This window comes from Panthera tigris, chromosome X, assembly GCF_018350195.1.
Source record: "Panthera tigris isolate Pti1 chromosome X, P.tigris_Pti1_mat1.1, whole genome shotgun sequence".
Lineage (NCBI taxonomy): Eukaryota > Metazoa > Chordata > Mammalia > Carnivora > Felidae > Panthera > Panthera tigris.
Window position 1 is genome coordinate 124,133,365 of NC_056677.1, and position 144,179 is coordinate 124,277,543.

Below are 144,179 nucleotides of genomic sequence, written 5' to 3' on the forward strand. Positions count from 1 at the left end.
TTTTTATACATGTCTGCAAATTCTTAGGCACTCCTGCCATTAATAGGTGAGGTCTATGTCCCTCCTCTTGAATCTGGGCTGGCCTTAGTAACTCTATTGTAACCAACAAAATGTAGCTACTTCTCAGGTTAGGACAGTAAAAGCCATGCAGCCTCCAACAGTATCTCTCAGAACATTTGTTTTCCAAGAGGCTCCTTTTGGAAATGCTCCTTTTCAGGACCCAGCTTCCATGCTGTGAGAAGCCATAATGAAAAGCCATGTATAGATGCTCCAGTCGATAATCTAAGTTGAAGCTGTCCTTCAACCATCACAGCCCAGCTGCCAGACATATGATTTAAGGACTCTACCCCCTGGCTTAGCACCCAGAACCTCCCTCATCTTCTCAGTTTAGAACCCAACACTTTCTCTGATGGACAGGACTAGAGCTGGGCAACTAATATGCCTATATCTCACCACAGAATCCCCTGCCACATGGAGCTTGGAAGTAGGTTCTCCATCTCCAGATATTCCAGTCAATTAAGTCATCCCTGCTTATTTGAGTCTTCCTTTCTGAGGTCCTGGGCATTGTGGAGCAGAGATAAGCCATCTGTGATGAACCCTGTCCACATTCCTGACCCAGGGGAATAATAAACAGTTGTTGTTCTATGCTATTAAATTTGGGAGTAGTTTGTTACATAACAAAAGATAATTGAAATATGCAGTCACTGAAGCTACTAGGACAGATGACAGATGAGATCATTCAGGGGGAGTGTGTAAAGTGATAAGAACAAAAACACCTTAGGGAAACGCAGCACTTAAGAGATGAGAGAAGTTGAACAGAAAAATCATGACAAACCGAAAGGTAGCAGGGGGAAAAAGTAGGGGTATCAGGAAACTATGGTGTCATAAAAACCGAAACATAAAGTTATTGTTAACAGTATCAAATACTGCTGATAGGTTCAAGTAAGATAAATGAAAAAAATGCCTTTAGGTTTTAGTAACCAGGGTAGTGGTGACTCAGTAGGAGTAGCTCACTGAAAGCAGATAATAGAAGTAGAATTATTTTAGAAGAGAGGAGCAGAGATGAAGAACAAAGGAGGGACTGGTCTCAGACAGAAGGGACGCCAACTTTTAGCCTGTGACAGAAGGGAAGGGAGTGATGGCATGTGAAGATCCCATGATTTCTGTTGATTTGGTCACAAAAAGTTTAGGGAGTTCATTCGGATGGTTTCTGTTCTACCCAAAGCTGAACCTTTGGAGGAAAAACAAAGGGGGGAGGTGTTTTGTTCCCATTATGTGCTCTTGGCTTACCTGGGGGACCCCTGTCTGACACTAGCACTTTAATATTCTCACTGTAGGACCCAACTTTTCTCATGATGGGACAGGAGCTGAGCTCCTACACCATTACACAAGACCCTGCCACATCAAGCTCAGGCCAAGGATATGGTGTGGGGCTTGAGGAAGTCACTACCAGACATGAGTTTGTCCCTTGAATTCCCAGGTTTAACCACCTTGCTGTCTTGGTATTTAACCAAATTCTTTTGAAGCTGCTAATCCATGTGAGTTGTATGTCAGGCAACCAAAGATAGGGGTTGTGTTCCTTAGGTGGGCTGGTATGGGGGTCCCAGGATGTGGCGACACTCAGAGGTAGAGTGGACTACTAGGGCAGCTTCTGGAAAGCATACTATAATGTCTTGGCTCTGATCAGCTCTCTATTTACTAATTGGGAAACTAAGTCTGAGTTCAGGGGAGGGACTTACCCAACATCATTACTTAACATCTGTGATGAGATTAAACCCTGGCTGAAATCCAGGTGTTCATTCTCAGTATTTTCCCATGGTATCAAATTGTTGGAGCTCCAGAAGGCAGAAGCAAGGCAAAACAGATCCAGATTTCTCTCTGATGGGAAAGGGTAGGAGGCCTCAGAGGAAAGCCTGCCCAGTCAATAAGGGCAGGTACCTTTAGCCTCACTCTAGTGGATGATCACATGATTAACATTTCTAGGCAGAAGAGAATCTGTGTAATTCAAAGCTGTTGAAATTGAATGAAGAAAGATCCCTGCCTCCAATTCTAGGGTTTCTTTGACAGAATTTCCCCTAATTGTGTTCTTCCTTTTCCATTTCACTTCATATTCACTCCATGTTCTGCTAGACTTATTGGAAGGATTCAGAGTTTCAGAGGGTCTCCTACCCAAGCTCAGACTGGGAAGCCCTCTGAAGGGTGTCATAATACAAATGCATCCTAGATGGGCCAGTGAGCTATGCTTGAGATTTTCAGAGGTTCCTAGTGCCCAGGAATGCCTTGCTCTCCTTCCCTCAGTACTTTAACACTAGGGACTAATAGGTCATTAATTGAATCCTCCAGATTTAAAAGCACATAGAAGCAAACAATTATTTAAGTAGAAAAAATATTTAAAATGATTTAAAACAGAGCATACTTAATAGTACCTGGATGCTCTTAGAGTTGTTTTAGAAGTTTGCACATTGCTTTTGTTTCTATTAATCTCCACTGATCATGGCTTAGTTTCCTTTCCAACACCACCCTAAATAATCCTTCCTTCATGTAGCTCTCATCTAGATTAGCATTCATTTATTCATGCTTATTGAGTGCCTATTTTGTGTTAGGCATTCTTACAGCAGCATCTAGAACTGATATTCTAAATATCACAAAATATTTGAGTCCAGAAATACTGGTCCCAATTTGGGATAAGGGTTTCAAACTCTAGGAAGTTCAGCAACAGAAGTGCTGATGGGGACAGACTGAGCTTTTCCCTAAGACTGGAGGGGGGCAGAGGCATTTCTTTTAAAAAAATTAACATTTATTTATTTTTGAGACAGAGAAAGAGCATGAGCAGGGGAGGGTCAGAGAAAGAGGGAGACACAGAATCTGAAACAGGCTCCAGGCTCTGAGCTGTCAGCACAGAGCCCAATGCAGGGCTTGAACCCACAGACTGCGAGATCATGACCTGAGCCAAAGTCGGACGCTTAACCGACTGAGCCACCCAGGCGCCCCAAGGGGCAGAGGCATTTCAGAGGCAAAGTGGTTTCAGAGGGTTCTCAAGGAAACAACCCTTAAATATTGGTATGCAATTTTGCCAAAGACACGGCCATCTGGTTGTTCTGGGGATATGGTTGAACTGGTGAAGGAATTGTGAGACTGTTGCAGCAGCAGGGCATCCATCAGATGACCACAGGGCTGGAATATGCACTGAGGGTCAGATTGGCCAAATCCCTGATTTTATTTCAGACAATAAAAACTTTTATATTATTTGAACTGCTCTCCCAAAGAGAATTCTCCCATCATCTAGGAGCCAGGTGATTTCCTCAAGAAGATCTCATGAGATTATTTCCCATATTTTTCCTAACTCTGTAAGAAATAAGGGTCCTCATCTATTTCCCAACACATGCATCAACCAACCAGACACCCACTCTCTCTCTGCCTAATAACTATTACCTAAGGGAACTATCATCTAAGAAAAATTGTAACCAACGGGAAAGAGAAAGTCTTTAGAATTGCAATAAGAATTAGCTATTTCCTGGGATTGGGTGAATTTGGCAGAGGAAGCATTGCAGGTGTTTCCTTCTCTGTCTTATTGGGTAATGAGACCCCAGAGTCAATCAAAGCTATGTTTTCACATGGGGTCCATTTTTGATTACTGTAATAGGTCTCTTGCTCAGGGGATACCCTTTTTTTTTCCAGCTTATTTCAATGGTGGTAAGAAGTGGAAAGTAAGGGTGACTTGAGAGTGGTAGTGAAAGACAACAAAGTACTGCCTATGGTAGGCAAAGAGTAACCAAAAAATGTTCTCCAGTCTGAATACAATTCAGAAGTTTAATAAACAGCCGCTAAACATTGCACCAAAGCATTTGGACACACAATTTCTACAGAAAGGCAAAGGTCAGGCTTTCATTTTAAACTCCTTAAGACAATCATTAACAGCCCTAACCTCCCACCCCCCACCCCGCCACCCCCCCCACCCCGCCGTCCCCACATATCCACAACACTATACCCTTCTAGTCATGAATTTGCCTATAGACACACTCAGGAATAATGGGACTGGCATGCATTATCCCAGCAATGGCAAGGAAGCAGGGGATGGGGGAAAGATGGGTGCAAAGGCAACCAGTGGCTAATGATAGATCCCTTAGGAGCTTTGTTTAGGGAGTAAGAAGGGACAGTCTGCTTTTGGTGCCATCTGTGGCTTTGCTTTGGGCTTCTAGGATATTCTGGACTAGTGGCTGGGGCTACCATCTTAAACAATATCATTCCATTGAGCCGTGACTATTAGAAGTGGTTTCCTTGGGTGATACACTGTGACTTCTTCCTACAAATCTTTTTGGTGTCCAATTAAATTGCATCCAGGACTCAGTAGGACTGTTGAGACTGTGCTGATTCAGAGGTCAAATGTACCTTGCTTCTCAGTCTTGTCTTCATTTTGGCCTTTGGAAAGGGACTCATGATAGTTCTCTATTACAGACACATATAAGGAGCCTAGGCAAGTCATTCAAACATCTGAGACTCAGTGTATCTACCTTATAAAAATTTTACAATTATAATACATTAAGAACAAATGAGATCAAATGGCCCTAAATAATATATTATCAACCTGGTAATAATAATTTACTTGACTCAAAAACCAACTAGACTTCAATTCACCCCTCTAAGAATTGGCATCAATAGAGAACCAGAGTTTGCTGACAAGGTGAGAGCAAATTTCTTAGGCCTGGGCTAGCATTTGGGGTGTGGAGGGCATGGAAGGAAGAATTTGACTTTCACCTGCCAGTGGCTTTCTCTTCTGAGCCAGACTTCAAGCTTCCACCACCCAGCCCAAATCTCTTACCCCATCCAATATTTGACTAGTTGCCTTGGCAGGGAGGTGACTTTCCTCTCTAATTAAAAAAAATTTAATATAGGGGCGCCTGGGTGGCGCAGTCGGTTAAGCGTCCGACTTCAGCCAGGTCACGATCTCGCGGTCCGTGAGTTCGAGCCCCGCGTCAGGCTCTGGGCTGATGGCTCGGAGCCTGGAGCCTGTTTCCGATTCTGTGTCTCCCTCTCTCTCTGCCCCTCCCCCGTTCATGCTCTGTCTCTCTCTGTCCAAAAATAAATAAAAAACGTTGAAAAAAACAAATTAAAAAAAATATTATATAGGCATTTGATCTAGATCTTTTTGTTTCTGTTTGTCTGTTTTTAGTATAAATTACAAAAATACTTGATCCTTTTCCTGAAGAGTTTGCAGGCAGTAATGAGTCCAAACTAAGTAGTGTCCAGCTGGCTACAAAGGTGTGGGGGAGGGTCAAAGAACTTAAGAGAGCTTTCCCAAAGGAGAGATATACCAAAGAGGGTACTATTTTCCTGAGGGGGTGAAACTGGCAGGGCATCAGCCATCTTTAGACCAGGCTGGCCTAGTTGATTCTGTTTTGGCTATCTATCATTAACAGTGGTAAGCCTCAACTGTCCCCACTAACCTCCAAGCCAATAAAAAGGCTGGAGCCATGTTTAGAGGTTAGCACTGGCTCCTGCCTTTGCTATCAGTACTTATACCTAGTGGGCCGTGGTGTAGGCAAGGGAGGTGGCAGACCAGGACCACATGGGATAGCCTGGCTCCCTCAGGAGTTAGAATCATATGATCTGGACCAGTCAACAATCTTCTTTGGTCTGGACCACTCAAATAGCCAAGGCTCCCACTACAGGTAATAGAGTCTCCTGTTCTTTCTGCAGTGGGCAGAGTGCAATAAAATACATGCAGTGCCCTCAGCTGGGGGAGACTGGCAGACTAAGGTGAGCAACTGAACAAATGGCAGTGTTTGGCTCTGATGAGGGTATACTCAGCAATGTCAAAGGGGCAGGTAATTTTTCTGTTATTATTTTTTCATTGAGACTCATAAATATGAATTGAGAGTCACAGCTTGGTAGAGAGTTAAAAAGAAGAGTCCTGAAACACAGAAAGGGGAGCCCTGGGGTTCGGGTGCCTGGATGCTTCCTAGGGTATACAGTGCTCTGGTTGCTGCATCACCACTATCTATTGTTTGCGGATCATGCCCTTGATAGCTGACTCCCTGTTGACATAGGTGGCCCAATAGACTAGATTAAAAATGGCAAAGAGCACAGGAAAGATGATGCGGGAAATTTTGTCAACCTTGCTGACACTGTTGTAGGTCTTGGTCTCAGTTGGGATGTCCTGCACGTAGGTGGTCTTGGGTGAAGCAATAATTGTTGGGGTTGAGGAGGCACTGGGAGCAGCGCCCTTGGAGATGGTGGAGAACTCAGTGTCCTTGGCCAGGTTGATGGGATAGGTGGTTCCCACGATGTTGAAGGTGGTGCTGGTTTTCTTTGTTGGGGCTGCTGGTGTTTTCTTCTAGGAGTCAGAAAAAGTAGGGAGAAGGGGGGATAAAACAAAAGCTAATTAATTCATTACACAGATCATCTTCAGAGGCTTTAGGGAGGAGGAACCATGAGGGAAGTTAAGAAACAGGGGCTAGGAAGCCAATAGCACTGAGTAGCCAGGTTTGTATCTAAGGATAATTGAAGATGAATTTGAAAACAGAAAACTTGCATCATCCTGGTTTACTAGTTATGTGGCTTTGGCCAAGTCACTTATCTTTGAGTTTTAGTCTCTTCATCTGTAAAATGAAAATCAAAATATTTGGCAGGGTTGTTGAGAGGATCAGATGAAAGAATGGTGCTAAGAATCACTGGAAAACTGTGAAATATTGGTCACATGTAGGATCTTATATAATCATGGGATTTGATCCTCACAGTAACCCTAACAAGTAGATAGGTGAGATTACTCCCATTTGACAGATGATAAAACTCAGCCTCAGACTGAGTAGCAGAGCCCACACTAGCCACCTCGGCTCCTGACTTTAATCCAGAGCTGCACTGTGCTGCTTTCTATAGGTGCGAGGCACTTTTTGGTTACCCGAGAAATAACTCCAAAAGGCTTCAACCATCAAGTGGCACATCCCCTGTGAGGAAGAGAGCTATATGAGTCTGAAAGTCATTTCATCTTAAAGACACAACAAATACTATGGCATGTTTACATGCATCATTACAACAGTATCTCACCCTTCATGCACTGTAAATGTGTTCAAGCTAGGGAGCACCCCAGAGTTTTCTACTCTCTCATGGCTGTAGGCAGGGGCCAAGACCTCCTCAGGGAGCTATGCAAATATTTCCCTCTGATACACCAAAGGCAGGAAGAGCCAGAGTCTTGCTATGACATTGCCTTTTGTAATTTTTTTTTTAGAATTAAAAAAAAAAAGGGAAACAAACATGCACATATGTGCCCATTTGTTCCTAACTATATAATTTGTGTACACATGGACCTTCATGTAGAAAAAACAGAGCTCAGATCTAGATCAGAAGAGAGAGGCTGATGAAGGGAAGCCAAAGGCAGTGACAGTGCATAGTCTATAGTGTTTGCTGCCTCCCTCTGTAGTCTGGCCTTTTCTTCTTTCCATCCCTTTTTGTTTCTAAGGAAAAGTGAAGATAGAGGAGCTTCATAAATGCCCAAGAGTGTTTGATGAAAAGTGACAACTACTTGTATTACCTTAATTTCACACACCTCACATTGTTCCCTTTCTCAATGTTATTTTCTTCCCAGCATGTGTATTTTACTTTACTCCTTCCTACTTGTTTCTTTCCAGGGTTTTTCTACTCCCAGTCTTTTACTGACTGCTTTATCCTAATATCTTTCTTTTCTTTTCTTTACACCATTTTGATCTTTTTTTTTTCCGTTTAGACCATACTGCCATTTACTTTCCTGATCCTAGTAACTTTGCCAAATACTTACTGAATACCTACTGGGCCAGAAACTATGCTAGGCATTTAGGGATAGGTGGGAGGGTTAAAAGATGAGTCCATTTCAGTCCCTGTTGTCCAGAGGTTTACAGTACAGTGGGGGAGAGGGCTGTAGGAACACATGAGTGCCATATAATGTGATCAGTGTTCTAATAGATATGAGCAAACTATGATTGGAATTCAGTAAAGTGAGGGGCAAAGTACCTACAGGTATTGGAAAAGGTGGCTCAGAGAAGATAATGAGGCTTGTGATCTGTGTCACAGAAGATGAGCAGGAACTCGCCAGTTGAAGATGCAGCACAGGTCAAGGGCACTGCTTGCTTGAGGGATGACAAGAAGTCTGCTATAGCTGGATCACAGTGTACATGACAAAGGCCTTGTATGCCATGCCCTCCTGACTTCCCATCCTGACTTTAGGGTTTTAAATGAAAGAGGGGGAGTGGGGCAAATGAAAGAGTGTTGGTTTAAGTAAATGAACAGTCTCACTAATAGGACTTTTATAAAGCAATACTCTTCTTTCTCTTTGAGAATTGCAGCCACAATGCTGTAAGTGGAAGGAGCACAGAACTCTAAGGCTTCTAAGAGCCTTGTAAATTCCTTAAATACTACATGGGACTCATTTATAATTAGCAACTTCATTGTGCAAATAGAGGCCTGCTGCTAAATGCCTCTGCTATTAAATAAAAGAGCACTTTGTTTTCCTTATTAATTTGCTTAGTAATCTCTTTTTTGTGGGTAGAAAAAAACAGGAAAGAAAAAAACCCACTATCCTGACTTTGCTATAAGCTTTCACATGTTATTTAATTTAGTCACATATAAGCTGGTTATAACCAAATCTCTGAAACAATCATTCCAAACAGCAAATACTTTCTGTAGCTCCATAAGCACTTTGTGTTCTATAGGTGAGAAGAAGCAGCAGTTGATTTAATCTCAGATTTCTAAAGGAATAAAGGAAAATTACCTTCTAATTCCTCTTGCCCTTTCCAACATGGTACATTTTAATCAGCCATTCTAATTTTTACCTAAATTGTCAAAGAAGGAAATCAAAGCAAAAGTTGTAGTGTCAAGGAGACAGAAGCAGGAGACAGAGATTAATGGTTAATATTTTTCCATTTCTGTATCTAGTTTTTGATTTGATAGATACAAACTAGACTGACTTAATTTTGACCAAGTTGTGATTTTATTCCTTCCTAGCCCAGTGCCTGGTTTAGGCATGTGATAGATGCTTACTGAATAAAAAGATGACCCCCTCCCATTGAAGATTCTCAATGTGACTTCCAGTTTGTACCTCCTTAGTCTTGACCTCTCCTATACAGAGAACATATCTCTATAGTTTAGCTGGGAGTAATTCCCATACCACCAAACTGAAATTGATTCCTCCAAATTCCCCCAAGCAGTATTACTCCCAGAATACCTTTTCTTTTAGAAAGCCACCTCATGTGGGTTTTGAGAAGTGCCAACTATAGGGTTGGAGTGCTGAATGTACTTGATACCCAGCCAGGACCTCAGAGTATATACAGATATAGTCCAATGCCTCTGTATCCACCCCCTAACATATATCCAAATTTCCTGAACCCTACTTTGCATAAGTGGGGCAAAGTAATAGCATATATACTATAAGGGATTCAAAGACAAATCAGAAAAGTGACAAGAAAAGTCCAAGACCAGATGGCTTCATGAGTGAATTCTACCAAACATTTAAAGAAGAGTTAGGACCTATCCTTCTCAAATTATTTTAAAAAAATTGAAGAGGGAACATTTATAAACTCATTTTATGAGGCCAGAATTACCCTGCTACCACAACCAGATAAAGACACCACACACACACACACACACACACACACACACACATTACAGCCCAAGATCCCTGATGAAGATACATGCCAAAATCCTCAACAAAATATTAGCAAACCAAATTCAACAATATGTTAAATAAAAGGTTTATATACCATGATCAAGTAGGTCCACAAATCAGTGAACATGATACACCACAATAACAAAACAAAGGAAAGCATTTGACAACATTCAACATCCATTTATGATAAAAACTCAGCAAAGTGAGCATAGAAGTGTTCCTCAACATAATAAAGACTATATATGACAAGCCCACAGCTAACATACTCAAAGGTAAAAACCTGAAAGCTTTTTCTTTAAGATCATGAAGAAGAAAAGGATGTCCACTCTCATAATTTTTATTCAACATAGTATTACAGGTCCTAGCCAGAACATAAAAGAAATAAAATGCATACCACTTAGAAAAGAAATAAAACTGTCATAATTTGCAGATACAATTCTGTATATAGAAAACCATAAAGACTCCACTAAAAAAACTAATAGAACTAATAAATTTAGTAAAGTTGCAGGATACAAAATTAACATACGGAAATCAGTTGCATTTCTATACAGTAATAATGAACTAACAGAGAAATTAAGAAAACAATTTCATTCACAGTTGCATAAAAACAATAAAATACCTAGGAGTAAATTTAACCAAGCAAGGGAGGTTTATGACATTGATTAAAGAAATTGAAGACAACACAAACAAATGGAAAAATATAGTGTGCTCATGGATTGGGAGAATTAACATTTTTAAAATGTCCATATTACCCAAAAACAATCTACAGATTCAATGAAATCCCCATCAAAATCACAATGGCATTTTCACAGAACAAAACATTATAAAATTTGTATGGAACCACCAAAATACCCTGAATAGTTAAGCAATGTTGAGAAGGTGGAACAAAGCTGGAGGTATCATGCTCCCCGATTTCAAACTATACTACAAAGCTATAGTAATAAAAATGGCATGGTACTGGCATGAAAATAGACACATATTTTAATAGAATAGAATAGGGGGTTCAGAAATAGACCTATGAATATATAGTCAATCTATGACCAAAGGAGGTAAGAATATACACTGGGGGAAAGGCAGTCTCTTCAATAAATGGTGATTGGAAAACTGGACTGCTACATGCAAAAAACCAAACTGGATCACTATCTCATACAATATACAAAAATAAACTCAAAATGCATTAAAGAACTGAGTGGAAGACCTGAAAACATAAAACTTCTAGAAGAAAACATAGGCAGTAAGCTATTTGTCATCAGGCTTAGCAATGATTCTTTGGACAAATCTCCTCAGTAAAGGGCAACAAAAACTAAAATGAAAAAATGAAATTACATCCAACTAAAAAGCTTCTGCACAGCAAAGGAGACCATCAACAAAATGAAAAGACTACATATTAAATGGGAGAAGATATTTGCAAATCATACATCCACTAAGGAGTTAATATCCAAAATATATAAAAAAGTTATACAACTTAATATAAAAACCAACCTAATTAAAAATTGGCAGAGGACTTGAAAACATACAGATGGTCAATAGACATATGAAAAGATGCTCAACAGTAATCATCAGGGAAATGAAAATCAAAATTACAATGAGAGATCACCTTTCATTGCTCAGATTGGCTATTATCAAAAAGACAAAAAAGTAAAATGTTGGTGAGAATGTGGAGAAAAGGGAAGCTGGATACAGTGTTGGTAGGAATGTAAATGGATGCAAAACTATGGAAAACAGTATGGAGGTGGCTCAAAAGATTAGAAATACCATATGATCCAGTAATCCCACTACTGGGTATTTACCTAAAATCAATGAAAACACTAATTTGAAGGGATACATAGACCCCTATGTTTATTACAGCATTATTTACAATATCTAAGATATGGAAGTAGCCTAAGTGTCCATCAAGATGGATAAAGAAAAAATGGCATACATATTCAATGGAACATTACTCACCCATAATAATTAAATCTTGTCATGTGCAACAACATGCATGCTAAGTAAAATTAGCCAGAGAAAGACAAATATCATGACTTCACTCATATGAGGACTTCAAGAGACAAAACAGATGAACATAAGGGAGGGGAAACAAAAATAATATAAAAACATGGAGGGGGACAAAACATAAGAGACCCTTAAATATGAAGAACAGAGGGTTACTGGAGGAGTTGTGGGAGGGGATGGGATAAATGGGTAAGGGACATTAAGGAATCTATTCCTGAAATCATTGTTGCACTATATGCTAATTTGGATGTAAATTAAAAAAAATAAAATTAAATAAAAAATTTAAAGTTTTTATGTAATGTAAAATATGAATCTAGGTAGATTTTTTACAGAGATATTTAGCTCCTATATTCTGCTTTGTTAAAAAAATCTTTTTCTCAAAAAAGTATTCTGGTGTCTTAGTCAAAACTATAAAAAAAATAAAACATTACAAAAATTTTTAAGGCAATAATAATAAAAAACTAAACTTTTCCAAGATATGAAGTTGAGTATTTTTTCTAATGTGAAATATTATTCTAGAGCATTCAAATATCCTTACTTGAAAATAAAAACAGGGGGTTCCGGAAGATGGCGGCGTAGGAGGACGCGGGGCTCACAGCGCGTCCGGCCGATCACTTAGATTCCACCTACACCTGCCTAAAGAACCCAGAAAACCGCCAGAGGATTAGCAGAAGGGAGTCTCCGGAGTCAAGCGCAGACCAGAGGCCCACGGAAGAGGGTAGGAAGGGCGGCGAGGCGGGGCGCGCTCCACGGACTGGCGGGAGGGAGCCGGGGCGGAGGGGCGGCTCGCCGGCCAAGCGGAGCCCCCGAGTCGGGCTGGCAAAAGCGGAGGGGCCGGACAGACTGTGTTCCGACAGCAAGCGCGACTTAGCATCTGGGAGGTCATAAGTTAACAGCTCTGCGCGGAAAGCGGGAAGGCTGGAGGACAAAGGGAGGGAGAGCTGCTGAGCCCCCGGACGGCAGAGCTCAGCTTGGCGGGGAACAAAGGCGCCAGCGCCATCTCCCCCGCCCATCCCCCAGCCAAAATCCCAAAGGGAACCAGTTCCTGCCAGGGAACTTGCTCGCTCCGCGCAAACACCCAACTCTGTGCTTCTGTGGAGCCAAACCTCCGGCAGCGGATCTGACTCCCTCCCGCTGCCACAGGGCTCCTCCTGAAGTCGATCACCTAAGGAGAAGCGAGCTAAGCCTGCCCCTCCACCCCCCGTGCACCTTGCCTACCCACCCCAGCTAATACGCCAGATCCCCAGCAACACAAGCCTGGCAGTGTGCAAGTAGCCCAGACGGGCCACGCCACCCCACAGTGAATCCCCCCCTAGGAGAGGGGAAGAGAAGGCACACACCAGTCTGACTGTGGCCCCAGCAGTGGGCTGGGGGCAGACATCGGGTCGGACTGCGGCCCCGCCCACTAACTCCAGTTATACACCACAGCACAGGGGAAGTGCACTGCAGGTCCTCACCACGCAAGGGACTCTCCAAAATGACCAAACGGAAGAATTCCCCTCAGAAGAATCTCCAGGAAATAACAACAGCTAATGAACTGATCAAAAAGGATTTAAATAATATAACAGAAAGTGAATTTAGAATAATAGTCATAAAATTAATCGCTGGGCTTGAAAACAGTATACAGGACAGCAGAGAATCTCTTGCCACAAAGATCGAGGGACTAAGGAACAGTCACGAGGAGTTGAAAAACGCTTTAAACGAAATGCAAAACAAAATGGAAACCACGATGGCTCGGCTTGAAGAGGCAGAGGAGAGAATAGGTGAACTAGAAGATAAAGTTATGGAGAAAGAGGAAGCTGAAAGAAAGAGAGATAAAAAAATCCAGGAGTATGAGGGGAAAATTAGAGAACTAAGTGATACACTAAAAAGAAATAATATACGCATAATTGGTATCCCAGAGGAGGAAGAGAGAGGGAAAGGTGCTGAAGGGGTACTTGAACAAATTATAGCTGAGAACTTCCCTGAACTGGGGAAGGAAAAAGGCATTGAAATCCAAGAGGCACAGAGAACTCCCTTCAGACGTAACTTGAATCGATCTTCTGCACGACATATCATAGTGAAACTGGCAAAATACAAGGATAAAGAGAGAATTCTGAAAGCAGCAAGGGATAAACGTGCCCTCACATATAAAGGGAGACCTATAAGACTCGTGACTGATCTCTCCTTTGAAACTTGGCAGGCCAGAAAGGCTTGGCACGATATCTACAGTGTGCTAAACAGAAAAAATATGCAGCCGAGAATCCTTTATCCAGCAAGTCTGTCATTTAGAATAGAAGGAGAGATAAAGGCCTTCCCAAACAAACAAAAACTGAAGGAATTTGTCACCACGAAACCAGCCCTACAAGAGATCCTAAGGGGGATCCTGTGAGACAAAGTACCAGAGACATCACTACAAGCATAAAACATACAGACATCACAATGACTCTAAACCCATATCTTTCTATAATAACACTGAATGTAAATGGATTAAATGCGCCAACTAAAAGACATAGGGTATCAGAATGGATAAAAAAACAAGACCCATCTATTTGCTGTCTACAAGAGACTCATTTTAGATCTGAGGACACCTTTAGATTGAGAGTGAGGGGATGGAGAACTATTTATTATGCTCCTGGAAGCCAAAAGAAAGCTGGAGTAGCCATACTTATATCAGACAAACTAGACTTTAAATTAAAGGCTGTAACAAGAGATGAAGAAGGGCATTATATAATAATCACAGGGTCTATCCACCAGGAAGAGCTAACTATTATAAATGTCTATGCGCCAAATACCCGAGCCCCCAGATATATAAAACAATTACTCATAAACATAAGCAACCTTATTGATAAGAATGTGGTCATTGCAGGGGACTTTAACACCCCACTTACAGAAATGGATAGATCATCTAGACACACGGTCAATAAAGAAACAAGGGCCCTGAATGATACATTGGATCAGATGGACTTGACAGATATATTTAGAACTCTGCATCCCAAAGCAACAGAATATACTTTCTTCTCGAGTGCACATGGAACATTCTCCAAGATAGATCATATACTGGGTCACAAAACAGCCCTTCATAAGTTTACAAGAATTGAAATTATACCATGCATACTTTCAGACCACAATGCTATGAAGCTTGAAATCAACCACAGGAAAAAGTCTGGAAAATCTCCAAAAGCATGGAGGTTAAAGAACACCCTACTAACGAATGAGTGGGTCAACCAGGCAATTAGAGAAGAAATTAAAACATATATGGAAACAAACGAAAATGAAAATACAACAATCCAAACGCTTTGGGATGCAGCGAAGGCAGTCCTGAGAGGAAAATACATTGCAATCCAGGCCTATCTCAAGAAACAAGAAAAATCCCAAATACAAAATCTAACAGCACACCTAAAGGAAATAGAAGCAGAACAGCAAAGGCAGCCTAAACCCAGCAGAAGAAGAGAAATAATAAAGATCAGAGCAGAAATAAACAATATAGAATCTAAAAAAAACTGTAGAGCAGATCAACGAAACCAAGAGTTGGTTTTTTGAAAAAATAAACAAAATTGACAAACCTCTAGCCAGGCTTCTCAAAAAGAAAAGGGAGAGGACCCAAATAGATAAAATCATGAATGAAAATGGAATGATTACAACCAATCCCTCAGAGATACAAACAATTATCAGGGAATACTATGAAAAATTATATGCCAGCAAATTGGACAACCTGGAAGAAATGGACAAATTTCTAAACACCCACACTCTTCCAAAATTCAATCAGGAGGAAATAGAAAGCTTGAACAGACCCATAACCAGCGAAGAAATTGAATCGGTTATCAAAAATCTCCCAAAAAATAAGAGTCCAGGACCAGATGGCTTCCCAGGGGAGTTCTACCAGACATTTAAAGCAGAGATAATACCTATCCTTCTCAAGCTATTCCAAGAAATAGAAAGGGAAGGAAAACTTCCAGACTCATTCTATGAAGCCAGTATTACTTTGATTCCTAAACCAGACAGAGACCCAGTAAAAAAAGAGAACTACAGGCCAATATCCCTGATGAATATGGATGCAAAAATTCTTAATAAGATACTAGCAAATCGAATTCAACAGCATATAAAAAGAATTATTCACCATGATCAAGTGGGATTCATTCCTGGGATGCAGGGCTGGTTCAACATTCGCAAATCGATCAACGTGATACATCACATTAACAAAAAAAAAGAGAAGAACCATATGATCCTGTCAATCGATGCAGAAAAGGCCTTTGACAAAATCCAGCACCCTTTCTTAATAAAAACCCTTGAGAAAGTCGGGATAGAAGGAACATACTTAAAGATCATAAAGGCCATTTATGAAAAGCCCACAGCTAACATCATCCTCAACGGGGAAAAACTGAGAGCTTTTTCCCTGAGATCAGGAACACGACAGGGATGCCCACTGTCACCGCTGTTGTTCAATATAGTGCTGGAAGTTCTAGCATCAGCAATCAGACAACAAAAGGAAATCAAAGGCATCAAAATTGGCAAAGATGAAGTCAAGCTTTCGCTTTTTGCAGATGACATGATATTATACATGGAAAATCCGATAGACTCCACCAAAAGTCTGCTAGAACGGATACATGAATTCAGCAAAGTTGCAGGATACAAAATCAATGTGCAGAAATCAGTTGCATTCTTATACACTAACAATGAAGCAACAGAAAGACAAATGAAGAAACTGATCCCATTCACAATTGCACCAAGAAGCATAAAATACCTAGGAATAAATCTAACCAAAGATGTAAAAGATCTGTATGCTGAAAACTATAGAAAGCTTATGCAGGTAATTGAAGAAGATATAAAGAAATGGAAAGACATTCCATGCTCATGGATTGGAAGAATAAATATTGTCAAAATGTCAATACTACCCAAAGCCATCTACACATTCAATGCAATCCCAATCAAAATTGCACCACCATTCTTCTCGAAACTAGAACAAGCAATCCTAAAATTCATATGAAACCACAAAAGGCCCCGAATAGCCAAAGTAATTTTGAAGAAGAAGACCAAAGCAGGAGGCATCACAATCCCAGACTTTAGCCTCTACTACAAAGCTGTCATCATCAAGACAGCATGGTATTGGCATAAAAACAGACACATAGACCAATGGAATAGAATAGAAACCCCAGAACTAGACCCACAAACGTATGGCCAACTAATCTTTGACAAAGCAGGAAAGAACATCCAATGAAAAAAGACAGTCTCTTTAACAAATGGTGCTGGGAGAACTGGACAGCAACATGCAGAAGGCTGAAACTAGACCACTTTCTCACACCATTCACAAAAATAAACTCAAAATGGATAAAGGACCTGAATGTGAGACAGGAAACCATCAAAACCTTAGAGGAGAAAGCAGGAAAAGACCTCTCTGACCTCAGCCGTAGCAATCTCTTACTCGACACATCCCCAAAGGCAAGGGAATTAAAAGCAAAAGTGAATTACTGGGACCTTATGAAGATAAAAAGCTTCTGCACAGCAAAGGAAACAACCAACAAAACTAAAAGGCAGCCAACGGAATGGGAAAAGATATTTGCAAATGACACATCGGACAAAGGGCTAGTATCCAAAATCTATAAAGAGCTCATCAAACTCCACACCCGAAAAACAAATAACCCAGTGAAGAAATGGGCAGAAAACATGAATAGACACTTCTCTAAAGAAGACATCCGGATGGCCAACAGGCACATGAAAAGATGCTCAACGTCGCTCCTTATCAGGGAAATACAAATCCAAACCACACTCAGATATCACCTCACGCCAGTCAGAGTGGCCAAAATGAAGAAATCAGGAGACTATAGATGCTGGAGAGGATGTGGAGAAACAGGAACCCTCTTGCACTGTTGGTGGGAATGCAAATTGGTGCAGCCGCTCTGGAAAGCAGTGTGGAGGTTCCTCAGAAAATTAAAAATAGACCTACCCTATGACCCAGCAATAGCACTGCTAGGAATTTATCCAAGGGATACAGGAGTACTGATGCATAGGGGCACCTGTACCCCAATGTTTATAGCGGCACTCTCAACAATAGCCAAATTATGGAAAGAGCCTAAATGTCCATCAACTGATGAATGGATAAAGAAATTGTGGTTTATATACACAATGGAATACTACGTGGCAATGAGAAAAAATGAAATATGGCCTTTTGTAGCAACATGGATGGAACTGGAGAGTGTGATGCTAAGTGAAATAAGCCATACAGAGAAAGACAGATACCATATGGTTTCACTCTTATGTGGATCCTGAGAAACATAACAGAAACCCATGGGGGAGGGGAAGGAAAGAAAAGAAAAAAAAAAAAAGAGGTTAGAGTGGGAGAGAGCCAAAGCATAAGAGACTCTTAAAAACTGAGAACAAACTGAGGGTTGATGGGGGGTGGGAGGGAGGGCAGGGTGGGAGGGAGGGCAGGGTGGGTGATGGGTATTGAGGAGGGCACCTTTTGGGATGAGCACTGGGTGTTGTATGGAAACCAATTTGACAGTAAATTTCATATATTAAAAAATAAAAAAAAAAAAAGAAAATAAAAACAGGATAAGAATTACTGTATTTTCAAAACTTAGGTAAGAATTTATGAATATTTTAAAAGCAGTTCTAAGAATAATAATCTTTTTAAATGTAGAGGCTTATTTCTTAATTTTATTTGCTTTTATTTTTAATTTTCAAGAGTTTAATGGAAGTAATGTACATAGTTTTTTATTTAAAAAAAAAAGAACTTAAAGGCTAATAATGAAAACCAAAAACCCTTACCTAAAGCAAGTCTTAATTATTTTTAATTCTCTTAACTGATATTTCTAAATTTCTAAATAATATGCTTATGCTGCTATTAGTTTCATACATAGCCAATCTTTTCATGATAGAAATTTAATTCATTCATGCAACACTTCCTCCATCCTCCAATACAAATATAACAATATTTTAGTTCAATTAGTAACCAGTGGTAACATCATTACAAATTACTATATAAATACATCTAGCATCCTGCCCAAACTGGACTAATCCCTCTCCAGGTTTGCTTCTTGCTGCATCATAGCTTTCATTTTAGGACTTCTGTTCACTTATCTCCTATGTTGGATACTCTCTTTTCTGGATTCAGTGTCCTTCTCTTTTATGTTTTACTGTTCTATTTTGTTTTGCTTTGTTTTGGTTTTGGTGAGAGAGAGAGACAGACACACACAGAGAGAGAGAGAGAGAGAGAGAGAGAAATGCAAGAGTGGGGGAGGGGCAGAGGGAGAGGGTGGGGTGAGAGAGAAAGGAAGAATCTCAAGCAGGCTCCATGCCCAGCATGGAGCATAATGCAGGGCTCAATCTCACAACTGTGAAGTCATAACCTGAGCCAAAATCAAGAGTGGGACACTTAACTAACTGGGCCAACCAGGCACCCCTCTTTTGTTTTAATAAAACATATCCTCCTATGTCTTCCTAAGGTGGAGTGTATGGGAAGTGACATTTCTGAGATCTTAGAAGTCTGAAAATACTACTGTACCTTTCCATTTAATTGATACTTTGGCTAGGCATAGGATTCTAGGTTGAAAGTCATTTGTCCCTCATATTTATGAGATTTACTACTCTGCTGTCTTCCACCATACAGTATACTTGAGAATTCTAATGCCATTCTGTTAACAATTTCTTTGCAAAAAACATTCTAGAATCATTTTATTTATTTATTTTTAATATGAGATTTATTGTCAAATTGGTTTCCATACAACACCCAGTGCTCATCCCAACAGGTGCCCTCCTCAATACACATCACCCACACACCCCTCCCTCCCACCCCCCATAAACCCTCAGTTTGTTCTCAGTTTTTAGGAGTCTCTTATGTTTTGGCTCCCTCCCTCTCTAACCATTTTTTTCCTTCCCCTCCCCATGCTATAACAAGCAATCCTAAAATTTGTATGGAACCACAAAAGGCCCCAAATATCCAAAGTAATTTTGAAGAAGACCAAAGTAGGAGGCATCACAATCCCAGGCTTTAGCCTCTACTACAAAGCTTTAATCATCAAGACAGCATGGTATTGGCACCAAAACAGACACATAGACCAATGGAATAGAATAGCAACCCCAGAACTAGACCCACAAACGTATGGCCAACTAATCTTTGACAAAGCAGGAAAGAATATCCAATGGAAAAAAGACAGTGTCTTTAACAAATGGTGCTGGGAGAACTGGACAGCAACATGCAGAAGGATGAAACTAGACCACTTTCTTACACCATTCACAAAAACAAACTCAAAATGGATAAAGGACCTGAATGTGAGACAGGAAACCATCAAAACCCCAGAAGAGAAAGCAGGAAAAAACCTCTCTGACCTCAGCCGTAGCAATTTCTTACTTGACACATCCCCAAAGGCAAGGGAATTAAAAGCAAAAATGAACTATTGGGACCTCATCAAAATAAAAAGCTTCTGCACAGCAAAGGAAACAATCAACAAAACTAAAAGGCAACCAACGGAATGGGAAAAGATATTTGCAAATGACATGTCGGACAAAGGGCTAGTATCCAAACTCTATAAAGAGCTCACCAAACTCCACACCCAAAAAACAAATAATCCAGTGAAGAAATGGGCAGAAAACATGAATAGACACTTCTCTAAAGAAGACATCTGGATGGCCAGCAGGCACATGAAAAGATGCTCAACATCGCTCCTCATCAGGGAAATACAAATCAAAACCACACTCAGATATCACCTCACACCAGTCAGAGTGGCTAAAATGAACAAAACAGGAAACTATAGATGCTGGCGAGGATGTGGAGAAACAGGAACCCTCTTGCACTGTTGGTGGGAATGCAAACTGGTGCAGCCACTCTGGAAAACAGTGTGGAGGTTTCTCAAAAAATTAAAAATAGACCTACCCTATGATCTAGAAACATTTTAGACTATCACTTTATCTCTGGTTGTCTGAAATTTCATTATGATGTGTCTCTATGTGGGCCTATGAAGTTACTTTTAATCTGGAGACTTATGTATTTCCATTTGTAAAAATGTATTAGTTCTTTGTTAATTTCCTTTATTCCCTTTTTTCTGTTCACTCACACAGCAGCTTCTGAGTTGGATGGACTTCTTGGATACATTCTTAAGTCTCTTACCTTTCTTTTACATTCTCATATTTTTTTCCATTTTGCCCTACTTGTAGGGAGATTTTCCTCAGTTTATTTTCCCATATCTCTACTGAAATTTTTATTTTGGTACTTCGTTTTAATTTTAAGAGCTCTTCCTTATTCTCTATTTCCTTTTATATTAGCATCCCATTGTTTTATGAATATAATTACCACTATAAAAGTTAGAATTTTCTTAGTTCCCTAAATTATCCCTGTTCCTTCCAAGATGAGTTTTTTTTAAAAAATCTTTGCTCTTCTCTTTCACATTGCAAACATCACTTTGGTTTATTTTTTATTTTTTATTTTTTAAAGTTTATTTATTTTGAGAGAAGAGAGAAAGAGTGAGAGGGGCAGAAAGGGAGGAAGAGAGAGAATCCCAAGCAGGCTCCACATTGTCAGCACAGAGCCTGACACGAGGCCTGAACTCACGAATTGTGAGATCATGGCCTGAGCCGAAATCTAGAATTGGACGCTTAACCAACTGAGCCACTCACATGCCCTTTTTTTTTTAATTTTAAATGTTTATTTATTTTTGAGAGAGAGAGAGAAATAAAGAGTAGGAGTAGGGAAGGCGCGGCCCCGGGGTGGTGGGCACAGAGGATCCAAAGTGGGCTCTGTGCTGACAGCAGACAGCCTGATGAGGGCTCAAATTCACAAACTGCAAGATTATGACCTGAGCCAAAGTTGGACACTTAACCAACTGAGCCACCCTGTTGCCCCAGCAGACGTCACTTTGGTAATCCTTAGTATGCCAATATTATTTGGCAACATAAAAGATGCCTGTATGCTCAGTGTATCTGAGCTGAGCTTGTTGACTGGTTGATGACTTAAGGAGATGAGTAGAAAGCAGGTAATTTTTTATGGAGTACTTCAAAATGTCAGTATGTAAAGGTCATTATTCTGGAGACATTCAACTTCTTTAGAAACTTCTGATGTTCTTCTGGAAAGTATACATTTGACTGCAAACATTTCACATGTTGGGCAGGCTCTAAGGTCTTGACTACTCTGTACACAGACTTATAACCAATCTCCATAGTTTCTTTATTCTCTGCTATACCAAACACCTCAAATACTGAGTTTCTCTAAGTGTTATATCTTACTCCAGCTTGACAGATTAACTCTTATTCTCTCTTTCCACATTCATTCTTTTAAAAAAAACATATTAAAATTTCTTGTCTGACTAAAATCCCTTCTCCAGTTCTCCTGGTGCTTATTTATACATATTTTATTTATTTAATCTCATTTTAGTGGGATTGTAAATGGAAGCAGTGATAAATACATGTGGTTGATCCTTAGAAATCCAGTTAATCTATTTTTCAGAATGCAATTGTAAGGTAGTCATTTGTCTTCATTTGTAAGTGAAGTTTTGTTTCCACCTATTCCTTCTTTTCATTTCCTTTATAATCTACCCCCTCCCATTTTATCTTATCCTTAATCATAGTACAAATAAAAAATAAATTTTTAAATCATGTATATTGTTTTTAAACCCATTCTAGCTTTATGAAGCAAATAAGGTTTAATATGTCTCTCTAAAGGAGGAAAAAAACTAAACTGAGATGTAATTAGATTCCAATATTTTTATTTTTAATGCACTTCATTCTTCCTGTGGGTCAGTGGTTCCAACTGTTAGTTCCCTCACATTGTAGCAGTATAGACAAAGTATAGCACCCTCACATTAGAGATTCATTTTGATGTGTTCCATAGGATTTTCCCCCCAAATCTCATAATTGCTTTCTTTTAGATAACTTAAATGGATTGACCATGGAGGGGGACGAAGGAAAGATTTCATCACCATATTTGCAGAAGAGTTTTAGATGATTCTTTTTGTTCTTTTTTTCATTTTCAGCACTCCTTGGAATTGGAGAAATGGTCATCATTTTTGACATCCAGTCTCTTACTAATCTATTCTAGTTCTCTCTCTGCCTTCAAAACAACCCTGTACTTCTTCCTGGCCATTAAAAAAAAAAGTCTACCACATTTTTTTCACAAGACATATATGACAGCCTTTCAGATATCTGAAATTAGCAATCATCATCCCCTTGAGCTATGTACCCTTTCTCCATTATAGAAACCAAACTGGAACAGAACCAAACTGGAACAGTATACTTTAAACATGGCCAAACCAGTATAGAAGAAAAAGGGCTTATTATCTTACTTGTTCTGGGTAATTCTTAACTCAGACTCAAATCAAATTTGGCTTTTTGATAGTTACACCACATAGAAGACTTACATTAAATTTTATTCCCTGTATCCCATCATCTTATTTATAATGTGCAATTATTGTTAAGCTTTCTTATTAAGAACTAATGGGTTTTTTGTGTGTCTATGTGTAAGAATTTGTTTGATTCAGCTAATGTTTATCTCTTGATTTCAGCCTGTTCTCTCAAACTTCAGAAATTATCTTTAGGGCACCTGGGTGGCATAGTCTGTTAGGTGTCAGACTCTTAATTTTGGCTAGGTCATGATCTCACTGTTGTGAGATCAAGCCCCATGTTGGGGTCCACACTGGGCATGTATCCTGCTTAAAATTCTCTCTCCCTCTGCCCTCACTCACTGGCTCTCTCTTTCTCTCTTCCCCCCTCTCTTGCAAAACAAGAAACTCTATTTAATTCATAACTCAGAAGATACTCTCCCATAGTCATGAATGCTTGCTTACAAACTTGAAGCATTAATGACAAAATTTAAGAGGAAAGGGTCAAAGATGAACCCCTGTGGATTATCACAGGGATGTCCATTCAAGCTGAAATCTATCCATCAGTCAATTCTATTTGACTCCAAGTAGTCCATCAGTGACATAAGCTTAATTGTACTATTTTTTCAACTGCTATTTCTTCTTTATGAAGGCATTTAAAAATAATTTAGATGTCTTGATAAAGTCTGTGATATTTCCTGATCTACCAGTCTAGTAAACTTTTTGTAAAATTTCTTAAGGTTAGTTTGGCATAATTTCTTCTTAGTGAATTCAGGCTGGATATCAGTGATTAGTGCTAATTTCTCTTAAAACATGTTTAATAATATATTCTAGGGAACTTTCAGTTTAATATGTCAGAGTAAGGACATCTTTTCTTCCTTCCTCTCTCTGGAACCAAGCAAATACTATTAGGAAAATGAGAAACAGAAACACAAACTCCAGTTTTGATGAAATGTGAAAGCATTTTTAACCTGATCCAAAAAAGTAAGGGCTCTCAAATGCAGTAAAAATTGGATCAGGGTAAAGACAACATTGAAGATGCCTGCTGTTCTGGATTTCAGGTCAAGAATAGAGTCCTAAAAAGTGAGTGGCATGACCTGAGTGAGGAAACAAATGACTCCCATTTGGAAACAAGATCAATTTTTAGGCTGGTAGTGAGAAAATCCTGAAACATTGTTTGACCACATATAGTGGCAGAGGAGGTAGAGAGTAGAAAAATTAAGGAATATTACACACATACACCTCTGTACCATACACAGAGGGCTTTCCTATATAACAGATGATGCTCAAATTAGTGTCAACTACTCAGTACTGTCCTACTCACTCTCTCAGTCCCTTCCCAAAATGATACTCTCACACACAGCAGGGCTAGTAAAGAATTCCCCCAATGCAACTTCAAGTAATAATTGAAAGCTAGCTAATATGGTACTAATACAAAATATGTTACAAAAAGAGGGGGAGGTGAAATGACCAATAAAGGATTTTGGAACAACATACAAAGCAAACATAACCATATAAAAATAAATCAACAAAGATCATAATATTAATTTAAGGGAAAAAATACTATCCCCAAAATCAAGGTGAATAGACACCTTGAATGGTCAGAGACATGGAAGAAAGGCTTGAGAAGAATGAGCGTAGTGAAGTGGAAAATCAGTTAAAAGTTCTTAGAGAAAAATAAGGAAGACAGAGCTCTATGATATGTATATATAATTTGTGCTTCTAGGAAGAGAACAGAACAAAGATATGTTTTAGGAAAACTTTAGGAAATTTTCATAAAGATAGTTGTTAATCTACAGGCTTCTTCTCAAACTATTCAAAAAAACAGAAATGGAAGGAATTCATTCTATGAGGCCAACATTACTGTGATTCCAAAACCAGGCACCACTAAAAAAGAGAACTACAGGCCAAGGCCAATATCCCAGATGAACACAGACACAAAAATCCTCAACAAAATACTAGCAAATCAATTCCAACACTACATTAAAAGAGTCATTCACCACGATGAAGTAGGATTTATTCCTGGCCTGCAAAGGTGGTTTAATATTTGCAAATCAGTCAATGTGAATCACCACATTAGTAAAAGAAAGGATAAGAACCATATGATCCTTTCAATACATGTAGAAAAAGCATTTGACAAAGTACAACACCCATTCACGATAAAAACCCTCAACAAAGTTGGGATAGAGGGAACACACCTGAACATAATAAAGGACATATATGAAAAACCCACAGCAAATATCATTGTCAATGGGGAAAAACTGAGAGCTTTTCCTGTATTGTCAGGAACAAGATATGGATGTCCACTCTCACCATGGTTATTAAATATAGTACTGGAATTCCTAGCCTTAGCAATCAAAAAACAAAAATAAAAGGCATACAAATCAGCAAGGAAGAAGTGAAATTTTCACTACTTGCAGATAGCATAATACCCTATAGAGAATATCCAAAGGACTGCACCAAAAATTGCTAGAACTGATACACAATTCAGTAAAGTCATAGGATACAAAATCAACATACAGAAATCTGTTGCATTTCCATATACCAATAATGAAGCAGCAGAAAAAGAAATTGAGGAATCAATCTCATTTAAAATTGCATGAAAACCATAAGACACCTAGGAAGAAACCTAACCAAAGAGGTAAAAGATCTGTATTCTTAGAACTATAAAACACTAATGGAAGAAATTGAAGTTGACACAAAGAAATGGAAAAACATTCCATGCTCATGGATCGGTTGAAATGTCCATACTACCCAAAGCAATCTACACATTTTATGCCATTCCTGTGTAAATACCACAACAATTTTTCACATGGCTAGAAAAAACAATCCTAAAATATGTATGGAACCACAAAAGACCCTGAATAACCAAAGAATCTTGAAGAAGAAAAGCAAAGCTGGAAGCATCACAATTCTGGATTTCAAGTAATATTACAAAGCTATAGTGATCAAAAGAGTATGGTACTGACACAAAAACAGACACATAGATCAGTGGAACAGAATATAAAACCCAGAAATGAACACAGAACTATATGGTCAGCTAATCTTTGACAAAGCAGGAAATAATATCTAATAGAAAAAAAAAAGACAGTCTCTTGAACAAATGATGTTGGCAAAACTGGACAGTGACATGCAGAAAAATAAACCTGGATCACTTTCTTATACCATCCACAAAAATAAACTCAAAATGAATGAAAGACTTAAGTGTAAGACAGGAAACTATCAAAATCCTAGAGAAGAACACAGGCAGTAACCTCTTTGACATCAGCTATAGCGACTTCTTACTAAATACGTCTCCTGAGGCAATGGAGACAAAAGCAAAAATAAACTATTGAGACTTCATCAAAATAAACAGCTCTGCACATCAAAGGAAATAATCAACAAAACTAAAAGGCAACCTATGGAATGGAAGAAGATATTTTCAAATGACATTTCTTATAATGGGTTATTATACGAAATCTATAAAGAACTTATCAAATTCAACTTCCCAAAAATAAATACTCCAGTTAAAAAAATTGAGAGAAGACATGGATAGACATTTTTCCAAAGAAGACAGATGGCCAAGACACATGAAAAGATGCTCAACATCACTCATCATCAGGAAAATACTAATCAAAACTACAATGAGATATCACCTCACGCCAGTCAGATGGCTAAAATTAACATCACAGGAAACAACAGATGTTGGCAAGGATGTGGTGGAGAAAAGGGAGCTCTCTTACACTGTGGGAATGCAAACTGGTGCAGCTGCTCTAGAAAACAGTATGGTTCCTCAAAAAGTTAAAAATAAAACTACCCTATGATCAAGCAATTGCACTACTAGGTATTTATGCCAAGGATATAAAAATACTGATTTTAAGGGATACATGCATTCTTTTATTTATAGCAGCATTATCAACAATAGCCAAATTATGGAAAGAACCTAAATGTCCATCAACTGATAAATGGATAAAAAGGTGTGGTGTATGCATATTACACACACACACACACACACACACACACACACACTATGGGATATTAGCCATAAAAAAGAACAAAATTTTGCCATTTGCAATGACGTGGATGGAGCTAGAGAGTATTATGCTACATGAAATAAGTCAGAGAAATACAAATATCATATGATTTCAATCATGTGGAAATTAAGAAATAAATCAGATGAATATTGTAGGGAGAAAGGGAGGCAAGCCAAGAAACAGACTCTTAATCATAGAGAACAAACTGATCATTACTGGAGAAGTGGGCGGGGGGTGAGTTAAATGGTTGATGGATATTAAAGAGGGCACTTGTGATGAGCACTGGGTCTTGTGTGTAAGTGATGAGTCACTAAATTCTACACCTGAAACTAATATTACACTGTATTTAACTAACTGGAATTTAAATAACTTGAAAAAAAACACATGCTGTCCTAAGAAAAAAATCATACAGATACACCAAGATATATCCTTGCAAAGTAATTGGAATTCTTAAATAAAAGGTACATTTGTATGGACTTCTAGGCCATAAAATCAAGTCCTCTATTACATAAGAGATTCTCAGTCTTGTCTTAAATTTCTTCCTAACAACATTCAGTGCTAGAATTGAGCATAGCAATCAATGTCTATATGGACATCAGAGAGAGAATGTGACCCATGAATTGTACAACATCCCAACTACAATTCAAGTATAAACACAATTGAAAGATAATTTTACACATGCAAGATAGTAGGAAATATGATTCCCATGAGCCCTTCTTAAAAAACTTCTAGAGACAGCTTTGAGGTAACTAAGCAATGAATGGAAAAATGGATAAAAGGACTATTTTGAGAAGATGGACCATTTAAATGTGGAACTATGACTAAACTATAGGAATTATGACTGCATAAAAGCATGTAAATTCTACAAACTTTAACAATGCAGAAATAGCATTATAACAAACAATAGTTGAGAAATGACAGGGACTGACAGAGAAGGTCAGAGGTAAAACAAGTATACTAATTTTCTCATGTCTTGAAGTGTGTAAGGGGTCAGTAGATCCTGTTCATAGATGACAAATCAATTATTAGATGGATAAATATATTTTAAGGATACAAAGGCAACAACTAGACTAAGTATAATAATAAAACCAGCCAAAATTTCCTATGATAGAGTGGATATAGTTACTAGAAATACGCTTATTTCTTCATAATTTACAGAAAGGAGTTAATGAATTCTATCTAAATAGTGAAAATCTATTCTAAAATTTTGCCAACTCACCAGTCTGTATTCTATGAAATATATCTTTTCCTCCAGTTTGAAAAATCTTCATTATCTTTTCTCTTCTCCATGATTCTTCATATTACTGGAATGGTTCTGGGACCACATCTGCCAGTTCTTTTTAGCATCTTTGGATAGTCTTCATCTAGATCTAGAGATCTGAACTCTTTTAAAGCAGCCAAGGACAATAATCTTGATTTCACAGTATTTATGTTTTATTCATACCAGCTATAGTTGGTTTATTGTTTTCTTTTCTTTTTACCTCCTTCCCATTTCTCCACCAATCCAACTAACATTTATTCAGCTTTTATTATGAATCAGGTACTGTGCAAGAATGTTGGCTAGTTAGAAAGATGATGCAGATAAGACCCTGCCCTCAAGATATTCAGTCTAGTGAGGAGGCAGATAAACAACTCTAATACAAATACAGGATTTTAATAATAGAAACACTCTTCCCCTACCACAATAAAAGCTAAAACTATCTGGGTGATTCTTAGAAAGATTCTATAGAGAAAATAGCATTTCATATGGATCTTGAAGAATGAATGGATCTTCCCCAGGCAGGAGAAAAAGAAAAGAAAATTCTAGGTAGAATGTAAAAAAAAAAAAAATAAGCAAACGTACAGAAGGAGTAATGATCACTTTAGTTTGACTATAATGAGAATATACTGAAAAGTGAGGAGCAGAGTTGGCCCTGGAGATTGTACACTTTTCTGAGTGGCTTTATAAATACAGTGTGTTCCCCTTGAGTTTAGTAGTATCATACTTAAGATTGGTCCCTCACCACAAGATGTCAACACTCCAAGATACCTACCCTCTTTTACCCCCAGCAAACACTCCACATTGCCAAGAAACACTCCAGTTGAGAATTGGATTGATGACCCCAGTGAATAGCACACAGCCTTGGCCAGTTCCCAAAGGCTGCAGGCTGCCCACTCCTGGTTCCAATACAGTTCTCTCAGGGAGTGCTTCCCAGCCCCCACCTTTGCTCTATCTCACCTTCATCTCCAGGGCCTCTGGCACCTTCTTGCCTTCCCAAGCCCAACTCCGCTTGGTGAAGTAGTTAACAGTGGCAAATTCAATCAGCGCAGAAAATACAAAGGCATAACAGACGGCTATGAACCAATCCATGGCCGTCGCGTATGCCACTTTAGGTAAGGAGTTTCTGGCACTGATACTCAAGGTGGTCATGGTGAGAACAGTGGTGACACCTGGGGAGAGAGAAAATGAGAACCAGTTGCCAGTGGAAGACATTTAGAGCATATGTGATGAGATCACCAACTTCCTACTTACAAGGAGGAGCTATACCCCACTCAAAATGACCCCCTTAAAGTAAAATACAGAGAATGTCAATGTGGGATGGTTCTACCTAGTTACTACCCCATCCTAGTTATCACAGGAATAGTAAGCTCCAGTAAAGCACTTTTAAATGTTGTCCTAGTCTCTGCTTAAACATTTCTATTGAAGAACAGGTAACCTATTTCATTGTAACAGAACTTTTTAATTAGAAAACCCTACCTTCATTAGAATACCTTCTTTAATTAGAAAACCTTCAGTCTGAGCTGAAACCTGCCTTCCTCTAACTCCTAGCCCACTGACTGATCTTAGAATCCTTTCTCTGGCAACACAGGAAAGAAAAGCCTGCTTCCTCCTCCTCTCTCCTTCAGGGAGTTGGAGATGGTGGCCATGATTCCTCGTGAATCTATTAATCTCCAGAATGACATGGCCACTTTCTTCTCTTGTTTCTCCTTCTTCCCTTCTGGTAGTTTTCTTTTGGAAAGCCCATAACTGAACTCAACACTCAGGATCTTCACTTCCCTTACTGTGGACAGTATTCTCCTAATACTGTAAAAAAAACACTGTAGGAAATGGTTCTTTAACTGCACCAAAGTCTTTGTACTATTGAGCTTTGTGAACAACCAAAGCTATTCCAATATCTATTTCTCTTTTTTTAAGTTTATTTATTTAGTATGAGTGGGGAAGGGGCAGAGGGAGGGAGGGAGGGAGAGAATCCCAAGCAGGCTCTATGCTGTCAGTACAGAGCCCAACATGGGGCTTGATCTCATGAACCATGAGATCATGACCTGAGCTGAAATCAAGAGTTGGGCATTTAACTAACTGAGACACCCAGGCAGCCCTCCAATATCTATTTCTTTTGAGTTTTTATCAAGCCAGGATTTCTTTAAATAAATTGATTCTTTTTCTTGGTGGCGTTATTAAACTAAATTTAAGATTTCCTTTTATTCACTTTTAAATTCTATTAAAATCATTTTTCTAATCTTCATTTTATATATACATATGAGCTATATAGTGTTGCGGCTAACGAGTGAGATTTACAGACAAATTGATAATAGGCTGACATTCTGGCAATTCCACTTACTGGTAATATACCTTGAACAAGGTGATATATCCCACAAAGCCTGTTTTATCATGTGTAAACTGTGTGTGATCTTACCAGCCTCAGAAATTTGTTTGGGGTTCCAGTGAGATGATGTTTATAAAGCCCATAACACAATATCTGGTAAAGAGTAAGCACTCAAGAAATAGTAGCTTCTATAATTAACATTACTCTTATTTTCACTGTTGTTAATAATATTGTCATAATTATATGATTAATTATAGTGGTATAATTATAAACAAATTTTAAACAATAACACTATAATAATAATTTTATAATTGTTAGCAATAGTATTCTAGCCTCAAATACCTGCACTAGAAGTTAGAAGTCCCGAGTTCTGCCACTTACTTGTTTCATATCTTTGGCAATTTATTTGATCTCTCTGTGCATCCGTTCTGCCTATCTATGAATATTTCCTAAGTCTCTATACCCTAGAATTTTGACAAGATACTTGTTATACCCAAAATCATCCAGATTTGAGGACAGGGGAGTAGTCAGACCTTCTTTCTGAGTGTTGGCATGCTCAAGAGGATAGGGAATGTAAGTCTGGGTCAAATAGGGCATAGAAAGAAGTCCTAATGTGGTGAGAGATATTATATAGAAAAGCAAGCAAATAAGGCCTATCTATTAACTCTACCCAGAGAGTCAGCCATGTGTGCTGCAGCCTCTTGGGCCTTCTTTCACATCTTGCTCCCTCAAGTACCTTACTTATACGTTTGCTATATAAATGGAAATCCAGACTGGAAAAGACTTAGTACAGTTTCAACAGAGAGATCCTAAGGAAGCACCTTTGTACAAACTAGGTAGTCAGCAAGGCTGATTGGCAAAACCAAATTTTAATCCCTATCAGGAATCAGCCACATAGCCAGTACCTATTAACAATCTATCTGAGTATGTTACCTGGTAAGTTCTGGGACTGAACCCAAGGCTCAGTAATCCTCTGACCACACTAAGCAAGGAGTGATTCATGGGAGAAACAAGCTACCTTACTTATGGTTATTAGCAAATGCAGTTGTCTACCCTGGCACAGTCATAGCAGTGTGCCTATGCATGGATGGAGAGAACTATACTGCAACATAAGTGTTTCTGTATCATATCTCAGTAGAGATTTTTGCATTTTAGCCTCTAGAGCTTCATTAGAATAGTCATCTTGTGAAGAATTCTTAGCTAGTCAGCTGGTAGGATCCTCAATCAAACATTTACATTTTGTGGATGAACAATGAGGTTTGGCATTTTAAGAGATCCAGTCTTACCACCCAGTGCTTCTCTTTCAAGACTCTTCTAGAAAGTATTTTGTGACTTCCCCACCTCACTTCCATGAGCACTTCTAAAAATCTAGGACACTTCTTTGAGAACACATGTCTGTCTGTACTACCAAAGCAGGAATTGCTTGAGAATAGGGATCATGAGTAATCTGTCTCTATCCCCTCAACCCTGAATACATACCTGGGACAGAGTAAGCCCCTAGTACATGTGTGATGAATGAAACTGCTCTACCCTCCCTGGCCTCAGATAACTACTCCTCTGTTTTCTTTCAGTATGGTTAGATTTTTTTCCCTTAGAGTTTCATACATATCATATAGTATGTACTCATTTGTGTTTGGCTTTCCTCACTTAGCATAGTATTCTTTAAATTCACTCATGTTGTTGCATCTATCTTTAGTTCATTCCTGTTAATTTCAGAGTAGCATTCCACTGCATTGATATAACAATTTGTCCATTCACCTATTAATGGACATCTGGACTATTTCTAATGTTCAACTATTATGAATGAAGCTTCTGGGAAGATTTACATATAAGTCTTTGTGTGAGCATATGTTTTCATTTTTCCTAGAAAACACTTAGAGATGCAACTACATGATTATATTGTAAGTAAACCTTAACTATAGGAGACTGCCAAACAGCTTTTTAAAGTGCATGTACCATTTAACATTCCCGTTAGATGTATGAGTTTCAGTCAGCATGAACCTTTGACTTATGAAAATTTAATATTAATTGGTAGCTTTACACATTTCACTGACAATGAAAGTCCTTAGAACACCTTATCTCCATCTCAACTTACATACACTGCATTAAGGTCTAGTCTTTTATTCTAAATATGTCATATACCCAATAAGCTGCTGTTATTATTTTATACATTCAATTGTCATTTACCATTCCCCATATATTTATTATTTTCATTGTTAAAATGCATCTTAAACCTTCCTTCTTGGATAATTTTACTTTTTCTTAAAGAACTCTTAGTGAGGGTTTGACAATAATGAACTCTTAATTTTATTTTTTTATCTGAAAAGGTCTTTATTGTTTCTATTGAAGTCAGCTGGTAATCTATTTATCATTATTTTAAAGGCAATGTGTTTTTCTAGACTACTTTAAAGATTTTCCTCTTTGTTTCCAAAAGTTTCATTATAATGTGTCTCTGTTTATGTCTTTTAATTTATCCTCCTTAGGTGCATAGAGCTTTTTGTAATTGTGCATTTATGTCCTTTATCAGGTTTGGACAGCGTTCAGCCATTATCTCTTCAAAAAATTGCTTCTATACCATTCTCTCATTTTCCTTCTACGATTCCATTATGTCTGTGTTAGATCTTCTCAATAAATCATATATTATTTCTCTGTCTTCTGCATTTTACATATTTTTGCCTTTCTGGGCCTCATTCTAGATATTTTTTTCAGTTAATGGGTTCTCCCTTCAAGTATATCTAAACCACTGATTTTTTAATCTGTATTTTCCTGTTTTAGAATTTCTAGTTTGCTTGTTCTCTCACATGTGCTTTTTCTCTCTACCTAAACACACTGTTTATATAATAGAATTCTTATATTAGTTTCACCTACTTGAACGTGTTCATCATAGCTATTTTAAAGTTTGATAACTATCTGAAGTTCTATTAGGTCAGTATTTTTAATTGGGTTATACATTATATACAATAAAATAAAAGTAGATTTTTGTACATTTCTTTTTTATGTTGTACATTTCAAAGTGGGCAAACATATACAGTTATATCACTACTACCCAATGAAGATATAGAATATTCTACTTTACCAATAAGTTCTCTTATACCCATTTTCAGTGAATCCACCACCCCAGAGGAAGAACTGCTTTGGTTTCTAACAGCATAGCTTAGTTTTGCCTGTTTTGGAATTTCATATAAATGAAATCATATATTATGTACTATTTTGTGCCTGGATTCTTAGTTTGACATAATTTTTGAGATCCACCTATATTGTTATGTGAATCAATAGTTGTAAATTCACTGTATGAATATGCCACAATATAAACACACATTCACTTGTTGATGTGCATCTGGATGTTTTTCCAATTTGGGATTTTATGAATAAAGCTATTATGAACATTCTTGTATAAGCCTTTTATAGATATATACTATGGATATATATATTTTCATATCACTTGGGTATGAAGTGAAATACTTAAATTTTAGGGCAAATATATTTTTACCTTTTAAGAAATAGCCAAACATTTTCCCAAGTGATTGTTCCATTTTACAACCTCACCAGCAGTGTGTGAGAGTTCCATTTGCTCCTCAATCTCACAAATATTTGCAATTGTCGTTCTGTTTTAGTTTTAGCCACTCTAGTGTTTATAAAGTAATGTCTCCATGTGGCTTTTATATTTTCCTGATACAAAATGATATTAAGTATATTTTCATGTTCTTATGGGGTGTTTGCATATATTCTTGGTGAAATGTCTTTTCATGTATTTTTCCAATATTTAAAATTAGATTCTTTATATTTTTATCACTGAATTATAGGATCTCCTTATATTTTTTGAATAGATGCTTTGTCAGATCTGTACATATATAAAATATATTCTTCCAGTCTATGGCTTGCCTTTTCATTTTTTTACTGCTATTCTTTGATGAGTGGAAATTTTTAATTTTGACAAAGTCCAATTCTTTTATTCTTATTTTTTTTGTACACTAAGGAATTTCTGCATTCCAAAGGTTACAAAGACATTGTCTTATATTTAGTTCTAAGAGAATGACATTTTTAGCTTTTATATTTAAACCTATATCAATCAAATTAATTCTCTGTAATGCCATCTGTGTCATGAATCAAGTTTTCATATATGTGGGCCTACTTTTACTCTCTCTGTAGTGTTTATTTTTCTTTCCCTTATGCCTATAACACACTGTTTTAATTACTATAGCTTTTTAATCATTTTTGGCATCTCATGGGGCAAGTCCCTCCACTTTGTTCTTCTTATTTAGGAGGATATTGGCTATTCTTGGCTCTTCGTTCTATCATAAAAATTCTGCAATCACTTTTTAAATTAATGTGTTAATATAAAATTTCGAAGTTTTTACATCAATGCAGTGAGTGTAAATATGAACTCTAAACTCATGTGAGGCCAAGTTTAAATTAAAAAAATAAATTCTTAAGGAATCCTATATTTTACACAGATCCCTGGCCAAAATAGACATGCCTCCTTATTGTCTCCCTGATTACTGTATTTTTCTGGTGCTCTTTCTAGGGTATAACCCTTAAATGGTATTAGATTGATGAGATGAATCCTTGTATTCGTCCCCTATGGTTTATGTAAAAAAAAAAAAAAAAACCCACAAATTTAGTGGCTTAAAACAACACAAATATTTTTTCTTACACTTTTGGAGGTCATAAGTCTGGCAGTTTTATGGGCCTTCTCCTCTTTCAAAGCCAACGGCAGAGCATCTTCAAATTTCTTCAGCTTTTTTCATCAAACTGCCTTCTGCTCTGTAGTCAAATATCTCTCTGCCTCCCTCTTATAAGGACACTTGTGATTATATTTAGGGCCCATCCAGATAATCCAGGATAATCTCTCCATCTCAAGATCTTTAATTTAGTGCACATCTGCAACACCCCTTTTGCTATATAGGGTAACATTCACAGATTCCAGAGATTAAGACATGGATATATTCGGGGGACATTATTTAGTCTACCACAGCCCTAGTTCTAATCCTAAACTTCACTCAGGCTCAGAGCCTTTCTTGTGTAACCTTAAAACTCAGAGCCTTATTGCGGCACCTGGGTGGCTTCATCGATTTAGTGTCCCACTCTTGGTTTCAGCTCAGGTCATGATCTCAGGGTTTTGTGGGTTGAGCCCTGCATCGGGCTCTGTGCTGACAGAGCAGACCCTTCTTCAGATTCTCTCCCTAAATCTCTGTCCCTCCCCCACTTGCTCTCTCTCTCTCACTCTTGCTCTTTCTCACTCTATCTCTCTCCATCTCCCTCCCTCCCTCCAAATAAATAAATTTAAAAAACCCCAAAACTCTTATTTACCAAGACTAGTAGTCTATCTACCCATCTTCCAACTATAACAGTATCAGCTCATGTGACTAACATTCCAATTTTTAGTTCCCTCTTTCATTTGGGCCCCTGAGCATTTCCTTTAATTTCTTATCATTTCACATATTTAAAAAGAATATTTTCCATGTTTTATCTAACTTTTCTAGAATTTTGTGGAGGGAGATTTTCAGGGTATCTAGTTTGTTATATTTCTAAAAATCAGTGACTCCTATATAGATTCTGCTCCCTCCACTTCACCAGAACTGTTGTTGTGCATGCCTCACAGCCACCACTACTATGGAGGCAGGTTAGTAGACTAAAAAGAGTGAATATTTGTCTCCTAAAAATGTTTACAGTGGGGAAAACAGGCAGAAAATGTTCTATATGTTTAAGTCTTCAAGGAGAAAATGCTAATAATATGCAAATCTCTTTTAGACATCGGTAAATTTATATTAAAGAAAATTTTCCTGATTGTAGGTACTATTGAAAAACCCTTCAAGCTTTGTGTACCCTTTACTGATAATTTGCAATTTAAAAAAGCTAGAGGAGAAACATCAATGTCAGATGCTTATAGAAAAAAAAAAGGATCATAAAAAAACACCCAGTCCACTTCTTTGTTGTCAACTTAGTTTCTCACTTCCAACCTTCTCCAGCTCTGCCCACTAATTTTCTCTCTTTTACACTGAAGGCTCAGTCCCTCCCCAGTTCCAAAAGCAAACTTGACTGAGACAGGAAGCATTTAATAAACTTCCTACTCCAACATTCTTTTTATAAAAATTTATTTTAATGTTTATTTTTGAGAGAGAGATATCATGAGCAGGGGAGAGGCAGAGAGAGAGACTGAAACAAAGAATCCGAAGCAGACTCTAGGCTCTGAGCTGTCAGCACGGAGCCTGAAGCGAACCTCGAAGTCATGAGCTGTGAGATCATGACCTGAGCCGAAGGTGGACGCTCAACCAACTGAGCCACCCAGGAGCCCCCAACACTCTTCTTATTCCCACTTTTTTGTTAAGAACTCAGTTGCCTGAAATACGAGGACCTGATGACTCACTTACCAATGCTAGGCCCAGGCATTGCTTCCATCCTCTTTCCATATCCCAACCTGACAGTCCATCATAAGACTTAGCAAATGCCCTCACCTCCCCATTCTCCATAAAACAACACTCACCAAAGACCGTGCGGGCAGGGACAGACTCTCTGTTGAGCCAGAAAGACACTTGTGACAGAATGACAGTCATGATACATGGCAAGTAGGTCTGGATCACAAAGTAGCCAATTTTTCGCTTGAGATGGAAGTGGGTTGTCATGACGACATATTCTCCTGTAGAGAGTAAAATTAGGCAATATGTAGCTGAATAAACATTGTTAAATCAAGGTGGGCCCCAATTCAGTTCACCAAGCTCTTTAACCGTATAGTCAGAACAAGACATTCCAGCACCTACCAAGTTCACATAACCATATCTCTTTAATAATCATGAAGCAGTGCTTTTGTGTGAAAATATATGCTAATACTATACCAACACAGCTTGCTCAGAGCAATTTTGACACAGATTCATTCAAATACATTAGTGTATTCATTTAAATAATAATAAATATCATTCTTTTCTATAGCATTTGCTTTGTGATTGGCACTCTTCTAGCGCTTTAACATTCTTAACATACTTAATGATTACAAAAATGCTATAAGGTGGATACTATTGTTATCCTCATTTTATAGTCCAATAAACTCAGGCAAAGAGAGATTGAACAACTTAAGCATGGTTTTCCAGCTACTAAGCAGCGGAGCCTGAATTAAAACGTCATATGGGTGGGCTCCACCATTTATGCTTTTTAACCATTCTGCTCTTTTGTTTGAATGGACTTATAGGGTTAGAACCAAAAGTTCATATAGCAGAATGTGGGTTAGCCTAGATCACCCCACTCCAAAACAAGCATGAGCACTTATTGAACTCTTACTATGTGCCAAACAATTTTGAGTGTTTGTGGAATATTAACTTTACACCCTCCCAACAACACTGTAAGGTAGATTATCAATTATTTATCAGTCTTAATGGATCTGTCAGCAGCATTTTCCATAGATGAGCACTCCATCCTCCTGGAATGACTCTCTTCACCAAACTTCTAGGTCATGACACTCTTCTGGTTTCCTTCCTATCTTTCCAGTCCACTTTGCTGGTTCCTTCAACTTTCTAAACACTTGAGGATGTCAGGACTCAATACTTATCCTATTTTCTGCCTCACTCACTTCCTTGGCATTCTCATCCAGCCTGTCTTTAAATAATATCTTCTTCCTAGGCTTCCTACTTGTTATGGGTTGAATTGTGTACCCCAGAAAGATATGGTGAAGTACTAACCCTGAGTACTTCAGAATGTAACCTTTATTTTTTTTCATTTTTTAAAAATTTTTCAATATATGAAATTTATTGTCAAATTGGTTTCCATACAACATACAACACCCAGTGCTTATCCCAAAAGGTGCCCTCCTCAATACCCATCACCCACCCTCCCCTCCCTCCCACCCCCCATCAACCCTCAGTTTGTTCTCAGTTTTTAAGAGTCTCTTATGCTTTGGCTCTCTCCCACTCTAACCTCTTTTTTTTCCCCCCTTCCCCTCGCCCATGGGTTTCTGTTAAGTTTCTCAGGATCCACATAAGAGTGAAAACATATGGTATCTCTCTTTCTCTGTATGGCTTATTTCACTTAGCATCACACTCTCCAGTTCCATCCACGTTGCTAGAAAGGGCCATATTTCATTCTTTCTCATTGCCACATAGTACTCCATTGTGTATATAAACCACAATTTCTTTATCCATTCATCAGTTGATGGACATTTAGGCTCTTTCCATAATTTGGCTATTGTTGAGAGTGCTGCTATAAACATTGGGGTACAAGTGCCCCTATGCATCAGTACTCCTGTATCCCTTGGGTAAATTCCTAGCAGTGCTATTGCTGGGTCATAGGGTAGGTCTATTTTTAATTTTTTGAGGAACCTCCACACTGTTTTCCAAAGCAGCTGCACCAATTTGCATTCCCACCAACAGTGCAAGAGGGTTCCCGTTTCTCCACATCCTCTCCAGCATCTATAGTCTCCTGATTTGTTCATTTTGGCCACTCTGACTGGCGTGAGGTGATATCTGAGTGTGGTTTGGATTTGTATTTCCCTGATGAGGAGCGACGTTGAGCATCTTTTCATGTGCCTGTTGGCCATCCGGATGTCTTCTTTAGAGAAGTGTCTATTCATGTTTTCTGCCCATTTCTTCACTGGGTTATTTGTTTTTCGGGTGTGGAGTTTGGTGAGCTCTTTATAGATTTTGGATATTAGCCCTTTGTCTGATATGTCATTTGCAAATATCTTTTCCCATTCCGTTGGTTGCCTTTTAGTTTTGTTGGTTGTTTCCTTTGCTGTGCAGAAGCTTTTTATCTTCATAAGGTCCCAGTAATTCATTTTTGCTTTTAATTCTCTTGCCTTTGGGGATGTGTCGAGTAAGAGATTGCTACGGCTGAGGTCAGAGAGGTCTTTTCCTGCTTTCTCCTCTAGGGTTTTGATGGTTTCCTGTCTCACATTCAGGTCCTTTATTCATTTTGAGTTTATTTTTGTGAATGGTGTGAGAAAGTGGTCTAGTTTCAACCTTCTGCATGTTGCTGTCCAGTTCTCCCAGCACCATTTGTTAAAGAGACTGTCTTTTTTCCATTGGATGTTCTTTCCTGCTTTGTCAAAGATAAGTTGGCCATACATTTGTGGGTCTAGTTCTGGTGTTTCTATTCTATTCCATTGGTCTATGTGTCTGTTTTTGTGCCAATACCATGCTGTCTTGATGATGACAGCTTTGTAGTAGAGGCTAAAGTCTGAGATTGTGATGCCTCCTACTTTGGTCTTATTCTTCAGAATTACTTTGGCTATTTGGGGCCTTTTGTGGTTCCATATGAATTTTAGGATGGCTTGTTCTAGTTTCGAGAAGAATGCTGGTGCAATTTTGATTGGGATTGCATTGAATGTGTAGATAGCTTTGGGTAGTATTGACATTTTGACAATATTTATTCTTCCAATCCATGAGCAGGGAATGTCTTTCCCCTGAGATCAGGAACACGACAGGGATGCCCACTCTCACCGCTGTTGTTTAACATAGTGTTAGAAGTGCTAGCATCAGCAATCAGACAACAAAAGGAAATCAAAGGCATCAAAATTGGCAAAGATGAAGTCAAGCTTTCACTTTTTGCAGATGACATGATACTATACATGGAAAATCCGATAGACTCCACCAAAAGTCTGCTAGAACTGATACATGAATTCAGCAAAGTTGCAGGATACAAAATCAATGTACAGAAATCAGTTGCATTCTTATACACTAATAATGAAGCAACAGAAAGACAAATAAAGAAACTGATCCCATTCACAACTGCACCAAGAAGCATAAAATACCTAGGAATAAATCTAACCAAAGATGTAAAAGATCTGTATGCTTAAAACTATAGAAAGCTTATGAAGGTAATTGAAGAAGATATAAAGAAACAGAATGTAACCTTTAGAAATAGGGTTGTTGCAAGTATAATTAGTTAAAATGAGGTCATACTGGAGTAGGATGGTCCCTAATACACTATGACCGATGTTTATATAAAAAGAAGACAGACACACACAGGGAAATGTATGATGACATGTGATGACAGAGACGGAGATTGGAGAGATACATCCACTAGCCAGGGAACCCCCAAAATTGCTAGCAACCATCACTGATTTCTCTCTCTCCTTCCTTCTTTCATGTATGCATCTGTGTGTGCACACACAGATACCCAACCAATCAGCAAACCCTGAGAGTTCTTTCTTCAAAATATTCATAATTTAACCACTTCTCACTACCTCTACTACTACCTCTCTAGTGTAAGCTACCATCATCTTGTACTTAGATACTGTAATAGCTTTATAATTGGTCTTGGCCCCTTCAATGTATTCATAGCACAGCAAAAGGACCCTATTGAAACATAAATCAAATTTTATCTCTCTTTTGCTTAAGACTCCAGGCGCTTGCCATCTCTCAAAGAGTTAAAAAAAGTGAATTTCCCCCAAAATAGTCCCCAAATAGACCCATGCAATCTTATTCCTCTACTATTTTACTTTATTAGAGCTTCTTACTTTTCATCTCTCCCTTTGCCGACATTTGGTTTTGGCAGTTCTCCCATGAGGCAATTTCCCACTTTCCTACCCCACCCACTCCCTTGTACCTAAGTGTAGAAAGCAGCATCTGGTCATACAAAGCTCAATGCACAATCCATATTGTGTGTGTATTCACATTTCAACTTGTTTATGTGAACATGGAAAATACAAATTGGCTTATTATTATTATTACTTTTTTTAATATGAAATTTTTGTCAAATTGGTTTCCATACAATACCCAGTGTTCATCCCAACAGGTGTCCTCCTCAATACCCATTACCCACCCTCCCCTCCCATCTACCCCCCCATCAGCCCTCAGTTTGTTCTCAGTTTTTAAGAGTCTCTTATGTTTTGGCTCCCTCCCTCTCTAACTTTTTTTTTTCCTTCCCTTCACCCATGGTCTTCTGTTAAGTTTCTCAGGATCCACATAAGAGTGAGAACATATGGTATCTGTCTTTCTCTGTATGACTTATTTCACTTAGCATCACACTCTCCAGTTCCATCCACATTGCTACAAAAGGCCATATTTCGTTCTTTCTCATTGCCACGTAGTATTCCATTGTGTATAGAAACCACAATTTCCTTATCCATTCATCAGTTGATGGACACTTAGGCTCTTTCCGTAATTTGGCTATTGTTGAAAGTGCTGCTATAACTATTGGGGTGCAAGTGCCCCTAGGCATCAGCACTCCTGTATCCCTTAGGTAAATTCCTAGCAGTGCTATTGCTGGGTTGTAGGGTAGATCTATTTTTAATTTTTTGAGGAACCTCCACACTGTTTTCCAGAGTAGCTGCACCAGTTTGCATTCCCACCAACAGTGCAAGAGGGTTCCCATTTCTCCATATTCTCTCCAGCACCTATAGTCTCCTGACTTGTTCATTTTAGCCACTCTGACTGGCATAAGGTGGGATCTGAGTGTGGTTTTGATTCAGTTTGGCTTATTGTTAACTTAGCAATGAATTCTCATACGAAATTATAGAATGTGTTATTCATTATGATTTTTGAGTTTCTTTTTTTCTCTTTCCTCTTTCAGTCCTTTTATTTCTGCCTTTGTTCTTCACACTCTCCTGCTCTCATCTTATCCCCCTCTGCTGTCTGTTTTCATTTCTATTCCTTTCTCTCCCTCTTCTTCCCTTCAGTCTCTCTCTCTCCACTGAAAATGCTTTGAATACTTATTTTTAATGAGATTTGGACTTTGATTAGCTAGGGCAATTTTCCCCTTCTCCATCTTAGTCTCACACCTCCAAACTCCTGTCTATTAATCCTGTATCTGATCATGTGGAATATTTAGTGTATAAAATATGTAATAAATACTGTTCATAAATTAGTTGTATTTTGTAGATCTCTTAAAGCGAGTAGATTTTACAAAAACTTATCAAATTAGCCATTTGTTTTAAATAACTGAATTTATTTTCTTCAATCTTATTTTTCTAGCCTTCTTTCTTTCAATTTCTGTCTTCCTGTTTTATTTCCAAAGTAGCAAAGAGCATGCCGAAGATGAAAAAGATGGTGGAATACAGCATCCCTGGCTCCAGTATCCCATCACAAATATATGGATTAGCAACTATTTATGGACAATACTTTTGTGAAAATCTCAGATCCAGGGAATAAAACAGAAGCATCCTCCTGGAGCACAAAATCCAAGAAAAGCCACATTAGAAAGGTAAGAGAAGTGCCTTCACTTTGCCAACTTCTTTCCTCCCTCAGGCCAGCCCAATGTATCACCTAGAGGGTTCCTCTGTGTCTATGGTTTCTCTAATGGAAAAGGAGAGACTAAGGTAGATATCCAGCTTCCCCAGTATTCCAGAGCACTCCCCTGGAAGCCTACTTCTGCCTTGCCTCATGGGAAATACTGGAAGAATCAGTGAAGCTAGACCATTTGAGGTCAACTAGGAACAAAAAAGGGGGATGGTGGTGAAACATATAGCCACCTATGCATGGATCTTGGCCATGATACCAGGTCTCTGCTAACAACCTCACACATCAGAGTCCAGCCAGCAGTCTGTACCCACCTGTGCAGGGAACACAACCTCTGAAAGTAGTCTGCAGCTCTGGGAAACAGATGAGTACAGAGGCACCACCCAACAGCAGAGTTTGGACTAACAGCACAACTCCAGCAGAGGCCTTACCCAATGGTGGTAGTCTAGACAAAAGGATCACACTCCTTGGTGTCCTGGTGTCCCCACCCACCAAGATAGCGACCTACACAGGTCCAAAATGCTCTGGCTCTCTTGCCTGGGTGTCATGGTGACCCCCACTACCAAAATAGAGACCTCCACAGGTCAAAACCCACTGACTACACTGCTGAATGGGAAGGGGAGTCATGGCACTCCACTCACCACAGTGGTGATCTCCATGAGTTGAAACAGGCCCACTGTAATACCTAGGGATCCCCACCCCAAGCAGTAGAGTATGCCAGGGTTAACCTGTGTTTCAAAACAGCAGGGTACCCAACTGCTGCAAGTAGCTAGTTCTCCATGCAACAGAGGCCCCCTGGGGCGCTGCTGAAAAGTGGAGTATGGACCACTGAATCATAAATAGAAAATCTAAACAGATCAATGTGGTGCAAGGAGACGTAATCAGTAATTAAGCACCTTCCAACAAAGAAAATCCCAGGACAAAATGGCTTCATGGGTAACCAAACATTTAAAGAAGAATGAATGTCAGTCATCCTTAAACTCTTCCAAAAAATTGAAAAGGAGAAAGTGCTTCCAAACTCATTTTAGAGGGCTAGCTTTGCCCTGACGCCAAAACCAGATAAAGACTCAGAATGAAAGAAAATTGCAATTGAGACTTAAATAACACTGGATTTAGGGACACCAAACCCCTACACAATGGAAAATCTGCCTATAACTTCTGACTCCCCCAAAACTTAACTACTAATAGCCTACTGTTGACTGGAAGCCTTACCAATAACAGTGGATTAACATGCATTTTGTATATTATAAGTATCATATACTGTATTCTTACAACAAAGCTAGGGAAAAGAAAACGTTATTAAGAAAATCATATGGAAGAGAAAATACATTTACATTACTGTACTGTATTTATTGATACTCTAAGTTTACCTCAACTGTTTATAAGACAAATCATCTGTTAGTACCTACATCAATATTGTCTTATATAATACAAAACATTGCAAATGTTATACATATTACTGACACTAGACATCAAAAATGAAAATATGTAAAAAAATTAATATTTGTTTACAAGTATAACAATTCATGCATTGATAACAAAGAAGCAGCACTATGATTGCTTTATGGTAGCCTAGTATAATCAATACAATTACTTTGTGGTGGCTCAGCCTATACACTGATGAATGAGTCATTATAAAATTTTTATGTCATACAGTAGTATAGTCATATTCATGATATAGTATTGGAAACACTTACTTTTAAAAAATGCATGCCTATGATGATAGGCTGATATGCATTGTCTCCAGTTACAAGAGAGAATTATTGAATGGTAGTGTAATTCTTTGAAAACAAAGTTATAAAACAAAATAAAAGTCCCCCAACTATACTTCATTATGCCAAATACCCTAAGCTTAGCTTAGATTCAGGGTGTCTTCTTCCTTAGGCCCCAGGAACTTGTCAGTTTCCAAATAGGATTCAAGGCTACAAAACAAGTCTCTAGGTGCCATTTATTAATATCCAAGGATTTAGCTATTAAGAGGACCTGACAAGGTTTGCCAGACAGACTTGTTTTGGAGATGGGCGACTCACTTAAAAAAATAATTCCATGGATCATCCTTAGACTTCTTGGCTGTGTACCTGGTTTCTCCTGGGTTATTAATTTGTCACCTCAGCATTGGAAGAGTTGAGCAATTGTCTTCATGAAGCCTTTAGGATCAAAGTTCAGTTTTCCCACCATCATGGCTTCCCTTTGCCTTCTCTTCTACCACAGTCCAGCCCTAATGCTTTGACTTTCTAACCCACTCACCAAGAGACAGGAGGGCATCAAAATTAAAAGCACTGTTTTAGGATCCAATCTATCTGAGTTCAGATCTTGGCTCTATTACATAATGTGACATGGGACAAATTACTGAATATTTCTATGCCTCAGTTTCCTTATGATAATAGTACCTACATCACAAGACTGTTTTGAGGATTGCATGTTATTACAAGGACTTACAATAGCAACTGGTATGTGATACATGTTACAAAAATGCTTATTAAATAAAATAAATAAATACCTGTACTAGACCGGATTATCTCTGTCCCAACAACATGGCCCAGCAGGTCGTACTGATTCAGGCGGGAGCCATCCTGTGCTACTTCCACAGATTTGTTCTTCCCAAGAGTCCACGAATAAACCACTTCAGCTGTTGTATAGGCATCTAAGGCAGAAAAGGGTCAAGAAGAGGTCGAAGGGAAAGGAAAATAATTATCTTTAATACTAAACTTGCATGAGATTTATACATCCATCTAGTAAACACTCATTGAATGACTACTATAGTTTATGCTGGGTACACAGAAGTGAACCCAAAGTGGTCTGTTCTTTCAATAACTCACCATCTTCTGGACTGACAATAAATTGTTAAACTTTTCCTTCTCTTGGAGGGTCAACAGTAGAGGCAAGGGGAGGAGTAGCTAAAATATTATCTAATGTAGATGTCATAAATTCAAATGCCTGCAGGAGCTACAGGGGTATCTTACATAAGTAAATCAGGCTATTTGGGTGATGGGCATTGAGGAGGGCACTTGTTGGGACGAACAATGGGTGTTGTATGTAAGCCAATTTGACAATAAATTTTATTTTTTAAAAAGCCTGTCAGAAATATAATAAAGCTTTTTAAAATGATTGTGGGGTGAGCATATGAGATAAGGCAAAAAATCATAGTAGGAATATTTTAAATTAAAAACATGAAAATTCCAAATTAAAAATAGCCATAATTAATTATTCCAATTTTATTTTTTATTATTTTTAATGTTTATTTTTGAGAGAGAGAGTGAGAGAGAGAGAGAGCATGAGCAGGGGAGGGGCAGAGAGAGAGGGAGAAACAGAATCTAAAACAGGCTCCAGGCTCTGAGCTGTCAGCACAGAGCCTGATGTGGGGCTTAAACCCATGAACCGCCAGATCATGACCTGAGCTGAAGTCAGATGTATAACTGACTGAGCCACCCAGGTACCCTATTGCAATTTTCTTTTAAAAACTATTACCATTTTGATTTCAAAACAGAAACCTGCTTCCTTTCCTTCTGCACCAAGATGTTAATGTCAGACTTTGTATTTGGAATTCCCACATTGAGTATGGAATTTAGTATGGATTAGTTTTAACAGAGGTGTGGGCAAGAGAAATGGTGAGAGACTAAGGAGTGAGGTTATTTAAAGTCAGTATCTTAAAGGAAAAGAATTGCTCTCTTTCCAGATACAGATTTACTCTTTGTACAGTGGGTTTAATTTTGGGGGCAAGCACCTTGCCCTAACTTAGGCACCTAGGCTCATAAAGAGAAACTGAAACATACTGTTCATCCATTTTGCCCAACTTTTGAGCTGTTGTTCAAGTCAGTTCGAGGTCTCCAGCTCCTGGTAGCAGCTGCTGTCTCTATAATATGCTCTATTTAAGCCTTTTTACCACAAAGCAAATAATTCCTAGTGAATCTACCAATGAACAAACATAAATTTGTCTCTATAAAACTTTGCAGCATTGGATATACATTTCATAAATCTGACATTAACACTCAAATGTACTAATTGTGGTCTTCTTATATTATACTTAGGAATTTTTTCAAAATACCCAAGTAAAGCATTTTCTGATTTGCTTGTAATGGGCAAAAGCCAAAAATTTCTTCATTCACATCAAAATTCTCAATGTAATCATGAAAAAATACACATTACTCTACAGTATTTTTTATATCTGTTCTCTCATAAGCTACAAAAGAAAATGCCACAAGAAATCCAACTTTCCACATAATATACTCTGTATATGGCCTCAGTCATTTATTCAACACCGAAAAAATACTTCTAGTTCAACATATAATTCTTCTGCAATAGACATTCTTATAAATTTGGCATCTATAAAATATTTTGGTACTTGGGAATGTTTGTTGCTCACTGTATTAATTGCATTTCCCAGCAGCAACACTTAGTGTAGGCATTCAAACACAAAACCTGTTGAATTTTCAGTCTATGTTTTAAGGTTAATTAAGATTTCTATTGTACATCTTTTTTATATATCAGTTATAATTCTCTATACCAAATTGCATGATGTTAATACCTGAAGTCGTATTTCTTCAACAAAGGCATACTTTGTATGCATAGTAAAGATGTAGAAACATTCATTTCTAGTTTTTTTTTTACTTTTTGAGAGTGAGAGAGCAAGTGGGGGAGGGACAAAAGGAGAGAGAGAGAGAGAGGGAGGGAGGGAGACTTAAGCAGGCTCCATCTCCACAGTCAACATGGAGCCTGATGCGGGGTTCAGTCTCACCACTATGAGATCATGACCTGAGCTGAAATCAAAAGGACACTTAACTGACGGACCCACCCAGGCACCCCAAAATATTCTTCATTTCTATAAGGAAATGCAAACTCCCCTATATGTTTTGAAACCAGTCCTCTCAGTCTTTTTTCCTTATGTTTTGACAGCTACAGGTATAAGAACTATGTCACATTCCTTTTAATTCTACTAGCAGCTCTCAATTCTACTATATGTAAAAATGCAAGTGAGTTGATTAATGGCAACTAACATTGGACCCTTTTTCAGGAAGAGAGTAAAAAGTGATAGAGATTTGGAGGAATGGCAAGCATATGCCCATTAACAAGAACAACCACTACTCAGCCGATTGTGGCCATGTGAGAGTTTGAGACCAATCTTCTGACTTCATAAAATAATAAAAAAATCTGGGGATTTATGTGACATCTCCCAAATTTCAAATCATTGCAAATAACTTTAAAAGTTATGGGGCACCTGTGTGGCTCAGTTGCTTAAGCATCCGACTTTGGCTCAGGTCATGATCTCACGGTCCGTGAGTTCATGCCCCATGTCAGGCTCTATGCTGACAGCTCAGAGCCTGGGGCCTGCTTTAGGTTCTGTGTCTCCCTCTCTCTCTGCCCCTCCTCCACTCACAATCTCTCTCTCTCTCTCAAAAATAAATAAACATTAATTTTTTAAAAAGTTACAAACACTATATGGATCAAACAAATTAAATTTTCAAGCTACCAATTTGCAACCTCTGGTCTAGAGATCTCCTATAAATGGCTATGGTCTTTTGTGATTCAGTCTTGGAAACAAAGCATCTTCTGATGCCTATGGGTATCTAGGGTTCCCAACTTGAATTATAGATCTTTAAACTATTATCACCAAGAAGAAAGGGAAATCCTCTCCTTAGGATTCTTCTCATTTTCTTATTTAAAATTTATAAGACTATTAAGTGAAGACTATCACAAGGCCCTATCCTTTCATTTTCCCCAGTGCCTTCCATCTTTAGTATATATGCTTGGGGTTCCACTACTCCTAAGCAGAGAATCACCTGTATATTTATTCTTATCTTTGCTGTTCAGGTGGTTGTAACTCTTTGTTTATAGGACAGTGCAATCAGTGTTCTGCCCAATATACTCAAGATTTTGACAATGTAAAGACTAGACCAGGTGTGTTCAGGGAAAGAGTAGGGGATAGAGATATTTTCCACCCCTAAGAAAGAAAAGGAATTTCTTGATGGATCTCTTAACTTCAGCTGAGTACTTTGAGCGGACAATCCTGAATACTAGCCCTAAAAATCCTAGCAGTTCTAGTACAGATGTGACAATAAAACATGCTGCTATCCATACCTTAGAAATGTCACCGGGCCCAGAATGTCAACTTGTTTTAAGCAAAATGTAATAGTTTCATTTCTTTGACAATAATATACAGGAACAGAGGGATTTATAGGGAAAAATTATCTTCTATGATGGAGGTCAAAACAGGAAAGGCCTGAACTAATAAAGGAAGAGATGAAAGAATGAGAAATAAATTCAAAAAATAAATTGATAACTACTTGATTATTCACAGCCTAACCCTGTAATGGTAAACAAAAGTTAAAGGAACCCATGGTAGTGGTGGTGGGGTTGGGTGTGGGGATGGCACCATTGCTTCTGCTCAGAGTGGACTATTAGGGACGGATTCATAAAGTAGATAATGCTTAGAGACCACCTTTAATGAGACCACCTTTAAAGGGTGAAATGGCATTCATATCAAAAGAACAACACAGCAAAGGCAAAAAGCATACAGGAACATCAGTGTTAAGGGAATTAATGGTACCCCTCGATTTAGACGCTAGAGAGAAGCTGAGGTAATATTTGCCCTAATTGCCCACACTAAGAAATGAGGGTTTTAGTTGTGGATGTGCCTCAAGTAGAGAATGACATAGCAAAATGTATGCTTATGAAAGAATGCCCTTGCTGCAGTATGGATAACTAGGTGGAAATAATGAAACTAAAGCTAAAACATCAGGCAAAGGCCTTCACAAATTTTGGTGTAAGTGATCCTTAGGGCATAACAGATGGTAATTAAGTTTAATTGAGTGAGATAAAGGAGATTTCAGAGGTAGAACAGATTATAACTGATAGATTTTCATGAAGGTTAAGAAAGGAAAGGAGGACATTTAAGGAAGGATTCTACATGACTCTAAGATTGTAGCTTTTGCAAGTTGTAGGTAATGACGAAATTCATTCACCTAGTGAGGAACAGAACTCTTCCCCTTTAGGTCTTCTCTTTCTTCTCTCCTTCCTCCATGCCCCTTGGGCTGCTTTAACCTCTCAGCTTCTCTCCCATACCTTTCTTTTCTATCCTTATTTCTCAGTTCCAATAATTCTATTTTCATGGAGGAGCAGGGGTAGAGTGTGTGTGTTGGAGGTGAATGCTGCAGAAAGGATATCTACCACAATATTGGAATTATTACACCCCCAGAATGGCCCCCCTCAACATATTGTATAGGCTATGATGACACAAACATTTCATTCTCTCTTTCTGTTATTTGAGCCTTGGTATGTGTTAGGCTCCAGGAAAATGGGAAATATAAAACAATCCTGCCACAATGGCACCAAGAGAAAGCATTCCCTTTGCACTTATCTTGTCAGAGACTGATTGCATGCTTGACTGATTAGGTCAGTCAACAAATATTAAGATATTATATTAGACATACAAGGCACAGAGCTGGGGAGGGTTTTCATTAGATACAGTGATCAGAGAAGACCTCTTTGGGGGAGTGGTTTTTAACCTGAAACCTAAAAAATGAGAAAGAGCCAGAGCTTGATGGGGAATATTTTAGGCCAAGAAAACAAGTACAAAGGCTTCTAAGTAGGAAAGATCTGCACTGTTCTATGAACTAGCAGAAGGCCAATGTAAAGGAGAGAGCAATATAAGATGAAGTTGAAGAAGTATGTAACAATCAGAATACAGAATCTAAATAAACCAAGAAAGGGAACACAAAAGGTTTTAGAGAAAAATTAATCAGTCAGTTTGGGCATATTGAGTAAAAATACAAGGATTCTGATGAACATAACAACTATAGCCTAAGGTTGGTATATATGAGACCAAATGGAAACATTGTATAGGTTTATAACTAAAACAAATACTTAAATTCTCAGGACTTCAAATTATCTGAAATGGTAGGACAAGTTATAGCTACTACTTACTGGACAAATTTTAGATTTCTAGCATGGGGTATATGTGTTTCTGCATCTATTGTGGTGATCATATGGTTTTTGTCCTCTATTCTACTAATATGGTGTATTACATTGAATTTTGGATATTAAGTCAACTTTATATTCTTAGGATGAATCGCACTTAAACATAGTGTATAATCCATTTATAAGTTGCTTCATTCAGTTTGCTAGTATTTTGTTGAAGATTTTATTATTTATACTCATAATAAATATTTTCCTTTTCTTGTGTTTTTTTTTTAAATCAGAGTAATAATGACCTGATTTAAGAAGTAAAAAATGTTACCTCTTCTTCTATATTTTGCAAAACTTTGTGAAGACTTAGTAATCATTTTTCTTTAAATATTTGGTATATTTCAATGGTGAGGCCATTTAGCCCTGTTTTTTGTTTGTTTGTTTTGTGTTTTGTTTTGTGGGGGGGGGGGAGTTATATTACTAATGTAATGTCTTTGTTATGAGTTCAAAAACAATTTATATTTCTTCTTTAGTCAGTTTCAATAATTTGTATATTTCTAGTAATTTCTACATTTCATCTCAGCTGTCTAATTTGTTGGCATACAGTTGCTCATAGTATTCCTGTATGATCCTGTTTATTTCTGTAAGGTCAGTAATAATTTCCTTTCTTTAAAATTTCAGTAATTTAATTCTTCTTTTTTTGGCTTGGTCAGTCTAGCTAAAGGTTTACCAGTTTTGTTGATCTTCTCAAAGAACCAACTTTTAGATTCTTTGATTCTCTAAAATGTTTTTTCTATTATCTATTTCATTTAATTGCCCTCCTAGATTTATTATTTTCTTCCTTCTACTTGTTTTGGGTTTAGTTTGTTCTTCTTTTTTCTAGTTTCTTAAAGTAGAAAGACAGATTACTTTCTTCTGTCTTTTTAATATATGCTTTACAGTTATACATTTCCCTCTGAACACTGCTTTAAGCTGATGCATTCCATACATTTTGGTATATGGTACATAATTTTCATTTATTTCAACTATTTTCTAATTTCCCTTGTGATGTTTTCTTTGACCCATTCTTTATTAAGGAGTACACTATTTAGGAGTGCATATGTCAGCACGTTTGTGAATTTCTCAAATTCTCTGGTTTTTCATTTCTAATTTCATTCAATTGAACACACTTTGTATGGTTTTAATACTTTTAAACTTATTGAGTATTGTTTTATGGTCTAATATGGTCTAACATATGGTCTACCCCAGATAAATGTTCCATGTGCTCTTAAGAGCAATGTGTGTTTTGATGTTGTTTGGTACAGTATAAATGTTAGATCTAGTCAGTTTATAATTTTGTTCAAGTCTTTTACTTCTATGTTGATGTTTTCTCTAGTGATCTGTTGAAAGTGGAGTAGTGAAATCTTTAGCTATTACTATTATCTATTTCTCCTTTCAATTCTTTCAGTTTTGCTTCATGTATTTTGGGGTTCTGTGGTTAAATACATATATCTTTACAAACATTATATCTTCCTGATGGATTGACCCTTCTATTATTTCAAAATCTTCAAGGCTTCTACAGAATGTGGAAGAAATGGATGGCAATAGGAATCCCTGATTTTACTGAGAATAAGTACTTCTCTTGAATAATACTCCTCATATTGGCTGTGAACCTTTGGAGAGAGTTTGGAGAAAGTTTATTTTGAAAAATTTTTACAATGTTTTCATTGGTTTTATGGAAGAGATTTTCAGAAGACCTTACTCTACCGTTCCAGAATTGTTCCTCATTAGAGATATTTTTCCCATTGTATTTTTTTCCATTATTTAAATTCCAGTATAGTTAACATAGAGTATTACATTAGTTTCAGGTGTACAATATAGTGATTCAGTAATTCCATACATCACCCGGTACTCATCACAAATGCGAAATTTCCACATATCAGTACAGGAGTATATGTTGATCTTATCAGTTGATTTTGCTTATTGTATATATATATGTTTGTGGCCCTGTATTCTGGTAATGGTGAGTCTTTCTTACAAATTATATGTTAATAAGTCTATATTATATGCATAGCATAAAATATACAAACTCTGTGAGTGTGATTTCAAGAATAAGTTTGAGAAGCAAAGTAAACCCTTAAACTGGTAATTTTGACTTTTGATTCTGTGTAGTGCTGCTTGCCTTGCTAAGAAATAAAGAAAATCTTGTTATTCAAACAGTATATAATAAGATTTGCTGGTATTTTCCAGGTTTTGAGTATCTTTTATACACTACTGGTCTTTGCTACTACTTCTAAACTTACAATTTCTTATTTATTAAAAAGAAAGTTGGATATCCATTGGACTAAGGAACATAAAGAAGGTTGGAAATATTTTATGAATAACATTTAATGTGTAAGATTTTTAGGAATTCCAACTCCTATTCCTGAATCCCATAGTTTAATATGTTAGAAGTTTGGGTATATTATCAATAGCAATGTTTGATAAAATATTAAGGACTTCTTAATTTTTTTACTGTTTATTCATTTTTTGAGAGACAGATGGAGAAAGAGTGTGAGTTGAGGGGCAGAGAAAAAGACACAGAATTCAAAGCAGGCTCCAGCTCTGAACTGTTAGCACAGAGCCCAAGCGGGGCTTGAACCCACAAAAACTGGGAGATCATGACCTGAGCTGAAGATGGAGGCCCAACCAACTGAGCCACCCAGGCGCCCCATATATTAAGGACTTCTAATACCACAGATTAATTCTGCCTGATATTGTATATGATATAAATGGAATCGTGCACTATAATCCATTTATGTGTCCAGCTTTTGCTCAGAATTAAATCTATAACCTCGTCCATGTTGTTGAGTGTAACATATCTGTCATTGTACAGTATTTTATTGTGTGAATATATCATAGATTTTGTATCTGTTCTGATAGATATTAGAGTAGTTTTCAGTTTGGAGCAACTAAAATAGCTCTTCTATGAACACTCATTGTATGCTTTTTGGTAGATATAAATACTGATTTATGTTTAAAAATATACTCAGGACTAGAAATGCCAGGTTCTATGATATGTATATGTTTAGTACTAGTAGAAACCACCAATTTCCCAAAACTTTTGTACAAATTTACATTCCTCTTAACAGTGCATGAGAGTATAGTTGTGTTCCATATCCTCACCAACATTTGGGATTAAGGAAGAAAATTTGGAATTCCTAAAAATTTTATACACTATATGTTATTCATAAAACATTTACAACCTTTTTTTCATTTTAGTTATTCTAGTGGGTGTAGAATGGTATCCTCTGGATTTTAATTTGTATTTCCCTGATGACTAATATAGTGGATCATTTTATATGTGTGTGTGATTGGGAAAGTGTTCTACAAGGTGCCTATTCAACACTTTTTTTTTTCTATTGAGGTTTCTGACTACAAAACAGATGAACATAATGGAGGAGAAACAAAAATAATATAAAAACACGAGGGGACAAAACAGAAGAGACTCATAAATGTGGAGAACAAACTGAGGGTTACTGGAGGGGTTGTGGGAGGGGGGATGGGCTAAATGGGTAAGGGGCACTAAGGAATCTACTCCTGAAATCATTGTTGCACTATACGCTAATTTGGATGTAAATTAAAAAAAAAAAAAAAGAATAAAACAAGTTAAAAAATAAAAAAATAATTATGGATTTGAGTCATTTGTCATTGTATATGCAATACACATATTTTCTCCCACCTTGTGACTGGCCTTTTTACCATTGTCTTTTGATAGACAGAATGTATTAATTTTTAATATATTCTAATTCATCCTCTTTTACCTTTGTGATCAGCGATATTTTGTGTCCCATTTAAGTAATCTCTACTTCTTCAAAGATCATGAAAATATTCTCTTATATTTTCTTCTAAAAAAATTATTGTTTTACCTTTCACCTTTTCACATTATATCTACAATCCATCTGAAATTTATTTTTGTGCATGATGAGAGATAAAAGTCAAGATTTCTTTCTCTCTCTTTCCTTCCTTCCTTCCCTATCAGCCTCCCTTTCCTTCTCCCTTTCTGCTTTTGGACTTCTGTCATGTCCCATTAGTCTATTTGTCTATCATTCCAATAATAATACCTACAGCTTTAAAATATACAGGTAGTTTTAAAATTTTAAAATAAGTCTTGATATCTGGTATTAGATTTGATTTGATTGTAAGTTCTCTAGCTTTATTCTTCTTCTTCAAGATTGCCTATTTTTTACACTTTTTCATTTCTATATAAATTTTAGAATCAGTGTTTTCTTTGTATTTGTCCTCCTTAGTGCTTACCAACTTCTTGAATGTTTAGATTGATAACTTTAAAAATGTTTGGCCTGAACATAATTATTGCTTTTGCTCCTTTCTCTCCATTTTTCTTCCACAAAATTACACATTACAATGTATTTTACTGTGTCCCATATTTCTTACTCTTTTCTGTATTTTTGTGTCCCTGTGCTTCAGTTTTGCTATTTTCTGTTTATCCATTTTTAAATTCTCCAATCCTGTCTTCTGCTTGTTAAATCTATCCATTGAATTCTGAATTTTGCATATGTACTTTTCCATAAGTAATTTCTAATTTGTTCTTCTTTATAGATTCCAATTTTCTGCTGAAATTCTGTTTTATCTATCTCTTATATTCATCTTTTCTCCTTTTCCTCGAACATATTAACCATAGTTTTTGTTTTTTAGCATAGTTTTTAAAAGTCCTTGTCTACAAACTCTGATATCTGGGTCACCTGTTGACCTATTCTATATTCCCCCTCCCCCTTTATTTATTTTTTGTTTTGTTTTAAAATCTTGGTTTTAGGTCATATAGTCCTGTCTATTGGTGTGCCTAATGATTTTTTTTATTGAATTCCAGACACTATATAATAAAATTGTTTAGTTTTCAGATGATGTTGACTTATACCAGAGAGGCTTCATTTTTTCCTTTGCTAAGCAGATAGTTTAGGATAAATATTACCTTAATCCTATAAGAGACTGAGTTGGGTTATAGTTTTGGTTAAACTTGATGTATGTCCCTGCTGTTCCCTTGTAACTAGGACATAGCTTCTCTGGGGTTGTAAACTGATAGCCTAGCATGCTTTCTTTTTTATAGCATTGGGAGACTATAGGAAAGCCAGCTTTACATTTCAGAGGTTTTCATATTTTTATTTGGCCTTATGATTTATGCATATTCAAAATTCAGCAATTGTATTGACAGGGACATTGGCCAAGAATTTGAGATCTTCTAGATCTCTATTTTTATCACTTTAGCTCTGTGTGCCAATTAAACAATTGCTTTTTTTTCCCTATCATCTAGCATCAGCCCTATGCCTAGGGCCAAACTTGAATTCTAAGCTTCAATCAATGGCTAGAATAGACAGGTACCATAAAGAATGAATAAGCTGCAGGTCACAAATTCATTTATGAGAGGTTCTACCTTTTCTCCAGAATTTTTGTCTTTCAATCCTCATTGCTTCTACAGTTCTAGGTTTCTAGTTATTCATGAGCCATTATTATTTATCATCTGAATTATTGCAATAAACTTTTAACTGGATTTCCTTCTTCTATCCTTCCCAACTTATATTTTAACAGAGTATACACAATTATTAAGACATGTCAGATAATATAATCATTTTGTTCAAAATATCCCAATCACTCTTCATTTTCTCTCAGTAAAATTCAATGCCCTTTAATGTCCTAAAAGACTCTAGATGATCTGTCTTCTTCTTTGACCTCATACTTTCCTAGTGCTTTCCCATTTACTGTGTCTATATACTATACTGAACACTTCAATCTTCCTTGAGGAAGTCAGATACTTTTCTGACTCAGCGTCTTATCCCTGGTTGTTCTCTCTACCTAGAGCACAGTTTCCTCTAATATCTGCACTGTTAATGCTTTTACCTTCTTAAAATCTGTGCTCACTTTTTCAAAGAGGCCTATGCTGAATCCCTACTTTAAATTTCAGTGGCAACACCTATCTTCCACTTAGACATGACTGATTCCCCTTATTCTGCAAAAATTTTAGGTCTTCCCATGGTTATTTTCAATTTACAACATAATTTATGCTTTACTTTTTAATCCATTGTTTATTTTATCTTCCACCATCACTCTCTCTTCTATAATATAAGCTCCAAAAAGACAGGGTCTTTGCTTTATTCATGGATGTTTCCCAAACTCTTACAATAGAGCCTGGCACAAAAGAGACAATCTATAAGTATTTGACAATGATTGAAAAAATATGTCACATGTAATTACTTGGGTCTTCTCAAATGCTCTTTCTACTTTAAAACACAGAGTTAAATTTAATTTAGATACAATAAACACAGACCTTGATATATTGCTCAGATGACTCCCTATATGACACTTACTCTGAAATTCTTAGAATTACACTCACTCAAATTCTATTCAATTTTAATTTTTCTAATTTATTTAAAAATGGGCTATGTATCTACTCATTTCTCTGTCAGATTTGCAGTTACTGGTAAAGGCAATACTCTGTAAAAATGAGAAAATCTCCAGATTTTCTTTCTCTCTACCATTTACTGTAGAGAATTAGATAGAACTATATAAGATGCAGGTAGGAAAGGCATTTCAAAAATATAAACACATTTCCTTTTGGATATCATGTCCTTAGGAAGTGGCTACTCTAATTTTGTTTGTTTGTTTATTATTCATTCTCAAGTATGTATTTAAATTCCAGTTAGTTTATATTCAGTGTAACATTAGTTTCAGGCGTACAATATAATGATTTATCACTTACATACATCACTCAGTGCCCATCACAATATATTAGCTCTGTCTTGCTCTATCTTCTGGACAATTTAGGAAACAGATGTTAATGTTTCAATCTAATGATAGAAATGAATCTGAAATAGTGAGATAATATTTGCTATCTAGAAAGAAAACTCTATTAAAAGCTAAGTCTCCTCCTCCTGATTAGTTAGTACTATTGAACACCACTCCCTTTCCTCATTCCCATACCGGCCTGGGTTAAAGGTTTCAGCTTTAGAAACTACTAGGGGACAGAATAGGAAATACTCAGTTTCCTTTCAGAAGAACAGGTAAACAGAAACCGAAAAACAATACGTACAGCTTCCAAACTTCAGTGGGCAGGCATGTACATCCATAGGAAAATCTTCCAAATGCATGGGGCACTCAGCATGAATTGTTAATCTAACACAAAGGAGAAAAGAAAATTAGATTAAGCAAAAATGAACAGTATTAAACACAGAGCTGAGTTCCCACTCACCAGCAATGGGGTGCCCCTAAGAATAATGGGATTTCATTTATTTAGGTTCACTGAGATCGAAGTCTTTATGAAGACAAGGGATGAATTAATTGAACCAAACGGCAACTCAAAGCAGCATTCAGTATTCAGATTTTTAAATCAGATTTGAATCCCACCTTACCACCTTTAGAAAAACACATATAACTTATCTGCCTTAGCTGAGTTCCCTCAGCCAACCCTCCCTCTCAAAGAAGGCTTAAAACACCAGATTCTGACTTATGCACTCTTTGATAGCAGTTTAATTATTTATTAAATAATTCTTATCAGCAGGCTATAGAGTGAGTTAACCAATGTAAAGACTACACTGGGAAGGAGAGATGAATATCTTTATCTTGATAATGAACAGGTACAAAAGATGTCTCTGCTGCTCACAGCAACTGCTATAGCTTTGTTGATGGAGATGCCTCTTGGAGAACATATACTGCATGTGCTTGTGCACACACATGTGCACACACACATGTGCACACACAAGCATGCACACACACACACATAACTGGTCAGGAAAACAAAATATGAAGGTAATGGAAGACACCAAAAACCTCAGAGGTTAAGTCTAAAGACCTCATGCTTTTTTTTTTTTACATTTTTTAATGTTTATTTTTGAGAGACAGAGCATAGGTGGGGAGGGGCAGACAGAGAGAGGGAGACACAGAATCTGAAGCAGGCTCCAGGCTCTGAGCTGTTGGCACAGAGCCCAACATGGGGCTCGACTTACAAGCCGTGAGATCATGACCTGAGCCGAGATCATGACCTGAGCTGAGATCATGACCTGAGCCAAACTCAGATGCTTAACTGACTGAGCCAACCAGCTGCCCCATAAAGACCTCATGTTTCTTAATAGGAACAACATGTGAAAGACACTGCATGGATTCCTCAATGAAAATCTGAATGGGGTATGATTTGCAATGCCCACATATTCATTCTCCTGCATTATTCTGCATAAATAATCTAAGATTTCTCCTCTGATTTCTTGCCAATAAACTAGGCAATCTAGAAGTGGACAAATTCTTAGAAACTCACACACTATCAAAGCTGAATCAGGAGAAATAGAAAATTTGAACAGGCCCATAGCCAGCAAAGAAATTAAATCAGTAATAAAAAATCTCCCAACAATTAAGAATCCTGGACCAGATGGCTTCCCAGGGGAATTCTACCAGACATCTAAAGAGTTAACGCCTTTTCTTCTCAAATTGTTCTAAAAACCAGAAATAGAAGGAAAACTTCCAAACTCATTCTACGAAACCAGCATTACCTTGATTCCAAAACCAGACAAAGACCCCATGTAAAAGGAAAACTAAAGGCCAATATCCCTAATGAACATGGATATAAAAATTCTCAATAAAATACTAGAAAATCAGATTCAGGGTTGGAGGGAAGATGCGGTGTAGAAGGACGCTGGGCTCACCGCGCGTCCTGCTGATCACTTAGATTCCACCTACACCTGCCTAAAGAACCCAGAAAACCGCCAGAGGATTAGCAGAACAGAGTCTCCAGAGCCAAGCACAGACGAGAGGCCCACGGAAGACGGTAGGAAGGGCGGCGAGGCGGTGCGCGCTCCACGGACTGGCGGGAGGGAGCCGGGGCGGAGGGGCGGCTCGCCGGCCAAGCAGAGCCCCCGAGTCGGGCTGGCAAAAGCGGAGGGGCCTGATGGACTGTGTTCCCACAGCAAGCGCGACTTAGCATTTGGGAGGTCATAAGTTAACAGCTCTGCTCAGAAAGCGGGAAGGCTGGAGGACAAAGGGAGGGAGAGTTGCTGAGCCCCCGGACGACAGACTCAGCTTGGCGGGGCACAAAGGCGCTCGCCAGCGCCATCTCCCTCGCCCATCCCCCAGCCAAAATCCCAAAGGGAACCAGTTCCTGCCAGGGAACTTGCTCGCTCCGCGCAAACACCCAACTCTGTGCTTCTGCGGAGCCAAACCTCCGGCAGCGGATCTGACTCCCTCCCGCTGCCACAGGGCCCCTCCTGAAGTGGATCACCTAAGGAGAAGCGAGCTAACCCTGCCCCTCCTGCCCCCGTGCACCTTGCCTACCCACCCCAGCTAATACGCCAGGTCCCCAGCACCACAAGCCTGGCAGTGTGCAAGTAGCCCAGATGGACCATGCCAACCCACAGGGATTCCCGCCCCTAGGAGAGGGGAAGAGAAGGCACACACCAGTCTGATTGTGGCCCCAGCGGTGGGCTGGGTGCAGACATCAGGTCGCACTGCGGCCCCGCACACCAACTCCAGTTATACACCACAGCACAGGGGAAGGGCCCTGCAGGTCCTCACCACTCCAGGGACTATCCAAAATGACCAAACGGAAGAATTCCCCTCAGAAGAATCTCCAGGAAATAACAACAGCTAATGAACTGATCAAAAAGGATTTAAATAACATAACAGAAAGTGAATTTAGAATAATACTCATAAAATTAATCGCTGGGCCTGAAAACAGTATAGAGGACAGCAGAGAATCTCTTGCTACAGAGATCAAGGGACTAAGGAACAGTCACGAGGAGCTGAAAAGCGCTTTAAATGAAATGCAAAACAAAATGGAAACGACGACAGCTCGGATTGAAGAGGCAGAGGAGAGAATAGGTGAACTAGAAGATAAAGTTATGGAAAAAGAGGAAGCTGAGAGAAAGAGAGATAAAAAAATCCAGGAGTATGAGGGGAAAATTAGAGAACTAAGTGATGCACTAAAAAGAAATAATATACGCATAATTGGTATCCCAGAGGAGGAAGAGAGAGGGAAAGGTGCTGAAGGGGTACTTGAAGAAATTATAGCTGAGAACTTCTCTGAACTGGGGAAGGAAAAAGGCATTGAAATCCAAGAGGCACAGAGAACTCCCTTCAGACGTAACTTGAATCGATCTTCTGCATGACATATCATAGTGAAACTGGCAAAATACAAGGATAAAGAGAAAATTCTGAAAGCAGCAAGGGATAAACGTGCCCTCACATATAAAGGGAGACCTATAAGACTCGTGACTGATCTCTCCTTTGAAACTTGGCAGGCCAGAAAGGCTTGGCACGATATCTACAGTGTGCTAAACAGAAAAAATATGCAGCCGAGAATCCTTTATCCAGCAAGTCTGTCATTTAGAATAGAAGGAGAGATAAAGGTCTTCCCAAACAAACAAAAACTGAAGGAATTTGTCACCACGAAACCAGCCCTACAAGAGATCCTAAGGGGGATCCTGTGAGACAAAGTACCAGAGACATCACTACAAGCATAAAACATACAGACATCACAATGACTCTAAACCCATATCTTTCTATAATAACACTGAATGTAAATGGATTAAATGCGCCAACTAAAAGACATAGGGTATCAGAATGGATAAAAAAACAAGACCCATCTATTTGCTGTCTACAAGAGACTCATTTTAGATCTGAGGACACCTTTAGATTGAGAGTGAGGGGATGGAAAACTATTTATCATGCTCCTGGAAGCCAAAAGAAAGCTGGAGTAGCCATACTTATATCAGACAAACTAGACTTTAAATTAAAGGCTGTAACAAGAGATGAAGAAGGGCATTATATAATAATCACAGGGTCTATCCACCAGGAAGAGCTAACTATTATAAATGTCTATGCGCCAAATACCCGAGCCCCCAGATATATAAAACAATTACTCATAAACATAAGCAACCTTATTGATAAGAATGTGGTCATTGCAGGGGACTTTAACACCCCACTTACAGAAATGGATAGATCATCTAGACACACAGTCAATAAAGAAACAAGGGCCCTGAATGATACATTGGATCAGATGGACTTGACAGATATATTTAGAACTCTGCATCCCAAAGCAACAGAATATACTTTCTTCTCGAGTGCACATGGAACATTCTCCAAGATAGATCACATACTGGGTCACAAAACAGCCCTTCATAAGTTTACAAGAATTGAAATTATACCATGCATACTTTCAGACCACAATGCTATGAAGCTTGAAATCAACCACAGGAAAAAGTCTGGAAAACCTCCAAAAGCATGGAGGTTAAAGAACACCCTACTAAAGAATGAGTGGGTCAAGCACGCAATTAGAGAAGAAATTAAAAAATATATGGAAACGAAAATGAAAATACAACAATCCAAACGCTTTGGGACGCAGCGAAGGCAGTCCTGAGAGGAAAATACATTGCAATCCAGGCCTATCTCAAGAAACAAGAAAAATCCCAAATACAAAATCTAACAGCACACCTAAAGGAAATAGAAGCAGAACAGCAAAGGCAGCCTAAACCCAGCAGAAGAAGAGAAATAATAAAGATCAGAGCAGAAATAAACAATATAGAATCTAAAAAAACTGTAGAGCAGATCAACGAAACCAAGAGTTGGTTTTTTGAAAAAATAAACAAAATTGACAAACCTCTAGCCAGGCTTCTCAAAAAGAAAAGGGAGAGGACCCAAATAGATAAAATCATGAATGAAAATGGGATTATTACAACCAATCCCTCAGAGATACAAACAATTATCAGGGAATACTATGAAAAATTATATGCCAACAAATTGGACAACCTGGAAGAAATGGACAAATTCCTAAACACCCACACTCTTCCAAAACTCAATCAGGAGGAAATAGAAAGCTGGAACAGACCCATAACCAGCGAAGAAATTGAATCGGTTATCAAAAATCTCCCAACAAATAAGAGTCCAGGACCAGATGGCTTCCCAGGGGAGTTCTACCAGACGTTTAAAGCAGAGATCATACCTATCCTTCTCAAGCTATTCCAAGAAATAGAAAGGGAAGGAAAACTTCCAAACTCATTCTATGAAGCCAGTATTACTTTGATTCCTAAACCAGAGACCCAGTAAAAAAAGAGAACTACAGGCCAATATCCCTGATGAATATGGATGCAAAAATTCTCAATAAGATACTAGCAAATCGAATTCAACAGCATATAAAAAGAATTATTCACCATGATCAAGTGGGATTCATTCCTGGGATGCAGGGCTGGTTCAACATTCGCAAATCAATCAACGTGATACATCACATTCATAAAAAAAAAGAGAAGAACCATATGATCCTGTCAATCGATGCAGAAAAGGCCTTTGACAAAATCCAGCACCCTTTCTTAATAAAAACCCTTGAGAAAGTCGGGATAGAAGGAACATACTTAAAGATCATAAAAGCCATTTATGAAAAGCCCACAGCTAACATCATCCTCAATGGGGAAAAACTCAGAGCTCTTTCCCTGAGATCAGGAACATGACAGGGATGCCCACTCTCACCGCTGTTGTTTAACATAGTGCTGGAAGATCTAGCATCAGCAATTAGACAACAAAAGGAAATCAAAGGCATCAAAATTGGCAAAGATGAAGTCAAGCTTTCGCTTTTTGCAGATGACATGATATTATACATGGAAAATCTGATAGACTCCACCAAAAGTCTGCTAGAACGGATACATGAATTCAGCAAAGTTGCAGGATACAAAATCAATGTACAGAAATCAGTTGCATTCTTATACACTAACAATGAAGCAACAGAAAGACAAATAAAGAAACTGATCCCATTCACAATTGCACCAAGAAGCATAAAATACCTAGGAATAAATCTAACCAAAGATGTAAAAGATCTGTATGCTGAAAACTATAGAAAGCTTATGAAGGTAATTGAAGAAGATATAAAGAAATGGAAAGACATTCCCTGCTCATGGATTAGAAGAATAAATATTGTCAAAATGTCAATACTACCCAAAGCTATCTACACAGTCAATGTAATCCCAATCAAAATTGCACCAGCATTCTTCTCGAAACTAGAACAAGCCATCCTAAAATTCATATGGAACCACAAAAGGCCCCGAATAGCCAAAGTAATTTTGAAGAAGACCAAAGCAGGAGGCATCACAATCCCAGACTTTAGCCTCTACTACAAAGCTGTCATCATCAAGACAGCATGGTATTGGCACAAAAACAGACACATAGACCAATGGAATAGAATAGAAACACCAGAACTAGACCCACAAACGTATGGCCAACTAATCTTTGACAAAGCAGGAAAGAACATCCAATGGAAAAAAGACAGTCTCTGTAACAAATTGTGCTGGGAGAACTGGACAGCAACATGCAGAAGGCTGAAACTAGACCACTTTCTCACACCATTCACAAAAATAAACTCAAAATGGATAAAGGACCTGAATGTGAGACAGGAAACCATCAAAACCCTAGAGGAGAAAGCAGGAAAAGACCTCTCTGACCTCAGCCGTAGCAATCTCTTACTCGGCACATCCCCAAAGGCAAGGGAATTAAAAGCAAAAGTGAATTACTGGGACCTTATGAAAATAAAAAGCTTCTGCACAGCAAAGGAAACAACCAACAAAACTAAAAGGCAACCAACGGAATGGGAAAAGATATTTGCAAATGACATATCGGACAAAGGGCTAGTATCCAAAATCTATAAAGAGCTCACCAAGCTCCACACCCAAAAAACAAATAACCCAGTGAAGAAATGGGCAGAAAACATGAATAGACACTTCTCTAAAGAAGACATCCGGATGGCCAACAGGCACATGAAAAGATGTTCAACATCGCTCCTTATCAGGGAAATACAAATCCAAACCACACTCAGATATCACCTCACGCCAGTCAGAGTGGCCAAAATGAACAAATCAGGAGACTATAGATGCTGGAGAGGATGTGGAGAAACAGGAACCCTCTTGCACTGTTGGTGGGAATGCAAATTGGTGCAGCCGCTCTGGAAAGCAGTGTGGACGTTCCTCAGAAAATTAAAAATAGACCTACCCTATGACCCAGCAAGAGCACTGCTAGGAATTTATCCAAGGGATACAGGAGTACTGATGCATAGGGGCACTTGTACCCCAATGTTTATAGCAGCACTCTCAACAATAGCCAAATTATGGAAAGAGCCTAAATGTCCATCAACTGATGAATGGATAAAGAAATTGTGGTTTATATACACAATGGAATACTACGTGGCAAGGAGAAAAAATGAAATATGGCCTTTTGTAGCAACGTGGATGGAACTGGAGAGTGTGATGCTAAGTGAAATAAGCCATACAGAGAAAGAGAGATACCATATGGTTTCACTCTTATGTGGATCCTGAGAAACGTAACAGAAACCCATGGGGGAGGGGAAGGAAAAAAAAAAAAGAGGTTAGAGTGGGAGAGAGCCAAAGCATAAGAGACTGTTAAAAACTGAGAACAAACTGAGGGTTGATGGGGGGTGGGAGGGAGGGCAGGGTGGGTGATGGGTATTGAGGAGGGCACCTTTTGGGATGAGCACTGGGTGTTGTATGGAAACCAATTTGACAGTAATTTCATATATTAAAAAATAAAAAATAAAAAAAATGAAAATAAAAAAGAAAATCAGATTCAACAGTACATTAAAAGAATTATTCACCATAATCAAGTGGGATTTATTTGTGGGCTGCAGGGCTGGTTCAGTATTCACAAACCAATCAATGTGGCACACCACATTAATAAAAGAAAGGATAAAAACCATATGATCCTCTCAATAGATGCATAAAAAGCATTTGACAAAATATAGCATTCTTTCTTGATAAAAACTCTCAAGAAATTAGGGATGGAAGAACATTCCTCAACATCATAAAGGCCATATATGAAAGACCCACAGCTACTATTCTCAATGGGGAAAAACTGAGAGATTTCCCCCTAAAGTCAGGAACATGACAAAGGATGTTTGTCACTCACACACTCACTACTGTTGTTCAACATAGTACTGGAAGTCCTAGCCTCAGCAATCAGAAAACAAAAAGAAATAAAAGGCATATGAATTGGCAAAGAAATCAAACTTTCACTCTTTGCAGATTATATGATACTCTTCATGGAAAACCCGAAAGGCTCTTTTTTTTTTAAGTTTATGTATTTATTTTGAGAGAAAGAGCATGTGTCAGCAAGGGAGAGGTGTAGAGAGAGGTAGAGAGAATCCCAAGCAGGCTTTCCACTACCAGCACGGAGCCTGATGTGGGCTTAAACTCACAAACCATAAGATCATGACCCAAACCGAAGTTGGATGCTCAACCAACTTGAGCCACCCAAGGACCCCTGAAAGACTCTTTACAGAATTTTGAGCCTTAACTTTCCTTGGCCTAGGTAGTAGCCTTCCAGGTAGAAATGAGACTTGCAAAGCATAAAGTCAGAATTCTTTGGAGCCTAGCTTTGATGAGTTATTTCTAGCTAATCTGTGTGTTTCCTGGTTATACTGGATTCAATCTATGCCATCCTTTTAGAGTTCTAGGTGACCAACTGGCCAGCATTTCCAATCCTAATTGTTAAACCTGATGAATATGTAACACTTCACAAATGTTCAGAGGAGCAGTACTAGATATTGCTTAAAGCAGGATAACTAAAACATGTTCATGTGTATGTTAGCAAGAATTCTAGACTAAAAGGTAAAAACCAAGTGTATACTCTTCAACAAGTACTTATCCATCTCTTATTTTTAGTTCTCCCAACAAAACAGTAAGAGGTTGAATCTAGATGGCAAGTATCCTTGAAGATCTAACTAATCCCTTTAATATTTACAAAATTTTTCATGTGTCTTGGACAAAGGCTTAATTTTCAAGTCAGGCTGCAATATTCCATCAATCCACTCTTTATTCTCAAGGCATAAAGGAGGTTTCATAATTCAAAGGATCTGACACACAGAAAAAAATTATTTCACTGAGAAACCTGTTTCTTGTGTTGGATACTTAAAATATTCCATGACGGTTTAAAAAAGAAAATTGTGTTCCTTCTTTCCACTTATATTAGTATTTCCAAGACACTGTCTTTTATGAGTAATTTCAAGGGGAAATTACTTTGTCTACCCAGCAGTCCTGAGGACATGGCAAATAAGACCACAACAAATAGATTATAAAAGCAAGATGCAAAGGGCATCTGATTTCTGATTAGGAGTGGAACTGATTTATAACATTTCTATCTTGCTTTCCATACACTTCTTGCACATCCTACCTAGGCACATAGCAGAGAGGGAGGAGAAAGCAGATGTTGGTGAGGGCAGAGTACTTCACAACCCAGATTATGTTGTGCTCCTTTCATTGGTTCTTAAACACATCCTAATGCTCTCTGACATCCCATGTCATACTGTGTTCCCTTCTTCCTTCTCTTTACTTTGCTACAACTTTCAAGACCTTTTCAAGATTTTCTGCAGCAGAAAGCACCCTGGCAATATCCAAGCTAATATACTAATCACTACAGTCTATGCCATAAAAATATCCATCCCCTCCAAAAGTTTCCTTCCATATTATTATTATTATTATTATTATTATTATTATTATTATTTTGTGTGACTAGAACCCTTAACATAAGACCTGTCCACCTGGCAAATTTTTAAGTAAACAATACATTATTGTTTATTGAGAAAAGGACCTGAATAGACATTACTCCCAAGACATACAAATGGACACAGTTATGTCAAAAGGTGCTCCACATCACTAATCGTCAGAGAAATGTAAATGAAAACCACAATGAAATACCCCCTCACACCTGTTGGATAGGCTATTATCGAAAAAGACCAGAGACAACAAGTGTTGATGAGGATGTAGAGAAAAGGCAACCCTTGTGCACTGCTAGTGGAATGTAAATTGGTGCAGTCACTATGGAAAGCAGTATGATGAAGGTTCTTCAAAAAATTAAAAATACAATTACCATAAGATCAAGAAATCTCTCTTTTGGAAATATATATCCAAAGTTACTGAAATCAGGATTGCAAACAGATATCTTCACTCCCATGTTCATTACAGCATTATCCACAATAGCCTAGACATGGAAGCAATCTAAGTGTCCATCAACAAGTGATAAGAAAATGTATATACATACAATGGAATATTATTCAGCCTTAACAAAAGAAAGAAATCCTGCCATTTTGAACCACACTGATGAACCTAGAGGACATTATGCTAAGTGAAATAAACCAGACAGAGAAAGACAAATACTATATGATCTCACTCATACGTGGAATCTAAAATAGTTAAACTCATAGAAGCAGAGTAGAATGGTGGTGGGGAGGGAATGAGGAAATCTTAGTGAAAGGGTACTCAGGTTCAGTTTTTCAAGTTGAAGAAGTCCTAAAGATCTACTGTATAGCAAATAGTCTTTAGTCTTTCTTTGCAAGAAAGGTTAGAGACCCCTCAAAATGTGGCATTCAGATCATAGGGATTCAGTTCCACTCCAAGGTTTAGCTTGCTTTGATTCCTATGCAAAAACAAGACAGAAATTCCTGTAAGAGGAAGTCCAGGAAATGCCTTTCTTTGGGAGTGAAAGATACAGATAGAAAGGAAGCTCTTTTAGCCCTACACGTGTGCATTCATATGTGCACACGCACACACACACACACACAAAACCCTACATTACTGCCCTCATTTCACTGCTTTGCAGCATTCTGGCTCCCTTGTCCCTACCTTTTGCTGCCCAACAGTTGGTTTTTATTCCACCACAGTAAAAAGTTAAAGTTTTGTTACTTCCATGGCCTCCTAGCTAGTCTCTTTCCTATAACCTTTTGCCCTTACAGTATATTCTCTGCACGATAGCCTTCTAATGTTTCCTCATCTTATATAGACTAAAATCCAAAGTCCTTGCCATGGTTTATAGGGTCTTGTATGACCTTGTCTTCTTCTTTTTTTTAAGTTTATTTAAGTATTTTGAGAGAGAGAGAGAGAGAGAGCGAACGCACACAGGAGGGACAGAAAGAGAGAGAGAGAGAGAGAGAGAGAGAGAGAGAATGAATCCCAAGCAGGCTCTGCATTGTCAGTGCAAGGAGACTGATGTGGGGCTCGAACTCATGAACCCATGATATCATGACCTGAGCCAAAATTAAGAGTCAGATGCTTAACCAACTGAGCCACCCAGGTACCCCATATGACTTTGTCTTCTGTTTCTCTTCAGCTTATGTCCTACAATTTCCTCCCTTCTTCACTTTGTTCTAGTCACAATGGCTTCCTTGCTTCTCTCTCAACATGCCAGGCTCCCATACATCATGGTCTTTGCACTTGCTATACCCTCATACCTCTTTCAAGTCTTTGTTTAATTATCTTCTAAATGAGGCCCACCCTGACCTCCATTCAGTTTACTATTACACTGTGGTTAGTAAACCTTACCATGCTCTTTCTTTACCCATAACACCTAACATATAACATGCCATATAATTTATTTTTTCTATTTATCATCATTTTTTCTCCTTACTATAAGGTTATGGATTTTTGTCTCGTTTTCTCTTTCATGTGCTCCAGGAACCTAGCACATTACCTAGCACATTGTAGATATTCAATATATATCCATTGGTGAATTAATTAATGAATAAGTTTTCTCTCCTAAAAGCATATATTTCTATGGTGATCTTGTAGAGACGAGGTGTACACTGGTCAGACAGGGTTTAGGCATTTTTAGCATTCCTGGAAAAATAGCATTTTTTTTTAATTTAAGAGAGAGAGAGACAGCTCACAAGAAAAGGAAAGGGGCAGAGGGAGAGAGAAAATCTTAATCAGGCTCCATGCTGAACATGGAGCCCGGTGTGGGGCTTTATCCCACAACCCTGGGACAAGACCTGAGCTGAAATCAAGAGTTGGATGCTCAACTGACTGAGCCTCCCAGGCACCCCTGAATAGCATCTTAGTTTTATTCCTTAATAGCATAATATCTCAACTTATTATCTTAACTGGGCATATAGCCTCTTTCCTAGAATTTCAGAGCAGAAAGAGCCTTACTGAAAACATCCAGTGTTATCCCTTCAGATGTTTCACTTATGATGAAACAGAAGGGAAGGAAATTGCCCAAGTCACCCAACAAGTCTTTCCTAGAGCTGACTAAAAGTTTCTGGATTCTTTGATGTAGTCATCAAATATTTTTTGATCACCTACTATGTGCCAGGTATTATTCTAAGCAATGTAAGTACATTAGTAAACATATCAAGAGTGCTGCCCTCTTAGAGCTTACATTTGAGTAGAGAGAAAACAAAAAAATATAAAGTATGTATAGATAGATAGATAAATACATACATACATACATACATAACTAGTATATTAAAACATAATATGCCTCAGGAAGAAATATAGTATGTGAATACATAGTATTGGGGAAGGATTGTAATTTTCAATAGGGTGTTCAGGGAATACCTCACTGGGTATTTGAGCAATGATCTGAAGGAAATGAGAATGAGCCTTGTAGACAATAGAGGAAGAACATTCGAAATAGAGGGGGTAACAAATGCAAAGGCCTTGAGGTTGAAGTTTACCCAGTGTATTTAAGGAATAGCAACTAGACCATTGTGGCTATAGTGGATAGATGAAGAGGGAAGATTAATAAAAGATAAATTTAAAGAGGAAACTATGGGAAATGGACTATATAGTATAAGGCCCTCCTAAGATATTTTGGTTTTCACCTTAAATGAAATGTGGAAGTATTGCATGATTTTGAGTAGAATGGTGATTTGATCTAACATTTTAGGATTATTCTAGCAGCTCTGTAAAGAATAACTTGAAGGGAAACAGAAGAAAGATGAAATTCAGCACCCATTCATGATCCAAAACTCTCAAAAAGCTAGAAACAAAAGGGAATTTTCTCAATTGATAAAGAACATTTGTGAAAAATCTACATCTAGAACCATACTTTATGATGAAAGTCTATTTCTTCCTAAGATCATTTACAAGACAATGATGTCCACTCTTATTAAACATTTTCCCAAAGATTTTAACCAGTCTAAGAAGGAAAGCAATGGGAAGTGACTGCTAATTGCTTTGGAGGTTCTTTTTAAGAGCAACTAAAGTATTCTGAAATTATATATTAGTGATGGCTGCACAGCTCTGTAAATATACTGGAGAATATTTAGTTGTATACTTTAAAAGGGTAAATTATATGATATGTGAATCATATTTCAGTAAAGCTGTTTAAAAATTTAGGCAAGCAAAAAAAAGTTAAAAACATAAAAAATGGAAAGCAAGAAGCAAGACTGTCTTTAATTGCAAATAGCAGGTTTTAGATATTCTATGTTTATAGATGTCCTAACATCATTAAGATTCTCTCCAAATTGATCAATAGATTCAACATATTCCTTATCAAAATCTCAAAAGCTTTTCTTTTTGTAAAAGTAGCAAACTGATCCTAAAAGTTACACAGGAATACAAAGGATCTAGAATAGGCAAAATGTATTTAAAAAGAAAATAACTGTGAATACTTTCACTTCCCAATTGCAAACCATACCAATAAGCTACAGTAATCAATGCAGCATGGGTTTGGTCTAAAGACAGACAATATAGATCAAAGGAAAAGAATAGAAAGTGCAGAAATGAACTTGCACATTTGTGGTCAACTGACGTTGACCAAGGTCCAAGGCAATTCAATGCACAAAAAATAGCTTTTTTAATAAAAGGTGCCAGGAGAATTTGATATCTACGTGCAGAAAAAAATGAACATAGATTCTTATATCATAAGCAAAAATCAACTCCAATGGAACATAGAACAAAATTGAAGAGCTAAAGCTTCTAAAAAACTATAGTAGAAAATCTTTGTAAACTTGAGTCAAAGATTTCTTAGAACACTAAAATTAGAACTACCCTATGATCTAGCAATTGCACTATTGTTAGAATTACCCTATGGTCCAGCAATTGCACTATTAGGTATTTACCCAAAGGATACAAAAATACAGATTTGAAGGGGTACATGCACCCCAATGTTTATAGCAGCATTATCAACAATAAGCAAACCATGGAGAGAGCCCAAATGTCCATCAACTAACAAATGGATGAAGATGTGGTGTATGTATATATGTGTATATACATATATAGGTGTGTGTATATATATACACACACACACACACATATATATGTGTATGTGTATGTGTATGTGTATGTATATATGTGTATATACATATGTGTGTGTGTGTGTGTGTGTGTACACACACACACACACACACACACACACTGGAATATTACTCAGCCACCAAAAAGAATGAAAATTTGCCATTTGTAATGACGTGGATAGAACTAGAGCTTATTATGGTAAGCGAAATAAGTTGGTCAGAGAAAGACAAATACCGTATGATTTCACTCATATGTGGAATTTAAGAAACAAAACAGATAAACATATAGGAAGTAGGGGGAAGAGAAGAGAGGGAAACAAACCACAAGAGACTCTTAATGATAGAGGACACATTGACGGTTAATGGAGGGAGGTGGGTTGGAGATGGGCTAGATGGGTGAAGAGTATTAAGGAGGGCACTTGTGATGGGCCCTGGGTGTTGTATGTAAATGACAAATGACTGAATTCTATTCCCAAAACCAATATTGCACTGTATGTTAACTAAAATTTAAATGAATGAATGAATGAATGAATGAATGAATAAATAAATAAATAAATAAATAAATAAATAAATAAATAAATGTTTTAAAAATTGGGCACCTGGGTGGCTCAGTCAGTTAAGCACGCAACTTTGGCTCAGGTCATGATCTCACAGTTTGTGAGTTTGATCCCCATGTCGGGCTCTGTGCTGACAGCTCAGAGCCTGGAGCCTGCTTCAAATTCTGTGTCTCCCTCTCTCTCTCTGCCCTTCCCCAGCTTGTGTTCTGTCTCTGTCTCTCAAAAATAAATAAATGTAAAAAATTATTTTTTTTAATTAAAATTAAAAGTATGATAAAATGGACTTCATCAAAATTTAAACCTTTTTCTCTTATAAAGACACCATTAAGAAAATAAAAAGACAGCCATAAAGTGGGTGAATATATTTGTAAATCATATCTTGATAAATAACCTGTATTAAGAACATATAACTGACTCTTACAACTCAAAAATGAGAAGAAAACAGCCCAATTTGAAAATAAGAAATTTAAATATATATTTAATAAAAATATTGTGTCAATTAATAAGGACATAAAAAGATATTCAATATCATCTGTCATTAGGGGAATGCAAATTAAAATCACAATGAGATATTGCTAAATGTGTATTAGAACGGCTAAAATAAAAAAGCCTGAAAATATCAAGTGTTTGCAATAATTTGGAAAAAATGGAACCTCATAAATCCCTGGTGGAAATGTATAACGCTAAAGAATTCTTTGGAAAACATTTTGGCAGTTTCTTAAAAAGTTAAACATATACTGTCTAGAAAAGTCTGTGGTTCCACTCTAATTCTCCATTATTGAATAGAAATGAAAATATGTGTCCACAGAAAGACCTGTTCATAGCAGAATTATTTATGAGAACCAAAAGGTAAAAACAACCTATCAAATAATGAATGATGAAAATGTGGTGTATTTGCACAAAAGAATATTAGTCATCAATGAAAAGTAATAAGGACAACAGAATGGGTGACTCTCAAGTGTATTATGCCAAGTGAAAGTAGCGAACACAAAAAGTCACATACTGTATCTTTCCATTCATATTAAGTGTCCCAGAATGGCACATCTATAGAGACAGGAAGTAGATTAGTGATTGCCTGGGGCTGAGTTTGAGAATGTATGGTGACTGCAAAGTTTTGGAGAAAGTTTTAGAGGTGATGGAAATGTTCTAAATCTAGTTTGTGGTTATAGTTGTACAACTCTGTAAATTTACTAAGAATAATTGAATTGTACACTTACAACATAAATTTTATCATTCGTAAACAATACTTCAAAAAGAGCTCTTATGAAATTAAAAATGCAAGAGAGGCATTATAGTATAGCCTTTAAGAGTATAGATACAAAATCCAGATTTATAAGATTTACAACCCACTCTACCTCTTAGTAGCTATGTGCAAGTTATTCCAGGTCTCTGTGCCTTGTTAGCTTATATTTTACAAATGCCAATTGAAGCTCTAAAACTGGATAGTATTATGTAGGGAGACAAGATATCTAAGCACTGAGATTCAGAGTACAATAACTAGATTAATGTCTTTTACACTGAATCCTAACACCAGTGATTCTCAGTATCTCATCTATTTCCTATGGTATACACTACCCATGGGTAATATAAATTTTACCTCTGAGGTGCCTGGGTGGCTCAGTCAGATAAGCATCCAACTGAAGCTCAGGTCATGATCTTACGGTTTGTGGGTTTGAGCCCCGTGTCAGGCTCTGTGCTGACAGCTTGGAGCCTGGAGACTGCTTCTGATTCTGTCTCCCTCTCTCTCTGCCTGTGTCTGTCTGTCTGTCTGTCTGTCTGTCTCTCTCTCTCTGTCTCAAAAATAAACATTATTTTTTTTTAATTTACCTCTGGTAGAAGGTATGTATATCAGAATCTCAAAGTGGTAGGGGTGCATGAAATAAGGAGGTAAACAATGGGCTGAATATGGTAGTTTGAAAACGTTTACGCCAATGATTAAGCTATGCCATCTCATTATTGACTTAAAGCCACTGAGTAAATAGTTTCTTTTTTACTCCTTTGGAACTAAGACAAATTTGTGACTTGGTTATTTGGTGTGTTATCTCATCCCATTGGAATTATCTAAGTACATTTTCAAAATGAGCACATATATCAGAGATTATTCTTACTATGCTATTTGCTGATTATTTTTCTATTATAGCATTGACACAATAGTCAATGTTTGTTTTATATTTATTATATAGTGCTTTGCATTTTTAGGATTTTTTTTTTGGTACATATGTCTTATCTCCTGAACTAGACTGAATACCACATGTAAGTCATTTGCTTTTACATGGGAATGTATGCCATGCATTAACCCAACTAGAAAAAAATTCCAACTGAGAAGCTACTGCATATATGTTAGTGCCCATTTGCCTTTGGCTCAGGGAAAGTGATCCTCCTGGAAAATGAGGCTCTGGTCTTCTCTCACTTTACTAAGCTGCTTACCCATTTCTTTACCCTTATACTACCTCAACATCTAGAACACATTCCTTACCTAGAACATTGTGGAGCTATACACATAACATCTGTACACCTCAAAATATGCATGTCATACAATTAAAAAGATTTAAAAATTATAAAATGAATATGAGTCAAAATGAATCACCCAGCTCTTAAAAACTGCCTCACAGAAAACCATCAAATTATTTCTAGATTTTTGCATATAGAATACTAATTTTTTAAAGCAGAGGCATAATGTAGGAAAAAATTCTGGAGAAAAGAAGTTTCTGAACTAACTGAAGTCCTAAAAGTTAAAGATCTAAATTTTATTGAGTATATGCACTCATTGTTCAGTGAGACTGTCAACACATTAAGAGTAATAAAGGAAGGAGAAACAAATTTAGTAGGGCACAAAGGCCTTTGGAGTTCAGTCTGAGCCCGCTGTAGACAGTATGTCACCTGGGCTTTTTAGAAATGGAATAATCCGTTTTGAATTCTGAGGAATATTCTTTCTACAAACCAAAGAGTAGAAAACACTTCAGAAGTGGTTGAGGTGCTAGGTAGGCTCTTTCTATGACCATGGAGTAAAGGGCAGGGTGTGAGATTTATGATGCAAAAGAAAAAAATAGTAAATCATTACTAGCTATTATCAGTAGAGGATGAGCCATTTCAAATATACCACCACCAAACACCCAAACCAAGCAGCATATTAGTCATAAGAATGCCAGTTGTCTGCAGGCTTACCATTAAATCCTTGTGCTATAGGCAAAAGTCTTTAGTACATTGGGCCTCCTAATGTACATTTAGTACCTTGAGCTTCCTAATTAGAAGACCACCAGTTTAGCAGTGCATTTAGCCTTTATAGGGAACACATCTAAATTTTAACAATTACTTCAGACATGTAGCTCCAGACTCATTTTCTGACTTTCACACTTTTCCCCACTCTCCATCCATCTGCAGATATGTGTGATTTCAGCAAACAGAGCTCTCATGTTTCTGTTTTTGCACACATTTTTTAAGCCTGAAATGCCATTTCCCTTGATATGCGCAACAAATTTCCTTCAAGTCTTTGCTTAAATATTACCTCTTCCATGATGCTTTTTATGTGTGCTATAGGCATAGTGAGTTCTCCAGATCACAGAAATCCCAGAGCACTTTGGGCAAACACCTCAGTCCTTAGCACTGTTGAAATGAGTTTCTAGGTCCAAGATGGAGCTCCTTCTGTTTGGGGTGCTATGTCAACAAACTGAAACTTAGATAACTTTTGTGTTCCTGTAAGTATCCTACTTGGCCAGAAACACTGTATAGCCACTCAGCCAAGCCCCAAATGCCAAGCCAACTCTGGGCCTTTTTATCCCAAACAAGGTTGACTATGTGGCCTCACCCAATCAGATATTTTCTATTTTTCTCTTCCTAGTTCTTTATTCTTTATCATATGAAAGCTTTCTATCTTCTGCCACATTTTTCAATTTTGCAGTAGGAGACTGTCTACTTCATGAAGTGAAATAAAGTTTGTTATTATTACCTAAGGTGTTTTCTTTAATCATTTTTAACAGCACATAAAATTATCATGATCTGTTTATGTGTCTGTCTTCTGAACAGGCCTGTGAGTAACTTAAGAGAAGAGACTCTATCATTGTAAGTAATCCTAGCCCTACTATGGTTGTTGGCCCATAAGAGATAGGCAATAAATTCTTGACTTAATAAATATTTCTGCAAGACAGAGTAATTCTTTTCAGCCCTGTTTCCCAAAAGAAACTGCGGCCCACAGAGGAGAAATGCTTTGTCCATGGTTACAAGCTGATGTGGGCCAAAGTTGGGACTCTTACCCAGAGTCTTAATTCCTACTCTAAAGTTTATTTCACTATAACATGCAGTCTTCACTCTATCTAGGAGTAGCATCTAAAATAAAATAATAAAATGAAATGAAATGCAATAAAAAATAAATAAAATAAAATAAAATAAAATAAAATAAAATAAAATAAAATAAAATAGTAAAATAAAATGGCTTGGTTCTTTAGAACTACAGAGAGTCTTCTGGTGATATGTGAATCAGTCCCACCCTTGTGTTAGAATGAGTTTTTTAAACAGCCTCAATCTGTCTGGAGATCAGCTTCTTGCCTTTGAGAGTAAAGGCAATTCTTGTTATTTCAAGACCCTGATTTTCCTTTTGAATCTGACCACTTGGGAATACATTCTTCCTTTCTTCCTTCCAGCTCAATGCCAGTTCCCCTATAAAGCCCTTTCATATCTGGACCCATGCTTCCAATTCATAATGAAACCTGTACTTTTTAGTTCACAGCACTTCATTGTTGGCTTTTTGTGAAAATTCCATTAAGGCTGATAGTACAGTGAATGATGTGTCCTATCTTTCCTGCTAGGATATGAGCTCTTCAAAGGTAGGGGTTGATATCACCATACAGAATACACAGCATAATTTTGTGTATGTGTAACTGAGAACTTGTACTATTACTTGCTTCTCACCTCATTGTAAGCTTTCTCAGAGCCCAAAATGAGTCACTCTACATCTTCTATGCTCTTACTTCTGTTCATTAGAGTGAGGCTTACTAACTGGGGTTCTGTGAGTCAGTTTCTAGTTTAATGAAAGAGGAACTACAGGTGGAATCCCCTAGAGCAAAATCCATTACAAAAAAGAACTGTGAAACAAAGCTATCAGTGCCTAGTTGATTCGACTACATTAAATCCTATACAGCTAACAATGTGACCCAAATGCCCTCCCTGGTTCGTGACCATTTCAGAGGCAATCTCTATAATAAAGACTCCTGTGCAAGCTATTTGCATCTAAACTAGGAAGAGACTAGCTTTACTGTTAACATTTTCACAATTTATCTTTGCAATAATCTGTCTTTGGAACATCCCAAGTAAATAAGCAAAAGTGACCCAATCATACAATCAAAGAATCATACAATCATTACAATCATACAATCATAAAGGAAGCCATGAAGCTCTGAATATGACAGTAAGCCTCTTTTAATTGCTTCAAAAATGCTACTTTCTTGTCAATGATACTTTATGGAGAAGTGAGTTCTTATTTTCTTTAATTTTCAGCTAAATGTGAGATACTATTACTGTGTAGCTTAACACAAAAATACACTTTGTGCAATGTATTCAATTTTATAAAATTTCATTGTGTCAAAGTTCTGAGCTTCAGAGCTGAATTTCCAACTGCAGCTTGTCATGTCCACCTCAGACTCATTATACTTAAACTTTATATCCCCTACGTTCCCTTCTTAGAGGAAGTGGTGGGATGTAGTAAAGGGAAAAGTGTTTGCTTTAACCTACAAGTGACGGGTTTCTGTACAAGTTCTGCCACTTACTAGTGGTATGACTTTGGCTCAGTTCAGTTCACTAATCAAAAAAGTGGGGATTATGAAAATAAAAACCTCCAAAGTGGACATGTGCCAGGATATATCAAGCAATTCATAAGGCTTATCATATTTACTCCACACAATAGCCTTATGAGACAGGCATTGTTATGATTCACTATATTTTACAGATGAAGGACCAGAAGTAGTCTTAATGCAGAACCTACCTTCTTAATCACAATGCTGCATACATTGCACAATGCGCAATCACTGCCATGAGAAATGAGATAAATATGTGTGAAGCACCTAACACATCACCTGGCATATAGAAAATCCTAAATAAGTGTAGATTCTCTAAACACACTTTCCTCTCTATAAAATATCTGCTGCTTCTTCTACATTGCTTTTTAAAAATAAAATAATAGCACCACAATCTTCTCAGTATCCAGAGAAAATATGTAAGGGATATTCTCGATATTCCTTCTTCCTCATTACCCCATATCTAGTTGGACACCAAGTTCTTTTGAAAGCCTCTACTTTCTTCTCCACTCTTACTTTTTGCTGCCTTTGCTTCATCCCTGAACAGTCTTTCCTGGATTACAAAATGGTCAACTAACTAGTATCCCTGCTTCCAACTGATTCTCCAGAGTGCAACCTTACATTTTAATAATAATAAAAAAAAAACCCTCTGGAATTGGCAGAGAACTTCAGCCATTCACCAAATCCATTCTCACTTTTACTTGGGAACATAGCAGTGTTGCTTTTCTCAACCTCCTTCGCAGTTAGGCATGTCCATGCGACCTCATTCTAGCCAAAGAACTATCAGTAGAAATAAGTATGCCACTCAAGACCCAGATTTTAAACACTACCCACATACAGTCCTGAATGCTTTTTCATCTTCTACTTACTTGATACAGAGAAGCACAGTGGTCTTGGAAACCATGTATTGAATATGGCAGAGACACCAGATGAAAGGAGCTTGGGTCCCTGAAACACTACTTAGGAGTGAGCCACTTGCCAATGAGGAACACCTGCTTTATAATTTATAATTTATAATTTATAATTTATAATTTATAATTTAAGGAGCAAGAAATACACTTCCATCAGATTTAAACTACTGTACATTTTTGAGTTCAGCAAATTATAACACAAATGATCTGATTATGCTACTCCATTTTTAAAAAAAAAATCAATCATGCTTCCCTGTAAGTACAGGATGAATATATTCTGTATCACTTCCAGATTATTATCCCTCATCTATTATGCAGAAATCCTTCCAAATAGGTATGCTATTTGGCTATATTTACCACTACCCCTCCTTATCACTGTCATTTTCCAAAAACTTATTTATTTCTCCACATTCAATAGGAATGTTAATACTTGGATTATTATTTTTTCTAACCCTTAGTACTTTCATTATCCAAGGAGACTTCTTTACTCGTTAGTAGCACTCATACAACATCCTGACCCTCACCAACTTCCAATCAGGTACCAAATACCACCAATGCTACATATTATATATCTATATTCTTCTTCAAAACCTTTTTAGTGCAAAAAGCAGTAGCTTGAGACAGACCTGCATTTGCCTAATAAGTGCATCATCTTGGGCAAGTCATTTTTATTTTTCAAGCTTCACTTACTGGATCAGTTCAATAGGGATAATAGTGCCTATATATTGAATAGTTTTTGTGAATATTACAGATGTTTTACATAAAGTGTCTGGAACATAGTATGTGTTCAACACAAAATAGTTGTTATTAATATTATTGTTAGAGTATTATAGCTCATATGTACAGCTTATCTTCATCCTTGCCTTCTTCCCATCTACCTTCCACCACTGTTCCCAGACTGATGTGTCTAAAATGCAAATCTGTGCCATTCCCTTGCAATAAACTCTTTAATGGCCTCCTATTATTTTTATGCCAATGTAGCTCATACTCTCCACTCCAATACTCTGCACATTACTCTATGGTCCAGTCATAATGAATTTCTTTTCACTTCTTTAGTGTATCATTACTACTTCCCCCACCTCATTCTCCTGGACTTCATACCGACCATACTCTCTCTGGAACATTCCCTCCCTATCTTTTGGTCTAATTTATTTCTACATATCTTTTAAGTCTCAGTTTAAAAGTGATTTCCTCTAAAATTCATTGTAGATATTCCCCACAGACTCACTTCATTGTCCCTGCTAAATGTTTCCATAGCATTCTGTACTTCCCTGATCACAGCACTTATTCTGTTATCATTATGGTTTAATTGTTTCACCCACTAGAATGTAAGTTATATGAGGGCAGAGACCTCATCTACTTTTGCTTACCACTTTATCCCTAGTGCCCAGAATACTGTTTGAGTCTCATTAAGCCTCCTAGAAATACTCTTGGAAGAATAAATAAATGAAAAGTTCTAATGAAAGACATGGATTTTCTGATGCATGATGTCAATTCATTAATACCTATCTTTATGCATGCTATTGCCTTTGCCTGGAATACCCTCCTATAGCTCACCTCATCTCTCACCTGTTTGATAGTTACCTATACCTCCTTCAAGATTCAAGACACAGGATTAATTGGCTCCTTTTTACAACTTTCCTTGATGCCTCCACATGATTTTGGATATTCATCACCCTATGATTCTATCACATTTCACACCTCCTTTGGTTTAAGGGCTTTTACATTATTTTGCAGCTATCTGTACAGAATGTCTGCTTTAATTACTAGACTGTAAGGTCATTATGAACATGAGATGTGTCTTATTTATCTTTGTAGCTCGGCACATGTCTCAAAGCCTTAAACATAATAAGTACTCATAAATGTGTTGAATGCATGATTCAGGTCAATGGGAATAAATCTAGTTAAATTCAATAGGTACTTGTCCCTCCTACTCAAATAATCAGTGGAACTTGCTTTTACTGCATTATGTATTATGCAACATTTACACATAATAGATATAAAGAACAATACAACGAACATGTTTATCCATATCTGCCTCAATAAATGTTATTAATAGAAATGAAATATCCTATATATCTATGTCTAAGAAATGGAAAATACTTCACAAACGTATGTATCATCCTGATCTGGGCTCTGTTTGTCTTCTCCATACTGTTTTAATTTTAGTATGTGTGCTGCTGAAGCAAGCAGCAGGTAATGTCCTTTGACTTGCATTTTTATGGTTGTCCTGAGGTCTCAAGATGAAGGTTTCATTCTAAACTGCCCTAGTTACATAACTATGAAATCTTTGGTGAGATTTTCTAAAGCTGACCCTCTGTAGTTTTCCATAGAATTGGGATAAGATTTCCAAGGGTCAAAATAATAATAATAACAATAACAATAACAATAATAATGTAGAATAACACTTCCTGAAAAATTATAAGTGTTCTTTTACCCTTATCTAACTTACACTTTTCATATGTCTGCAAGGCAGGCAGCAGCTACATTATCATCAGAATGAGAAAGCAGATAGTTTGTGTCTTGCAAAAGGTCACTAGATGAATAAATTGTGGGGCCATAGAGCCAAGCTTTAATATTTTCAGTTTTGAACATAGGTCTTCCTCCAGACCTATCCTCCTGGGTCCAAGGTGAATCATTTACTATGTAAGGTAACCAATGGCCTTATGCTTCTGAACTGCTATACTTCCTTTATTCTGTACTTCAGAATAAACACACAGGCATTACACATATATTCCTATTTTATCAAACTCCACTTTCTTGTTCAGTTCAGACTGGGATGAATGAATTAATGGTCATCTTCTTCCCGTTCATCTAACTTTATTTTCTGGTGACTAATCCTTTGGTCTATTTCATCTGCTGCCCTCCTCAATCTTCATATTTCATCATATTTCTATCTTCTTCATATTTCAACATTCCCATCTTTCCCTCTCTTTTCTTCTTTTTTTCTATCATGCCTCCAAAACTCAAACCTATATTCAATTCTATTTTCTTTTATTATTCACTTTCTCCATTATCCTGTTCTCTTCATTCGTTCTCTATTCTTTCTCTTCAATCTCCATGTGTTGATTTCCTCTTCTGCCTCTCACTTGCTCTTCATTTTCTTATGGATTTTTACCCATCCACATCTCATCATCCTCATCCATCTCTCCAACTACCTCATTCCACAATCCCCTCCTCTGTTAATATATAGTCTGCTTCATTCTCTCCACAATTGTATACACTCTCATCTCTTCTTCAAACCCTTCTCTTTTATGCACTTTGTTACAAGTATGTCAGTCTTATATTTCTCCACTTATGCCCTATTCTCTCCAAATTCTCCTTCATACATTATAACTGTTCATATTTCTACTCTGTCCTATGAAATGTCCCATTTCTACCATATCTTCAGTCTTTGTCTTTCTGATGTCCACTTTCTGCTATCTCACAAATAAGTGCAAGTCTCTACATTTAAAAAAAGCAACTATTTTGCCCCGAATGTATCTTTCATTTTCAAACAAGCTCCCAGAAAGTATTTTCTTTATTTACTATCTTCACTACTTCTATGCCAACTCCTAAAAACTCACTAGTACACTAAATAATACATTGAAATAGTGTATTTGAAGAATGCCAATGCCTTCTATGTTGCCAAAACTAATACATTTAATTCTCTATATTCTTGATCTCTTTGTAATAATCAAAAATGTTGTAAAAATGTATAAATAATAGTAAAGAGGATGAACTTGCAGCAAAACTGCCAGAGTATGAATGATGGATCAACCATTTACTCCCTAGGTGATCCTAAAATTTTTCTTACCCACTCTTGTCTCAGTTTCCTCAACTGTAAAGTGGAAATAATAGTACCTATCTTACAAAGTCATTAGTTTATAAAAGTGGAGTGATAAGAACTGTCCATAGCACATTATAAATACTATATTGATGTTAACGTTTATACTTAGCTGTTACTGGTGTTATTATTATTGATCACTGTATTCTTTTTTGAAGCCCTTTACTCCTTTGATATATCAGTCAAAATAGGTTAGATTAACATGCAGTAACAACAAATGCTAAAATTTGAGTGTCCTAAAACAATAGAGATTTATTTCTCACTCACACTACATGTCTATCTCAGGTTGTGGGGAGGGGCATTCTCTTCTATAACATCTTCAATAAGGGACACAGAATGATAGAGTCAAGGCCACCTGGCATAATGCTACTCACTGTGGCCAGGGGAGAGGAACATGGAAAATTATGTACTGCTCTTAAAAGTTTCCCAACCTCCCTCAGAAACGACACATGTTATTTCCAGTCTCATCTGGTTAGTCAAAGTCACCTATACATGCCTAACTGCAAGGCTATATGGAAGTAAAATACTACCATGTACCAGAAGGACTTGAGTTGGAAATACTGAAAGTAGCAGTACTAACTATCACACTTAGATTTCAAGATACTGTACACTGGGAGTTCTATTAACACCTTCCTTACTTTTTCTTCTTGGTCCTTCATAGGTTCCTCTTTCTCCACTTCTGCTGTAATAATGATGCTACATGATTTGATCCTTGGTATGATTTTCTCACTCTGCATACTTTCCTAAAGTGAGCACATCCATTCACATGGTTGTCCCAATATGCTGACAATACCAAAATTCACATCTCTAGCTTGTATCTGTCTTTTAATCTTAAGATTTGTATATCTAACTACTATTATACCCTTGTCCCTGGATAATCTACAATCTTTTAAATCTTATCTTGCCCAAAACTAACCTTAAAGATTTTCCTATCTAAATTTCTCCTGTTTTATATGATCTGCCCTATTTTGTAGCACCCTCATTCACCCATGTTATTTGGGTATTTACTACCTTGACTCCTGTCCCCCCTGTCATTCTAACATTGGCCATTTTTAATATTTCCTCAGTGTATTTCTCCTCCATCTTAATCAGCTGCTCTGAATTAGAATTTCACTACCATTTGCCTAGACTATTTAAGCTATCTACTAACCATTTTCCCTAATTCCAGTTTTGTTCTCTTCAAATACATCCTTTCAACAGTAACTAGAGTGCCATATATAAAATTAAAAACTGACCACCTCATTATCTTGCTTTTGTTGAAGGAAACCATTCCATTTCCTATAACTGCTTACTTGGTTTTCTCTGCATACAATGTCCTTCCTCTCTTTGTTTCACTTTATACCAACAATTTTCTTCACTACATTCTAATAGTACAAAAATGAATGTTAATACTAATAACCAGGAGCAACATACACATATAAACATATATACAACATATATGTAAATATATAAGCTATGGGAAGAGATCAATAAAATATATATGCTAATTTTATTGATCTTTCTTCTGGATTATATTTCCCTTCCTCTCTCCACCTTCTTTTTCCCTTTTATATCCACTTTCCTTCTTTCTTTTCTCCATCATTCTCGCTTCTATTCTCATCTCTCCTCTAGTGTCTCAGCTCCTCCTCTTTAATTCAACTTTTCTCTTAATTATCCATTTGCTATCCATTCTTCTTTGCCTATATTCTTAGCTACCAATTTTTTTCAGGAGAAACAATAAATAGCAAATTTGAAGTAACTAAGGACTAGCATATGGGCAAGGATACTTTGTGTATTCATTACATGTTTACCAGGCCTGTATTATTTCAGTTTTATTGTACAAAATAACAAATACTCAAATTTAAAAACAGCCACAGAATCTGCACTGAAGGATCACATTTTTTCCATTCAATAGTGTTAATTCAGCTACTTAAAACTGAAACTCATTAATGTGGGAGGGAGCTACAGAACAACTGTAATGTACAGAAAACATAAAACAAGAATCAAGAAAGTTTTTTAGTGTTGGGTCAAAGAATATTATGGAACTGAAAATGTTTTTAAAGTCATTCTTTTTGAACGCAAAATTATACATATATATGTATATATGTACATTATATAGACTTATACATATTTATATATATACGTATATATGTGTATATACTTATACATATATATGTGTATATATACTTATAAATATACATGTATATATACTTATATGTATATGTACGAGCTCATACATATAAGTATATATAAGTATATAAGTATATATATGTAACAAGTATATATTACATATAAGTATATACATATACATATATATAAGTATAAGCTTATACATACATATACATATACGTATATATACATATATATGTATAAGTATATATACATATATATGCATAAGTATATAAATGATATTTAAAAGAAACATTCTTGTTTGGAAACCTCATTTACATCAAACTCCTCAGCATTCCCAGGCAATGTGGGATAAAATATGTGTTGCTATAATTTTGTGTATATATTATCTATAACATTGTATGGTTCAGAAAATATCCATCATTATCTCATTTGATTCTCACAATTCTGCATCATAGGGGAAGATTGTTGCTGCAATTAAACAGTCCATTATGACTGTCACAGTGTTCTGCCTGTATATATGGCTATGAGTTTGTGTATTTAAGTGTCCTTGAATGTATATGCTTATGTGTTAATCCACGTGTCTCTGAGTATGCATACACTTATATATCATGAACATATATCTGTATATGAGAATGTTCATATGTCCAACTGCATTTATATGTGTATCTACAATATATGTCTGTGAATGTGTATACCTGCAAATATGTTAAGCATATACCTATATGTGCATTTATAATATGTAAACTTGATAGACTTTTTGATGGATAGCTTAAAACATGCTACTTTCAAGCCCAGTCCTACCCCCAGTATACTTTAGATGGGGGGGCACCACTCTCTAACCTCATTGTGTAGAGGAGCGTTCCATTGTCCACCAGTCTGAGCAGCTTGTTAGGTGTGGTCATGTTATGGGCTACTGATTTCTTGCCATTGTGAAAGAAGGTGTCAGGTGTCCAGATCTTACTAGCCAGGAGATTGTTCAGGGGAAGGATCTTCATGGGTCCATCAAATTTAAGTCTTTCATCATGCCATGTCTGTCGAAAAAATACATCAATGGTGTACTCCTAGGGACAAAAAGAGAGAGGACAATGTTTGAACATAGTTCTGGTGACGACCCACAGTGCCCTTAGCGAGTATTAATCACTTTGCAAGATTTCTTCCAATGCACAGAAGCAGCAGTCTATTTACAGTACTTACTGGTAAGTATGGCAAATGATCATGATTGAAAAATAATGTATGGTGATCCATAAGTATGAAAATAATACATCTGACAATATTTTGCTTAGAAAGGTGACTGCCAACACTGCCCTGCACATCATACAAGCTGACCACAAGACTTTGCCTTATGGAAAGGCAAGAGTTTCTTTCTCTATGCACTGGCATCTCTAATAAGAACAAACTCTTTGCCTTGTCTATTAAATGATCCCATATGAAGATTAAAGGCCAATATAAAACCACCATAAAAGCAAAACCTTAAATTTTAAAACACATTTGAGCCTCACAAAACATCTGATGAGTTCATATATTATTATCTTCAATAAATAAGGAACTCTTACCTATAAATAAGATCAAAACAAATAGACAAATAGACAAATTGGTAAATTACATTACCAAAAAATAATAAAATGGATAAAATTGCTAATAAACATGAAAAAAATTTCAAAGTTGTTCTTAATCTAAACACAATTTAAAATAACAATAAATGTTTCAGCTTTTGGTAATAGCAGACCAAATTGTTTGTTATACTTTCTTGTAACTATTATAAAATTTGAACATATATATTAGAGAGATAGGAGGAGAAGGAGGCAGGGAAGGAGGCTGAACCTATTGAAAAGCAATGGGGCACAACTGAAAGCAGACAAAAACTTGAAGAAAATTTACTCTTGAAAGATGGCAGCAGCAATGGGTGTTCCCCCCAAACTAGAATTCTTGTGGCAGATACCACAGGTTTACTGGCTCAAGATGGCCAATAATATGGAAATTTAGGGGTGGTACTCTTGGAACCAAGAGAATTACAGAAGGGATGGGATCCCAAATCTGCATATATACTCTGCCCCAAATTTTGGCTGACCATTACACTATACACACATGAGTAAGATTCTGGGACTCTGTTAAAAAAAAAATTCAGGCTGAAACCATAGGGAAGTCTTCCACTAAATGACAGATGACAAAACTGTGCTGAGTAATGTTTGTAAGATTGACAGAAATTGCGAAATGCGTTGGCTTAATATCTCAGGGGATAGAGTCCAAGGCTGGCCAAAAAGCTAAAAATTCAGGATAAAGCCCTGGAAGCAAGAGAACCACTGAGATGGTGAGTCCCCAAATCCGAGTGCAAACCTTGCCCAAATATTTGGCCACTAAACTACACAAGGCATGGGGGATACTTTTAGATAACTATGTATAATTAATAAGCAGCCAGAGCTGCCTAAAAACCTATGGCTTAAAATCCCTTAATGCCTTTTAATCACATCTGAAATAAATTTCAATATCCTTCCCTTACCTAGAAAGCACTTCATCTTTCCTTCTTCTCTGAGCTCTTCTCTAACCATTCTTTCCTCTACAAATTAGCCAGTCTGGCTTTTCTCCTCCTCCAGCATACCGAGTACATTCTTGACTAAGGATTAGAAGATTATATAAATATTGTCTAAACTGAGATACTTTTGAAAGCCAGAAAAGTTTTTATCAAAAATTGCACCAAGACAACAGGTATAAACTAGTACTGTGCCAAGTAAAAGCTGGAACTAGACTCCCACATAAAACCAAGACCCTGAATGGCTCCAACTAAGCAAAAGGGTGATAAATAAAATGAAGTAGACAAAACCAATCCACGACATGAAAATTCAAAAAGGAAACTTGTCTATCCAAGCATGGTTTCTGAATTAGAGAGGCTTAGGGGAAGCATTTCTACTGAAATTTAGCAACCTTAAGCCTAATCTTATATGGCATTGATGATTAAATACACAGTATCTTCCTGGTTTTGAGTTTACAAACTGAGAAATTAACGTAGGAATTTGCCTCAATGTGGGGATACCTCTATATTGACTTGAAAAAGCAAACAAAAACACCCTGGAAGGATGACCACAAATAAATGCTTGCTGAAAATAAGCTCACAGAACACATAAGGAAGTGGTCATGAGTGAGAGTCAGCTGATAAAACATATAACTGAATTAAACCTCCTCAAAGAACTTCATATAACAATCAAATAGATACTGTAAAGGAACTAAATTAAAATAATAAAGGGGGCACCTGGGTGGCTCAGTCTGTTAAGCCTCTGACTCTTGATTTAGGCTCAGGTCAAAATCTCACAGTTTGTGAGACTGAGCCCCACATCAGGCTCTGTGCTGACAGTGCAGAGCCTGCTTGGGATTCTCTCTCCCTCTCTTTCACTGCCCCTCCCCTGCTCATGTTCTCTCATTCTCATTCTCTCTCAAAATTTAAAAAAAAAAAAAACTTAAAAAAAAATTTAAAAATTTAAATGATAAAGGCATCAAAAGAGGAATTAAGAACATAAAATCCAGACATTATGGGGTAGGAGCAAGAAAAAACAAATTTAAAAAAAGGTTTATTTAAAATAAACAATCGTGGGGCACCTGGGTGTCTCAGTCGGTTAAGCGGCCGACTTCAGCTCAGGTCATGATCTTGCGGTCTGTGAGTTCGAGCCCTGCATCGAGCTCTGTGCTGACAGCTCAGAGCCTGGAGCCTGTTTCAGATTCTGTGTCTCCCTCTCTCTCTGACCCTCCCCCGTTCATGCTCTGTCTCTCTCTGTCTCAAAAATAAATAAATGTTTAAAAAAATTTTTTTAAAGTAAATAAAATAAACAATCTGTAGGGGTACCTGGGTGGCTCAGTTGGTTAAATATCTGACTCTTGGTTTTGGCTCAGGTCATGATCTCACAGTTAGTGATTTTGAGCTCTACATTGGGATTTGTGCTGGTGGCACAGAGCCTGCTTGGCATTCTCTCTCTCCCCCTTTCTCTGACCCTTGCTGACTTGCACGTGCTCTCTCTCACTCACTCATAAATAAATAAATACTAAAAATAAAATACATAATCTGTAAAAGAAATATAGTCATTGAAAATAAAATCTCAATGGATACATTATATAAATGATTAGACAACAACGAAGAGAGATTAGTAAACTGGAGAATGGATATGAAGGAAAATTGTTCAGTGCACATTTCAGACAGATAAATGATGAAAAAATCATGAAAAAGAAGTATAGTAACAGGAGGATAAAAGGAAAAGATTCAGCATAATCTAATAAAATTATAAGGTTAGATAATAGAGAAAATGTGGAGAAATGATATTTAAAGTACTAATAGATGACAGTTTCTTACAATTGTTGAAATATATACATCCCTAGCTTTGAGAACCATAATGAGTTGCAATCTCAATATAATAAAAAAGACCCAAGCCAACACATAGTGGATTTGAAGAATACCAAAAAGAAGATCCTAAAAACAGCAAAATAGAAAAGGCATATTACTTACAAAGAAACAACAATTTCACTAATAGAAGACTTTGTGAAAACAATAACAGAAGCCAAAGGATTCTATAGCCAATTAGATTATCATTTAAGAGCAGGTTGAAATATAGACAATTTTAGGTAAATGAAATAAGATATTTTCATGTCTGGGTCAATCACAGCATTCAGATCTTATTCAGAAGTATTCATGTCAAAGAAGCATTCCTTGAACATACCAACATAAACAGTAATTCCCCTTTCCCTTACCATGCATTATTTTCTTTGTGCATTATTTTGTCAGATAGCACTGACAAAATGTATTTTTATTTGGTCACTGTTTCTTTCATTCCACTAGTCTGGAAGTTTGGTGGGAGCAGAGACTTTGTTTTATTGTTTTATTTATTTATTTTATATAGAGATATATGCTGTATCTCTAGTACCTAAAACGCTACCTGGTATATATTAGGTGCTCTAAAAATATTTTTAAAATTTTATTTCAATTCTACTTTAGTTAACATAGAGTATTATATTAGATCCTGGTATACAATATAGTAATTCCACAATTCCACACATCACCTAGTGTTTATCATGACAAATGCACTCCTTAATCTCCATCACCTATTTCACCTATTCCCCTGCCCTCCCCTCAGGTAGTCATCAGTTTCTTCTCTATAATTAAGAGCCTGTTTTTTTTTTGTTTCTCTCTCTCTCTCTTTTCACTTTACTGCTTTGTTTTGTTTCTTAAATTACACATATGAATGAGATCATATGCTATTTGTCTCTGACTTATTTTGCTTAGCTTTATACTCTCTAGCTCCATCGATGTCATTGCAAATGGCAAGACCTCATTCTTTTTTATGGCTGAGTAATATTCCATTGTGTAAATATACCACATCTTCCTTATCAATTCACCTATCAATGGATACTTGGGCTGCGTCCATAATTTGGCTATTGTAAATAATGCTTCTTTAAACATGTTTCCTTTCAAATAAATATTTTTTTTTTTTTGCATTTTGGGGAGAAAATCCAGAAGTGTGATTGATTACTGGATCATAGAATAGTTGTATTTTTAACTTTTTGATGAACTTCCATACTGCTTTCCATAGTGACTGCATTAGTTTGCATTCTGACCAACAGTGCAGTAGGATTCCTTTTACTCCACGTCCTCACCAATACTTGTTGTTTCTTATGTTTTTGATTTTAGCCATTCTAGCAGGTATGAAGTAATATGTCATTGTAGTTTTGATTTGCATTTCCCTGATTTTAAGTGATAATGAACATCTTTTCATGTGTCTTTTAGCCATCTGTATGTCTTCTTTGGAGAAATGTCTGTTCATATCTTCAGCCCATTTTTTAATTGGATTATTTGGGGTTTTTTTGGTGTTGAGTTGTGCCAGTTGTTTATATATTTTGGGTACTAACCCTTTTTCTCCCTTCCAAGATTTTATTTAAATTCAAGTTATTTAACACACAGTGTAGTATTGATTTTAGGAGGATGTAGTGATTCATCACTTACATATAATACCCAGTGTCCATCCCAAAAAAGTGATGTCCTTAATGTCCATCACCCAGTTTAGCCCATCCCCCACACATCTCCCCTCCAGCAACCCTCAGTTTGTTTTCTATAGTTAACAGTCTTTTATGGTTTGCTTTCCTCTGTTTTTATCGTATTTTATTTTTCCTTCCCTTTCCTTCCCTATTTTCATCTTTTTTTGCATCCTGAATTGCTCATGAGTAAAATCATATGGTATTTGTATTTAACTTATTTCACATAGCATAATACACCCTAGTTCCACCCATGTTGTTGCAAATGGCAAGATGACATTTCTTTTGATCGCTGAGTAATATTCCATTGTGTGTGTGTGTGTGTGTGTGTGTGTGTGTGTGTGTGTATGCCACATCTTCTTTATCCATTCATTAGTCAACAGACGTTTGGACTCTTTCCATAATTTAGCTATTGCTGATAATTCTGCTATAAACATTGGGGTGCATGTACCCCTTTGAATCAGCGTTTTTGTATCCTTTGGATAAATGCCTAGTAGTGCAATTGCTGGGTCATAGGGTAATTCTATTTTTAACCCTTTTTGGATATGTCCTTTGCAAATACCTTCTCCCATTCACTAGGTTGCCTTTTATTTTTGTTGGTTGTTTCCTTTGTTGTGCAAAAGATTTTTATTTCTATGTTGTCCCAATAGTACAGGACTATTCCCTTGCCTCAGGAGACATATGTAGAAAAATGTTGCTATTGTTCATGTCTCAGACATTACTACTTGAGGTCTCTTCTAGAATTTTTATGATTTCAGGTCTCACATTTAGGTCTTTAATCCATTTTGAGGTTTTTTTTTTTTTTTTGTATGGTGTAACAAAGTGTTCAATTTCATTCTTTTGCATGGTACTGTCCAGTCTTCCCAACACCATTTGTTGAAGAGACATTTTCCCAATCGATATTCTTGCTTCCTTTGTTGATTAGTTGACCATATAATTGTGGGTTTACTTTTGGGTCTTTTACTCTGCTGAATTAATCTATGTGTCTATTTCTGTGCCATTACCATACTGTTTTGATTACTACAGCTTTGTAATATAACTTTAAATCTGGAATTGTGATACCTCCTGTTTTGCTTCTCTTTCTCAAAATTGCTTTAGCTATCAGTGTCTTTGTGGTTCCATATAAATGTTAGGATTGTTTGTTCTAGTATTGTGGAAAATGTTGTTGGTATTTTTATAGGGATTGCATTAAATCTGTAGATTGTTTTGGCTAATATAGACCTTTTAACAATATTTGTTCTCCCAATCCATTGGAATAGAATGGCTTTCCATTTCTTCGTCTTCAATTTCTTGCATCAATGTTTTATAGTGTTCAGAGTACATGCCTTTCACCTCTTTGGGTAGGTTTGTTCCTAGATATCTTACTATTTGGGATGTGATTGTAAATGGGATTGTTCTCTTTTTTTTAAGTTTATTTATTTTTAGAGAGAGAGCAAATGAGCACAAGTGGGGGTGGGGTAGAGAGAGGGAGAGACAGGATCGCAAGCAGGCCCTGCTCTGTCCATGCAGAGCCCAACATGGGGCTTGAACTCATGAACTGTGAGATCATGATCCAAGCCAACACCAAGAGTTGGACACTTAGCCAACTGAGCCACACAGGTGTCCCAATGGGATTGTTTTCTTACTGTTTCATTATTAGTATATACAAATGCAACAGGTTCCTACACATTGATTTTTGTATCCTGTGGCTTTACTAAAATCATTAATAAGTTCTAACAGTTTTTTGGTGGAGTCTTTAGGGTTTTCTATACATAGTATCATGTCATCTGCAAATACTGAAAATTTTACTTCTTCCTTACCGATTTGATACTTTTTATTTCTTTTTGTTGTCTAATTGCTGTGGCTAGGACTTCCAGTACTATGTTAAATAAAAGTGGTGAGGGTGGACATCTTTGTCTTGTTCCTGACTTTAAGGGAAATGCTCTCAGTTTTTTTCCCATTGAATATGATATTGACTGTGGGTTTTTCATATGTGGCCTTTATTTTACTGGGGTATAGTCCCTCTCAACCTACTTTGTTGAGGGCTTTTGTCATGAATGGATGTTGTACTTTGTGAAATGCTTTTTGTGTCTTTTGAAATAATCATGTAGTTTTTACCCTTTCTTTTATTAATATGATATATCACATTGATGACAAATTTCTTCTATTACTATGATGTATCACATTAATTTACAAATTTCTTTTTTAATATGATGTATCACATTAATTGATTTACAAATACTGAATCACCTGCCTTCTGGGAATAAATTCCACTTGATGGTAATAAATGATTTTTTAATGTATTGTTGGATTCTGTTTGCTAATATTTTGTTTAGGATTTTTTTTGTCCATGTTCATGAGAGATATTGGCCTGTAGTTTTCCTTTTTTGTGGTATCTTTATCTGGTTTTGGGATCAGGGTGACATTAGCCTCATAGAACAAATTTGGAAGTTTCCCTTCTATTTTTGGGGATTGAGAGGAATAGGTTTTAATTCTTCTTTAAAAGTTTGGTAGAATTTCCCTGGGAAGCCATCTGGTCCTGGCCTTTGTTTGGAATTTTTTGATTACTGATTCAATTTCTTTGCTGATAATCAGTCTGTTAAAATTTTCTATTTCTTCCTAGTTCAGTTTTAGATTTTATGCTTCTAGGAATTTATCCATTTCTTCTAGATTGTCTAATTTAACAACATATAGTTTTTCATAATATTCTTTTACAATTGTTTGTATTTCTGTGGTGTTAGTTGCTATTTCTCCTCTTTTAATTCTGATTTTGAGTACTTCTCTCTCTTCCCCCCCCCCTCTCAATATTTCTCTTTTGATGAGTCTGGCTAGAGGTTTATTAATTTTGTTGATCTTTTCAAATAACCAGCTCCTGGTTTCATTGATCTATTTAATTGCATTTTAATTTCTATATCATTTATCTATGCTCTAATTTTTATTCTTTCCTTCTTTCGGCTGGTTTTAGAATTGTTTCTTGTTCTTTATCTAGCTACTTTAGGTGTAAGGTTAGGTTGAGATATCTCTTGCTTCTTGAGATAAGCCTGTATTGCTATAAACTTCCCTCATAGGAATGCTTTTGCTGCATCCCAAGGAAGTTGGACCATTGTGTTTTCATTTTCATTTGTTTCTATGTGCTTTTTGATTTCTTCTTTGATTTCTTTGTTGACCTATTCATTGTCTGGTAGCATGTTATTTAATCTCCATAAATTTATGCTCTTTCCAGATTTTTTCTTGTTGATTTCCAGTTTCATAGCATTGTGGTCAGAAAAGATGCATGGTATTACTTCTTTTTGAATTGTTGTGACTTGTTTTATGGCCTAATATGTGATCTATTCTGGAGAATGGTACATGTACACTTGAAAAGAATGTGTATTCTGATGTTTTATGATGGACTGTTTTGAACATATCTGTTAAATCCATCTAGTTCAGTGTATCACTGAAAGCCACTGTTTCCTTGTTGATTTTCTGCTTACATGATCTGTCCATTGCTGTCAGTGTGTGGTTAAAGTCCCCTACCATTATTGTATTACTGTCAATTAGTTCCTTTATGTTTATTATTAACTGTTTTATGTATTTGGGTGCTGACATGTTGGATACATAAATATTTACAATTGTTCTTCGAGTTGGATTGTCCACTTTATTATTTTATAGTGTCCTTCTTTGTGTCTGTTTATAGACTTTCTTTAGCAATAAATATTGCTACTCTGGCTTTCTTTTGACATCCAGTTGCATGACAAATGTTTCTCCATCCCCTCACTTTCAATCTGCATGTGTCTTTAGGTCTGAAATGAGTGTTTGTAAGCAGCATATGGATGGGGTCTTGTTTTTTTTTTTTTTTTTTTAATCCACTCTGACACCCTATGTCTTTGATTGGAGATTGGAGCATTTACTTCACTTACATTTTTATATATACCATTTGCAAATAGCAGTCTAAATTAAGAAAATGATGATCACTTAATTTTGAACTCATTCTTTACTCTTCCCCCTCCTTGTTTCAAATAGTTGGTATCATATTTTACATCCTTTTATTTTATTAATTCCTGGACTGATTGTTACGGGTATACTTATTTTTACTGCCTTTTTGTTTTCTACTTTCCTTACTCCTACTTATGGTCTTTTCTTTCCCTTCAAAGGGTCCCCTTTAGTATTTCTTGTAGGGGTGGTTTAGCTGTCATGAGTTCCGTTAGATTTTGTTTATCTGAGAAACTCTTCATCTCTTCTTCTATTCTGAATGATAGCCTTGTTGAATAGAATAGTCTAGGCTGCAGATTTTTCCCTTTCAGCATTTCGAATATATCCTGCCATTCCCTTCTAGCCTGCAAAGTTTCTGCTGAAAAATCAGCTGATCACCTTATTGGGTTTCCTTTGTATGTAATCATCTTCTTTTCTCTTACAACTTTTAAAATTCTTTATCACTTTTTTTTTTGTCATTTTATTGCTGTGTGTCTTGGTATGGACTTCCTTGAGTTGAATTTGTTGGGGGATCTCTTTGCATCCTGAATCTGGATCTCTATTTCCCTCTCCAGATTTGGGAAGTTTTCAGCTATTATTTCTTCGAATACATTTCCTGCCCTCTTTTCTATATCTTCTGGGATCCCTAAAATGTGAGTGTTGTTATGGTTGATGGAGTCACTGAGTTCCTTAAGTCTATTCTCATTATGCAGTATTTGTCTCTTATCTGTTCAGCTTGATGATTTACATTACTCTATCCTCCAGGTCACTGATACGATCCTCTGCTTCCTGTAGCCTACTGTGTATTCCATCTATTGTATTTTTAATTGCATGTCTAGAGTTCTTCATCTCTGATATTTTATTTTTTATCTTTGTGAATTGTCTCACTGATATCCTCCACTCTTTCCTCAAGTCCAATGAGTATCTTTATGATCATTGCTTTAAATTCTCTATCCAGCATATTATTTATTTTAGTTTTTCTCTTAGATGTCTTGCTGTGATTTTGTTGTGTTCTTTCATTTGGGACAATTTCCTCTGTCTCCTCATTTTGTCTACCTCTGTGTGTCTGTTTCTGTGTATTAAGAAATCAGCAACATCCTCTGCTTTTGAAAGTGGTGGCTTTATGAAGAAGTTCTGTAGTGCTCTGCAGTGCAGTGTCCCCTGTTCACCAGAACTCTTATGTGTGTTGCTTGCATCCTGCTATTGTGTCTGAGTAGCTTTCCCTTTCAACCCAGACTTCTTCACTGACTCTCTGCCTGTTGTGGGCTTTGCTTGCTTGTGTTCATGAGACCAAGGCAGGCTGGCTTTGAGGAGACATGACCGTAGGAGGGCTTGGAGGTAGGGTGGTGGTATTAGCAAAATTTACACTAAGCTACTAGTCCTAGACTGAGCCCCCAAAGCACAGAAACATCCAGGGGTGTGGCATGCAGCATCAGTGGTGGCCAGGAACACAAGGTATCTGTGCACATGGCAGCTGGGCAGGGTGTGCACATGGCATTAAGAAAATTTGCACTAAGCCAGTAGCTCTAGGCAAGAACCCCCAAGCATGGTGGCTTCAGGGATGCAGCACAGGGAGGCAGTGGCTGCACAGGGCATGTGTTGTACTAACAAAATTTGTGCTAAATCCAGGTCAGAGGCTAGTGGGCTTGAAGTGGGCCAGTCCTCTGGAGAACTCGTGGGTAGGGCACACTTCTAGGTTAAGTCACAAGTGTCTGTGCAGTGCCACTTCTCACAAGTGGCTCTAAGTTTATGCTGCAGAGTGGGGTAGGAATAAGGTGCCTGCCAGCTCCTTTGTTCCCAGAGAGGTCCCCCAATATACAATATACTCCAAAATCAGTATGAACAGATCTCCTTCCAATTGTGCAAGCTGTCACATCTATGTTGCCTTTCCTCTATCTGTTGTCTCTTTAAGGGTAGTGACCTGGCTCTCACTTGCCCTCCCTGCTTGCCCAGTGCTGAGTCAGTTGACTTTTAAGGCTCCAGGCTCTAAGTCCCACTGTTATATAAACTCATGGAATTCACTCCCCTGGTTTTTAAGACCAGACATTATGGGGATTCACTTTCCCTGTGTGGGCTCCCTGGTGCTTTGTCCTCTCCATGATCACAGTTCCCTCCCTTCTACAGACATCTCCCTACCACACTGGTTCTGCCCATCTAATTTTTCTGATGCACTTCTTGCCTACATTTAGTGGAGTTTGTTCTGCCAGTCTTTGGATCACTCTCTAGTTTATTGGCTTGGATGCAAATGATATCTAGTTGTAAACATGGGAAGGAGTGAGCCTAGGGTCCTCCTACTCCACCATCTTGCACCCCTTTCTACCAAAGAGCTTCCGAAAGTATAAATATTTTTTTACAAATAAAAGATTGAATGAATCCTCATGAAAAGAACTACTAAAATGAGTTTTTTTATGTAGTTGAAAATTAAACCAGCAGCAAGAAAGGGGTGCTTGGGTGGCTCAGTCGGTTAAGTGTCCAACTTCAGGTGAAGTCATGATCTCGCCGCCTGTGAGTTCAAGCCCCACATCAGGCTCTGTGCTGATAGCTTGGAGTCTGGAGCCTGCTTCTGATTCTGTGTCTCCCTCTCTCTCTGCCCATTCCCTGCTCGTGCTCTGTCCCTCTCACTCTCAAAAAATGAATAAATGTTAAAAAAATTTTTAAGCTGCAGCAAGATGAAAGAAGGAATAGTGAGCACAAGTATTAATAAACTTATGGGTAAACAAATAATGGCTCTCTACAAATAATAATAAGGACTATAAAAACTAGGTAAAATAAATAACTAAAGTAAACCTATGGAAGGAGGGAGTAGGAATATGTTGGTTAATGCATTATTGCATTATTTGGGAGGAGAGTGAAGATATTAAACTTTAGGTCACGTATGTATGTAAACATTTAAAGTAACCACTAAAGAATGTACTAGAAACAAAATGTAAAACTTACAAAATAGTAGCGAAAAACAATTAGGAATATAGAAAATGCTTCATTCTATAGAAAACAAGAAAAAAATAAAGCATGAAAAAACATGGGAAAAAGAATACATAAGATAGTAGAAACTTAATATACTCTAAGGTTAAATAAACAGTATAGCCACATACTATATATATATATATATATATATATATATATATGCACACACACAAGGGTACACCTAAATAAACATAAAAACTTAATATACTCTAAGGTTAAATAAACAGTATAGCCACATAATATATATATATATATATATATATATATATATATATATATATGCGCACACACACAAGGGTACACCTAAATAAACATAAAAACACAGGTTAACAGTAAAGTAATAGAAATATATATGGGCAAATCCTATCAAAATAAAGTGGTAAAACTATAAAGTACAGACAGAGTGGACTGTAAGATAAACATTTTTTCTTTGGGATAAAATATCTCATTACATTAAAAATAAAGTATCTTCAGTGGAAAAATAACAACTCTAAATTTTTATGTGTAAGAAATGTGGACTCAAAATACATAAGGTAAAAATTGAATTATGAAGAGAAAGTAACAAACCTTAGATTCTAAAAAAATGGAAGAACAATCAGACCAAAAATTTGTGTGATTAAAATATGTAAACAACCAGTTGACAAGATGGGCTAATATAGATATATAGATAGATAGATAGATAGATAGATAGATAGATATCCTTTATCTACCTAACACTTAGTAAAACATAATTTTTTTTTACCAAAAACAAGTGATCAAATGCTAAGTCATAAAGCAAATCTCAAGACACAGAAATATTTCATAACCTCCATACCATCTTTTTTCAATATGAGGCAATAAATTAGAAATTAATAACAAAGTTTTACATTTGAAAATTGAAAACCTCACTATAAAAATTTCAAGAAGCAAAGAAAAAAACATAAAGGATACTGGAAAATACTTAAGACTAAAAAAAAAGAAGAAGAAAATACTTAAGGCTAAACAACAATAAAAAAATACTTATAAAATAAGAAATCTTGTAGTAGTACACTCAAGTGGTACTTGGAAGGAAATTCATAGCTGTAAAGAAGCCTTAAAGAAAGCCTTAAAAAAAGTAAAAGCCAAAACTAATCTACCTAAAGAAACCAGAAGGACCACAGAGTACTCCAAGTAAAGTGAAGAAAAAGATAATTGACATTTGTGGGGAAGACAGGGGGTGCAGTAGTGGCAGGAGCATCTCTGGTCTCTGCCCCTGTTTCCCACTCTCCTTGCACCTCCAACCATCCATGGACTCCCTGGAGTCACCCTGCTGCCTCTACTTCCTCTCACTGCTCATGATGTGTGTGTCAGTCCCCACACTGTGTGCTCCTCTGTCTGGGCCATAGATGGTGAGGATCTGATGAACTTCTAATAAGAAAAAAAGAAGGAGTATGGATGGATGAGAGGGAGAGAAGGAAGGAAGGATGAAAGAAAAAAATGATGCAGACAAATGCAAAAATCAGTAAAACAGAAAACAAAAAAGAAATAATACACACGATGAACAAAACTCAAAACAGGCTACTTTGAAAATAACAATATAGAAAACTTCTGATAAGTTTAATAAAGAAAAAGAGACAAAATAGAGGAACAGTTGTGGGGAGGGGTAGGAATACAGATGAAATAAGATTTGCCAAAAACTGTTAATTTTTGAAGTGGGTGATGGATACATGAGGCTCCATTAAAGTATTGTGTGTGTGTGTGTGTGTGTGTGTGTGTGTGTGTTATATATATCATCACTACCATCTTGTAGAGAATAGATTATAGTATGACAAGAATAGAGGCAGGGGAATCAGTTAGGGGCTTTTTGCAGCTGGGTATGCTAGAGGCAATGGGGGCCTGAACCAAAGTACTATCAGTTAAGGTAAGGAGAAGTGGTTTAATTTGGGAACTCCTATGAACACAGATACAAAGAATCATGAATAAAATAATAAACAAACCAATAGATGTATTTAGAAATCTTTATCAAGTTTAATTCTTTCAAGAAATGTAAAGATGACCTAATATTTAGAAAATCTTATCAATGGAATTAACTGCATTAAGAGATTAAAGAGAAAAATCATGCAATCATCTTAATAGGTGACAAAAGAGAAGTTGCAAGATTTGAAATACATTTATAACACACACATACATACCTTACAAAGCTAGTAATAAAATGCAGAATAGATCTATATATCTATCTATCATCATATTGATTACTGTTCACTATCATTTGTTTGGCCTTTCTATAAAATCTTGCAGAAATTCTCATATTATGAGTTCTGTCTTCCTAAATTAGGAATCAAAATAAATTATCAGTGTTTCTTGGAGTTAGACTAGTGATCTAAGAAACACCTCTCTCTCTCTCTCTCTCTCTCTCTCTCACACACACACACACACACACACACACACACACGCATACACACACACAGACACACACACACATCCCACAGGACACTTCAATTCAGAAGTATCAACATGAAGAAATAGGATCAGCATGGAGTTTCTACTTTTGCTGTGGTGGTAATAGAGGTGGTGGCAAAGGCAACTTGTTTTTAATGGCCATATTGGATAAAAAGGATGCTTACCCTCAAAGATAACCAGGAAAGTGCAAATAATATCAATTAGACATGATTTCATACCTAACAGAATGGCAAAAAATGTGTAACAACAGAAAGTATTAGCAAAAGTGCAGAGAAATGGACCTTTCATATGCTACCAGTGGACTTATAAATTGGTAAAACCCATCAAGAGAGTAATGTGGCCCTATCTGAAAAAAGTTAAAAATGTAAAATCCCTACAAATAAAAAATTTTATCTATAAGTTGATACCCTACAGAAACAAACTCAAACATATTCTCAATAAGACACACATAAGAATGTTTTTTGTATTGGTGTTTTTAATAGCAAAAATTTGGAAAGAGCCTAAATGCACAGTGGCAATATAATTGGACAAATGTATGAATAAAAATATCCATATTTTGTAAAGTCTATAACAGTTACAATAAATGAATTAGAATTAAATGCATCAAAAAGAATAGAAGACTTGGGAACCATCCAATACATGCTTGAAAAAATAAGTTGTAAAATAATATACAAACTGCTGCATTTTATAGTTTGAAATATACTTACAGTATGAAAACCACTATATGTTATTTATTGTAATATTTGCTATTGTATGTTATATAATAAGTCTAGGTATAAGTCTAGAGTATGTTTGGAAGTGACCAAAAAATTCATTATTGTAATTATCTCTAAGGAGGGGGAGAGAGAGAGAAATGGGATCAGGATAAGGTACATAGGGAACTTTACCTGTATCTCTAAAGATTTTTTATTATGAGAAAAAATATGCTTAGTGAATCTACTCCTAAAATCATTGTTGCACTATATGCTAATTTGGATGTAAATTTTAAAAGATAAAAAATAAAATTAAAAAAAAAAAACCTAAACAAACAAAAAGAAAAAATATGCTAAAATGTTTAAGGTTTTTAAAAAGCTAGGTGATGGGTCTCCAATTTTTAATATATTTTTTTCTGTTCAGTCAGAACTATTGGGGAAAATCACATAGTGATTATTTGCTCCATAAGTATCCCATGACCTTTGGCCAAAAGCAATCAATTTTGACCTGACCATTCTAGAAATGCAATCAATTCCTTCCTTGTAAATTGAACCTTTGCATACTCTTCAAGAATGATGGCTTCCAAATTGACAAATAAATTTCATCGTTTTGTGAGGCATTTAAAGAAAATATTCCAGATAATAAGCCCAAATCTGCCTCCTGAGAAAAGCACTACACTTGGCAGAGATGACATGTACCTCTTGGGGAAGAATTTTTGCTTTGGTGTTAGACCCTGAATGTCTTCAACTCTCTAACACTGTTCAGTGTATCAAAGCAGGTTCCCACAAAAGGCCTGCAAGGGTGATTTAACTTTAGCAGGGTCTGAGCCCAAGGTAGCTGACAACAGCATTACAGTGAAGGTATTGTCACTGCCTCACAGGCCACTCCTCCCTTATTTTGGCCATCTGGACTTCCCTTTGCTCTTTGTCTTATTATCATTCTGAATTTTGAAGAATGATAATCCACCTGCCCTTTTCAGTTGCATTTAGGTCTTGAGATAGTCTGATTAGCCTATTTTACATAAAAGTAGCCCAGGAGATTATTGGTTTGGACTCCTAAGCAAAACCCCACGGACTTGGACTCCTTTCTATATTGCATCTGGGAATATGTTATCCAATGGAAGAGGGGGAAACGGATAGCCCAAGAGGCTTTCAAAACAGACAGAGTCTCCCCTTAATTCTGTGCCTCAGACCGCCAGTAAGTGAGGGCTTGAAGTGAACATAGCCACTTTTTCAGTGCTTTGGGGGAAACAGGTAATTTCAAGCCCACTGCCACCAGGAAAGAGGTCCCTGCTCTACTTTCTTTTTAATCAATACAACCTTTTTTTTTTTACTGTGTGGTCTTTGGATACTCCGGTAACTTTGCATGATTTTCAAAAGCAGCTGTCAGACCAAAATATATGCCTTATATTATCAAGACTTATGATTATAATATCTTTTATGAATTCTTATTTCCCAAGCCTCTAATTTTTTTCAATAGGCTATATGATTAGTTCTTTTACTATATTACTACTTGCATCATTACCTTGTTGTCCACTGTATACCCTAGGAAGTTTCTCTGTTGACAAGTGGCAGGTGGCAGTTGTTACCTAGCAAGTATCTAAACAATGAAAGTATTCCTGGGAAGAGAGTGAAGTTGACAATACTTAAAACTGGCATTTTGTTTCCTAGTTGTTCTCATTCGGACTCTACTAACATTATTACTCTTTGTCCTCCTTATTTTCTCACTATCTTTATCAGCACATTCAGATAGATATTTATTAAATACATAATTCAAGACCCTGAACCTATGACATGTCCAAACTTGGAGCCTTAGGATGGGAGTTAGAGTGGAAATTTTGTCAGAAAGTGATTTGGACCAGGAGAGAATCCAAAGTTTTTCTCAGCTGGTATATTTCTTTTTTTTTTTCAAGCTTTATTGAGGTATGAGTGTCAACTAAAAATTGTACATCTTCAGGTTGTACAATGTGATTGTAAAGTGTGTAATGTGATAGTTTAATACATGTATACATTATGAAGTTATTACCACAAATTATCACATCACTTCACATAGTCACATGTGTGTGTGTGTGTGTGTGTGTGTGCGTGCACGTGTGTGCTGAGAACACCTAAGATCTACTCTCTTAGAAAATATCAATAGTGACCTTTCTACTTTCTTTTCCAATCACTGGCCATATGCATAGCATTCCATTTTTAAGCCAGTATCCAACTCTTTTTGGATTCTAATTCAAAGGATCTTGGGAGACCAGGGAAAATTTATACTTTCCAAGACCATTGCTCGCTGGTAAGAAATGGACATACCCAATTTGAAAGAGAAGTGGCAATTAAACTGCATTTTCACTAAATCTTTTGCAGCCTTCCCCTCATTGCCACTACACCATCTTCCCATACACCAATTGAGAAAATGGTATAAACTCTTCTAAAGTAGAAGTCATGAAGGGGCACATTGCTTTAGTTAATTCAAGTTGGGATTGTATCCCTTTTTCTCTTTCTCTCCCGGGAGACCACGGGTATAGGATTGGTATTACTGCTGAGAAGCAGCATGTATTTTTTTAACCATCAACCTTTATTTGTTACAAATGGTTAACAAAGCTTTTCATTTGTGATGCCTGTAAAATTCCCACTGTAATCAGTTTTCAATTTACATCCTGTACTCTTTAATAAATTTTCTTTCTCTGAGTTTTCCCTTAGAAACATCTACTGCTGTTTGTTTTCATTTATGCCTGATTCCCTATTGTCATAGCTCCTTAAGTTCATACATGGAGAAGCCACCAAAATTAGCAGCCCAAAGCTTAGAGTCATCAATTATTGACTCACTAGTCTTGCTACTGGATAGTGTCTCCCGAAGAAAGCTACTTTTACTCTTTGTCTACAGGGCTTGCTACTAATGTTTCATATCATCTCAATAAACACTTACAAAAGACCTGTGTCAGGTTCTATGCTAGATGCTAGAGATACAGAAATGTACCTGATATGTTCTCTACCTTGACAAACTCAGTCAAGTGGAGGAAAACAGTCATAATTTCCCCCTCAAATTTAATTTGTTTCATCTCATTTATTCTTGCATTTAACAAATGGTTGAGAGTCTACCAAGTGTCAAACATTGATTAGGTATTGGTGGTACTGAGATTAACAAAAGAGATATGGCCTTTCATGGAGCTTTTTGTAAAACTCAGAATCTGTGTCTGTGGGGAACAGTGCTTGAGCAAGGAGAACAATAGCTGCAAAGGGTTATGGGTGATGCTGTTTCAATACTCAAAGTGGCACCACAATTTTTCCTCTTTAGGAACAAAAAATATGTTTCTATTTCTTTAGGAAAGTATTCTGGACCAAAATTCCATTTGGCTGGAAGTGAGTCAAGAATCCAGCCAGCTCTAATTTTCATCTACTTACCCAAGCAGCCTGTAGTCTCAGGGGAGCCTGGGTTATTGCTTCAGCTAGTTACTAAAGCCAGACAAGTCTGTGATGCTTCATCCAAAGTCATCCCTGACCCAGGGTCAATTGCCACAGTATACTAATTAGTACAGGAAGAACAAATTGTTAAAAACACCATAAATGTATTTCCCAGCCAGATCATAGCCATTCTGACTTGTAACAAGATGGAAGTGTAGCTAAAAATAACCTGAAATGTATTTGATCTAATTCTGCTGCCTTCCCTATCAAGAAAGCTGTTCTGTTGCTTCTGTTTAATCATGAGGGAGAAAAACAAAGAAGCAAGTGGAATATTAAACTTCAAGAGATAGAAAATATGGATTGCTTAAAATGTCTCCAGCCTCTGCATACCCATGTGTGCCTGCTTGGGTGCGGTAGGAGCAGGGAGAGTATCTGGTTTGGGTAACTGTTGCATATGTGTGTTTCTGTAGTATCCCTGAATTTAGATATCTGTTTACACACATGTGTTCATGAAGTACTCGGGATAGGATTGGACTATTTTTATTCTGTATATATTTTCTTGTGTGCATGTACATTTGTCTGAATGAATTTGTGGATACTGGCACATGAGTGAGAGTGTGTATGTGTTCAAAGAGTAGCTTCAGTCATTTTCTTGTAAAAATCCTAATCCATCACTAGTTCCCAGAAATTCAAAGAGAGAGCTCATACCCTGGTGAATCTAGTTACCTCCAATGGCCTATAAGTTCTCTGAATATAGGGGTCTCTAGAGCTCCTTAATGCAGAGTTGGCCTTCTAAGGAGTACTTGTTGAATGACCAATTGATAATAGTTTTAATGCATGCTTGGATCTGAAGCTGTGGGCATTAGTAGTCAATAGGTTGTGATGGAACAATCTAGACATACAGGTTTTCCTGATGCCCCTTTGAGAGACCCATCTCCTCCACTCCTTATACATCAAACATGCCCCTTACTGAACTCTACCTATGTGTCAAGTACTCTATTAAGTACCAGGGAAGCCATGAAGACTTGGTACTTGCCCTTAAGGTGTACAAAAGGAGCCTGCCATTTCTCTGTATCCTCTTTTTTTCCACACTTGAAAGATAAAGTTCAGGCCTTGCCTCACAACCAACTCATAACTCCCTCTGCTGAAAATGAGCCTGCTTCTCCAACTGACTTGTAGACCTTGCCTAATTGAAGGAAGTGCCAGGTAAAATCAATATACCTAAACCAACCCTCAGCCTCCAGTCTTTTCCCTTAATAGTTCATCCTATACAGACTGCTAGAATGCTATACAGACTGCTAAATCATTCTAAAACAACACCTGTATATTTTTATTTCTCTACTCAAATCTACTCAATCATTCTGTCTATCAAGGCAAACTCTATCATGTACTTGTACAACTGTTTGTATCTACCCAACAGGCCTAAAGAAGATTGTCTCCTGCTTAAGTAGTAGTCCCATGGAAGATACATAGAAAAGAATCCAAGTAGCAAACATTGACATTTCATATTTTTGGACATTTTATATTTTGGGGGCATTTCATATTGTTAGGACATTTTTTTCTGACTTTAAGATTTTTATTTGCCATACAAAGTCACTCATTCAACAAAAATTCATTGAGCATCTAATAACTGCCAGGCATACTGGGAAGATAATAGCTTATTTATTTCCTTACATGATAATTATTCAATCAAATATCTGACACTTAGTAGATATTGATCAGATGGTCCTGATGGGGTCTCCTGCCTCAACTCTCCACAAACTACATTCTTTGCTTTGTCAGCAAGGGATAATGGAAGAAGTCCTTGAAGAGAGCTCATGAGTCTCCCTTTAGTAGCTCTGCTATGCCCTGACTTATTCCTTGAATCTGCTCTAAAGCTCTCCCCTGCTCACATCTGTAGAAGGATCAGTTTTCAGAAGTGGTTTTGACTCTTCCTCCAAACATTTTGCATCACCATGTTCAGTCCGTGTCCCCAGAGAATAGGGCCTGTTTGCAAGGAGCAGACTTCTTGGATGATACTACAGACTGCTTGACTGAGAGTCCCCACCGCAGTGCTCTCCTCACATGACCTATCTCTGCTAATATGTGTGTAGTGCTAGAAAATGTGAAGGGAGACATCAAGGAAAATTTAATTGAGGTTAGGGAGACAAGCTGAATTTTGATAGATGTGTTATGGAAATAAAGGAAGGGTATTCATGATGAGGGGATATGCTTTATATGTGAATAGGTGGGGAGAGCAGGGGAAAAGATGAGTTTCACCAAATGCAGGATGGTGAGCATAGGGAATACATAAGACAAGACTACTCCTTAGAACATAGCTACAAACCCTAATTTCTTTTCTTTGATCTTTTGTATCATCTTTCACTTTTACCTTTGCAGGAACTATACTTACCATGTCAGTGTCCGACACAGGGCCAAAACTGGTTACATAGATGTCAGTCTTCACTTCAGTTACTGCATCTAGGCCAGAGAAAGTGGGAAAGCAGAGTGTCATGAATGTCAGTTCCCTCATCTCAGAGAGAGTCCAACACAGTACTCCAAATGACAACTAACTTGCTACTTCTGAGAAAGTATACTTGACAGTGATAAGAAAACCTGTAATATTTCTTCAGAGAACATGTTAGGTACAGGTAAAAGTTTATCCCTTTAGATATCACTAAGAACAACAACAGAATCCCCGGGGCGCCTGAGTGGCCCAGTTGGTTGAGCATCCAACTTCGGCTCAGGTCATGATCTCACAGTCCATGAGTTCGAGCCCCTCATCGGCCTCTGTGCTGATATCTTGGAGCCTGGAGCCTGTTTCAGATTCTATGTCTACCTCTCTCTCCACCCCTCCCCCACTCATGCTCTGTCTCTCTGTCAAAAATAAATAAACATTAATTTTTTTTTAAAAAAAGAACAACAGAATCCCCAAAGTTTAAGAGCCCTGAGAGATCACTGACATTATTATGTGCTAGACTTTCACATTGGGATTACCCATACCTGTGGTAGGTTACCAATGTTCTAATATCCAACTCTAATACTTCCATAAACATGGAATGATTGCCTTCCCACTCCCCTGCCCTCTTAATGTAGGGAGAGGCCACGTAACGGATTTTGGTTGTGGGGGGAAGTTATATGTGTCACTCTCTGGCTGGAACAATTAATGTCCAGTGTGAGACCATGGAAACATGTTATTCTAGAGCTACCATAAGATTGAAACAGCCTGGTGATGAGCCAACACATGAAGGACAACTGCCCTGGAAAGTTGCCTGGATCCACAACAGACTTTGCATGAATGAGAAATGAACTTTAGTTGGGTTAAATGACTGAGAGTTGAAAATGACTGATATCACCTGATAAATGGTCTTTGCATTTATTTTTCTTTACTGTAACTGTCTGTTTACTTGTGTGCCTCCCCCACCTTACCCAAAAGCTCCTGTATGGCAGTGTCTTTGTTTTCTTATCTCTGTATTCTTAGTACATTGAAAAGGACCCTGTTATTCACATGGTACTCACTGAACATTTTTAGTATGGATGGATAAATCTCATCACATATTTACCAAGTTGGAAAATGATACCCAGAGAAGTGAAGTTATTTCATTACTAGGCTTCTCTTTTCCTGCTTCAGTCAGCCCTGCTTACCCCATTGCAGCCCAGACTAGCCCACACACTCCAGAATTCCTCAGATAGAACACAGGGAAGCCTATGCCAGCCTAGCAAAGACCCCATCATTATATTAAATTCAAATAATCCCAGTTTAGATCAGTATACCAAACCCCAGTAGAGTACACCAGTAGCCCAGCCAATACCAATAAAGCCCACACAAGACTTGATGTATATTTATATACATATACATATTTATATACATATTTATATATAAATATATAATGAGGCTGACTACTACAATCTATGACACTATTTCTTTTATCTTATGGACAGGTAGGGAACATATCTACCTACTTCATCTGTAGCATATTCACTATATTCATCCAGTCCCGGGTTCTGGCCCAGATGTACTTTAGATATTGTTGACTTGCTACTTTTCAGAACCATCTTTTCGGCTTAATACACTGTTCCTCTACTCATGAACTGAGTATATTCAAGGTCACTGTGCAAAACCACAAACATTATGTTTTCAGAAGGAACTATGAGTATCATTTAATAATAATCAGCACTATAGTCAATTCACCAAACACACACCTTACTCCCAAGCTTAATCAGGAAATAACATGCTTTTGAAACCAGAGCTGTGTTTTAAATAGTTTGGAGCACAGGCTTACCTCATTGCCATTTCTATGCTTGAAGGAGAAGAGACAACACTTCAGGACCCAGAACACACCTCCTGAAGACTTGTCCCTTCAGATACACTCCCAGGTTTATTGGCTAGAGAATCATTGTCCTACCCTCAAGTACTAAAATAAACTTAACTAATTAATGGAAGAGACCACAATTACATTTGAATCCAATATTCTATCTAGGTACGACATAGTTAGATACAGAACTTTCTAAACCAATATAATTGTAAAATGGTAAGATAGTTATGCAGACTAAAAACTGGTTACTCAGACTACAGGAAAAAAAAAGGAGAAAGATACTGGTGGTAAAGTTAAATTGCAAGAGACCACCAAGGGGACAGTGGAGTCACTATAGGTGGAAAGGGAAAGGGCTATAACAAAGAGTCTTGGGTTCTGGATCTCTGCCCCTGACTTGCTGAATGCTTTAAACAAGACTGTTTTCATTTTAGCTGCTCTCTTGTACAATGAGGGTATGGGACAATCTAAATTCCAAATTTCCTTTTTGTTTTAACTAGGAACTATGACTGTAAATCCAAGCAAAAAAATGTCTGACTAAAGATGCCCAATGGTAGCAAGAAATAAGCTGCCTGAGGAATGTAGGAGATTTTATGCAAATGTGGTGCTCCTGCTCTCTTTTAATTATTCACTTTCACTTAAAAGGCACCTCTTGATTGCTAAAAGGGAAACAGTGGCGAGATGCTGCTTTCCCAATGAATTAGGGCTCACCCAAGCTTCAGAAATTTCCCTGGCTTTGCTGCAGGGAAAGGGAGTTGGGAAGTCTGGTTTAGCACACAGGATGCCAAATCCCTTCTTCCTCTATATCTGTCCCATTTGGAAAGAATCTGGAGGATAAGAGAATTAAGGGAAGTGGTACAAAATAAAGGGGAGGAAGTGTAAAGAAGGGGGGAGGAAAGAAAGAAGAGAGAGAGATAATGCGAAGAAGATTGAAAGAAAAAGCAAGAAAGGATTAAATGGGAAAAAGACAAAGAGAATAGACAAAAGTTGCCCAGAAGTCTAAGGTCCTGGGTCCCAGACATAGAAGGGAGTGTTCACTCACTACTCCAGATTCTCTGTGTGAAAGAATGGTTAGAAGTTTGCTCTTCTTTCATTTAACTTAATGAAAAGATGAGTGAATTAGACTAGAACTGATAAGGGCTACAATTCATAATCTAGCTCCTTTTCATAGTCTTCCTGGTAGAGACAAATGTGAGACATGAATTAATGAAGAGATAAGAAGGCCTCCCCACTCCCACTTTATTTAACAATTGTTTTCAGATGCTCCTTGGTGCTTTCTTTATTTGCTTTGGGTATCCAATTTCCTTCCAATGTTATCCTTTGAAACCAAACATGAACAGAATTGTTTCCTTTTGCAAATTTACTGTGATATTGGAAGTGCTTGAAAGCTCCTGTCTTTACATTAACATACATGACCTCAGTGGTACTCCCACTAGTGGGGAACTTATCAACCAGTTCTTATGTCATTTCTGCTTGTTTTGATCTGAAAGACTAAATAGAAGCCAGTCAGCAAGTGAACCCTGTCTTTATATTGAATATGTTGTTCATAACAAATTGTATTTTCTAGTTTGACTTCAAATAGATTGACAAGAAATTGTGAATTTTCTCCTTTGAGCAGAAACCAGAGTAGGTTCCTCAACTCGAGTTGCTCCACCCTAGCACACAATAAACATCGGTTTTAGCACTGCCCTTTGGACTCACCCAACAAAATTTGCTTCTTAATCCTTTGAGATTGAAATTTGAGATCAGAAATTGAAAGAACGTGATCACAGTACCCCTAAATTTGCTTTTCTTGTTCCTTTCTAGACTAAATATCCTGACTTCCTTTAACTATGTCTCCCCTCCCTTTGACATGGTTTTAATCATCCTCCCTATACTTCATTCACTTTCCTCTGGCTTAGGTCTGATTTTTTTTTTTTTTCTGACACTGAAATGTTTTATGGTGGAAGTTTGTCGCAATTCCATTTAGAGACAAGCTCATGAGATGAATGCTATGAACAAAAGCCAACTCTACCCCCTTATCTAATTATAGGCCATAATGTACAAAAGTCCTTTCTAATGAAAGTCTTTCTAAGAATAGTGAGGCTTTGAGGACAGGAACTTTTGCTAGAAGAAAAAAATCCCTAACTTTTCTATTTTCTTGTTTCCAGATAACTGAGAATTTTGGAGAACAAGCGCTTATTGTTGTACACACTTGTCATCTTGAGAGACACCGGACTGGTAGAAATGAGCTCCCATGTGACTAGCTATCATGGATAGCTAGCTACATGAACTTAGGGAGTGGGCTACCATGACTTAGGGACAGGGTTTCACAGATCTGAGAGCTGGAGTGTTCTCTTCTTATGTTAATAGCCTTTCCATTTGTCTTTGACAACCCTTGGGGACCTAGATACTGGAATTCCTCAGTGACCCCATCCCTCATTAGCACTGATTACAGATAAGCTCTCCAGGGAAATAAAAAACAGGTGATTTAGGGGAGCAGAAATTACAAGAGTCTCTGTCAGCTCTAATCTTTGAAATTGACTCACACCCTCTTTTGCAGGCTGTTTGGGCAAGATTCATAACTTTTAACATTTGGTAGGTTTGAAGACTAGCCCCATATTTATGCTAGTCCATCTAGTGTGGGGTACCTGGAATGTACAGCAAATATATTTTTTAATTGAGATAAAATTGATATGTAACATTATATTAGTTTCAGGTATACAACATAGTAATTTGATATTTGTGTACCTTACAAGGTGATCATCACAATAAGTCTAGTTACCATCCATCACCATACAATTGACCCCCTTCACTCTTTTCTCCTACTCTATAATTCCTTTGACCTCTGATAATCACTAATCTATTCTCCCTGTCTATGAGTATTTTTTGTTTATTCATTTGTTTTATTTTCGATTCTACACATAAGTGAAATAATATGGTATTTGTCTTTCTCTGACTTATTTTACTTAGCATAATACCTTCAAGGTCCATGCACGTTGTCACAAATGGCCAATGTCCTTTTTTATGGCTGAGTAGTATTTCATTATGTGTGTGTATATATGTGTATGTATGTATATGTATATACATACATACACATATATACATATGTATATGTGTGTATATATTGTGTGTATATATATATATATATATATATATATATATGCATGCTACATCTTTTCTATCCATTCATTTATCAACACTTAGGTTGTTTCTATATCTAAATAATACTGCAGTGAACATAGGGGTGCATATATCTTTTTGAATTAGTATTTAAATTTTCATCAGATAAATATCCAGAAGTAGAATAGCTGGATAATATGGTAGATCTATTTTTAACTTTTTGAGGAACTTTCATAATGTTTTCCATAGTGGCTGTGCCAGTTTTAATTTCTACTAACAGTGTATAAGGAATTTTTGTCTTTTTAATAATAGGCATTCTAACAGGTGTGAGGAGATATTTCATGGTAACTTTAATTTGTATTTCCCTGGTAATTATTATCATTGAACATTTTTTTTCATGTGCCTGTTAGCCATTTGTATGTCTTCTTTAGAAAGTGTCTGTTAAGATCCTTTGCCCATTTTTTAATTGTTTGTTTCTTTTGCTATAGAATTGAATTCTTTATATACTTTGGATATTAACCCCTTACACATATATAATTTGCAATTATGTTCTCCCATTCAGTGGGTGGTCTTTTCATTTTGTTGATTTTCCTTGCTTTGCAGAAGCTTTTTAGTTTGATGTAGTCCCACTACTCTATTTTTGCTTTTTGTTGCCTTTGCTTTTAGCATCAGATCCAAAGATTCAATGCCAAAACTAATGTCAAGGAGCTTACCATCTATGTTTTCTTCTAGGAGTTTTATGGTTTAAGGTCTTACATTCAAGTTTTTAATCCATTTTGAATTGCTTCTTGTGTATGGTGTAAGGCAGTGGTCAAATTTTATTCTTTTGCATGTGGCTGTCCAGTTTTCCTAGCATCACTGATTGAAGAGACTAGTTTTTTCCAATGTATATTTTGGTTCCTTTGTTGTAAACTAATTGACAATATAGGTATGGGTTTATTCCCAGGCTCTCCTATGCTATTGCATTAATCTAGATGTCTGCTTTTATGCCAATATCATACTGTTTGGATTGTTATAGCTTTGTAGTCTAGTTGGAAATATGGAAGCATGCTACCTCCAGCTTTGTTCATTCTCAAGATTGCTTTGACTGTTTGGGGTCTTTCGTGATTCCACACAAATTTTAGGATTTTTTCTAATAGTTCTGTGAGAAATGCTTTTGGTATTTTAATAGAGATTGCATTGAATCTGTAGTTGCTTTGGGTAATATGGACATTCTTCTAATCCATGGACACAGAATATCTTTCCAATTATTTGTGTCATCTTCAATATCTTTCATCAGTGTCTTATAGTTTTTAGTGTACAAGTCATTCATTTCCTTGGTTAAATGTATTACTAGGTATCTGATTATTTTGATGCAATTGTAAGTGATATTTTTTTTCTTAATTTTCTTTTTCTGGTAGTTTGTCATTAGTGCACAGAAACACAACAGATTTATGTATTTATGTATATTGATTTTGTCATCTGCAACTTTACTGAATTCATTTATTAGTTAATAGTTTTTTGGTGGATGAAGTCTTTAGGGTTTCCTATATATAGTATCATGTCATTTGTAAATAATTCATGTCATATGTAAATAATGATGGTTTTAATTCTTCCTTTCTAATTTGGATATCTTTTATTTTTGTTTCTTGCCTAATTACTTTGCCTAGAACTATACCTTAGTTTTATTATCTGTAAAAAAAATAGTTGAATTTTTAAAAACTTTTTTTAATGTTTATTATTTACTTTTGAGAGAGAGAGACAGACAGACAGAGCAACAGCTGGGGAGGGGCAGAGAGAGAGGGAGACACAGAATCTGAAGCAAGCTCTAGGCTCTGAGCTGTCAGCAAAGATCCCAACGCAGGGCTCAAACTCACAAACTGAAATCATGATCTAAGCCAAAATCGGATGCTTAACTGACTGAGCCACCCAGGCACCCCATAAAAAATACTTGATTTTTTTTTATGATTCCAATGTAAAATATATTATGTTTTCCAAGACCATAATAGATTAGAAGAGGCTACGAGAGGCACATACACTTTTTTCCTTAAAGAAATGTTGAAAGAAAGAAAGAAAGAAAGAAAGAAAGAAAGAAAGAAAGAAAACTTAAACTATGGGGACTACACCAAAACAAACAAACAAACAAACAAACTTTTGCACAGTGAAGGAAACAAAACAAAAAGGCAACCTACTGAATGAAATAAGATATTTGTAAATGCTGTATCTGATAAGGTGTAAATACAAAAAAATATATAAAGAACTTACACAACTCAACACCCAAAAAACAAATAAAACAATTTAAAATGGTCACAGGACCCGAAGAGACAATTCTCTAAAGAAGACACACAGATGGCCAACAGTGCTTGCACAGAGTACTCAACATCACTCATCATCAGGTAAATGCAACTTAAAACCACAATGAGTTATTACTTCATGACAGGATGGCTAAAATCAACAACACAAGAAACAACAAGTGTTGGCAAGGATGTGAAGAAAGGGGAACCATTGTGTACTATTGGTGGGAATGCAAACTGGTGAAAGCCACTATAAAAAATAGTATGGAGATTCTTCAAAAACTTAAGAATAGAATTACCATACAATCCAGTAATTCCACTACTAGGTATTTATCCAAAGAAAGCAAAAGCACTAAATCAAAAAGATATATGTATCCCTATGTTCACTGCAGCACCATTTATAATAGCCAAGATATGGAAGCAATGAAATTGTCCATCTATAGATAAATGAACAAACAAGTTGTGGTATGTACACACACACACACTGGAATATTAATCAGCCATAAAAAATAATAAAATCTTCCATTTGCAACAATGTAGATGGATTTAGAGGGTGTAATGCTAAGTGAAATAAGTCAGAGAAAGACAAATACCATATGATATCATATGATGTGTATAATTTGAGAAACAAACAAATAAATAAAAGAGACAAACCAAAAAAAAGCCTCTTAAATATAGAGAAACATACTGGTGGTTTCTGTGGGGGAATGGGCAAAATAGGTGAAGAGGGTTAAGAGTATATTTATAATGAGCACTGAGTAATGTATAGAATTGTTGAATCATTCTGTAAAACTAAAAGCAATATAAGACTGTATATTAAATATACTTGTATTTAAAACAAGGAGAAAATTGAGGCAGTCATAAAATTTAAAAACTAATATAGTAAAACATAATAATAGTAAAAAAATAATAATTTAAAAAGCTAAAATATTTTTTTTTTCTGTACAAAAGAGGTGACTGAAAGCAGGTTGAATACTTGTGGGTCAGATCTGGAGCTCTCCTTATAAAGAGGCTAGAAAAAGTGAAGCTGAACTGATGTCTAGTGTAGGCTCTGATTGAGGCTGCAGACTTGGGTTAGAGGGTGGGTGGGGATGACATGATGTACAAATACATAGTCTTGAGATTAGGAATTGAGCCGAGTGGTTTGTTGTAGTAGGAATGGATCAGCAATATCACAATAAAGAAGAAACTTCAAAATATTATTGTAACTCTATTTTGCAGTGATCAGAGTAGAAGCAAACCATAGAACCACTATGCAGCAAGAAAAATAAGGTAAAAAAAACTAAAATTAAAACTAAACTAAACTGGCTTCTGGCCTTGTGGAGCAAGTGTATTACAGCCTTTCTCTTCCTCTGATTATAAATAAATCTCTGGATGAAAATACAAAAGCATTGGGCGCCTGGGTGGCTCAGTCACTTAAGCATCTGACTTCAGCTCAGGTCGTGATCTCGCAGTTTGTGAGTTCGAGCCCCGCGTCAGGCTCTGTGCTGACAGCTCAGAGCCTGAAGCCTGCTTTGGATTCTGTGTCTCCCTCTCTCTCTGCCCCTCCCCCACTCACATTCTGTCTCTCTCACACAAATAAATAAACATTAAAAAAATTAAAAAAAAAAGAAAATATAAAAGCAATTACCCAAGGACTGTGAAAAGTAAAAGAAAGAAAGAAAGAAAGAAAGAAAGAAAGAAAGAAAGAAAGAAAGAAAGACAAAAGAAAAAAAAAGTAGATTTTAAAGGGGAGTCAAAACTTGTAGAAGCAGTCTATAGGGAATTAAGTTTTCTGGGTTTGTTCTTTTCTCTTGCAGTTCTGTCTCAAAGGCAAAGTTGCATGGTGGGGAACTGTCACAAGCAGCCAAAACCCTGATTTTAAAAACCTATGTTGCCAGAGAATCAAGGGGAAAGGGCCACTGCAGTCCACAGAGTTAGGGCGATCCAAAAGTATAGATTGTTAAAGAAAAGGATCCACTAATTCAGTATATGAACCTCCCACCAAAAAAAAAAAAAAATCATAGGCTCACCCTTGAGCACATGCCTAGGAAAGGAACAAGGCAGCATACCAAAGGCTTTGAGTACACTATGGTTTAAACTACCACCTCAACATCAGACTAATTCTGAGTAGCACAGGTATAGGAGAGACTGAAAGCAACACAGCAAAGACTTTGATAATTGAACTATGAACTAATATGTAAACCATGGCTCGTCTTAGACTATCATATATTAGCTATGTGATACACATGTGAGATAAAACAAATGCAATGTAGCAAAGTTTTTGAAAACTGAATGAGATGGGTATCACCACTCATGGAGATCAAATCAAACCTTGTGGGCTGAATTTAATCAAGTTTATTGCTAAAACAAACAAGAGGACCTCTGGGGAAGACAGTGAAGTGGGAGGACCATAAGCTCATCTGGTCCCATGGATATAACCATAAATAACACTCACATTAGTGTAAATAATCCAGAAATGACCTGAAGACTGGCAGAACAAACTCCACTACCAAATGTAAAGAAATAGGAGCCCCATAGAAGAGGGTAGGAAAAGAGTTGGGGGAGCAAAACCCTATGGGTCTGGTCTCTGGGAGGACAGAGCTGTGGGTGAAGAGAGGGGACAGAAACAGATTATCACACTGTGGAGCCTGCATGGGGAAGATAAATCCCCATAGTATTTGGCTTTGAAAAACATAGGGGCCAAATTTCCTGAGTTCTTATAACTAGTGAGACTTAAAGCCTAGAACTTTAAAAATCAGTGGGCTCAGCTTTTGGAGAGCCTGGAGGGCAATAGGACACTGAGTTCCTGCCTTAAAGAGACAGCACAACAAATACTCCACAGAGATACAGCATAGAGGCAGCAGTTTAAAAAACACCTGGGCTTTGGTAGGAAGAATTATTTACTAATCTCAGAATTCCCTGAGAGTCTTCTTCAGGAACAAAGGAGGTCATTTCCCTCCTCCACCCAGCAGCATAACACACAGACACCTGCTATAACCAGCACAACCCTGGCTTTCACTACCTAATTTGTTTACACTGTGCCCAGCCTCCTCCAACCAGGGCTAAGTCAGTCCCAGCACTGTGGGTACCTTCCCCCAGAAGACTGGTGCAAACCTTGCCACCAGATCATTTCTCATTGTGAAATTTGTGGGGCCTTGGTCTCGGTGGCAGCAGCAGCCAGTCATCTCCTGCAGAGGATGAATGCACCTTGTTAAAACTGCATGCCCTGCCCAAGTGTGCTTTGCAAAGCAGCCCTAGCTACCCCAGTCTCCACAGCAGCTGCATATCCCCTGTGGAAGAGGACCAGTACCATCTTGTTAAAAACATATGCTTTGTCCACTGTTTTCGGGGGCAAAAGACATAATTGACTTTCCTAACACACAGAAACAGACACAGAGAGTTAGACAAAATGAGAAAACAGAAGAATATTTCCCAAATGAGTGAATAAAACAAAATCACAAGCAAATCACTAAGCAAAATGGAGATAAGAAATATGTCTGGTAGAAAATTTAAAGTAATGATCACAAAGATACTCACTGGATTTGAGAAAAGAATGGAGGACTTCAGTGAGACACTTAAAAAAGTGATAAAAGAGAACCAATCAGAGATGAAGAACACAGTAATTGAAATTAAAAACACAACACATGGAATAAATAGCAGGCTAGAAGCAGCAGAAGAATGAATCAGTGACCTGGAGGAAAGAGTAATGGAAAGTAATGAAGTTGACCAGGTTAGAGAAAAAAATGACACAAAATGAGAATAGACTTAGGGAACTCAGTGACTCCATCAAGCATAATTACACTCACATTACAGGGAATACCCGAGAAGAGAGAAAAAGGGGAAGAAATTTATTTGAAGATATATAGCTGAAAATTTCTTGAATTTGTGGATGGAAACAGAAATTCAGATCCAGGAGCCACAGAGATTAATTCCTCAACAAAATCAACCCAAGGAAGTCCACACCAAGACATATAGTAGCTAAAATGGCAAAAATCAATGATAGAGAATTTTAAAGGCAGTAAGAGAAAAGAAAACAGTTACATTAGAGGGAAACCCCATAAGGCTATCAGAGGGTTGTTCAGCAGAAACTATGCAGGCCAGAGGGGAGTGGCATGATTTATTCTAAGTGCTGAAAGGGAAAACTTTGCAGTCAAGAATACTCTAACTGGGAAGGCTGGCATTTGGAATACAAGGATAGATAAAGAATTTCTGAGACAAACAAAAGTTAAAGGAGTTCATGACCACTAAACTATCCCTGCAAGAAATGTTAAAGGGGACTCTTTGAGTGGAATGGAAAGATCATAAGTAAGAGTAAGAAAAGTAGGAAACACCGAAGCAGTAAAAATAAGTAGATCTGTAAAAATCAGTCAAGGGACTCACAAAATAAAAGAATATAATGTATGATACCATATACTTAAAACATGGCGAGAGGAGTAAGAATGGGCTTAAACTTAAGCAATCATCAACATAATATAGAAAGCTGTATAAAGAAGATGTTATATACAAACCTAATCATAACAACAAATCAAAAACCAGTCACAGATACATAAAAACTAAAGAGAAAGGAATCCAAGTATATCACTAAAGAAAGTGAACTTATGCTGAGAGAAGAGAGGAAGGATAGAAAGTAACAGAGAAGATCCACAAAACAAACACAAAACAAATAACAAAATGGCAATAAATACATACCTATCAATAATTACTTTGAATGTAAATGGACTAAATGCTTAAATAAAAAGACATAGGGTAACAGAATTTATTAAAAAACAAGACTCATCTATATACTGCCTATAAGAGACTTCACACCTAAAGTCACATGCATATTGAAAATGAAGGGATAAAGAAACATTTATCATGTAAACATATGTGAAAAGAAAGCCAGGGTAGCATTCTTATATCAGACCAAACCACTGTAACAAGAGACAAAGAGAGACATTATATAGTCATTTAAGGGAATAATCCAACAAGGCGTAACAATAGTATATATTTATTCATTGAAGACAGGAGCACCCAAATATATAAACCAGTTAACAAGAAATAAAAAGTAACTAATGCATAGTAATATAATAATTGTAGGAGACTTTAACACCCCACTTTCATCAATGGACAGATAATTTAAGCAGAAAATCAACAAAGAAACAGTGGCTTTTAATGACACACTGGTCCATATGGATTTAATAGATACATTCAGAACACTCCATTCTAAAACAGCAGAATGCATATTGTTTTCAAGTGCATATGGAACACTCAATAATAGATCACATATTAAGTCATAAACCAGGTCGTAACAATTTCAAAATGATCAGTTATACCATGCATCTTTCTGATTAAAAGGCAATGAAACTAGAAGTCAACCACAAGAAAAAATGTGGAAAGAGCACAAATACACGAAATTTAAAAAACATGCTACTAAAGTATGAATGAGTCAACCAAGAAATCAAAGAGGAAATAAAAAAATACTTGGAGACAAAAGAAAATGAAAATGCAATGGTCCAAAATCTTTGGGGTGAAGAGAAATGGTTGTAAGAAGGAAGTTTAGGGGCACTTGGGTGGCTCAGTCAGTTAAGCGTCCGACTTCAACTCAGGTCACGATCTCACAGTCTGTGAGTTCAAGCCCCACGTTGGGCTCTGGGCTGATGGCTCAGAGCCTGGAGCCTGCTTCGGATTCTGTGTCTCCCTCTCTCTCTGACCCTCCCCTGTTCATGCTCTGTCTCTGTCTCAAAAATAAATAAACGTCAAAAAAATTTAAAAAAAAAAGAAGGAAGTTTATAGCAATACAGGCTTACCTCAAGAAGCAAGAAAAATCTCAATAAACAACTTAACCTTACACCTAAAGGAGCTAGAAAAAGAACAAACAAAGCCCCAAAACAGCAGAAAGAATGAAATAATAAAGATTAGAGCATAAATAAATTACAGAGAAACAAATAAACAAAACAATAGAACAGATCAATGAAACCAAGAGTTGGTTCTTTGAAAAGATCAAAATATTGGATAAACTTCTATCTAGACTCATAAAGAAAGAACTCAAATAAACAAAATTAGAAATGAAGGAGGAGAAATAACAACCAAAACCCCCAAAATACAAAGAATTGCAAATGAATACTATGAAAAATTATATGTTGATAAATTGCACAACCTATATGAAAAATATTAATTCCTAGAAACACAATCTTCCAACTCTGAATCATGAATAAATTGAAAATCTGAACAGACTGTTTACTAGTAGTTAAATTGAATTGCTAATCAAAAAAAACTACCAAAAAAATAAAAGTACAGGACCAGATGGCTTCACAGGCAAATTCTACCAAACATTTAAAAAGGAGTTAATATCTACTCTTCTCAAACTTTTCTAAAAAATAGAAGGAAAACTTCCAAATTCATTCTATGAGGCCAGCATGATCCTGATAACAAAACCAGATAAATAGACAACAAAGAGAATTACAGACCAATTTCTCTGATGAACATGGGTGCAAAAATCCTCAAAAAAATATTAGCAAACCAAATCCAACAATACATTAAAAAAAAAAAAAACATTCACTATGACCAAGTGGGATTTATTCCTGGGATGCAAGTGTGGTTCAGTATTTGCAAATCAATAAACGTGATATATCACATAAATAAGAGAAATGTTAAAAGCCATATCATATTTTAATAGATGCATAAAATGTATTTCACAAAGTACAACATCCATTCATGATTTAAAAAAAAAAAACACCTCAACAAAGTAGGTTTAGAGGGAACATACCTCAACATAATAAAGGCCCTCTATGAAAAACCTACAGCCAACATCATATTCAATGGGGGGAAACTAAGAGCTTTTTTCTAAGGTCAGGAACAAAACAAGGATTTTCATTCTCACCACTTTTATTCAACATAGTACTGGAAGTCCTAGCCACAGTAATCAGACAACACAAAGAAATCAAAGGCATCCAAATCAGTAAGGAAAAAGTAAATTTCTTTTTCTATATATAGAAAACCCCAAAAACGCCACCAAAGTGTTCCTAAAGCTGATAAATGAATTCAGTAAGGTCACAGGATATAAAATCAATGTACAGAAATCAATTGCATCTCTATATACTAATAATGAAGCAGCAGAAAGAGAAATTAGGAAATAATCCCATTTACAATTGCACCAAAAATAATAAAATATCTAAGAATAAACTTGATCAAAGAGGTGAAAAAACCTATGCTCTGAAAACTCATGAACCTATGACCATAAAACATGGATGAAAGAAATTAAAGATGATGCAAAGAAATAGAAAGACATTTCATACTCCAGATTAGAAGAACAAATATTGTTAAAATGTTCACAGTACCAAACGCAAACTACACATTTTATGCAATCTCTATCAAAATACCTACAGCATTTTTCACAGAACCAGAACAAACACTCCTAAAATTTGAATGGCCACAAAAGACCTCAAATAGCCAAAGCAATCTTGAAAAAGAAAAGCAAACGTGAAGGCATCACAATCCCAGACTTCAAGTTTATATTACAAAGCTGTTAGTGATCAAGATGTTATGGTACTTGCACAAAAACAGATACATAGATCAATAGAACAGAATAGAAAACCCAGAAATGAACCCACGACTATATGGTCAATTAAACTTTGACAAAGGATACAAGAATATCCAATGGGAAAAAGTCTGTTCAACCAATGGCATTGGGAAAACTGGACGGTAACATGCAGAAGAATGAAACTGGACCACTTTCTTATACTAGACACAAAATGAACTCAAAATTGATCAAGGACCTAAATGTGAGACCTGAAGCCATAAAAATCATCAAAGAGAACATAGGCAGTAATTTCTCTAACATCAGCCATAACAACATCTTTCTAGATATGTCTCCTGAGGCAAAGTTAACAGAATAAAAAATTCATATTGTCTGTCTGCATGTGTGTATATCTATATCTATATATTCAAACATCAACCAAATACAGAAAATCTTCTATGTAAACATTGTGTAGTAAACTGTAATATATTACAGAGCTCTACTTTATTAGCCTTTGAAAAATAAATTACTCAGAAATTGTATAAAAACAACAAACAAACAAAAAACCACTGGGACTGCATCAAGACAAAAAGCTTCTGCACAGCAAAGGAAACAGTCAACAAAACTAAAAGTCAACCTACTAAATGGGAAAAGATATTTGCAAATGACATATCCAATAAAGGGTTAGTATCCAAAATATATAAAGAACTTATAAAACAACACCCAAAAGCCTAATAATCCAATTAAAAATGGGCTGAAGACATGAACAAACATCTCTCCAAAGAAGACATCCAGATGGCCAAGAGACACATGAAAAGATGATAAATATAACTCATTATCAGGGAAATGCAAATCAAAACTATAATGAGATATAATTTCACACCTCTAAGAATGTTTAAAATAAAAAAACTCAAGAAACAAATTTTGGCTCAGATGTAGAGGAAAAGGAACCCTCGTGCACTGTTGGTGTAAATGCAAACTGGTGCAGCCACTGTGGAAAACAGTATGAAGTTTCCTCAAAAAGTTAAAAATAGAACTGCCCCACAATCTAGCAATCCCACGTTTGGGTATTTAACCCAAGAATACAAACTCACTAATTCAAAGGGATAAATGCACCCCTATGTTTATAGCAGCATTATTTACAATAGCTGTAGTGTGGAAGCAGCCTAAGTGCCAATCAATAGATGAATGGATAATACACACACACACACACACACACACACACACACACACACACACAGAGGAATGTTATTCAGCTATAAAAATGAAAAAAATCTTGCCATTTTCAACAACATAGGTAGGGCTGGAGAGTATAATGCTAAACAAAATAAGTCAGTCAGAGAAAGACAAATACCATATGATTTCACTCATGGGAAATTTAAAAAACAAAACAAATGAGCAAAGGACATAAAGGGAGAGACAAACCAAGAAACAGACTCTTTTTTTTCAATATATGAAGTTTATTGTTAAATTGGTTTCCATACAACACCCAGTGCTCATCCCAAAAGGTGCCCTCCTCAATACCCATCACCCATCCTCCCCTCCCTCCCACCCCCCCATAAAACCTCAGTTTGTTCTCAGTTTTTAAGAGTCTGTTATGCTTTGGCTGTCTTCCACTCTAACCTCTTTTTTTCCTTCCCCTCCCCCATGGGTTTCTGTTAAGTTTCTCAGGATCCACACTCTTAACTAGAGAGTAAACTGGCAGTTACCAGAGGGGAGGTGTGGGAATGGATGAAATAGGTGATGGGGATTAAAGAGTATACTTATCATGAGGAAAAATAAATACATAGATAAATAAAAGAAATACCAGAGAAAAATCAGAAACTGTTCAGGGATACTTATTTAATACTTTAAAAATTCAATGCCTGGAAGAAATATTTTTATATCCCATTTATAACAAAGGACTTGTATACAGAATATACAAAGAATTTTTAATATCCAGTAATAAGAAACCAATAATACAGAGCAATTTTTTTGCAAATGATCTAAACAGATATTTCACCAAAGAAAAATACAGGTGGCAAACACATGAAAAACTACAATCAGAAAATGCAATTTATAATCACAATATGGTGCCATTAGCAGCTTATCCAAAGAGCTATAGGATTTTTAGAGATAGGCAATACGAAGTGCTTGAAAAGATGTAAAACAACTAGAATTATGATACACTTCTGATAGGAATTTATAATGGTATGTCCATTTTGAAAAACAGGTTAACAATTATTATACAATTCAGCAATCCTACTCCTAGGTATTAACCCAAGATAAACGTAAATCATGTCACACTAAAACTTTTATGTGAACGTTTATAGAATTTTAATTCATAATCACCAAAAACTGGAAATATATTCCAAATGTTTTTCCACTGGTGAATCTATAAAGTATAGTACATCCATACAATAGGATACTATTCAGCAAAAACAGGAATTAACTACTTAAAATGCAACAAACATGAATAAATTTCAAATGGATTGTGCTAAGTGAAAGAAGCCAGACACAAAAGGCTACTACTGTATGATTCCATTAATATGACATTCTGTAAAGGGTAAACTATAGAGACAAAAAACAGATCAGTGGCTGCCAGGGGCTGATGTGGATGGGAATGAGTAACAACAAAAACATAAGTAAATTTTTCCAGTTGATAGAACTGTTCTGTATCTGGGTTGTATTGGCAGTTACATGATTGTATATCACAAAGAATAAATTATATTGTATGTAAATTGCACATTAATTTTTAAAAATATAAAATTTAACTAAAATAAACAAAAAAGTGAAAAGAAGCACAGACTCCCATTTAAAATTAGCATATACATCAAACCAATTAAACAGTATACCCAGAAACTATTCTATAAGTATATGGAAACTTGATATATGGCAAGAAATTATTGTATATGAGAAAAGCATGTGCTGTTGAAAGATGTGCCTGGACGACAGGTCATTCATTTGTAAAAACTACATTTCTACCCCATAGTATACACAGATATTATGTGCCAGTGATTTGAACAACTTAAATAGGAATCACAGTTCATAAAAAGGAATTCGAATAGTCAATGAGTGTAAGATATCCAATATCACTAGATAATCAAGTAAATGAAAATTAAAAGGAAGTAACATTTTACACACAACAGCCTGGCAAAAATTTAGAAGCATGACTGTACCAAGTGTTGGTAAGGAAGTAAAACAGAGAACTCTCACATACAGCTAGAGGGAAGTAAAAATTAGCACAACCATTTTGGAAAGCAATTTGGCAATACCTGTTAAAGCTAAGATGTGTATACACCATAACTCAGTTATTCCACTGATTACACAGAAACAACAGAACAACAGAGGCCCTTACACATGTATACAAAGATACAGGTACAACCATATCCATTCAGTGTTTGAAATGTGATTCTGTTTAGAATTGATGGCAGTAATAGCTATCTTTCAGCAAATAGGATTGGGCATTTTCCTGAGAAATAGGGATTCCTTCACAATCATGGTAGATTAACGTGTTGCAAGCAAGATATAGTCTTATTCCCTTTGTCATAGAATAAATTAATATGATAGGCCTGGCTGAATTGAGCATATCCCAGGCTTTCTGCCTAGAATCAGAGATCTTTACTTCACAACTCAAAATCAGTAGTTTTTCCTCCCATGTCTCTGTTAGAGTTTTCTTATTCTTTGACCCAGTTCTAAAGAATTTCATCTTTCAAATACACTATCTGCCAAGCCATCTTTTTCTTAACCTTAGCGTTAAGCCAGAAAACTCTCATATTTTTTCCTCTTACATCAATTTTAGTAACAACCTGTTCTTCTTAAATTTTCTTATGAGGAGTCATACTCTACGTTGACAAACACCTACAATGCCCTTACTTTCGCCTATTCCATATCTGAAATACCTAAGCCTTATGTCAGTACCCTTTGTTAGAAAACATACCATGTCTCACCAAACCCCGGCATTCACAGATTAGAAAACTCGGACTGTAAGGGTATGCTGTACACTCTTACCCTGCTTCATTCTTTCCCTAAAACATAGAACCAGTAGCCCTGAGATTGGGTCCTAGCTCTCCTATTTATTGACTAAATAACCCTAATTATTTTAGTCTTATTTCCACCATTGTGAAGTGAGGATATCAATACTTGCCCTCACAATAAACATGGGGGTGTATATAACTTTTTGAATAAGTGTTTTTATTTTCTTCAGGTAAATACCCAGGGGTGAAATTACTGGTTGATAAGGTATTTCCTTTTTAATATTTTGAGGAAATTCCATACTGTTTTTCACAGCAGCTGTATCAGTTTACATTCCCGCCAATAGTGTACAAGAGTTAAATAGCAATAAAACAAAGAATTTTTTAATGTTTATCATAGGATCATTTTTCTATATAAGATCTTGTATATTTCCGAATACTTTATGCACATTTCCTCATTTTGTTCTTGTATTTATTCTCAAGTTAGTTAGTATATAGTGTAGTCTTGGCTTCAGAAGTAGAATCCAGTGATTCATCACTTACATATAACACCCAGTGTTCATCCCTATAAGACATTAAGGAGGGCACTTGATGGGGGCACATAGGTGGCTCTGTCAGTTAAGCATCTGAAATTGGCACAGGTCATGATCTCACGCTTTATGATTTTAAGCCCCACATTGGGCTCTGTGCTGACTGCTCAAAGCCTGGAGCATGCTTCAGATTCTGTGTCTCCCTCTCTCTCTGCCCCTCCCTCACATTCACTCTGCCTCTCTCAAAGATAAAAAAACACTTTTAAAAAAAGGAGGGCACTTGTTGGGAACAAAGAATGTTTTTTAAAAAACTTGCCCTCATAGTTCCATTGTGAGAATTAATTTAGATAACAAATAAATTAGATAAAGTTGGACAAAAAATACTAATGTGAAAAAAGTACTTTAAAATTGTAAAGTGGCAGATGGCAGAACAGCATGGAAATTTTTTGTGTGTCTCGCATCCATGAAATACAGCCAGACCTACACTAAACCATCCTACACACCTAGAAAACTGATTGGAGGATTAACACAATAATCTGCACAACCTAAACCACAGAATTTAGCAGGTACGTGGTGCGGAGAGGTGAAATTGGGGAGAGAGAAGCCAGTGGTGGGAAGGGAGCACTTTTGCAGACAGAGAGAGGACAGAGACTGGGGGGTGGGGGGGCAAGAATATGGGAAAAGCATCCCTCCCCAAAAGCAGCTGGAGAGAAAGTGGAAAACTGGAAACAACCGCAGGAACTTAAAAGGGAAAAAGGAGAGGGTTTAAATTCCATTAAGACTGTAAACAAGGGGAGCACAAAGTCTGCAACTCCACAGCTCAATACCTGGCGGTGCTCTGGTGGGAAGGGCAAATCCCCAGGAGCAGAGTGGGGTCCAGGAGGTTCTCGGGCCACACAGGGAAAAGCGGTTCCACTGTTGGAAGGACATTTGGTAGAGACTGAAGCCACCTGGTCCCAGCAGACCCCAGAAAATGGCCACATTCGCTGGTGCTGGAACAAGGTCATTAAGGGTGCCAGATGTGTTATGATTTTCCATAATCCTTGAAAAGCTGCTGATACACTATCTTGCGAACTTTTTCTGGGGCAGGCTGGCACCTGGCCGTAGTATCGGGGGCACCGGCAGCAGCAGGGTCCTGCAAGTGTTCCTGGGTGCAGCCAACATGCAGCCATTGCTCATTCGGCCATTGCTCAGTGAAACACTCCTGCAGAGGGGCAGAGCGGGTCAAGGCCACAGTCCTTCAGAAGTAAGGGGCTGGGGAAAACAGCCGCATATGAGACAAAACTCAGGAGACAGGTATTACCTGGGGCTTGGTCATGGACAGTGAAGAAGCGGGGAGTGGACGAAAGCTGAAGACAGAAGCCGGGTGCATGATTGCTGATCGGGGAGAGGAGATTTCCGAAAACAGAGACTGGGTAGCTGGGTGGCGCCATTTTCACCGCTCCTGCACATGTGCAAATGCACCTATGAGCACGGAAACACTCCATACCAGTAGGCTAGCAGCGCCATCTAGTGGAGAGTGGAGCCGTTACACTGAGCCCCACCCAACTGGGCCAACTTCACTCTTCAAGGACACAAGTCTCACGGCCTACTTAGTTTATGGACTATAAAGCACTACATAAAATAAATAAATAAATAAAATGCTACATAGTCTGACTTCTAGGGGAAAACAAAGTAATTTCAGTTGTATTTCAATCTGTTAGCAGGTCCATCTATTCAATTGTCTTTCTTTTTTTTCTCTTTTACACTACTTTTCCTTTTCTTGAATTCAGAAAGAGAAAAAGTTCATTTTTATTAAAAATATTTTTCTTTAATTTTATTTAGTATATTTTCTACTTTTGTGAATTTTTTTTTCAAATTCTATCTTACTTGCATCATTGTATTTTAGTCTATTTCAGTGTATTCACCTTTTCAAATTTTCAAACGATTTCCTTTTTTTCTTTTTCTTTTTTCTCTTTTTGGTTGCTTTCCTTTTTCTTGAATGCAGAAAGAGAAAAACTTCATTTTTACTTTCAATTTCTATTAAAATATTTTTCTTTAATTTTTTACTATATTTTTTGCTTTTATGTAATTTTTTTCAAATTCTATTTTACTTCCATCATTTTTTTTAGTCTACTACACTATATTCACATTTTCAAATTTTCAAATGATTTCTTTTTTCTCTTTTTCATTTCTTTTCTTTTTCTTGAATAGAGAAAGAGAAAAAAATCATTTTTATTTTTAATTTGTATTAAAAATAGTTTTCTTTAATTTTTTTCTACTATGTTCTTTACTTTTGTGTAAATATTTTAAATTCTATTTTATTCCCATCATCTCATTTTAGTCTACTTCAGTGTATTCATTTTTTCAAATTCTCCAATGATTTCCCCCCCATTTTTTTCTCTAATCTGTCAAACCACTTTCAACACCCAGACCAAAACAAAGCTAAGATCTAGAATCATTTATTAGGTTTTTGTGTGTGTGTGTTTAATTTTTTAATTTTAATATTTTTTTAATTTTAATATTTTTTTAATTTTAATTTTTCTACTTAATTAATTCCTTTTCTCCCCTCAAAATGACAAAATGAAGGAATTCACCCCAAAAGAAAGAGCATGAAGAAACGACAGCCAGGGATTTAACCAACACAGATACAAGCAAGATGTCTGAACCAGAATTTAGAATCACGATAATAAGAATACTAGCTGGAGTTGAAAATAGATTAGAATCCCTTTCTGCAGAGATAAAAGAAGTAAAAAATAGAATGAAATAAAAAATGCTATAACTAAGCTGCGATCACGGATGGATGCAGTGGCGGCAAGGAAGGATGAGGCAGAACAGAGAATCAGCTATATAGAGGACAAACTTATGGAGAAAAATGAAGCAGAAAAAAACAGGGAGATTAAAGCAAAAGAGTACAATTTAAGAATTAGAGAAATCAGTGACTCATTAAAAAGGAACAACATCAGAATCATGGGGGTCCCAGAAAGAGGAAGAGAGAAAAATAGGGGTAGAAGGGTTATGTGAGCAAATCATAACGGAAAAATTTCTTAACCTTGGGAAAGACACAGACATCAAAATCCAGGAAGCACAGAGGACACCCATTAGATTCAACAAAAACTGACCATCACCAAGGCATATCATAGTCAAATTCACAAAATACTCAGACAAGGAGAGAATCATGAAAGCACCAAGAGAAAAAAAACTCCCTAACCTATAAGGGAAGACAGATCATTTTTGCAGCAGAACTATCCACGGAAACTTGGCAGGCCAGAAAGGAGGGGCAGGATATATTCAATGTGCTAAATCAGAAAAATATGCAGCCAAGAATTCTTTATCCAGCAAGGCTGTCATTCAAAATAGAAGGAGACATAAAAAGTTTCCCAGACAAACAAAAATTAAAGGAGTTTGTGACCACTAAACCAGCCCTGAAAGAAATTTTAAGGGGGACTCTCTGAGGGGAGAAAAGATGAAATCTATATCTATATCTATATCTATATCTATATCTATCTATATCTCTCAAAAGAAACAAAGATGAGAAAGGACTAGAGAACACCACCAGAAACTCAAACTCTACAAGCATCATAATGGCAATAAATTCATATCTTTCAGTACTCACTCTAAACGTCAGTGGACTCAATGCTCCAATCAAATCACATAGGGAAACAGAATGGATAAGAATACAAGATCCATCTATATGCTGTTTACAAGAGACCCACTTTATACCCAAAGACACCTTCAGATTGAAAGTAAGGGGACAGAAAACCATTTATCATGCTAATGGTCGACAAAAGAAAGACAGAGTAGCCATACTTATATAACACAATTGAGACTTCAAAATAAAGACTGTATCAAGAGATGAAGAAGGGCATTATATCATAATCAAGCGATCTATCCACCAAGAAGATGTAACAATTATAAACATTAGTGCGCTAAATGTGGGGACACCCAAATATATAAATAAATTAACCACAAACATAAAGAAACTCATTGATAATAATACCATAATAGTAAGAGATTCAACACCCCACTCACAGCAATGGAAAGATCATCTAATCAAGAAACCAACAAGGAAACAATGGCTTTGAATTACACGCTGGACCAGATGGGCTTAACAGATATATTCAGATCATTGCACCCTAAAGCAGCAGAATATACATTCTTCTCCAATACACATGGAATGTTCTCCAGAATAGACCACATACTGGGACACAAATCAGCCCTAAGTAAGTACAAAAAGATTGAGATCATACGGTGCTTATTTTCAGACCACAACGCTATGAAACTCGAAATCAACCACAAGAAAAAATTTGGAAAGGTAACAAATATTTGGAGACTGAAGAACATCCTACTAAAGAATGAATGGGCTGGGGCGCCTGGGTGGCTCAGTCGGTTAAGCATCCGACTTCGGCTCAGGTCATGATCTCACAGTCTGTGAGTTCGAGCCCCGTGTCGGGCTCTGTGCTGACCGCTCAGAGCCTGGAGCCTGTTTCAGATCCTGTGTCTCTCTCTCTCTCTGCCCCTCCCCTGTTCATGCTCTGTCTCTCTCTGTCTCAAAAATAAATAAACGTAAAAAAAAATAAAAAAAAAGAATGAATGGGCTAACCAACCAGTTAAAGAAGAAATTAAAAACTATATGGAAGCCAATGAAAATGATAACACCACAACCCAAAACCTCTGGGACGCAGCAAAGGCAGTCATAAGAGGGAAGTATACAGCAATCCAGGCCTTCCTAAAGAAGGAAGCAAGGTCTCAGATACACAACCTAACCTTATGCCTTAAGGAGCTGGAAAAAGAACAGCAAATAAAACCCCAAACCAGCGGAAGACAGGAAATACTAAAGATTAGAGCAGAAATTAATGCTATCAAAACCATAAAAACAGTAGAACAGATCAATGAAACCAGAAGCTGGTTCTTCGAAAGAATTAACAAAATTGATAAACCCCTAGCCAGTTTGATCAAAAAAAAAGGAAAGGACCCAAATAAATAAAATCAAGAATGAAAGAGGAGAGATCACAACCAACACAGCAGAAATAAAAACAATAATGAGAGAATATTATGAGCAATTATATGCCAATAAAATGGGCCATCTGGAAGAAATGGAAAAATTCCTAGAAACATATACACTACCAAAACTGAAACAGGAAGAAGTAGAAAATTTGAACAGACCCGTAACCAGTAAGGAAATTGAATTAGTAATCAAAACTCTCCCAAAAAACAAGAGTCCAGGGCAAGACGGCTTTCCAAGGGAATTCTACCAAACATTTAAGGAAGAGTTAACACCTATTCTCTTGAAGCTGTTCCAAAAAATAGAAATGGAAGGAAAACTTCCAAACTCTTTCAATGAATCCAGAATTACCTTGATTCCAAAACCAGACAAAGACCCCACTAAAAAGGAGAACTAGACACCAATTTCCCTGATGAACATGGATGCAAAAATCCTCAACAAGATATTAGCCAACTGTATCCAAGAATAAATTAAAAAAATTGTTCACCCGTCCATGTGGGATTTATACCTGTGATGCAGGACTGGTTCAATATCCGCAAAACAATTAAAATGATTCATCACATCAACAAAAGAAAGGACAAGAACCATATGATCCTCTCAACAGATGTAGAGAAAGCATTTGACAAAATACAGCATACTTTCTTGATAAAAACCCTCAAGAAAGTAGAGATAGAAGGAGCATATCTTGAGTTCATAAAAGCCATATATGAACGACCCAACACTAATATCATCCTCAATGGGGAAAAACTGAGAGCTTTCCCCCTAAGGTCAGGAATGAGACAGGGATGTCCACTCTCGCCACTGTTATTCAACATAGTATTGGAAGTCTTAGTCTCTGCAATCAAACAACACAAATAAAAGGCATCCAAATCGGCCAGGAAGAGGTCAAACTTACACTCTTTGCAGATGACATGACACTCTATATGGAAAAACCAAAAGATTCCACCAAAAAATTGCTAGAACTGATTCATGAATTCAGCAAAGTTGCAGGACATAAAATCAATGCACAGAAATCGGTTGCATTCCTATACACGAACAATGAAGTGGCAGAAAGAGAAATTAAGGAATCGATCCCATTTACAGTTGCACGAAAAACCATAAAATACCTAGGAAAAAATCTAACCAAAGAGGTGAAAAATCTATACGCTGAAAACTATAGAAAGCTTATGAAAGAAATTGAAGAAGACACAAAAAAATGGAAAAAGATTCCATGCTCCTGGATAGGAAGAACAAATATTGTTAAAATGTCGATACTACCCAAAGCAATATACATATTCAATGCAATCCCTATCAAAATAACACCAGCATTCTTCACAGAGCTAGAACAAATAATCCGAATATTTGTATGGAACCAGAAAAGACCCTGAATAGCCAAAGTGATCTTGAAAAAGAAAACCAAAGCATAAGGCATCACAATCCCAGACTCAAGCTATACTACAAAGCTGTAATCATCAAGACAGTATGGTATTGGCACAAGAACAGACACTCAGATAAATAGAAAAGAATAGAGAACCCAGAAATGGACCCACAAAGGTATGGCCAACTAATATTTGACCAACCAGGAAAGAATATTCAGTGGTCTTCAGCAAGTGGTGCTGGGAAAACTGGACAGTGACATGTAGAAGAATGAACCTGGACCACTTTCTTACAACATACACAAAAAGAAACTCAACATGGATGAAAGACCTAAATTTAAGACAGGAAGCCATCAAAATCCTTGAGGAGAAAGCAGGCAAAAACCTCTTTGACCTTGGCCACAGCAACTTCTTACTCAACACATGTCCAAAGGAAAGGGAAACAAAAACAAAAATGAACTACTGGGGTGCCCCTGGGTGGCTCAGTCGGTTAAGCCTCCAACTTCAGCTCAGGTCATGATCTCACAGTCTGTGAGTTCAAGCCCTGCCTCGGGCTCTGTGCTGACAACTCGGAGCCTGGAGCCTGCTTTGGATTCTGTGTCTCCCCCTCTCTCTGCCCCTCCCCTGCTCATGCTCTGTCTCTCTGTCTCAAAAATAAATAAAAAAAAAACATTTAAAAAAATTTTTAAATGAACTATTAGGACCTCATCAAGATAAAAAGCTTCTGCACAGTTAAGGAAACAATCAGCAAAACTAAAAGGCAACCAAGAGAATGGGAGAAGATATTTGCAAACAACATATTAGATAAAGGCTTAGTATCCAAAAACCATAGAACTTATCAAACTCAACACTCAAAAAACAAATAATCCAGTGAAGAAATGGGAAAAAGACATGAATAGACACTTCTCCAAGGGAGACATCCAGATGGCCGGCTGACACATGAAAAAATGCTCAACATCACCCATCATCAGGGAAATACAAATCAAAACCACAATGAGATATTACCATACACCTGTCAGAATGGCTAACATTAACAACTCAGGCAACAACAGAATTTGGCAAGGATGCGGAGAAAGAGGGTCTCTTTTGCATTGTTGGTGGCAGTGCAAGCTGGTGCAGCCACTCTGGAAAACAGTATGGAGGTTCCTCAAAAAATTAAAAATAGAACTACCCTACGACCCAGCAATTACACTACTAGGCATTTATCCAAGGGATAGAGGTGTGCTGTTTCGAAGGGACACATGCACCCCCATGTTTATAGCAACACTGTCAACAATAGCCAAAGTATGGAAAGAGCCTAAATGTCCATCAATGGATGAATGGATAAAGAAGATGTGGAGGGTTCCGGAAGATGGCGGCGTAGGAGGACGCGGGGCTCACAGCGCGTCCTGCCGATCACTTAGATTCCACCTACACCTGCCTAAAGAACCCAGAAAACCGCCAGAGGATTAGCAGAAGGGAGTCTCCGGAGTCAAGCGCAGACCAGAGGCCCACGGAAGAGGGTAGGAAGGGCGGCGAGGCGGTGCGCGCTCCACGGACTGGCGGGAGGGAGCCGGGGCGGAGGGGCGGCTTGCCGGCCAAGCAGAGCCCCCGAGTCGGGCTGGCAAAAGCGGAGGGGCCGGACGGACTGTGTTCCGACAGCAAGCGCGACTTAGCGTCTGGGAGGTCATAAGTTAACAGCTCTGCGCGGAAAGCGGGAAGGCCGGAGGACAAAGGGAGGGAGAGCTGCTGAGCCCCCGGACGGCAGAGCTCAGCTTGGCGGGGAACAAAGGCGCCAGCGCCATCTCCCCCGCCCATCCCCCAGCCAAAATCCCAAAGGGAACCAGTTCCTGCCAGGGAACTTGCTCGCTCCGCGCAAACACCCAACTCTGTGCTTCTGCGGAGCCAAACCTCCGGCAGCGGATCTGACTCCCTCCCGCTGCCACAGGGCCCCTCCTGAAGTGGATCACCTAAGGAGAAGCGAGCTAAGCCTGCCCCTCCAGCCCCCGTGCACCTTGCCTACCCACCCCAGCTAATACGCCAGATCCCCAGCAACACAAGCCTGGCAGTGTGCAAGTAGCCCAGACGGGACACGCCACCCCACAGTGAATCCCCCCCCTAGGAGAGGGGAAGAGAAGGCACACACCAGTCTGACTGTGGCCCCAGCAGTGGGCTGGGGGCAGACATCGGGTCGGACTGCGGCCCCGCCCACTAACTCCAGTTATACACCACAGCACAGGGGAAGTGCACTGCAGGTCCTCACCACGCCAGGGACTCTCCAAAATGACCAAACGGAAGAATTCCCCTCAGAAGAATCTCCAGGAAATAACAACAGCTAATGAACTGATCAAAAAGGATTTAAATAATATAACAGAAAGTGAATTTAGAATAATAGTCATAAAATTAATCGCTGGGCTTGAAAACAGTATACAGGACAGCAGAGAATCTCTTGCCACAAAGATCGAGGGACTAAGGAACAGTCACGAGGAGTTGAAAAACGCTTTAAACGAATTGCAAAACAAAATGGAATCCACGATGGCTCGGCTTGAAGAGGCAGAGGAGAGAATAGGTGAACTAGAAGATAAAGTTATGGAGAAAGAGGAAGCTGAAAGAAAGACAGATAAAAAAATCCAGGAGTATGAGGGGAAAATTAGAGAACTAAGTGATACACTAAAAAGAAATAATATACGCATAATTGGTATCCCAGAGGAGGAAGAGAGAGGGAAGGGTGCTGAAGGGGTACTTGAACAAATTATAGCTGAGAACTTCCCTGAACTGGGGAAGGAAAAAGGCATTGAAATCCAAGAGGCACAGAGAACTCCCTTCAGACGTAACTTGAATCGATCTTCTGCACGACATATCATAGTGAAACTGGCAAAATACAAGGATAAAGAGAAAATTCTGAAAGCAGCAAGGGATAAACGTGCCCTCACATATAAAGGGAGACCTATAAGACTCGTGACTGATCTCTCCTTTGAAACTTGGCAGGCCAGAAAGGCTTGGCACGATATCTACAGTGTGCTAAACAGAAAAAATATGCAGCCGAGAATCCTTTATCCAGCAAGTCTGTCATTTAGAATAGAAGGAGAGATAAAGGTCTTCCCAAACAAACAAAAACTGAAGGAATTTGTCACCACGAAACCAGCCCTACAAGAGATCCTAAGGGGGATCCTGTGAGACAAAGTACCAGAGACATCACTACAAGCATAAAACATACAGACATCACAATGACTCTAAACCCATATCTTTCTATAATAACACTGAATGTAAATGGATTAAATGCGCCAACTAAAAGACATAGGGTATCAGAATGGATAAAAAAACAAGACCCATCTATTTGCTGTCTACAAGAGACTCATTTTAGATCTGAGGACACCTTTAGATTGAGAGTGAGGGGATGGAAAACTATTTATCATGCTCCTGGAAGCCAAAAGAAAGCTGGAGTAGCCATACTTATATCAGACAAACTAGACTTTAAATTAAAGGCTGTAACAAGAGATGAAGAAGGGCATTATATAATAATCACAGGGTCTATCCACCAGGAAGAGCTAACTATTATAAATGTCTATGCGCCAAATACCCGAGCCCCCAGATATATAAAACAATTACTCATAAACATAAGCAACCTTATTGATAAGAATGTGGTCATTGCAGGGGACTTTAACACCCCACTTACAGAAATGGATAGATCATCTAGACACACAGTCAATAAAGAAACAAGGGCCCTGAATGATACATTGGATCAGATGGACTTGACAGATATATTTAGAACTCTGCATCCCAAAGCAACAGAATATACTTTCTTCTCGAGTGCACATGGAACATTCTCCAAGATAGATCATATACTGGGTCACAAAACAGCCCTTCATAAGTTTACAAGAATTGAAATTATACCATGCATACTTTCAGACCACAATGCTATGAAGCTTGAAATCAACCACAGGAAAAAGTCTGGAAAACCTCCAAAAGCATGGAGGTTAAAGAACACCCTACTAACGAATGAGTGGGTCAACCAGGCAATTAGAGAAGAAATTAAAACATATATGGAAACAAACGAAAATGAAAATACAACAATCCAAACGCTTTGGGATGCAGCGAAGGCAGTCCTGAGAGGAAAATACATTGCAATCCAGGCCTATCTCAAGAAACAAGAAAAATCCCAAATACAAAATCTAACAGCACACCTAAAGGAAATAGAAGCAGAACAGCAAAGGCAGCCTAAACCCAGCAGAAGAAGAGAAATAATAAAGATCAGAGCAGAAATAAACAATATGGAATCTAAAAAAACTGTAGAGCAGATCAACGAAACCAAGAGTTGGTTTTTTGAAAAAATAAACAAAATTGACAAACCTCTAGCCAGGCTTCTCAAAAAGAAAAGGGAGATGACCCAAATAGATAAAATCATGAATGAAAATGGAATGATCACAACCAATCCCTCAGAGATACAAACAATTATCAGGGAATACTATGAAAAATTATATGCCAGCAAATTGGACAACCTGGAAGAAATGGACAAATTTCTAAACACCCACACTCTTCCAAAACTCAATCAGGAGGAAATAGAAAGCTTGAACAGACCCATAACCAGCGAAGAAATTGAATCGGTTATCAAAAATCTCCCAACAAATAAGAGTCCAGGACCAGATGGCTTCCCAGGGGAGTTCTACCAGACATTTAAAGCAGAGATAATACCTATCCTTCTCAAGCTATTCCAAGAAATAGAAAGGGAAGGAAAACTTCAGACTCGTTCTATGAAGCCAGTATTACTTTGATTCCTAAACCAGACAGAGACCCAGTAAAAAAAGAGAACTACAGGCCAATATCCCTGATGAATATGGATGCAAAAATTCTTAATAAGATACTAGCAAATCGAATTCAACAGCATATAAAAAGAATTATTCACCATGATCAAGTGGGATTCATTCCTGGGATGCAGGGCTGGTTCAACATTCGCAAATCGATCAACGTGATACATCACATTAACAAAAAAAAAGAGAAGAACCATATGATCCTGTCAATCGATGCAGAAAAGGCCTTTGACAAAATCCAGCACCCTTTCTTAATAAAAACCCTTGAGAAAGTCGGGATAGAAGGAACATACTTAAAGATCATAAAGGCCATTTATGAAAAGCCCACAGCTAACATCATCCTCAACGGGGAAAAACTGAGAGCTTTTTCCCTGAGATCAGGAACACGACAGGGATGCCCACTGTCACCGCTGCTGTTTAATACAGTGCTGGAAGTTCTAGCATCAGCAATCAGACAACAAAAGGAAATCAAAGGCATCAAAATTGGCAAAGATGAAGTCAAGCTTTCGCTTTTTGCAGATGACATGATATTATACATGGAAAATCCGATAGACTCCACCAAAAGTCTGCTAGAACTGATACATGAATTCAGCAAAGTTGCAGGATACAAAATCAATGTGCAGAAATCAGTTGCATTCTTATACACTAACAATGAAGCAACAGAAAGACAAATGAAGAAACTGATCCCATTCACAATTGCACCAAGAAGCATAAAATACCTAGGAATAAATCTAACCAAAGATGTAAAAGATCTGTATGCTGAAAACTATAGAAAGCTTATGCAGGTAATTGAAGAAGATATAAAGAAATGGAAAGACATTCCCTGCTCATGGATTGGAAGAATAAATATTGTCAAAATGTCAATACTACCCAAAGCTATCTACACATTCAATGCAATCCCAATCAAAATTGCACCAGCATTCTTCTCGAAACTAGAACAAGCAATCCTAAAATTCATATGGAACCACAAAAGGCCCCGAATAGCCAAAGTAATTTTGAAGAAGAAGACCAAAGCAGGAGGCATCACAATCCCAGACTTTAGCCTCTACTACAAAGCTGTCATCATCAAGACAGCATGGTATTGGCATAAAAACAGACACATAGACCAATGGAATAGAATAGAAACCCCAGAACTAGACCCACAAACGTATGGCCAACTCATCTTTGACAAAGCAGGAAAGAACATCCAATGGAAAAAAGACAGTCTCTTTAACAAATGGTGCTGGGAGAACTGGACAGCAACATGCAGAAGGTTGAAACTAGACCACTTTCTCACACCATTCACAAAAATAAACTCAAAATGGATAAAGGACCTGAATGTGAGACAGGAAACCATCAAAACCTTAGAGGAGAAAGCAGGAAAAGACCTCTCTGACCTCAGCCGTAGCAATCTCTTACTCGGCACATCCCCAAAGGCAAGGGAATTAAAAGCAAAAGTGAATTACTGGGACCTTATGAAGATAAAAAGCTTCTGCACAGCAAAGGAAACAACCAACAAAACTAAAAGGCAACCAACGGAATGGGAAAAGATATTTGCAAATGACATATCGGACAAAGGGCTAGTATCCAAAATCTATAAAGAGCTCATCAAACTCCACACCCGAAAAACAAATAACCCAGTGAAGAAATGGGCAGAAAACATGAATAGACACTTCTCTAAAGAAGACATCCGGATGGCCAACAGGCACATGAAAAGATGCTCAACGTCGCTCCTTATCAGGGAAATACAAATCAAAACCACACTCAGATACCACCTCACGCCAGTCAGAGTGGCCAAAATGAAGAAATCAGGAGACTATAGATGCTGGAGAGGATGTGGAGAAACAGGAACCCTCTTGCACTGTTGGTGGGAATGCAAATTGGTGCAGCCGCTCTGGAAAACAGTATGGAGGTTCCTCAGAAAATTAAAAATAGACCTACCCTATGACCCAGCAATAGCACTGCTAGGAATTTATCCAAGGGATACAGGAGTACTGATGCATAGGGGCACCTGTACCCCAATGTTTATAGCGGCACTCTCAACAATAGCCAAATTATGGAAAGAGCCTAAATGTCCATCAACTGATGAATGGATAAAGAAATTGTGGTTTATATACACAATGGAATACTACGTGGCAATGAGAAAAAATGAAATATGGCCTTTTGTAGCAACATGGATGGAACTGGAGAGTGTGATGCTAAGTGAAATAAGCCATACAGAGAAAGAGAGATACCATATGGTTTCACTCTTATGTGGATCCTGAGAAACATAACAGAAACCCATGGGGGAGGGGAAGGAAAAAAAAAAAAAAAGAGGTTAGAGTGGGAGAGAGCCAAAGCATTAGAGACTGTTAAAAACTGAGAACAAACTGAGGGTTGATGGGGGGTGGGAGGGAGGGCAGGGTGGGTGATGGGTATTGAGGAGGGCACCTTTTGGGATGAGCACTGGGTGTTGTATGGAAACCAATTTGACAGTAAATTTCATATATTAAAAAATTAAAAAAAAAAAAAAAGAAGATGTGGTATATATAGACAATGGAGTATAACTCGGCAATCAAAAAGAAGGAAATCTTGCCATTTGCAACTACGTGGATGGAACTGGAGGGTATTATGCTAAGTGAAATTAGTCAGTCAGAGAATGACAAAAATACTATGACTTCACTCATATGAGGACTTTAAGAGACAAAACAGATGAACATAAGGGAAGGGAAACAAAAATAATATAAAAACAGGGAGGGGGACAAAACAGAAGAGACCCATAAATATTGAGAACAAACTGAGGGTTACTGGAGGGATTATGGGAGGGGGATGGGCTAAATGGGTTAGGGGCACTAAGGAATCTACTCCTGAAATTATTGTTGCACTATATGCTAATTTGAATGTAAATTTAAAAACATAAAAAATAAAACAAGTTAGAAAGAAAGAAAGAAAGAAAGAAAGAAAGAAAGAAAGAAAGAAAAAGAAAGAAAATTGTAAAGTGGAACTCATAGTGTAGGATCTTTAGTACAGAGTTTTGAATCAGATAAAATCAATGACCAATGATAGACACAAGAATATCAAGAAGGTTAATTGACTAAACCTTGGCTCTTCTCCACACCTGATTTAATGCTACCTCCCTAGTAAACATTGCTGAAACCTACCCTCATTAGGAGATAACAGGATAACGAAAGAAAACAATAATAATATTGAAAGGCTATTATTTGTCATTTGATGTCTAAATTTATTCTTGGTCCTGGCCTTTTCTGGCTGCAGGTTATACAACCTCTCTACTTCAATTTGGGCTTTGCTGCCAACATTATTTTGTAACCATTCTAGGCCAGCTCTGCCTATTGCCATGGATTCTAGACAAGTATACCATTAAAAGATGTGTTAAGAGATTTGGAAGCAGAGAACTTGCTTCCTGATTTTCCTTACCTCTCACTTCTCCATTCTCATTATGAATGTGACTGAGCAGTAGTTTTGGTATATTAGGCTCAACTTCCTGCCAAGCAGATATACATTTTCACTTCATTTTTAAAAAATTTTTTAATGTTTCTTTATTTTTGAAAGAGAGAGAGACAGAGAATAACGGGGGAGGGGCAGAGAGAGAGGGAAACACAAAATATGAAGTAGGCTCCAGGCTCTGAGCTGTCAGCACAGAACCTGACACGCAGCTCAAATTCATGAGGCATGTGATCATGTCCCAAGCCAAAGTCAGACGCCCAACCAACCCAAGCCACCCAGGAACCCCTACATTTTCACTTCTGAGGGTGTCTCCATTAATCAATATCCCAACTTATGGCCCAGGGTTCAGTCTTCCTGATAGGTGGCTCCATATTTAATATGCAGGTAATTCCACTTCTCTTTTCTTTCCTTGTTTTCTTTTTTTATGGAAGTATAGTTGACACACAATGTTAGATTAGTTTTAGGTGTACAATATAATGATCCACCAAGTCCAAATGTTATGCTTTGTTCACAAGTATAGCTACCATCTGTCACCATACAAAGCTATTACAATACCACTGACTATATGCCCCATGCTGTATTCTGTGACTTATCCATTCCATAACTGGAAGCCTGTATGTCCCACTCCCCTTCATTCATTTTGCCCATCCCACCACTCCTTCCCCTCTGTTTGTTCTCTATATTTGTAGGTCTGATTCTGCTTTTTGTTTGTTTATACATTTGTTTTGGTTTTTAGATTCCATGTATAAGTGAAATCATATGGCATTTGTCTTTATATGACTTATTTCACTTAGTATAGTACACTCTAGGCACATCCGTGTTGTTTCAAATGGCAAGATATCATAATTTTCTCCTGGCTGAGTAAGATCCCATTATGTATAAATATGTGTATATTAAGATGTATCACATCTTTATCCATTCATCTGTGGATGGACACTCGAATTGCTTCCATATCTTGGCTATTGTAAATAATACCGCAATAAACAAGGGGTGCATATATATTTCTGAATTATTTTTTGTCTTTTTAATTCTAGCCACTGACAGGTATAAAATCATATTTCATTGTGGTTTTGGTTTGCATTTCTCTGATGATTAGTGATAATGAGCATCTTTTCAGGTGTCTATTGACCATATGCATGTGTTCTTTGTGAAAATGTTTACTCGGGTCCTCTGCCCACTTTTTAATCAAATTATTTGTGTTTTTTTCAGTGTTGAGTTGTTACAAGTTTGGATTTTAACCCCTTATTGGATATATCATTTGCAAAAATTTTCTTGCATTTAGTTCATTGCCTTTTTGTTTTGTTGATGGTTTTCTTCACTGTAAAAAAATCTTTTTATTTTGATGTAGTCCCAATAGTTTAATTTTGTTTTTGTTTCCCTTGCCTTGGGAGACATATCTAGGAAAATGTTTCTATGGCAACATCACAGAAACTACTATTTTTTTCTAGGATATTTTATGGCTTCAGGTCTAACACTTAGGTCTTTAATCTATTTCAAGTTTGTGTATGATATAAGAAAGTGGTCCTGTTTCATTCTTTTGCATATAGCTATTCAGTTTCCCCAGAATCATTTATTGAAGAGATTATCTCTTCCCCACTGTATATTTTTGTCTCATTTGTCATGGACCAATTGACCATATAGGTATGGGTTTATTTCTGGGCTCTCTATTCTGTTCCATTGATCTGTATGTCTATTTTTGTGCCAGCACCATGTTGTTTTGATTAACACACCTTTGTAGTATAGCTTGAATTCTGAGAGTGCCATATATCCAGCTTTTTTCTTTTTTCTGAAGATTGTTTTGGCTATTTGGGATCTTTTGTGATCTCATACAAATTTTAGGATCGTTTGTTCTAGTTCTGTGAAAAAAATGCTGTAGGTATTTTAACAGGGATTGCATTGAATCTGTAGGTTGCTTTGGGTAGTACAGACTTTAAAAAAATTTTTTTAATGTTTATTTATTTTTGAGAGAGAGACATACAGACAGACAGACAGACTGCGAGTAGGGGAGGTGCAGAGAAAGAGGGAGACACAGAACTCGAAGCAGGCTCCGGGCTCTGAGCTGTCAGCACATAGCCTGACTGGGGCTCAAACTCACAGACCATGAGATCATGACCTGAGCTGAAGCTGGACACTTAACTGACTGAGCCACCCAGGTGCCCCCTTATTTTTTAATTTTTTTAATGTTTATTTATTTTTGAGAGAGCAGACTTTTTAAAAATATTTTCCAATCCTTGAGTATAGAATATCTTTCCATTTGTTTGTGTCATCTTCAATTTCTTTCATCAGTGTTTTATAGTTTTCAGAGTACAGGTCTTTTATCATCTTGGTTGTTTATTCCTAGGCATTTTGTTCATTTTGGCACAATTGTAAATGGAACTGTTTTCTTAACTTTTTTTTTTTTTGCTACTTCATTGTTAACATATAAAAGCACAACTGATTCCTGGGTATTAATTCTGTATCCTGCAACTTTCTTGTATTAATTTATTACTTCTAATAGGTTTTTTTTTGCTAACACTTTTATGACCTTATCTTTCTGAGCAACTCCATACTGAATTTTCCTTGACCATATTGACCTCTCTGTAATTTATCATCTTTTTAAAAATTGTTATTATGAGTTTGCAAACAGAATTTTTTTTAATTTGAATATAGTTGACACACAATGTTACATTAGTTTCTGGTCCATAACACAGTGATTCAATAAGTCTATTCCATCTTATGCATAGGTGAAAAAAGTTATGATTGGAATATAGTCTTCCAGATAGGTCTTCACCAAGAGGAGTATGCTTGTAACAATCTGTGTAACATCACAGCTACTTTCCAGCCTTGAAGGCCTCTGGATAAAATACTTTATTTGAACAGCTTCCTGTATTCTTTTCAAACTTGAAATCCCTTCAATAACTGACTCAGGTTATTTGGTACTACTTTTGTCAGCATCTTCTCTGGGCCAACCAAAAGGAATACATATCTGCTACTCCTAAGATGGAATTTCTGAGCCACACCTTATCTGTCACAAAGTTTAAAAAGGTGTCAGTAGTTCTGAGGGGAGGACTTTTCATTCCCTGTCAATTAAATGTACTCAGCAATTCTTGGGTTTGACCAATACCGCTAATGGATGGTTTATTCTTCAGTTGTGTCTACTTACAATCTCTCGGATGTATTTCCCTGGAAGTTTGAAGATGTCAAGATAGAGAATTTGATGTAATAATAAAAAATTAAATTAATCCTATATGTCTGCTTAAAGTAGTCTAGCATGCATAGGATGCATGGATGAGCATTGCAATGCTCAGTGGAATCACCTAAATACTTAGGTTTGTATAAAAGACAGTACTTAGAGGCATATAATGCTGATAACTGTCAATCAATGTATACTTTGAAAAAGGAAACCTATATCTAGGCATTCCACAAAGCCACTCATTATAACAATGAGTATGGCTCTCAGGTATCTTTAGTGGCCTCAAATCATAAATATCACCCTACATTGTCTTATTATCTGTGACACCCATGTGATCCAAGAGTTTACTGCAACCTTTCCCAAACCTCAATATCCCCTGAGCATTGTTATCTTGGACTTTGATCTCTTATCTTGTATTAAAATGGAATTAGGCACCACTCATTGCTGCTTACTCTTATCCTGTTTTACAAAATGGTCTTCTACTCAATGGGCAGCCAAGCTTCCTCATTTCTGTCCACATTCTCCTTTGGGTTTTGAGCTTATCAGCTGGGTCTTTGCAAAATTGCAATACTGATATATTCCCAGTGATACTTCCACTGATCAATTTACCTGGCTACACTCCTTCACATAAAAGACCCACTTC

At 37.2% G+C, this 144,179-nt stretch overlaps 1 protein-coding gene across 1 annotated transcript; it reads right to left on the reverse strand.

The window, feature by feature from the left end:
- Nucleotides 1-5,198: 5,198 nt before the first annotated feature.
- On the reverse strand, nt 5,199-108,223 carry GABRA3 (gamma-aminobutyric acid type A receptor subunit alpha3). Its single transcript, XM_042973981.1, has 8 exons — nt 108,127-108,223; nt 106,581-106,648; nt 85,626-85,846; nt 57,638-57,720; nt 45,176-45,319; nt 36,996-37,148; nt 29,146-29,357; nt 5,199-6,334 (listed from the first exon to the last, which is right to left on the reverse strand). The coding sequence occupies exons 1-8, from the start codon at nt 108,221-108,223 to the stop codon at nt 5,999-6,001; spliced, it is 1,314 nt and encodes a 437-aa protein (XP_042829915.1). The 3' UTR covers nt 5,199-5,998.
- Nucleotides 108,224-144,179: the final 35,956 nt, after the last annotated feature.

What these genes read in the sequence shown, in the direction of transcription:
- GABRA3 (XM_042973981.1), bottom strand. Translation starts at nt 108,223, where the DNA reads ATGGTTCTGAAAAGTAGCAAGTCAACAATATCTAAAGTACATCTGGGC. An exon ending in CCCTGCCCGCACGGTCTTTG is followed by an intron (nt 29,358 to 36,995) that starts GTGAGTGTTGTT and finishes CTCTCTCCCCAG; the next exon opens with GTGTCACCACTGTTCTCACC. An exon ending in CAGAGGCCCTGGAGATGAAG is followed by an intron (nt 6,335 to 29,145) that starts GTGAGATAGAGC and finishes TCTGACTCCTAG; the next exon opens with AAGAAAACACCAGCAGCCCC.